General features: G+C 40.1%; 1 protein-coding gene across 1 annotated transcript; it reads right to left on the bottom strand.

Annotated features, from left to right (window-relative positions):
* Positions 1–33,713: 33,713 nt before the first annotated feature.
* Positions 33,714–104,963, bottom strand: LOC131248930 (armadillo repeat-containing protein LFR). Its single transcript, XM_058249456.1, has 8 exons — positions 104,706–104,963; positions 57,623–57,792; positions 56,854–56,996; positions 56,489–56,742; positions 35,289–35,394; positions 35,066–35,204; positions 34,440–34,567; positions 33,714–34,168 (listed from the first exon to the last, which is right to left on the bottom strand). Exons 1-8 carry the CDS (start codon positions 104,890–104,892, stop codon positions 33,913–33,915), a joined length of 1,383 nt encoding a protein of 460 aa, XP_058105439.1. The 5' UTR covers positions 104,893–104,963; the 3' UTR covers positions 33,714–33,912.
* Positions 104,964–144,179: the final 39,216 nt, after the last annotated feature.

Genomic DNA, 144,179 nt, shown 5'->3' with positions numbered 1-144,179 from the left:
ATTTAGAAGAGAACTTACCATAAAAAAGAACTTACCTTAGCTATCTTACACAGATCTAATCTATCTCGATCTCCCCGACAATGGCGCCAAAAGCTTGATTATTTGCCTCAAAGTGCAAAAATTCGTAAGTAATATCCCGTGAATATAGGGTCGATCCCACAGGGAGATGAATTGTGATAAGGAGAAAATCAAATGTAAAACAAACTAAGTAATAAAACTAAAATGGTGATTTGATTTTCAGAGTTTTGAATGGATGTAATTCAAATGAATTAAAACAACACCCAAGCTTCAAAGTTCCACACATAGATTAATGTTCCAAAATATGATGACTTGGATAACACAACTAGGATCTGAGCACTATGGTCGGCATAATTGGAAAATAAAATAATTTAAACATTTTAAATAAATGATATAACATATTAGAAAATCATGAATTTGCACCATTGATATATATTCTCAAGCACTAATGATTTTAAGAATTCATATCTATAAGATAATGAATATCAAAGAAATGTAACAGGTTGAGAACCTCTCCTATCTAGGACATCTAATTGATCCAGGGTATGCCTATCTATCAATATGGATCTCATATGATGATAGGACATCTAATTGATCCAGGGTATGCCTATCTATCAATATGGATCTCATATGATGAAAACATGTGGATCTCATATAAGGATCAAAAACTAAACTTAAACAACTAATAACATGCATTCACCATTCTTCTCATCATTAAAATAATCAATTATGAAAACTATGAAAACATTAAACCAATATGCTTCCCTTTTAGCAGAAAAACAACAAGAAAGAAATAAATATAAATAGAAATGATCTAAAAGAAATAAATAATAATTTATAAAACTTTAATAAAATTAAAAACTCTATAAAAATCTTAAATCTTACTCTTGAATGCTTTGAATGATGCTTAGGAATGCCCTGGGAAGCCCTATTTATAAGTGGGAAACTCCAACTTTTGTACCTAGTTGGAAAATTCTATAAATTGCCTCTAATTTATGCAGTTTCCTAAAATAGACTTCACTCTTTGCAGTTTTCCAAAATAGACTTCAGAATACACTTTTCAGGACTATTTCAGGATTCCTTTTTTTCACTTCAAATCTTCGATTCTTTTCATTCCTCACTTGGTGTTTTTGGATCTTTGGCATGTGAAGTCTTCAATCTTGGTCTTCTAAGATCCATCCCTTACCTTGGTGATTCATGAGCATCCAATCCATGCTTTTAGCACCCATTTCAATATAAGCTCTTAAATTCACATTGTAACACAAACATGAGTAAAATAAAACATGAAGTTGATTCATGATCATAAAAGTAAGATATAAATGGGGCAAATTATACAATATTTGAGTCTCAACAACCCTACAAAGCTTTGTGTTGTAAAGTCTCCCTTCCAACAAGTGTTACAGGAAACTTGCATTAGCATTTCTACGCCCTTGCCATGCAAGTGTGGTGTAGCCCATATATTTACATGCATTCCATAGATAGAGGTTAGTCGGGTACAACCGAGTACACAATTACTCCCCAAAATGTAAACGAGATGAGTTATCATTATGATTTACCACTGCCATACCAAATATAAGAATCATCGATCAAGTGTAAATGCATTCAGGAGAGAGGTAAAGAATTTTATAATAAGACTTTTTATGACATTGCCATGAAAATCTCAAATCCAAAAACTATATTAGTGTGTTTTGGTGATGATTTGACATTAATATAAAATGTTATCATTAAGATTTTACGCTATAATAAACTAAACATGGGAATCAACAGTCAAATGCAGATGTTTTCAAGAGACAATAAAGTAATTTGTATTCATTACACTTTTCTTTTACCGTGGTAATTGCTAAAACAAATAGGCCTTGAGGTATCCCAGACCCAACCTAGTTTTACTCGATTTACAAACCCTACTAGAATTTAAACTAGGTCCAACAAATAGGATCAAGAACCATCCAGTTCAGGTTGGGTCTAGTCCATCAAGTACCCATAAGTCCAATACTCATTGATAACCCTATCATTCCCATAACTAAGCCCAATTAGTTAGAATAAGCCTTAATTGATGATAATTACACGCCCTGAGAGGGATGGCAACCTAAGGTGGGACTCATGTGATGTTAGGATCATTCGAGCAAATTGATGTTGTGAAGATGGGTAATTAACTATGGGACCCATATGATGGAGAGTTTGAATTAATGTTGGCACCCTTTGTAGTATGATCAATATGTACCATCCATTTCCCTTGTCAATGGATGGAAGGCTAGGATCACCTATTCAAAGTAAGTTTTTCAGAGGTATGGGCAGTTAAAGGTGGCTACCACATGATGGATGTCTAGATCAGTTATTGGAGTTTTTGTGGTATGTGTTATACCCTATTTATGTCCATTCCTGGATTAACCAATCGGGGAGTGACATGTGTTGTTGCACAAAGAGGGAATAGTATGCGAAAAGATCTTAAAGATATTTGGAGCAATTTTTATAAAGGCGTAGTTGGCTCTGAGCTGGATAGTACACGTCATCTAATGACAAAGCATGGCCGAGAAGCTTAAGAGACAGAAAGTGATCAAGAGAAGAGGAACGATTACAAGAATGCAAAAAGGCAGAAAGATCTGGGAGATTGATGTGGCAGCGATTCAGCTACCGTAACCGTTAAAGTAAAAAACAGAAACATATGTAGAGAATATTTGTAGTAAAACGTCTTATAAATAGGAGAGAAAATCAACAGAGCGAGTTGTCTCTTACCAATCAAATTATCCTACAAATTATCCTTCCTTATCATAGCTTAGCTCTTTCCTAATAGTAGTAGTAATCTCAGTCTCTGATCATATGTTATAAGTAGTTTTTCATTAAGAAAGTTTTCTTGTAGTTGCGCCTTGACTAACTGTGAGTATTTCCTTTTCATTTGATGATAGCCATGCATCAGAAAAGTCCTTTTATATGAAAGGCAAAGTGGAACCCACTTTTGGATGAAGAAACCCACCCTCTGAATATTGCCTAATCACTTTATAAAATAATTTGTGAGTGGCTGAATAGGCGACTGATGTGCACATATCTCGATCATATACAATCACAATAATTATATCTTCTTAAATTGGTGCTTAGGGTTAACTTGTTCGGTTGGAATCGAGCCGCACAATCAATTCTGGCACACACGCATGCACCACACGTGACAAAAACATCCAAACTGAAAACATGCTGAATAATTTTTGGCACACCCAATGGGAGAAAACACTACTTAGCTTTTATAAATATTCACTACGTGAAAGTGCCCTTATTTGTCAATATACGTGAGTGTTGAGTCTATCAGTCTAAGTGCGATCATAAATGAAGACATCAAAACTAAGCCTCAACAAAGATGGAGGCCATGATTAAGCTTAAACTGGTAAACCATAGCCTCATCATCCCACAACAAACCCTAGTAGGTATATGCCCCCATATAATCCTAACTTACCCTATAAAAAGAATTAAACATCTTCTGGTCAAGTTGGTATATAATGCATAGTGAGTATAAATGGAAGAAAGAAACAAAACTAGAAAAATCACAAGTCCTTGTCGAGTACATCGAACTATAATTGAGGGTATCTTCGATACATCGAACATCGTTTGATGGTATCGAACGAATGCCCATTCTGTCCAGTAACAAAATGAACTATATGATGGAATCATTGATTGCATCGATAGCTCTTCGATATCATCGAAGCCCATGCTTCGATAACATCGAATGGACTTCGATTACTTCAACCTTGGACCTCTTTCAAAGTATCAAAAATATACTCTAAGTGCTCCTCGATGACATCGAACCCTCCTTGATGTTATCGAGAGTAAGTTATCGATGGCATCGAAGTCTCTTCAATAGCATCAAAACTAACTTAATTTTATCCAACAAGCTTTCAAAGAAAACCTATTTTCTTCAAGTTCATAAAAGACCATTCGATACCATCGAAATTCAAACTTTGATAGATTGAAGGACTTTTCGATGGAATCGAACAGGGGACAAAACTGTCTAACAACCTTTGTGTATTTTACAAAAGAAATCTTAATGGAATCGAGCGCCCCTCGATGAATCGAAGTGCACGTCGGTATCATCGAAAAATGCTCAATGAAAAATAGTTAGAATCTATCCTACTCTTAAATGAATATCTTGAGTAGAGAGTCAATGCAATTAAAGATGATTCGATGATATCGAAATTTAAATTTCGATAACATCGAAACATTGAACACCCTTTGATGGCTTCGACAATGTCAGATTTCTACACGTTTTTTTATCGATGGGATTTCAACTCTATAAATACACTAGTGTTTCTCTTTGTAAAATGAGCTAGAATCTAAGAGAGTTTAAGCATATTATTCCAAGATCTATATACCCTCTTACTCACTCTCTCTTTCCCATTAGAGTTCATCATTCAATCCTTTACACAAGCATCAACTCATTATCTTCTATGCTTAGATTGAATTATGAACTCTAGCATTCATTGAACTTCCAACTAACCTAATTATAGGTATAATCTATTATTGGAACTCTTGAATGCATAGCTCATGGGAGCATTCGCTATGGATTTAAATTATACCACTTAAATAGAGAAGATCAAAATCCTAAACCTTACAACCTCGAAGCATTCATCAACATCATTAACAAGTTGTGGTTCAAAGGAAGTTGAAGACTCTTCATCATCATTGAACATCTTCACATTATGCAAGAACGAGACTCATCCACTTATTTGTAAGTATTAAGAGTCTACTGTGTCTAAAGCCCTTTCCCTGTATAGGATTGGGATTCAAAGTTTGAAGGTCAAACTCGCCAAGTCTTAGTTGTAGGCCTCCGACAGAAGAATACGTTGTGTCCTTGTGTAGGACATATTGCCTTACATAGGCATGGGATGCCTTGTGTAGAATTCCAAGTTGTGTCTTTGTGTAGGACTTGTTACCTTGTGTAGGCACTTAGGGGAACCTTGTGTAGGTCTCCTAGTTAACCTTGTGTATGTTGTAAAGGTTCATGGTTAATCTAGGAGAGAGTGTGTCCACTAGGAGCAGAGTAGGTAAGTAGACAAACCGCTATATATGAATGTGTTTAAGATTGCTTTGAGTACATTTTCTAGTTATACTTATGTTTATCATTTGATCTTTATGATGCATGATTTAGTGAATGTATAAGTGTTGATTAGAAATCACATCGCACACACCATCACCTTTACTATCCCTATATGCTTGTACTTTATTTGTGAACCTTGTGATAGCCTAAGTGATTTGGACCCTCTATTGGCTTGGAAGCCTTAAAATTACTTTGCCTTATCTTTTTGTTTAAAATTTAGACATTATTTGTACTTATTGGAAAATAATCTTAAAAAGTCCTATTCACCCCCCTCTAGGAAATTTGGTTATACTTCATACTTTAGTACTAGTGGTTCTACCGCAACTTCACTTTGCATCAGCAGTACAAAAATGAACAATTTTTTGTGCCCCCATTGGGACCAAAATACTTGGTTGTCATAAAAAGTTAATATATTCAAGTATCTTTGTGTTGCAAAACATGAGTCAAAGAGGTCATCACAGTACTTCTACAACTCATGAACCTCCCCTGGTTGATTAGGAGTTGCAGGCACAACCATCACCTGAATTGTTGCCGAACCCGACACCTAGTTCTTCAAATCTAGATAGGGCATCCTCATCTCGAACTGACCCTTTAGAAATATTGTGTGTCGACTTATTTGAAATTCAAATGGGCATTCGGCATACTGATGAACAGTCACGAGCTTAGGTCAAGCAATCTCAAAATCAAGTCGAAACCTTTAGCAAATGGATGGTTAGTTAGGCTATGAGCATGAATAGGATGGTGGCCATCATTGCTAAACGAATACCCGACGTATATCAGCAAACTATGCCTTAGCCTTTTGCTGAAGAAAGCTCTGTCGGGAATTTGGCACCAACTTAGCCAATACATGTAGCACACATTTTACGATGGAACACGCCTCTTACTCCAGTACAGGAGGCACAGACGGTTCCTCCTCCCACTAAAATCAGATAATTTAAGCGGGAGAACAAGAATTTCATTTCTGAAGTAAGGAATCGGGTACCTGTGGAGCAACCCTTGCCTAGAAATCAACCGTACAATGGGGAACAATAGCCAATAGGTCCTGAGCCACTTCCAATGGTCGAACCTTGTCAGGTCGACCATGACTAAATTCTCCAAATGGTCCAAGAAGTAGCAAGTCAAGTTCTTGATTATACTACTACTCATGTCTATCACAAATCATATCCTGAATGGATCGCTCGGCAATATTTTTTACCAGAGAATTACTAACCTGATTTCACACTATTTACAGGAGATACCGTCCAATCAACCATAGAACATATCAGTCAATTTTCCCAGTTCTTCTGCAGAGAAAGGAAAATTTTTATAGCCGATCTCACCCATTTTTGGCAATTACCAGGAGAATCAATTGAAAACTATATCACTCGGTTTAAAAGAACAAAAGGCCGATGCAAAGTAATCATGACCGATGTTGAATTTATACAATTGGCCCATGATGGTCTGGAATTCAAACTCCATAAAAATTTATCAGAACAGAGTTCACTAACCTCTATGATCTGACTAGAAAAGTATCCTGATATGAAGCCTTGCATCAAGAAGGGACTAGGCAGAAGAACTCATCTGTCAGGATATATTATTATGACCCCAATTATAATGTAGCAGTGGACAAGGTAGTAGCCAAATAGCCATTATTTGTTCTACGTTAGTTAAGATCTAGGTGATCGCATCAGCTACATACAAGCCTTAAAAGACCTATATCTTTGATATCACCTGGGCTGATGAAATCTTTGACATAATGTTGGCTATGAATTTTATTAAAGTTCATATTAATCATAAGATACTAATCATAAGATACCAACGGTCGAAGAATTGAAAAAAACTGAGTACTACAAATGGCATGGAACTCGGTCTCATTCTACTAATAAATGTGTTATTTTCAATTTCTTCGTTTAAGATAATATCAACCGAGGGTTGCTAAAATTTCCTTAAAAGGAAAAGGAGGTAATGCTAATTGATACTAACCCATTTCTAGCCAACATGGAGACTAATATGGCAATGGTCGCTCATCAGAAATTGATTCGACCATGACGAAAAGTTAATTTTTGGCTCTAGGAATGACCAAGGTGAAGGGGTCAACTCAAAAGAAAATCTAAAATGACTTGGCGAGCGATTACAAGTATAGAAGTACAGTCCAGAATATCATTGTCAAATTTATGTAATCAATGTACAATGCCAATTTTGTCGATCAAGCAGTTCCCTAAGCCAAATACTCAAACAAATGATCAAACCAAACCATGGCTTAACAAAAGGATGAAGACAAAAGACTCTTGTCTGCAATAAGGAGAACTTTAGTATCCTTTTGACCCTCCTCGACCAACCCCAAACCTAGGATGAAAGATGGTTAGACCTCCTCCTATTAAAGGAGTTTGGAAAATGATCAAACACCCTACATTTCTATCAATGCTAAAAAGTATGATTTGCAAAGGCAATAGGTGGCCCAATGAAGAGAATTGGTTGTTGTAAGGAATATGTCCAACAAAATGGTAATGCGATCAAGTTCGATGCTAGTGATTCCACAGCTAGAAGATGACCAAATAGCCATGAACATTGTATATTTAACCATGAAATAATATCCAAACAGTACAGTCAAGATGAATCAATAGTTTGAAAAATAAGACGTTAATTGGTCAACCGTATATCTTAGCTATGAATGTTTTTTAAAGGATGATTTACTAATCAAAGAAGTTCTTGCAAAAGCAGAATCATTGTAAGAAATTTCACCTAGTCCTAAGGTTTTGATAAAAGATGCTTTGCATGGCTTACTTGTGACCGAAAGCACAAAAAATCGGCCGAATTTAGAAATGCTTGGGGATTAATGTTTGAATTCGGTAATTCAATTTGGATCATTCCCACCATTTGTGTTGGATTGCAATATGGTACTTATGTCCAGGCTAAACCATCTCAACCAAGCAAAATGGATGAAGATGTTAAGAAACTCAGTCCTCCTATAATCATACAGTATGGATTATATAATACTAAAATGGTGATGAAGAATGTGTCAACAGTCTCTATTGAGCCAGGTACACCTTCTGAAAGGGTAGTCATTGAAAGACTTACGTATACTATGACTCAACATTTAAAGCCATTATATATTTCTATTCACTTGGAAGGGTGTCTAATCACGAAGGTCCTGGTTGATAATGGTGTAGTTGTGAACATTCTCTTAGACAGGATGATGGCTAAATTGGGAAAAATCGCAGATAATTTGATTCCAACTGAAGTCACGGTTAGTAATTTTGTCGAAGGAGTAACTCGAACACATGAATTTTTACTGGTCAAGTTAATGGTGGGAACCAAGAAGACGTTATTTGTGGTTGATACTTCATTAAATTATAATACATCATTAGGAAGGGGTTGGATATATTCTTTCTCATGGATCCTATCAGCTTTAGACCAATTCATAATTTTCTAAAATTAAGATAAATTTGAATTCGTTTTGGCAGACAACAAGCCATTCTTAGCCACCTCCAATACAATTGAAGCTTGTTTATATGGAAACAAAATTGGACCGATATGTTTTACTAGACAAGATAAACATGGACGTCCAACTAGTATAGATGTCATAGTTAACCCGAATAGCATGTTACAGGATATTGCTACCATGCTACAATTAAATGATGATCTATTGAAGGCTATAGTACCTTATCTGGAAGTTCTAAGATGTAACACAAAAGAAATAACATGATGAGTTCTTCATCAGTCAATGCAAGGACGATCGAGTTCACAGCCCGAATAAGGCAACTTGAGGAAAGCTTGAAAGCATATGGTAATGGATGTTTCGTTGGCATGGCTGACATGGAAATATTGGCCAATAAGGTAACCGAAGATGGTATAAGGATGACAGATTTGAAACAAGATATAAAAAAGTTAAACGATTTTTAAGCTCAAGTTCAAGATCCGTTGATACAAATAAACTTAGGAACATAAAAAGATCCTAAACCTACCTTCATTAGTGGTTTATTGAAACAACAAATTCAGGTCGAGCTCCTAATTTTCTCAGAGGGTTTATCGCTTATTTTGCATGGGACTACCATGAGATGTCTAGTTTAGACGAGAACCTGGTCGAGCATAGGCTACCTATAAAGGAAGGTTACCAACTTCACAAGCAATCGCCTAGGCGGATGATGGTCAAAGTCACTTAGAAGATTAAGGAAAAAGTGGGATGACTATTAAAGGTTGAGTTCATTACGTCTATCAAATATGCTAAATGAATCTCAAATGCAGTACCATCTATTAAGAAAAATGATAAGTTCCGAGTTTGTATTGATTTCAAGAACTTAAACCAAGCCACAAAAAAAGATGAATACCCAATGCCCATGACTAATCAACTGATCGACCGAGCGATCGGTTGTCAGATATTATCCCTTTATGGATGGTCACTCAGTATATAACCAAATAAGTATCACACCCAAGGATATTCCAAAAACAACCTTCAGATGTTCTGTACCTCTAGAAATTTTCTGTTGGGTGGTAATGTTGTTTGGACTCAGAAATATAGGAGCAACTTACTAGAGGGACATGAATGCAGTCTTCCATGATATGCTCAATCACTTCATGGAAGTATACATTGATGATGTAATGGTCAAATCAATCGATATGGCCAATCACTTCACCTACTTACGCAGATCATTCAAAGGAATGAGGGTCCACAAACTGAAGTTAAACCCCCTAAACTATTCTTTTGGGGTTTCAGATAGAAACTTTTGGGATTCTTAGTACATCAAAGAGGATCAAAGTAGATTGAATAAAGCTCGAGCCATAGTAAAAGCTAAACCATTGAGAAACAAAATAAAATAACAACGATTCTTGGACAAGTCAACTTCATATGTAGATTAATTTCCAATTGTGCATGAAAAACTAATGCATTTTTTCATTGTGGAAGCTAAAACAGGGAAATGAATTCAAATAGAAAGTTGAACATCAATTGACTTTCAAAAAGATCGAGGAATACTTTATGAAGCCACTAATGTTAATGCCACCAATTAAGACTCAATCGCTCAAGTTGTATGTCGCGGTCATTGAAGAGTCGATCAGTGTCTTGCTAGCACAAGATGATGATGATCGGAAGGAACGAGCTATCTATTATCTCAGCCAAACCCTATTAGATATCGAAAGATGGTATTCTATTATAGAAAAGTTATGTTTATTTGTACTTTACAGCTATAAAATTACGACACTATTTGTTGGCTGAATTAGTCAATGTCATTTCTATTGCTGATTTAATCAAATATATGTTGAATCAACCAATTCTTAATGGCCAAATTGGCAAATGGATTTTAGGTTTATTCAAATTTGATCTTAAGTATGTATCATAGAGCATAGTGAAAGGGTGGGTCATGTTAAATTTTTTGGCCAATTATCATTCTGACATTGAAAATCAACTTTCTCAAGAAGAGGCCGACTTATACATGGTACAATTGTCACCATGGAAATTGATATTTGATGGCTTTAAGACCAATAAATCCTTAGGAATAGGAATTATACTAATCGCCCCATATGGAAAGAGATGGGAATATGCATTCCAATTAGAATTTGAATGCAACAATAATCATGTTGAATATGAAGCTTTGATAATCAGTCTTAAAATGTTATTGAAACTAAGTGCCGAAAATATATCAGTAACATGTAATTCACAATTGGTGATAAACTAAATGGCAAGAGTGTTTAAATGTATCAATAATGCGCTATAGCCATACTATGCCTTAGCAATTCAGCCAATGGATAACTTCAACGAGGTCAAATTATGGCATATGACTGGAGAAAATAACATTGATGCCAATAAAATGGCACAATTGGCAACAGAACTTCAGATTGCTTATGGATCAATCAAAAGAACAATAACCATAAAAGAGAAATCTTTACCTTTATTGTTCAAGAGAAATTCAACATTGAAAATCTGTCAAGGCGAAATAGATGAAGATCATTCGAGAATCCCAATCATAAACTATCTTCGATCTCTTTGAACTAAAATGAGCCGAGATATTAGAAGATCAGCCATAAATTATGTCATGGTTGGAGACGAATTGTATAGAAGAGGAGCTAATGGTATATTACTTCAGTGCCTAGATAGAAAAAAAATCCATGCAAGTTATGGGTGAAGTACATGAAGGAATATACAAAGAAAATTAAGTTGGAAGGAAAATGTGACTGATGCTTCAACATTATGGATATTTCTAGCCAAAAATAATGGTTCATTGCATTTAATATGCTAAGGGGTGTGAAGTATGCCAAAAATATAAGTCGAGACAGCATGGCCTGCGGCCGAGTTACATCTTATTTTTAAACCATGTCCTTTTCGAGGATGGGCCATTAATTTAATAGGTAAAATCTATCAACCTTCATCACAAATGGAAAGTTTCATCATTATAGCCACTAATTATTTCACTAAGTGGGTGGAAGCATGACCCATGAAAGGAGTTAGCCACAATGAAATTATTGAATTCATTGAAATAAAAATTATCCATTGATTTGGAATCCTTAAGTTAATTATCTTGGACAGAGGGGTGACTTTCTCTTCAAAAGAAGTAAAATCTATGGCCGAGCAATATAAAATCAAATTATTACATTCAACACCTCATTATGCATAGGAAAATGATCAGGCCGAGGCTAGCAATAAGTCATCAAAAATACTTTTTTAAAAGATGATTGATGACAATCCTCGAGTATGGCATTCCAAATTGTCTGAAGCCCTTTAAGCATACTAGAATTCTTCCTAGAAAAGTACTGGAATGAGTCCATTTGTACTCACCTATGGCCATGATACAATTTTACCTTTATAAATCATTGTGCCATACCTAATAATTGCATACCAGTTGGCTTAACTCCGACCAAGTTTATAGAAGCCATGCTAGTCGAATTAGAAGAGTTAGATGAAATGTGTTTAAAAGCCTTAGACTCTAGAATGGCCAATAAGAGCAAAGTTGCCCTAGCCTATAACAAAAAATTTAAAAATAAGGCTTTTGGAGAAAGTGATATGGTCTGTAAAGTAAAATTGCATTTAAACTCCAAAGATGACGTTTTCTACAAATGGTCACTCACTTGGGATAGACCATTTACAATAGTAAAAGTCCTTCAATGAGGAGCTAACGTTCTCCGCTACATGTGAGGAAAGGTTGTGAAAACCTCCATTAATGGCCAATTCTTGAAGCCTTACCATCCCAATCTATGATCGAGTAAGAGTTTTTGGTTGAAATTATCACTCAAAGATCAACCAAAATCGATTAGGTTAAAGACAGGTATAAAGAAAAGCAAATTCATTTTTAAAGCTAGAATGAAAACATAGATCAAGCCCCTGGTCGATTACATATATATGATGAAAAGAAAAACAAAAAAAGGAACATGCCCGAATGATGGTTCAAAAATATTTCTCTACAATTTCCTTAAAATATTTAAGTACTAGTGGCATGATATCTTCGAACTGACATCTCTTGTTTTTCCAAGATATGCCTTCATTTACACATTGATCAAGAACATGCATAGCATTATCTAAATGATGCCCTATAATCTTAGCTTTAAGCCCCAATTCTTTATTCATGGCACTACTTTCCTAGGACCAATCTTGAAAATGACAATTTGGGACTTAATGAAAGTAAGAAGTTCTTAAGGATTTAATAGTCAGGATAACAATAAGACTATTCAAACTTTTTAATATCATTCTCTAAATCTTTATATTGGGCTTAAAATACACGCAACATTGTCTGGTTGAATTGATGAATACGAGTCCAACGGAGTTAATCAGACCAAGCAATGTCGAAGTTTGTTTAAAGTGTGGCAATTTCATCTTAGACAATGGATACTTATTTTAGTTTGCAATCAACTTGTTGATATTTAGTCTCGGCCTTAAAGAAGGTTTCACCAAGACTGTGAAGTTCCTTCAGAAACCCTAAACTTCTTTTTAAGGTTTCGTCCGATTGGGTGGCTTTATTGTGCTAACAAATGAAATAGCCAATATCAAGTAGGAGCGTAGTTGGCCAAAGGAAGCAAGATCCATGGCAAAAATCCCTTCCAAATAAGTCGTGGCTTGAGAAAGAGCAGCAAAAACTATAGAAGAATACATGGTTGGCCAAGAAAATGGAAGAAGTGCAGATCTCATAATGTGAATACAATGGGGGAAAAGTGCTACAATTTATAAGCATCGAAAATGCATATGGTGTCTGCAAATTGAGGCATCATGACGTTTAAAATGCCTATTAATGGCATGCAAAACATTTCCTTGAAAGGGAAAAAATGTGGTCGCAATGATAGTTATTACCAAGAGGCATGCGACTCTTTATTCTATGCCACAATATCAAGGCAATTATTACTTTTACAAGAACATACAAAAATACTAAGTGTAAGAAGTGGTTGAGACATAGTAGAAATGGTGGCACTCTGGCCAATATCATTAATCATCATATGCAGTATAGGCTAAGAAGACAATTCAAAATTCAAAGGAAGAAAAGGCATCCAATATTTTTAACATATTTTCCTTCTTGGTTGGTTGTTGATCAATGACCGCTTGATCCTTTAAAGCTACACTTTGGGCTTGGCCAAGAGATAGGGTGTTGTCGCAAACAAAGATATTCAATAAACTGATTTTGTTTTTTCGATGCCCTCGAGTATTGGTCAACTCTTTATGACGATCTTTCAAGACCTCGAGTTGTTCCTCCATCATAGCAATTTGAATGACTAATTCGGTTGTCTCTCTATATCTGCCTCCTTTAGTTCAGCATATGCAGCAGATAACTGCTCCCCAACAGTTCTAATTTCGTCCATTTTGAGCTTTGGGACCGCATGCTCAGTCTGGGCTCTATCCATTGATGCATTAATGTCTTAGCATTTTTGTAAGGAGAAGGAATCTTGGTCGACAGAATTTCATCCAAGTAGGTGATCGTTTGATGACAACGAATGAAGAGAGCAAGTCTATCGACCGAACCAAAAGAAATAATCTCGAAGGTCCCATAATGAATGAGAGCATGCATTTCTTTTTGAAGTTACTAAAGTTTGGTTGAAGGTGCAGTAGATTCAGCCACCAAAATATCGCTAGTAAGTACTTGGTCGAGTGAAGAGAGTGCATCTTCAACAGTAAGCATTTCTTCATGTACTAAAAGATGAGCAGTCGACATCTTAACTAGCATACAAGTGCCACCGGGTTCATTGGTCACAGGAACCTTAATGGAAATTGATTGGTCGTGAGAAGTTGTGATCGGCCAAGGAGTTGTTTCTTTTTCTTTCTCTTCTTCCATAATGAGTACCTGAGACTACTAGACAAGCCAGGAACTGTCTTCTCATTTGTTCCAGAAGGGGTATAAAATGGCTGGCCGATGCAGGTGAAGGTACGACTTTATAAGAACCATGTGGTTTGGCCACAAGGGGCTCCTCTTCATTTTCCTCCTGGTCGAGAGCTATGATCGACACCTTGGAATGGATGGAAGTAGAAGGAAACATTGTTGGCTATATGATCTTTGTTTCTTCTTGAGCTAGAAATTCTAGCCAAGGGACATTACTTGCGATCTCTTTAGAGTCCAAGGTATTGACACCCTCTGATGAAATTTGAGCCTCGTTGACCGCACTGCAGCACAAATTGGCTCAGTTTGCAAAATTTATTTTTCAACGGGCGAAATCTCTCTAATTACTTCAAAGATAAAGAGATTAAAAAAGAAAAAATTATGTAAGTGTTGTGCACACTTTTATTTGATTGTAAGTGTTGTGCACACTTTTATTTTATCAAATTTCAATGAGACAAAACACCTTCGAGTGACAGAAAGTTCAGCTTCAAGTGATGAAAAGTTCACCTTCAAGATCAAACCATGAAGAATGTATAGTGCAAGAACAAGTTCAAGACATGGATAATACAAGCTAAAGAATAGTCAAGTTCTACTACTAATAGAAGATCAAGCTCCACCTTCAAGTAGAAAATTCATCCTATACACTTCAATGTCCAGCTTTCTCAAGTATAAATGACCCTTGAAAGACATTAGACTTAGGTTCTTTCATATGCTAAACTTATACGGGGTTTTATACTTTTATTAGGCTCTAGTTTGACTAGTCTAAACCTTAATTCGACTAGTTTAAGCCTTGGTTCAACCACTCCAAGAATAACTTCGACCAGTCCAAAATTCAAACTCAAAAAATGGATATCTCTGGTGGTTTCTTGACCAGTCGAGCAGGATGCTCGACCAGTAGAAGGATTCTCGACTCGAAGTCCAGCAAGCTATTTTTAATACCCTCAACCAGTCAAAGGTAGTGCTCGACCAGTCGAATAGGGCACTTGACCAGTCAAGCAGGGCCTTCGACCAGTCGAAGAATGATTTTATCCGATCGCGCCCAAAATTTAAAATTTTGTTGGATCTTAGACTAGTCGAAGCAACTGAATTTTGGCCTATTAATAGAGGCCTTCTCTCATTCTAAAATCATGAATTCAAGCTAAGAAAAGCCTCCATTGAGAAAGAGAGAAGTCCCCACTATCATCAAGCTATTGTACGGTATTTTAAATTTATGTTTATATAGCTTTTCTTTTGATTCTTTGATCTCTAGTTTATGAATCTTACTTTTTAAAAGAGAGTAATAACTCTTCTTTTTGAAATATAAAGGATTCAAACAAGTATCTTGAGGTTTGAACTAATTTAAAATCAATTAGAACCTAAAACTCGTGATTTTATTATGGACATTGAACGTTCTACATCAAACAAAGCAGTTCTATGGGCTACATCAAGAACGTCTTCAAAAAGGAAGATAAGTATCATTTTGTACTTTTATTTTTTGGTTTCTTTGAGATATCCAGAAAATCTCATGTATTGGTTTTGACTGAGATAGCCAGAAAATCTTAGCGTGGGGTTTTGTTTGTGATAGCCCATTTAAAAACACAACTGTATAGGTTTTAAGGTGAACCTGTGAAAACCTTGATTATTGGTGAACGCAAATATCACATGGGCTGTGATTATTGGGAGTGGAGTAGGTGTGGTTGTTTGAGAACAGTTAGTGTACACACCGAACCACTATAACTTATGGTGGTTGTGGTGAATGGTTCAAATTTCTGTATATGTGGTGAATGATTGTGATTTGGTTGTGTGGTGAATGCTTGTAATAAATATCTCTCTCTTGTCTCTTACTTGGTTTACAATCTTGATCCTTACTACGCTCATGAAATCAGGTTGTCCTACTTAAAACTTTTATTTTTGGTGTTAAGGTTGTCCTATGAACAAAGTTTTCTTTTAGCTTTATCAATTTGTACCTCTTTTTACTTTCATTTATTTTGTTATTTTCAAAAAAAAATTGACTTTCTTTATTTGACATAATCCCTATCACGTATTGTGCAGATGATTCTCTTGATCTCGAATTGAGTGAGGCTAGGGGGGACGCTTGGAGGAACTTGTCCCCCGATCTCTTGCGAAAAACAAGGCGGCCTTATCCTTATACAGGCAATGGTTGCCCCTGGTGGCTAAGGAACCAACTCTAGTCGAGGCAGCTCATACCGCTCACCCGCTTCCCACTGGGGGGGCCAATCCCGACTTGGCGTGACTTTGGGCCGCCGAGGCTGCTAGCGAAGATAGCCCAAAATAGGGAGAGTACTCCGGATATCATGGAAGAGATTTTGAGTACTCCACCCAGTAGGAGCGAGAATCAAAGGATCAAAATTGGACCTAATCCAACAGATTAAGAATGCAGTCAAAGAGATATACGAGGGGGCAGTCATCAAATCACAAATCAACTATGTCGATTTTAGTCTAATGACTAAATGGATCATTGAGATCAAGACGACGAGCGCCCCCCAACTCTGAATTTTTATTTGGCATAATCCTATTCACCCCCAAAGGACTATTAGCTCGCTTCTTTCAAATTATAAGGAATGCAAGAAAAGAGGGACGTCAAATATCCACCTAAATTCGACTGAATAGCAATGACTGAATATCGGTCGATCATATATTGAATTTTAGAAGGATCACTGAAAGGTATTGCCAAAGGATATGCTGAATAAGGAAAGTGTGGAGGATTTGGGTGATAAGGTGTTAAAAAGAGGTCAAAATGAAGGTTGAGATCATTCAAAATTTCCATTTCTTTTCATCATTTATTAAAAGCTTTATTGAAGTGGGCTCCTTCATGTCTCTTATATCTTCCTATATTTCTCATGAATAACTTGAGGGAGAAAGATCCGACCAGAATTTGGTTTTATATAATGTTTTAAAAGCATAAACAACTTCGATCGTAAGGAGAATACTTGTGTGCTTTCTTGATGTTCAACCACTTTGTACCGCAAGGGTTGCTTTTATTGGCATAGACGGGATAGAAGGATCTATGAGTGTAGGAGGAGGAGGATCTGGAAGAGGTCCAAGATCTATAATTTTCTTCAACATGAATGGAGTTACAAATGTTTTGATCAATACACCTGACCGAGCAAGTCTTGTAGCCATAACTTTTGGCACTTCGGTTAAGGAGAAGCTAGACCGACTGTCTCAACTATTGTTGGGGGAGCAGTTGAAGTGGTCAAAGACATTCTTTGTGACCATATCTTTCTTTAACTTAGCAACACAGTCGATTCTGGTGTTGATGCCTTTTTTCTTATCTTCAGTCACTTTCTTTTTCTTCTCGACCGCAGGCTTATTAGGCTTCTCAAGTGAAGGAAAAAGTCAAGTGATGATGAGATTGGACGATCCAGTAAATAATTTCGCTTAATATTGTTTCCACCAATTGTAAAAAGTAAGCATTTGATGAGGGCGACTAGGGAAGAGAGGAGAATTGAATGTAGCACAAGCGTTCTCAAAACCGTCATGAAGAAATTGGTTGGTGATGACCGAATTCACAATTAGACGCTAGTTCGGTGGTTGGTTGCAAGTTTTGTGAATAAAAGGGCTCAGGATGTATCGAGTTAATCTAAATTGACAAGCAAGAAGATTAGGGCAATATTGCTCGACCCCCACTTTAACATTTATATCTGTCTCCACAATGTTGTCATAAGGGAGATCTCTACAGATGAGATAGCTTCCCCAAGTATTGTCCTTGAACTCAATCATCCCAACAATGTTGGTAACATAGTCCTCCGCAAACCAAGTAGGAGCAACTTTTTATTATTGAAAGGGAAAAAAGAATAGTTGGTTTTTTTTGGACTAAGAGAGAAGAAAAAATTCATATATTCAGTGAAAGAACGGGAGATTCTTAAAATTAAAAAAAGAAGAAGAAGAAGAAGAAGAAGAAAAGAAAAGAAAAGAAAAGAGAGAGAGAGAGAGAGAGTTCATATGGTCGAAAGAAGTGAAAGAATTTGGAAAAGGAATTATAAGACCTATATCATAATCCGTACAGTTCCGTGAACTTCCGCAGTCCTTCCGGTCGAATTCCGGTAGCCCTCGACCTATATCCAATGTTTGCGCGATATCCTAATCCGAGTCCCACATACCAACGTCGGCTTGATTCGAAACTTATACCTTAGCGACCGCGCCGTCACCGCGGTTCTAACACCGCGACTTGCGCACCGAACCAATACTCAGGTCAGAAGATGTGGGCCTACTTTCATTTCGAGAAAAACGCCGCGCGTTGTGAATTTTGAGGAAATCTCTATAATGTGTCCCATCAATCAATAAATCACCCAAGTCAAGTACACACCATACCCTAAGTACAACAACCCATCCCTCCTTTTCCCCTAAGTCAACTCTCTCTCTCTCCCCTCATCATCACTCTTTTACAATTTTTCAAAAAAACCTATCCCCTTTTTACAAAAATTCAAACCCACCCATACCTCTTCATTACAACCACCACATCACTCATCCCTTTAATATTTTTTCTCTTTCCCTGATTCTATCTCTACTCTCCCAAGCTCCATACGTCCAAGCCTTCCTAAGCAATTCCAAGAGCAACAAGTGTGGCCCATTTTTCCACCCTCTCATCTCTCATCCCCACCATCAAGACTCCATCATCCACCATTAAAAGTCGAGCATAGGAGCATACAAGCCTAAGGGAGCAAGGAGAAGGCCTAGAGGTGGGTGATCAACGATTAAATTCTTATTTTTAGGGCTCACTTGTTGGCGAGAGCCATTTTGATGAAAGAGTTTATCATGTGGGGCCCATAGTGGCGCGGCCCCTCTATCACCGTCTCTCTCTCTCTCTCTCTCTCTCTCTTTGTATGGTGATGATGATGAAAGGGTGTGTGGCCCATCTGGTGTGTTTGGGTCCCACTATGAAGCATATATTTCATGTGGGACCCATCTGATGGTTGTGATGACTCTACACTATTCAACCGTCACCAGGCCTGGACGGAAGGAAAATGCAAATATCAGATTGATCTAGGTCAAGTGGGCCACGTTTATGTGGGACCCACCTGTGGGCCACATCCATGTGGGACCCACCACAATGCATGTGTTTATCCATGCCGTCCAGCGTCCCTGGACGCTCGACGGGTGTGGCTAATATGGAGTATGTGTACTGACATAGGTGTGTACTTGTAAGCTTAAAAAAAACAAAGAGCGAGCTTTTGGGATAGGCTACCCATGTAGGCTCCACCTTGATGTATGGGGCTGATCCACGCCGTCCATTCCATTCTCAAGCTCATTTTAGGCATTAAGCCGAAAAATGAAGCTGATCCCATTTTCTGACGGGCCATACCATAGGAAATAGCAGTATTACCATTGAAACCTACCTTGATCCTTCTATTCGCCAAAAACACATCGCATACTGATCTCATTTGGTTAATCAGGGACTGAAAAATCCAATGGCCGAGTTGGATTTTTCAAATGTGAGCCCCACATGGGAAAAATCGTAAAATTTCTGATTTCAACAAAAAAAAATCAGGCAGCAGCGCCTGCTGCTATCGCTGACACTCCAGAGACGCAATGGCGTCCTAGGGGCAAACGGCAGGGACCACGGGTCCCAGCCGTGGGTCCCACCGTGATATAGGATGTCATCCACTCCGTGCATTGGGTGGGCCCCTAGGACAGTGCCCCCCTCCCAAAAATCAGTTGTGTGTAGCACTCAGGTGGCCCACATCACAGGGAACAGTGAGGATTAACGTCTACCGTTGGAACCCTTTCTGGGTCACAGAAGTTTTGTATCAATATGAAATTTGTTTTTCCTATTCATTCAGGTCCGTGTGACCTTACCAACGGGTTAGATTTCAAATAAGCATTATGGTGGGCCTCACGTGGGACCCACAGTGATGTATGTGTTTTACTCACACCGTCCACAGCCGTGGACGGTGGACCCACCATGGTTTATGTATTTTATCCACACCTGAATGGTGGGACCCACCATGATGCATGTGTTGCATCCAATCTGTCCAACCATTTTGAAAGCCTATTTTAGGGCTTGAGACTAAAAATAAGGCAGATCTAGGATTTGGTGGACCACACAATAGAAATTAGTGGGCTTGACCCTCCACCATTAAAATCCCTTACAGGTCATTGTGACCTTATGATCAGATTGGATGGGAAATAAATGTTATCATGGGCCTTGGGAATTTTAATGGTGGAAATCATTGTCACCACTTATAATTTGGGTGTGACCCATTTAATATACCTGGGGCCCATTTATGTGGCCGTTTGTTGAGGCCCACCTTGATATATATATACAAGGCCCATGTTATGAGGCCATTTGATGTATTGAAAGCCCATGGGTCGAGGCCCAATGGGATGTACATGAGGCCCATTATAACATGATTCCCCCATGGTTTATTGTTGACCCTTTATAGCGGGCTATGCCTTGGGAGCAATGATGGTTTGACGTCCACATTGTAAGGATAATGTCGGTTAAATGTCTGCATTGTCACTCTCCCTAAGGCCCATTGATAGGCCCATATTTGTAGCACGTAGGCCGTCTAGGCCCATCTTCATTATGACAGAGCCCATCACCACATAACTTGTTTAGTATAGATCCATGATTCATGATCATACGCATCATATGTATGCCTGATATGAGGAGTGATTGATTATAGCATATGCCTCTGAGCAGATTGTTTATGGGCTCCCTGATAGTCGGAGTTGCCCCACATGAGCGCTCGGTACGCACAGGATTGTTGCATGTCTGATAGTATGATTCATGCACTTGCATTTATGTGATTATTGTATATCCTAGCGACATCAGGGCCATATCCTCCACAGACACAACGTGAGTGGCTGGATTGGATACCAAAAATATTGTTATTAAGCATCGGAGCACCATAGATATCCCGGGGTGAGAATTTGTAAATCCAATGGTACCAGAGGATGACTCCAACATCGAGACCGAGTGGATATATGAGTGCACGAGAGCCGAATACTAGGAAGCCGCGTCTCCCACTGTGTCATGGTCGGTTGGAAAGGGGTGTGGCCTTACTCGCCCGAGAGTAGGGGGCAATACTAGGCTGAATTTGACCAGCTCGTGAATGGGTCCGCTATCAACGTGCCGAATAGGTATTGGTAGACTATTGGCCAGGTGGATAGTGAGGTTTCTTACGCTCACTTGGATTGTGAGACTAAGAGAGCGGCAGTACCATTTGGAGTGTAGCGAACCCCGATGATTATCCAGAATGAGAACTGTACTGATATATAATGAGGATTGGCATGCTTGAGTTGCATCTCGCATCGCATGGCCGTGTTATAACTGATAACATTCATATCCTACACCGCATAGCTTTGGTACAGCTGATTGCATTCATATACCCATCAACATGATTCTGCATTACTCTGATCTTGCATTCTGAGCACGCTTATATTCCGCACACACTTACACCACCCTCGAAGATTTTTATAAGCATATGCACAATTGATGCATGCAAGTGATGTCAGGACGTAGCCATAGTCTCGTCGTAGTTGGAGCGTGCAGCCGAGCTTTTGGAGTTTTTGTTACTTTCATTATATTGTATTTTCCTTTCATACGCATTGTACTCAAAATTTGATCATAGTGAATTTTGTGATGGTATTCTTGTGGTTATTATTCATGGGTTATGCTTATAGTTATGCTCATTACAAATCAAATTGAGGACTAGAAACCCTCCTTGTAGCATCCCAGGATTGGAACCTGGTGTATGGGTGCCGGGAGCTGAGAATGGGGTACTATGGAGGCTGTTGGCACCGGATTCGGCGATCGGAAATTTTGTGAGCCCGGTTTTCGAGTTCGGGGCGTGACAGAAGTTGGTATTAGAGTATAACTTGGGAATAACCGAGAACAGAATCACAAGTTTACTATGAGTTTCGGACAATTAGGTTCCGAGTGTGAAACCTTCCAATTGAGTTCCCTAACTTTCAATTCTCAAGGTTGATTGGCATCCTTGTTCTTCCTATAGGACATGCCGCGCAGGCGAGTGACCCGATCGACTCCTGCTCCACCACCTGAGGCTCCCGCTTTACCACCTGCGGCTCCCGCTCCACCTCCAGAGATCCCTACTACTCAGCCTGAGGATGTCGTTCCTCCACCCGAGGCTGGTGCGGATTCGACTGTACTTGTGAGTGCCTCTCAGTTACAGCAGATGTTACAGGCTGTGACGACTGCACTTCAAGGACAGGATAGGCGCCCAGTTGTTTCTCCAGCTCAGGCCAAGCATGAGCACGCGAGTGCCCTTCTCCGTGAGTTCAGACGCTCGATCCTCCGCATTTCCAGGGCGAGCCAGATCCAACTGCAACAGAGAGATGGCGCTCTGATGTGGAGAAGATTTTTGATACTATGGTATGTACAACTGAGCAGCAAGTCCGGTTGGCAGTATTTCTTTTCTAGGGCGAGGCCGAGCATTGGTGGACCTCTGTTACCCGTGTTGCAGGACCTGATTATGTCTGGACATGAGAGGACTTTATCGACCGATTCGAGGAGCAGTACTTCCCTGACCACATTTGACATCAGAGAGCACTGGAGTTCGAGACTCTGGTGTAGAGGGACATAACCGTGGCGTAATACACCGCCCGTTTTGTAGCACTATCGAGGTTTGCGCCGTACTTGGTTGATAATGAGGAGCAAAAGGCCCGCTGTTTCGAGAACGGCTTACGTTACGGACTTCGAGGCCGTGTTATTGGGCATGAGCTTCCTACCTCTCAGGCGGTAGTACGGAGGGCCCAGATTTATGAGACTGAGTGGGTCGGCGGGCAAAGTGATCGAGATCAGAGGAGAGGCCGGAAGAGCTAGGCCCCCTCCAGTAGCTCCCAACAGCATCGACGCCCACAGACGTATAAGAACCACCCACCTGCTAGAGCACCAGCACCTCCAGCGCCACCCCAACAACCATTTGTAGGGACCTGTTTTGGATGTGGTGGGACAGGGCACCGCTTGTCTGAGTATCCTCGCCCTCATCTGCAGCAGTCGAGAGGGCCATAGCAGTGACCTCAGCAGCAGCCTCCGGCACAGCAGCGACCGCAGCCACCTCAACCACCGAGGCCCCAGCAGCAGTAGAGACAGTAGTACAGGGCGTCGCAGAGGCATCAGCAGCACCAGGGACCTCAGAGGGGACAGGTAGCTGCCCAGCCAACCCAGGCTAGATTCTATGCGGCTCAGTAGGACCCGCAGTCATCTGGAGGAGTCATTGAGGGTATACTTCCTATCTCTTCATGCATCACCTGAGTATTATTCGATTCCGGTACTTCACACTCATTCATGTCTGAGGATTTTTACCAATCGACTGGATTTTCGACAGAGTCTGCTAATGAGGGATTGACCGTATCGACGCCCTTGGGGAAGACTACAATATTAGGTCATTTCTGTTCGTTTTGCCCTATTCTGGTCGGTAATATCTTTTTGTCCACTGACTTATTTGTGTTGCCGATGACAGATTTCAACGTTATCTTGGTCATAGATTGGCTTGCCGAGTACCACACCATCTTGGACTGTTCCAAGAGGTCAGTCACGTTCTGCATACCAGGCTTGCTGCAGTTTCAGTTTGTTATCAAGTCCCAATGAGAGCCATTGTCTTACTTAATGTCCTGTGCTGTTGAGGAGCCTGTTGCCGCTTTTATTGATCAGTGGTCGATTGTCTGTGATTTCCCCGACGTGTTCCAAGAAATTCCAGGATTGCCGTCGCGTCGCCATATTGAGTTCTAGATCGATCTCGTGCCTGGTACCGTGCTTATCTCGAAGGTCCCATACTGTATGACAGCATTTGGAGATCGCTTTGCAGACCCTCCATGCCCACCAGTTGTATGTGAAGCTAGAAAAGTGCGAGTTCTGGCAGGAAGAGGTAACATTCCTCGGTCACATGGTGAAGAGGGAGGGTGTCGCAGTGAACCCCTCGAAGGTTGAGGCAGTGCGTCTATGGGGCCAGCCCATGACTACGTCCAAGATTCGCAGTTTTCTTCATTTAGCGGGATACTATCGACATTTCATTGAGGGCTTCTCCTGTATTGCAGCCCCATTGACCAGGTTGACTCGAAAGGGCGCAGAGTTTATTTCGAGTGACACATGTAAGCAAACATTTATGGAGCTAAAGGACCGTCTGATGTCCGCTCTTGTCCTCACTCTTTCCTTTGGGAGTAATGAATTTGTTGTATTTATCGATGCTTCCCGTATTAGTTTGGGTGCTGTCTTGATGCAGCACAGGAGACCATTGGCTTATGCATCTCGTCAACTCAAGGTTCATGAGCTGAACTAACCTACGCACAATTTGGAGCTGGCAACAGTCGTCTTCACATTGAAGGTGTGGAGACACTATCTTTATGGGGTTAGGCTCGAGCTCTTCTCCGACCACAAGAGCTTGAAATATCTATTCTCCCAGTTCGAGCTGAACATGAGACAAAGACGCTGGATGGAGCTCCTGAAGGACTATGATTTTAACCTCCAGTACCACCCAAGTAAGGCGAATGTGGTGGCAGATGCCTTCAGCCGTCAGCCACGAGGCCTTGTGGCACATATGATGATTCAGGAGTGGAGGATGCTCGAGGATATAGCAGAGTACGACTTTGAGTTTGATTTACAATCTTTTATCGTTCAGCTATCAAGCTTGTCGATTCAATCCTCTCTTCTCTTAAGGGTAATCGAGGCTCAACAGGCAGACAAGTCGTTACAGGATTATCGAGCAGAGGCAGCATCCGAGAGTCAGACAGATTAACAGATTGGTGCTGATGGTGGACTTCGCTTTAGAGGCCAATTATGTGTCCCGGACATTCCTGAGTTGTGCAGAGATCTTATAACCGAGGCACATCGAATGTGATTTTCTATCCACCCTGGCTCTACGAAGATGTATCGTGATATAAAGAGACAATATTTTTGAATGGGGATGAAGCGTCAGATTACCAGTTTTGTGGCCAAGTGTAACATGTGCCAGTGTGACAAGGCCTATCATCAGAGGCTCCCTGGTCTATTGCAGCTGTTGAGTGTCCCGACATGGAAGTGGGAGCACGTATCTACCGATTTTATCATGGGTTTGCCGAGGACTCAGCGCCGCCGTGACGAAGTCAGCACATTTCCTTGCAATTCGCTCGACTTAGCCTTTAGACCATTTTACGAGGTTATTCATTGAGGAGATTGTGAGACTGTACGGCATTCCAGTCTCGATCGTTTCTGACCGAGACCCGAGGTTCACGTCTCAGTTTTGGAGGAGCTTTCAGAGAGCGATGGGCACTGATTTGCGGCTCAGCACCGTGTATCACCCGCAAACCGATGGTCAGACCAAGAGGGTCAATCAGATCCTTGAGGACATGCTTTGGGCCTGCGTGATTGACGCCGGGGGTAACTGTGATGAGCATCTGCAATTGGCTAAGTTCGCATACAACAACAGTTATCAGGTGACCATTAGCATAGCTCCTTTTGAGGCATTATATGGCAAACCATGCAGATCTCCGAGTTGTTGGATCGAGGTCGGAGAGCGGCATCTCATAGGTCCCGAACTTGTGCAGTAGACGTCAGAGGTTATCGATATCATCAGGCAGAGGATGCGCACTGCTCAAAGCCGGCAGAAGAGTTTTGCTGATCACCGACGTCGTCCCTTGGAGTTTGATGTAGGGGACCACGTGTATCTCAAGGTCTCGCCCATGAAGGGCGTAGTTCAATTTGGAGCGAAGGGCAAGCTTGCTCGGAGATTCATAGGACCTTTCGAGATCACTGAGTGCATTAGCACTGTGGCCTATCGGCTTGCCTTGTCATCTCAGTTGTCTGGCATCTACAACGTTTTTCACATCTCTATGTTGAGGAAGTGTAGGTCAGACATCGTTCTTATTATTGATTAATAGCCGTTGGAGGTTCGTGAGGATGCTTCTTACATTGAGCAGCCAATTCGTATCCTTGATTGGAAGGAGCAAGTCCTCCGGACCAAGGTCATTCCCTTGGTGAAGTTTAGTGGAGTCACCATTCCGTTGATGAGGCATCTTGGGAGCGCGAGGCTGAGATTCGAGAGCGTTATCCCCATCTCTTTAATGATTAATTATATGTTGTATCTTGTATGTTGTCTACGATATTTATATGACAATGCCTTACTTCCTCTTCTATTATGAGTTATGTTTACTTCCAATGATCGTGTAAATTTTGAGGATGAAATTTTTATTTGGAGGGGAGAGTTGTAGACCTATATCATAGTCTGTACCATTCCGTGAACTTCCGCAGTCCTTTCAGTCGAATTTCGATAACCCTCGACTTGTATCCGATGTTTGCGCTCGATCCTAAGCCGGGTCCCACATACCAACTTCGGCACGATTCGAAACTTATACCTTAACGACCGCACTGTCGCCGCGGTTCTAACGTCGCGACTTGCGTACCGAACCGATACCCAGGTCAGAAGATGTGAGCCCGCGTTCATTTCGAGAAAAATACCGTGCATTGCGAATTTTAAGGGAATCTCTACAATGTGTCCCATCAATCAATCAATCACCCAAGTCAAGTACACACCATACCCTAAGTACAACAACCCATCTCTCCTTTTCCCTTAAGTCAACTCTCTCTCTCCCCTCACCATCCCTCTTTTACAATTTTTCAAACAAACCAATCCCCTTTTTATAAAAATTCAAACTCACCCATACCTCTTCATTACAACCACCACATCACTCATCCCTTTAATATTTTTTCTCTCTTTCCCTCATTCTATCTCTACTCTCCCAAGCTCCATACGTCCAATCCTTCCCAAGCAATTCCAAGAGCAACAAGTGTGGCCCATTTTCCCACCCTCTCATCTCTCATCCCCACCATCAAGACTCCATCATCCACCGTTAAAAGTCGAGCATAGGAGCATACAAGCCTAAGGGAGCAAGGAGAAGGCCTAGAGGTGGGTGATCCACTGTTAAATTCTTATTTTTAGGGCCCACTTATTGTGGGACCCATTTTGATGCATGAGTTGTATCGTGTGGGGCCCATAGTGGCGGGGCCTCTCTATCACCGTCTCTCTCTCTCTCTCTCTCTCTCTCTCTCTCTCTCTCTCTCTCTTTGTATGGTGATGATGATGAAAGGGTGTGTGGCCCATCTGGTGTGTGTGTCCCACTATGAAGCATATATTTCATGTGGGACCCATCTGATGGATGTGATGACTCTACACCGTCCAACCGTTACCGGGCCTGGACGGAAGGAAAACGCAAATATTAGATTGATCTAGGTCAAGTGGGCCACGTTTATGTGGGACCCACCTGTGGGCCACATCCATGTGGGACCCACCACAATACATGTGTTTATCCATGCCGTCCAGCGTCCCTGGACGCTCGACGGGCGAGGCTAATAAGTAGTATGTGTACTGACATAGGTGTGTACTTGCAAGCTATAAAAAAAAACAGAGAGAGAGCTCTTGGGATAGGCTAGCCATGTAGGCTCCACCTTGATGTATGGGGCTGATCCACGCCGTCCATTCCATTCTCCAGCTCATTTTAGGCATTGAGCCGAAAAATGAATCTAATCCCATTTTATGGCGGGCCATACCATAGGAAATAACGGTATTACCATTGAAACCTACCTTGATCCTTCTATTCGCCAAAAACACGTCGTATATTGGTCTCATTTGGTCAATCAGGGATCGTAGAATCCAATAGCCGGGTTGGGATTTTCAGATGCGGGCCCCACATGGGAAAAACTGTAAAAAAATTTATTTAAAAAAGAAAAAAAACATCAAGCAGAGGACGCTACGCAGCATCCTGTCGCACTCCTGTGGTGGGCGTGAAAGGCTAGGGGCCACCGGTCCCGACCATGGGCCCCACCGTGATACGTGTGTACATCAACACCGTGCATTTTGTGGGCCCCCCCCCCCCCCCAAAAAAAAAAAAAAATAGTTGTGTGTGGTACTCAAGTGGCCCACATCACAGGGAACTGTGAGGGTTAACATCTACCGTTGGAACCCTTTCTAGGTCACAGAAGTTTTGTATCAATATGAAATTTGTTTTTCCTATTCATTCAGGTCCGTGTGACCTTACCAATGGGTTGGATTTCAAATGAGCATTATGGTGGGCCCCATGTGGGACCCACAGTGATATATGTGTTTTACTCACACCGTCCACAGCCGTGGACGGTGGACCCACCATGGTTTATGTATTTTATCCACACCGTCCACACCTGAACAGTGGGACCCACCATGATGCATGTGTTGCATCCAATCTGTCCAACCATTTTGAAAGCCTGTTTTAGGGCTTGAGACTAAAAATAAGGCAGATCTAGGATTTAGTGGACCACACTATAGAAATCAGTGGGTTTGACCATCCACCATTAAAATCCCTTACAGGTCATTGTGACCTTATGATCAGATTGGATGGGAAATAAATGTTATCGTGGGCCTTAGGAATTTTAATGGTGGAAATCATTGTCACCACTTATAATTTGGGCGTGACCCATTTGATATACCTGGGGCCCATTTGTGTGGCCATTTGTTGAGGCACATCTTGATATTTATAAGGCCCACCTTGATGTATTTGTGGCCCGTTATTGAGGCCTACCTTGACATTTTTAAGGCCCATTTGAGGAGGCCCACCTTTATGCATTTGTGGACCGTTGTTGAGGCCCACCTTGATATATATACAAGGCCCATGTTATGAGGCCATTTAATGTATTGGAGGCCCATGGGTCAACGCCCAATGGGATGTACATGAGGCCCGTTATAACGTGATTCCCCCATGGTTTATGTGTTGACCCTTTATAGCGGGCTATGCCTTGGGAGCAATGATGGTTTAACGTCCACATTGTAAGGATAATGTCAGTTAAATGTCCGTATTGTCACTCTCCGTAAGGCCCATTGATAGGCCCATACTTGTAACACGTAGGTCGTCTAGGCCCATCTTCATTATGACAGAGCCCATCACGACATAACTTGTTTAGTATAGATCCATGATTCATTATCATATGCATCATATGTATGCCAGATATAAGGAGTAACTGATTATAGCATATGCCTCTGGGCAGATTGTTTATGGGCTCCCTGATAGGCAGAGTTGCCCCACATGAGCACTCGGTATGTGCAGGATTGTTGCATGTCTGATAGTATGATTCATGCACTTGCATTTGTGTGATTATTGTATGCCCTAGTGACATCAAGGCCATAGCCTCCATAGACACATCATGGGTGGCTGGATTGGATACCAAAAATATTTTTACTAAGTATCAGGGCGCCAAAGATGTCTCTGGGTGAAAATTCCTAAACCTGATGGTACCAGAGGATGACTCCAACGTCAAGACCGAGTGGATATATGAGCGCACGAGAGTCGAATGCCATGAGGCCGCGTCTCCCACTTTATCATGGTCGGTTGGAAAAGAGTGTGGCCTTACTCGCCGAGAGAAGGGGGCAATACTAGGCTGAGTTTGACCAGCTCATGAATGGGTCCGCTATCAACGTGCCGGATAGGTATTGGTAGACTATTAGCCAGGCGGATAGTGAGGTTTCTTACGCTCACTTGGACTGTACAGCTATGAGAGCAGCAATGCCATTTGGAGTGTACTGAACCCCGGTGATTATCCAAAATGAGAACTATACTGATATATGATGAGGATTGGCATGCTTGAGTTGCATCTCGCATCGCATGGCTGTGTTATGGCCGATAGCATTCATATCCTGCACCGCATAACCTTGGTACGGCTGATTGCATTCATATACCCATCAGCATGATTCTGCATTACTCTGACCTTGCACTCTGAGCACGCTTATATTGCGCACACACGTACACCACCCTTTAAGCTTTCTATAAGCTTATGCACGATTGATGCGTGCAGGTGATGCCAGGACGCAGCCATAGTCTCACCGTAGTTGGAGCGTGCAGCCGAGCTTCTGAAATTTTTGTTATTTTCATTATATTGTATTTTCCTTTCATACACATTGTACTCAAAGTTTGATTACAGTGAATTTTGTGATGGTGTTCTTATGGTTATTGTTCATGGGTTATGCTTATGGTTATGCTCATTACAAATCAAATTGATGACTAGAAACCCTCCTTGTAGCATCACAGGATCGGAACCTGGCGTATGGGTGTCGGGAGCCGAGAATGGGGTACTACGAAGGCTGTCGGCGCCGGATTCGGCGATCAGGAATTTTGTGAGCCCGGTTTCTGAGTTTGGGACGTGACAATAATAGAAGTTATAAAGGACAGTTGAAAATACTCAAACAACCACATATGGACAAGCTAGAGAGGTCCTCCACTATGAAAGAAACCTTTGGTTTTTGCTTTGAACATACCACGATATAGGTGACCAAGCACGAACGGAGTAAGGGATAATTGTCTACCTTAGGCGAGTGACTCGGCCAGGTAAACATATTCTTTTGTGATCTATATAGCACTCACGCAAAACAGATAACATCATATTTACATCAATAGAAATGGCATATGTTCTGTGTCATCAATAATGCTATGCACTTTGTGATGAAGAGACATGAAGTTGGTATAAGTATTGTCGCTCTTGTCTAGAATAGAGAAGTAATGTTGTTTGCCCTGAGCAAAATTGAGATATATTGGTTCACCAAATGAAAGAAGGTAGGTGAAGGCACAAATGTCCATAATTGTGGGAACCATGGGACCACATCCGAAGTGAAAAGTGTTGGTTGATTGGCTTTAGAAAGATGAAGCCGCAACAAGAAAAGAGGTGTCTACCGGGTACTCATGTAATGAAAGGCCAATACATTCATAAATACCGATCTATTTCCATGTATCGTCGTATTATTGGGATACATGAGCAAGCCATTCCGGCTATCTTTTTAAAGCTCTCGACCATGATCTTGAATTATAAAAGGTGTTTGCAGGGTCTAGTTAGGAGTTGGATTGGATAAGGAGTTGTTTGCCCACATAACAAAGGAAGTTTTGATCAAATAATTATATCCGATCAAGGAAAATGTCATAATGAAATGCTGGCCCGAGTGTGAGAAATGATAAATTTATATCAATGGAGGAAGAAAATAATCTCATCACAAATATTGGACGACAAAGCCTCTAATTCTCTTGTGACATTTTCCTTATGAAAAGTTGCAGGACTAGATGAGGAAGAAGCGGCCATGACGATGATAATCTTGAATGAAAGAGGCGTTTAGGAAGAAGAATAGCAAGAGTCGTGAAAAAACAAAATCAGATTTGAAACGATATATTTATCATGTAGGAACGTGAACATTAATGAGAGGATCCTCATGACTCCTTATACGATACAATAGTGCTACGTGTCATGCTGGTAACCACGAGATAAGAGGCAAGACCACCATTTGGTTTTCATCTCAGTCGAATAAAATCAATAGAGAGTTGTCACTTGTATAGATGGTTGATCATATTTATTGCATCAGGTATTGCAGCAACATCAATTTTATCTTTTACCTAAGAGCAAAGCAACATATGAGTAATGTTGTACCCTATTTCTGGTCATTCCTGGATAAACTAATCAAGGAGTAACATGTGTTGTTATACTAGGAAGGAATAGCATGCAGAAAGATCTTAAAGATATCCAAAGTGCTTTTTATGAAAGCACAGCTGGTGCCGAGCTAGACAGTACACATTATCTGATGACAAGGCGGCAAAGAGAAGAGGAACGGTTAGAAGAATAGAAAAAGGCAGAAGGATCTGAAAGACTGTCGTGGCAACAATTCAGCTAACATAACTGTTGAAGTAAATAAATAAATAAACCAGATGCAGAATATATATCTGCGTAGCAAAAAATCTTATACATAGAAGAGAAAATCAATAGAACAAATTCTTCTCATACCAATCAAAACATCTTTCAATTACTCTACAATTCATCTTTCCTTATCATAGCTTAACTCTTTCCTAAGAGTAGTTGTAATATCATTCGACGCTCATATACTGAACCTTTATCTTAATACAAGCAGTTGTTCATTCAGAAAAGTTTCTTGCAGTTGCACCTCGATCGATTGTGAGTATTTTCTTTTCGGTTGACGACAACCAAATATTATAAAAGTCCTTTCGTATCAAAGGAAAAGTGGAACTCATTTTTGAAGGAAGAACCCCACCCTCCAAATATCGACTGATTATTTTATAAAATAATTTGCGAGTGGTTCAATAGGCAACAGATTTGCACAAATCAAGGTCATATACGGTCGCAATCATTACATCTGCCTATATTGACACTTGGGGTCAAGTAGTTCAATTGTAATAATCCAATCGAGCTGCAGAGTCAATTCTAGCATGCATATAAACCACGCGTGACAAAAACATCCAAAACAAAAATGTGCCGAAAGGTATGATAGACATGGTCCGTCAATTTCCGTAGGCATTGAATGGATTACAAGGATCGCCCACACAAAGTGATTTATTAAAGGATGCGCAATCAAGGGTGAAATCCACATGATGTATGGTATATATCGGTGGCTGGACCATTTGTAGCATGATCAGTTTGGTCCCCGTCCATTTCCTCAGAAATTGATTAAAATATTAGAGCAGTCTAAAAGTGATTTTCTGAGAGATGGGTAATCAAGCTTGCGACCCCATGGTGACTGGTCCGTATTAATGATAGGACTTTGTAGCATGATCAATACGGACCATCCATTTCCCTACATTGAATGGATGTTCAGGATCATCAGACTTAAGTGACTTGTTACTGTGTTGGGTGATCAAGGGTAGGATGCTTGGAAGGTCGATGTCAATGATCGGACCATTTTTCCATTTGTTGTATGATCAATATGGACCTTTACAGTGGTATGTGATCCAATAATAGGACCACATGATGGATGGTCTAGATCAATGATCGGACCATCTGCTGAATGATCAATATGGGCCATTCATTTCCATAAATATTGAATGGATGGTAAAGGTCACCTGACAAAAGTGATGGGTGATCAAGGGTGGGATCCACATGACAGATGGTCTAAATCATGATCAAACCACTTGTAGCATGACAAATATGGACCATCCATTTCCTAGCCAACAAAGGTGATTTTTAAGAGGGATTGACGAACAAGGGTATGACCCACATGATGGATGGTCCAGAAGAGTGCTTGGACAGTTTTGTTCAATGATCAATACCCTTAGTGATTTCAAACTTACTAACAAAAGCAATGAAGCACGGACCAATGTCATCTGTCGTTTCTCCAAACCAACAAGATCATCTGAAACTTTGGGGTCTTTCCATGAACCGTAACCATCCAGCTCTCAGTTTAGTTGTAGCTAAAACCCAGAAAACCTTTTCTAGCACCATATACCACCAGAGGATCAATAAGCAATCAACCATTTCTAAACTGACCTCAGGTAGATTCAAGTTCATGAAGATTTTAAGTTGCTGCAAGTGAACTAAACAAATGAGATTGGTGCCATGACAACTAATAATCAAGCTAAATGCAAAGCTTTCAGTTCATATGATTACAATACACAAGGAATGAGATGAACTTCTTATCCAGATATAAAAACACAAATGTAGTTCCACTTAAGAAATTAAGAACAACATTCTTTGACAGACAGAAACACAAGTTGTTACATAAACTACAGGGAGAAAAAAATTTAAAATTTAAAATTTTTTTTTTTTTTTTTTAAAAAAAAGGACTAACCGTCCTCAGCTCATACAACTGCGTGAATTTTTCACATGCCCCAGACACCACGGGCTGTCGTCACCTTGTTGTTAGTTCTCGAAGTTAGCTCGAACAAAATCCTGGCAAAGGTGTCTGAATGTCTCCCGTCAGAGAACAGGATCTCCGCAAACGCATTCTCATAAGCTAGAAGCAGAGTCCTGTTTTGCGGCTCAGACACAAGGCTCTCTAATATCATCGCTGCTTTCCTGCAGATCTCAGGCACAGGATGCGGAGTCCTCACCACCTTTAGAAGTCTATCAATTGCCCTGAATCAAACGAGGTCACACGATCATCAAATTACAGTTCTTCCAAGCGATCAGGTAGCCAATTCAAAATGAGTTCATCTCATTTCAGTTAAATATTAGTTATGTATTAGAGAGTATGTGGGCGTCTATATACATCATCAGGATTATTTCTAATCCCTATAAAATTATCTCTATAATAAATAATTGCAATTAACTCAAATGAGATGAAGTCATTTTTAAGTGGCTACCAAACAGGCCCTTAGGGTTTGCAAAACTACGAAGAAGATCAGACCATCGTTCACTGGCAAGCTTCAGTCTGCAGTCCATGTTAACTTCAGCAAGATTATAAAGTGCCCCAACAGCTGCTGCTTGTGCATCCACCGCCGGCAAGCTCAGAAGATCAACTAAACGCCTGTAAATCTGCATTACCAGTCATGTATTTAGCTATATCCACCATCCACAACTGCAATACTGTAGAGAAGACTTTTGGGTACTGATACATCTTTAGACATACAGCACGAATTTTCATAGGCCTAAAAGACAACATGTGCTGTTCTTCCACTTCTCACACTAACTAAATGCCTTGCACCAATTTAACAAGGGAGTTCTGCTAAGGCTGCACACGCCTCATGCAGACACATGTGCTAACCCGGTACCCAAGTCGGCCATATAAGTTGTACAACAGGTGGGCCCTTAAGATAATCTGATCTGAAAATCATGCCACTCAATGGAACTTATCAGCCACACATGAATAAAAACAATTGACGGTTGTGAAAAAAAGTTGCCAACAGTACACATTCAACATACAAAGATGGTCCTCTCATCATTTTGAGTCAGGGCAGCGCAGGAGGCAGAGGTGCCTGTAGACTTAGCAAACCTCTTTATTAGAAATGGAAAATCCAGGAAAATAGTTCCAACCTGCGGAACAAAAGGTATAAGGAATGGCTCATTATCAGGGTTTATTATCAGGCGACCAAGCAATTCAGCAGCCGCACAGTGCCAAGCCTTGATTGAGGATCCCAGCATTCCCATGATGGCTTGAACTGCACCTTTCTCACTGTTCCATCAAACAATAATCAATATTCAACTTTGAAGTCAGATGATACCAAATAAAGCGACATTTCTGATTGAACCATCTTACCTTATTTTGATATAGGATGGCTTTGAGGAGCTGAAGATTCGCAGGTCCAGCAATGGTGCTAGATTGACAATCGTTTCCAGCGCATTTGTTATGAGCTCCTCATCCTCTGACCACAGAATCAAGTTAGAAATATGCCCAACAGTTTTCTATATATGTATGGGTTTTGCTAGCATGCCCACCTTCACGGGGATGTTAGCAACACCCCCAAACCTTTTAAATGGCACATGGGATTACTTATTGTCGACCCAAACCTTCATTCACAACTAGGAGCAAGCAATGGTACAAAAATCATGCCTATTGGGTGATCATAAGCTTCCAATCAATAGCATGAAAATGTACGGTTAAGATTGACTTGAGAAACAACATAGGCCTAATCATCATCTTTAAAAATGTAGTAGATAAATCCTATTTTGTATTTCTTATGGTTTTAAAGTAACACTTTGATTTGATTATTCTAACCATGTGATTTATGGCTCATAAAAATGGACAGTCATAACAAATTGGCCTCATTCAAAAGGTTAGGATAATCCGATTGGCGTGATTCTTGCACCATGGCTTGCTCCTAGTTGTATGAATGATGGTTCGGATCAACAATGGGTCACCCCATGTGCCACACGCGCTCACACACGCGCATGCACACTCGCCATCCGCCCACACCCATGCAGAGAGATATTTTCTCCTAGGAACCAGTTCTCGTGAGAACCCTTTAAGAACTCATCTCATGAGATGTGTGCAGAAAATCTGAACCATCCCCTAGATGAGTCACCTCATGAAACCCCTAGAGCCCAAAAGTAAGCCTGATCCAAAAATCAGGTGGGCCATAGCAAAGTGGGAGGGAATTCCCACCCTTGAACCGTCCACCACATGCATCACCCACACATTTCTAAAGAAGAAAGACCTTTGATGATCTCCCTTTGTGAGTTAGCAAGAATTTCCTTGTGCATTAAAAGGTGGTATTGTCTGGATAAATTAACAAGAATTAACTTTTGACCACTTTTAGCATGCAATATTGTCACTATATTCTTTGATAAAATTGGGAAGGAAATTATTGGGTCTGGATTCCATGTATGTGATGGGTCAAGGCATACATCACGTGTGGAGGGTCGAGGTGAGACACATGCAGTTCCAGCGTTTATATGGGTTCTGATTGGACTGTGGGGTCCACACATTAGACTGGGACCCACACGAGCAATTGGTTATATTGGCAATAAATGAGGCAATTTATACAGTTGGCTGCAGTAATTTAGGATAGTATGAAACTGTATGAATTTGGAGACCATACATACAGTAATGTATTGTGTGTTATAAAATTAGAGGTTTAACGTATTTCTTTCTTTTTCTTTTTCTTTTTCTTTTTTTTTTTTTTTCTTTTTTCCTTTTTTTATCGAGTTTCCTGGTTTAGAGAATCTCTTTTAGAGCAAATTGATCAGATTACGTCTGTAATAGAAAGTCGATTAGAGAGAAATGTTTAGAATGTTCTAGGAAGGATTACAGCCTATATAAAGGCATCAGCCCCAACCATATGTACTACTCTTAGTGATGGATTGAATACGAATTTTGTGCATGAACTTCCAGAACTAGTTTCTTTTTCTCCAGCATATGTCGCTCCTAGCATTAGTTGTTTCCAGACTTCATGAAGATTTTTACCACGAAAAGGTTTTGTGGATTTTTTTTTTCCCTTCTACATGAATACGATTTCATGGTCCATGAGTGTACTAGCTTTTTAACTAGTAGGATGTTTGGTCTAGCTATATAGTTTATACCAACTGTCCATATGCATTTCTTCTCTCAATTGAAGGGGAATACTTGTGAAGATTTGAATCTCACATCACTACATCAGTCAAGTCTTAGGAGTTCTCCTGTTCCCCCAAATCTATCCATATTCATGGAGCCCCAACCCTAACACTGAAATTATCCCCGAAAGCAGGTCCAGTCCCTTTAAAGCCTAAAACCCCAACACTAGCCCTATCCCACAACCAAAACCCACTACAACCCGAAGTGTAGCCCAAGAGTGAATGGTTCAACCAAACAGCTCTCCAACAGGCGAAAAGCCCCACCATAGTTGCCTAGTTCAACCAAACCTCTCTCCGAAAATGAATAGTTTGAATTAAACAAATTCACAGTTCGGTACCCCATGATTCAATGTGCGGGACCAAACTAGTTTGTTCCAGTTCAACAGAAGGTTTGACATGGATTCCGTTCAATTCACAAATCCAGTCAACCTGAATCCTTTTACAAAGAAATAAGATAGTACTGCTCCAGGATCAGTCTTGAAGCCACCATGTATATGCATGGATTTCCCTTCGATTGTCTCCAGCCACACAGTACATAAACAGAATATTATTGTAAAGTTGAGAGAAGATAAGGAACAGCCATTAATGGAAAGTTCCTTCTGGATTACGAAGAATAGGAATGCTGGCAAAGTGTGATGGTTAATATGCAGGCACTAAGATTATAAATACTGCATACAAGTAACTCAAATTAGACTGGGCTAATTGTAAACCAAAGGTTATGTACTGTGGGCCCCTATTTAGATAGACCGTAAACCAAAAGTTACACCTCAGCCTGGACGCTTATTGGACATTCAATGGACAGAGAGGATCAAGCCTCTTCTCTCTCTTCCACATCTTCTAACTCCCGCTCTTTTCTTCTATCTCCTCATTCTTCAGGCTCACATGAAAAATATTTGATAGCCTGAATTCAACGAATAAATATCCATTAATCAAAGGTTAGGATCACTCAATCGATCATTTTGAGGTGATGACCTATCCATTGTAAGTCACACAATCTGGATGGTTTGAGTTAACATGTGCCACAATTTCCAAGTTCGTTGTATCAACCATCATATATTTCAATCCAAACCATCCAGATTGTTGGGGCCATTGAAGACGGACGGATGTGCAAAAATCATACATATTAATCAATTCTAAACATCAATTGGTGAGTATCAACTAGACATCTAAAAACAAAGGAATTAAATGCTTGAAATGCAAGAAAGCAAATCAGATGGTTAACATTGTGTGATCTATGTGAATTTGGCTATACTCTCAAGATTGAGACAGCCCAGATTGTTGTGTAGATATTTCTGGTCCGTGGGCCTTCTCTCTCTGGACCATGGGCCATCTCTTATTCTCCTCTTATTTATATTATTATTTTTCTTCTTTTGTTTTTCCTATTTTGCTCTTGGTTCCAAGGGTATTTTATGTAATTTGGAAATCACTTAATGTAAATAAAAAGTGTGTTCAACATCCAGCCCTTAGTTAAGAGTTTTTTTTCTCTCCCAAAGGCTCTTTTGTCTCTGACATGGTATTAGGGTTGTACACGAGTCGAGCTAGCTCGAAAAGCTTGCTCGACTTGACTCGAGTCAGCTAGGATTGACTCACTTGAAAGGCCAACTCGAGGGGAGTCAAGCTTCTTTTCTAAAGCTCGAGTTGAGTTCGAGCCGAGTTCGACCATGGTGCATTTCAACTCGACTCGAAGCTCCAACTCGAGCTCGACTCGGCTCGAGTAATATATTTTAATATAATATATATTTATATATATATATAATATTTAACTTTAAAAAAAAAAGAAAAAAAGAAGTAAAAGTAAAAAGTAAAAAAGTAAAAAAATTACCATACCTGACCCATTCTCTCTCCCTCTCTTCTTTCCCTTACTCTTACCCTACCCAGCAGCCAACACGCCACAGTCCGCATGGCTACACCAAGCAGTCCGCCGGTCTCTCTCTCTCTCTCTCTCTCTCTCTCTCTCTCTCTCTCTCTCTCTCTCCTGAAGTCCTGATGTCTCCAAGCCAACCCGCGCGGCCACACCCAATCCCAACTCGGCAACTTCGAGCAGCCCGCACGGCCCATTCGGCCACCACAAAGCACAAAGGTAGGTGATTTTGATTAACGTTTTTTTATTTATTTATATTAATATAATGAATATATGATTATAGATTTTATTTTATTTTTTTTAATATGATTAATTAGATCGGGTTGGGCGATGATGGCCGATGGGTTGGGTCGGGTTGGGCAACAGCAACAATAGGTTGAGTTGGGTTGGGGTTTGGTCATTTGGGTCGGGTTAGGCGATGGGTTTGGGTCAGGTTGGGCACTGGGTTGAGTCGGGTTGAGGGCTGGGCTAACATATGAACAAGCTCGAGCTCGACTCGACTTGAACCACTAGCTTGACTCGAACTCGACTCGACAGCTTTGGCAAACAAGCCAAGCTTCAATGTTGACCTCGAACTCGAATACAGCATGGACGAGTCGAGCCGAGCTTGGCCCACCTCGACTCGGCTCGGCTCGATGTACAGCCCTAATGGTATTAAAGCAAGAAAGCTACTAGGGTTTTCTCCTCATCCTCCCTTCTTGATATCCCTTTCTCTTCTCTCTTTTTTTTCTTCTTTTCTCTTATTTTCTTTCTTCTCTTCAGATTTTTCACTCGATTTGAGAGTCATTGCTACCTAATCAGTGATTGAAAGTGATTAATGATGAGGAATCTTGTGGCAATTTTTTACCTAGACATTCAGTTTAACTCACAATTTTGGGGCATTTTTCTTCCAGTTTTTCAAAAACTGATTTGTGGCAGCTAGGGTTTGCTAGATTTTTTCGTTTAGACAGATTTTTTTATTTTTATTTTTTGGTTCTTTTTGTTCTAATTACAACAATTCTTTTGTGGCCAGCAATTAGGTATTTGAGATTTGTTTTTTTCTTCTTGAAGATTATCAAGATTTGCTAATATCTAGTGAATATAGCCCTAAGATCCCTTCTCCTCTGTTGGTTTGATTTGTAGCTACGAGGATTGGTTCCTTTTTGAATTATTTGGGTATCTTTTTAGACTTACCAAAAACTATAGTTGGTTATAGCCCTTTTTTTATGATTAGTGTGAAGTCTTGATATTAGTATTCTTTTAATTGTTTGGGATGAAATATGGCTCCATCATCAACATCTCCCATCAACTCCAAGATGAAAACGTTGATTGTTCATTCTAAGATTCCTGAGTAACAGATTACAACTCATAAACTCAAGTCCAGCCATTATCCTCAATGATCAAAAGTTGTTATGATACTTGTTGAGGAAAACAAAAGTTGGGATATATAGATGGCAGTATATTGACACCCAATATGACTAAATCGAACAATTTGTTAGTTATGTCCTAGTTGCTGAATTCTATAAAACCATAGGTTAGTGAATGACTTTTTCTGTTGTCCACTGTGTGAGATTTATTTGACTGCTCATGAATTACATGTTGATCAGAAAAATATTACCTGAATTTACAATTAGTTATCAAGTGATTAGTCATTTGAAACAGGAGGAGAGATCAGTGTCTAATTATTATACTAAGATGTGTTGTTTGTGGCAGGAATGGTTTTTCATGGATGTATCTTCAATTTCTTTGTTCTACAGACGTAGAGGCATATTTAAAAATTTAAATTAAAAAAAAAAAAAAAAAAAAAAAGGTGATGAGAAGAAAAAGACATTTGAATTATTGGTAGGTCTTAATTCTGAGTTTGAGCATATCCTAGCTCATACTTCACTTAACAACATATATGCTTGCTTTTACGAGACAAGAAGCATCGTGTAGCTATGAGATCAATTGTGATTGAGATATCTGCCCCAGTGACAGGATTCAGGAATTTTGATAATTGTTGTGAGGTAGAGGTACAGGAAAAGAAGGTTATGGTGGTGGCCAAGGTCATGGATGTGGTGCGGATCGTTTGTGCACCCATTTCGGTATATATGGACATTGTTGATTATTGTTGGGTCTATGATCGACCTCAAAACTGAGACATTTTGTAACTAAAGATGGTAAGGACTCTCAGGACACCGTTAGGGACGTTGTACCATTGCCAATTAACCTGTGATTCCATTACCTAGTGATGTAGCTCATTTCTTGAAAAGTGAGCATAAGACCTTACTAAGCAGTCTCTTCGTCTACATCTTTGGCTCAGGCGGGAAATACTTTCACAGCCTTTCACACTACATCTGCATGAAGTACTTGAGTAATTGATTCGGGGTTACTAATCACATGACAAATACATCCAGTTCTTTTTCTTCATTTACCCACCAATCATAATTTAAGTCAAGTGAAATTAGCAAATGTTACCCCAACGCCTATTGGGTGAAGGGGTACTATTTCCGTTTCACCATCATTCGCCTTGTCACTTTATTAGTTCTTAATATTACTTATAACTTGTTTTATATCAGTCAGATTACAAAAGACCTAAATTGTAATGGAACATTTTTTCCTAATCATTGTGTCTTTCAGGATCTAAGACGGAGAAGCCGCTTGGTGGTGGACATGAGAAGTATGGATTATACGTTCTTCATTCGAATTTTTTAAATTACTTTAGTGGGTATCTTAGTATCAAAAGGGAAAAACTTTACATCTGACATTATCGGTTTGGTCATCCTTCTAATTTAGTTTTACAGTCTTTATTGCCCCAGTCAATTGAGTTCAGTGATCTCAAGAATTTACAATGTGAAACTTGTGTTTAGCCAAACATCACAAGTCTATTTATCCTCCTGCAAAGAGAGTCTACCTGAAAATTTTCTCCAGTTCATTATGATGTATGGGATCCAATTCTTCTTGCTTCTAATGGATTTAAGTATTCTCTTTAATTTATGATGCTTCTCGTGTGACGCGGATTTATTTGATGAAAAACAAATTGAAGTTGGCTCCATTTTCAAAGTGTTTCATACTTGGGTTAAAAATCAATTTAATACAAATATTAGTACTCTTCGTACAGATAACGCAAAGAACATGCTATGATTTCTTATTTTCAGGATTATGGTATTAATTCCCATATTACTTGTGCATATGCTCTATAGCAAAATGAAATTGTTAAAAGAAAGAACAGGCACCTCATAAAAGTTACTCATGCTCTTCTTATTAACATGTTTATTCCTAAATCTTTTTAGCTAAATGATGTCCTTATTACATGTTATATGATTAATCGTTTGCCTACTAAGGTTCCTTCTTGTCAATCTCCTATAAAATATCTTCAGCATTCTATCATATCCTTAAAATCCGATTGCAGGTCTTTGGGTGTGTTTGTCATACCTATATATTGCTTTAAATAGCATATGTTATGTAGCATGTAGCTTACACCATGTAACACATCTTAGCCTTAACGCTACATAATGCAGGGGCATTTTCACACCGGGCTCAAGTGGGGTGGCCTGTGGGATGCAGGAGCACACTCGAGGTGGGCAGCTCGTGTGAGGCGGGTGGCTCGTGTAACGTAGTACTCATGTGATGTGGGGCCCATGAGGGGGTTCAGCCGAGGTCCTAACCCATGGGATGTGGGCTCTGAGCTATGAGATAAAGGGATTGATTCGCCATGTTCTATTAGTTCAAGCTTTTAGAGCAAGGGCTTAATTGTCCTGCATCAAAATGGTATTAGAGCGGGAGTTCTCGTGTTCGAGACTCCTCACCAGGGGTGATTAATGCAAAGGCATTTTCACACCAGGCTCGAGTTGGGTGGCCTGTGGGATGCAAGGGCACACTCAAGGTGAGTGGCCTGTGTAAGGCAGGTGGCTCATATGAGGCGATACCCATGTGATGTGGGGCCCATGAGAGGGATTCGGTTGAGGTCCTAATCCATGGGATGTGGGGCCTGGGCTATGAGATAAAAGGGATTGATTCACCATGCTCTATTAGTTTGAGCTTTTAGAGCAAATGGTTAATTATCCTACATCACTACATAGCTCATACAAAAAGTTTAAGTCACATGTAACCTACGCTATGCAACTTGCATTGCAAGTTATTTTTCATTAAAACATAAATCAATTAATGTTTTCGATGATTTGTTACATTTCTATTTTTCAACAAAAATTAGTTAATCTTTTCAGCAATTTTGTGAAAATAATAAAATCAATAGTATTAAACCAATTCTGTTACTCTTTATAGTTGATCTTTCCCTATTTTTCTTATTATTTTAGGTTATGTTTTGTTGCACTAAATATCATGAAATTTCATGATATTTGTTGTGACCGAGCACAACCTTAAATTAAAATCTAGAAATAGCATGTAGCTTACCCTACTTGCTTTGTAGCTTACGCCTCACACTTCTGAGGAGTGAATGCTAAGCTACACACTATTCACTAGTTAAAACACTGGTCTTTTTTTTTTTGACACAACAACAAATTTATTAAGAAATCGGCCGAAAGGCAAGAAAAGAATACAACCCAATTTATTATTTTAAAAAAAAAAAAAACACAAAAAGGTTTTCAGCCTTAGCTGCATTTACATAAATGGCCCAACCCAAAACACGACCCTTAACTTTCCTAATAACCTCTTTCATAGAAGTGCTCTCATTCCGAAAGCAATGGCCATTCCGAGCTCCCCAAATAGCCCAAAAAAGCCATGATGATCAACCTCCACATAACTTTCCCAGATTTTCCTACTCCCCCATGCCAAGCCCACAAAAGGTCTCACTGTCTTTAGCATCAAGCAATCGGTATGAAGCAAAAATAGGAATTGCACCCAAACTTTAATGATCAACCTTTTGCAAACATTGGTCTATAATATTGATCCTCATTGAAATAAATTGTTAAATCAGGCCATTAAATGTTTTTTTTATAATCGTCTTCACAAAGCGAGTATAAGTGTTTTGATCTGGTCACTTAAAAGCGTTATCTCCATGAATGTTGAGTTTTTTTAAGATGCTCCATATTTTCTATAGGTCAAGGGGAGCAAAATTCTATGGTCCTTCCTGTTCCTATTCTTGAGTTTGGTTTGATTGCTTTTGTTTCTTTTAAACCTAAAAGTGTTAAAGATGGGGTTATTTCTGATTCACAATCGACTAAGCCTAACTTGAAAGCGTACAAGTATAAAGCAACAAATGTTCGTATTCCAATTCTTCCTCAAGTCACCAAGGAGGATGCATCTTTGGTGACAATTACTGATAGGGATCCTGACAGAGCCTATTTATATTGATCCATATTTAGACTCATCCTTGGATTTGCTTGTTGCTATCAGAAAAGCCAAAAGATTGTACTTCTCATGCTATTAAACATTTTGTGTCCTATCATTCTATCTCCAACTCGCTACACTTTTGTTTCTACCCCTGAGTGTTCGTCTTCCACCATTCTTAAAAATCTTAAAAGGTTCTTAAGGCGACAAGCTATGGAGGAGGAGATGGCTGCCCTTGAGAGGAATCAAAAATGGGAGATGATTGATTTACCAATTGGGAAGAATCCAGTGGGTTGTCATTGAGTGTATGCTCTTATGTAAAACCTTGATCGGAGTATAACTCAAAAAAGCATGTCTTGTAGCTAAAGCATTTACGCAAATATATGATGAGGATTATTCTGCGATTTTTGCTCTTGTTGCTAAGATGAATTCAGTACAAATGATAATCTCTTGTTGCCAATTTAAATTGACCATTACACTAATTAGATGTTAAGAATGCCTTTTTGAATGGTGATCCGACCGAGGAAAGTTATAGCTTCTCTCTTTGGTTTTGCTAAAAAAGAAGATAAAAGAAAGGTACGTCGTCTTAAGAAGGTTATATATAGTTTGAAATAAGTTCCTCGAGCCTAATTTGAGAAGTTTACCAGGGCCCTAATTCGTATCGAATTACTCGCATTGACTCTAACTATCTTGTATTTGTCAAGCGGCATGTACAGGTATCATCATTTTAGGCATGTGACTAGATGATATCATTGTTACAAGTCATGGTGCTAGTGCAATTTTTGAGTTGAAATCTCAACAAGGATTTTTAGATCAAAGATTTAGGACCGCTAAAATACTTTCTTGGAATTCAAGTCTTTTGTTTTAAGAAGGGGCATTGTTATTGTCTCAACAAAAATATGTCCTTGATTTATTGGTGTCAAACCTACTAATTTACCATTAGAGATTAATAAGAAGACTTGGGATGATAATGGGAAACTTAATGATCCTCATATTTATCAGTGTTTCATTGGTCGGTTGATATATTCAACTATTAATTACCCAGATTTATCTCATACAGTGAGTTTGGTTAGCTAATTCATGCATACTCCTTGATCTAGTCACCTTAAGGCAGTTCATCATATCTTAAACTACATTAATTCTTCTTCAGGACGTGACATTCTATTTAGTTGTCATAATAATTATGATATTAAAGGCCATTCTTATGCAAATTGGGCATCTTTTTTAGGAAAGTAAGTTGATTGAGTGATCTTAACCATCCATTGATGGCTGTCAAAATGGATGGTTGACATAAAACAGTCAAATGTGAACAATCAATAATCAAAATCCGATTATAAAATCATTGTACCAAGCAGATGAGGCACCACAAAGGGACCCACAATGCGGACGGTCTGCATTTTGATCCACGCATGCCAATATATAAGAGACAGACACTACATAAAAGATGGGATTACTCTCAAGAAGTCTAGCACTCTAATCCTTGAAATTACTGAGGAAAACTTTTTGATGTAAGACAATTAACCACTTGCTTTAAAAGCTCAAACTGTTAGAACATGGCGAATTAATCCTTTTATCTCATAGCCCAGGCCCCACATCTCACGGGTTAGGACCTCGGCTGAACCCCCCTCGTGGGCCCAAATCACATGGGTACCACCTCACACGGGCCGCCCACCCTGTGTCCCCGCATCCCACAGGCTACCTCACTCGAGCTCGGTGTGAGATGCACTAATTACCCCCGGTGAGGAGCCTCGAACACGAGACCTCCCCCGTAGGCCTCGCCCACCCCAAGTATGCCCCTGCATCCCACAAGCGACCCCACTCGAGCCCAGTATGAAAATGCCCCTGCATTAATCACCCCTGCTGTGGAGTCTGGAACACGAGACCTCCCGCTCTGACACCAACTTGATGAAGGACAATTATCCACTTGCTCTAAAAGCTCGAACTGTTAGAACATGGCGAATTAATCCCTTTATCTCATAGCCCAAGCCCCACATCTCATGGGTTAAGACCTCGGCCGAACCCCCCTCGTGATCTACAAATCACATGAGTCTCGCCTCACACGAGCCACTCACCTCACACGGGCCGCCCACCCCAAGTGTGTCCCTGCATCCCACAGGCTACCCCACTTGAGCCCGATGTAAAATGCGTATTAATCACGCCCAGTGAGGAGTCTCGAATATGAGACCTCCCTCGTGGGCCCCAAATCACATGAGTCACCCACCCCGAGTGTGTCCCTACATCCCACAGGTAACCCCACTCGAGCCCGATGTGAAAATGCCCCTGCATTAATCACCCCCGATGAAGAGTCTTGAACACAAGATCTCCCTCTCTAATACCAATTTGATGCAGGACAATTAACCAATTGCTCCAAAAGCTCGAACTATTAGAGCATGACGAATTAATCCTTTTATCTCATTGCTCAGGCCCCACACCTCATGGGTTGGGACCTCGGCCGAACCCCCCTCGTGGGCCCCAAATCACACAGGTACCGCCTCACACGGGCCGCTCACCCCGAGTGTGTCCCCGTATCCCATAGGCTACCCCACTTGAGCCCAACGTGAAATGCAAATTAATCACCCCTGGTGAGGAGTCTCAAACACGAGACCTCTCCCGTGGTCCTCGCCCACCCCGAGTGTGCCCCTGCATCCCACAAGCGACCCCACTCGAGCCCAGTGTAAAAATGTCCCTGCATTACAAAAGTTCTATGACCTATTTAAAAAGGCTATTGCCTTCCATACCATGTTCCCGTAATAATGTAACGAGGAAAACTATATTCATCTGAGCAATCTAATTCCAACTCCCCCTTGATCTTTCAGCTTGCACACTTTCCCCTTGATCATCAAAAGGAATTTGTGCTTTTCCTTTCCTCCAGCCAATGAAATTCTATTTATTCACTCCAGCATTCAAATGACACTTGTAGGGCACTATAATAGAGACATAGTAGACATGCATGCTAGCTAATGGCACTTTGATGGAATAATACTTCCCCCCATTGAAAGATGTCTTCTTTTCCAACTTGATAACATTGTCTCAACCCTTTCCATAACAGCATACCGAACATGTTTTGGGGTCTTCTCAATACATAGTGGTACACCAAGATACTTGAGCGAAGTTTTCCCACTTTACATCAAACTTGTGAGCAAAGATGTCCACTTCTCTCTCCTAAATAACCCCGAAGTCTCACTCTTTTAGATGATAATTTAAGGGCAAAAACCATATTGAAATATCTCACAATTTTCCTCAAATTTTAAACTTTAACTAGAACCACAAAACCACACCATCTACAAATTGAAAATGTGAAATCTAAAAGTAAGCATTTTCCACATAAAAACAACTTACTAGTTAGAGGTGGGCATGAGAGGACTCGATCCGGATAACTCGACTCGTCTGACTCGACCTGAACCAAATGGGTGAGTCGGTCCAAATCGAGTAGGCTTCGCCCAAATCCGAACTCAAACCGAGTCAAATTCGAGTTACCTAGTAACTTGACCCGACTCGACCCGAAACTCGATCCGGTTAGACCCGACTCAATTCGAAACCCAACTCTCTAACCCTACCCTGACCCGATCCCAAACTCTCTCCCCCTCCGTCATCCTCCTCATCTTCCAAGCCCGGCCTCTCTCTCTCCCTCCCTCATCCTCCTCATCTTCCAAGCCCGACAACCACCCACCACCATCACCCTCCTCCTCCTCCTCCTCCTCCTCCTCTCTCTCCTCTCCACTCTCTCGGTCTCTTCCTCCCTCTTCTCTCAATCTGACTCGGTAATTCTAACCAGATCAGACTCTGTCCGGATCAGTCCGGGCTAGACTGGACTTAGATCAAGTCAGGCATGCTGGACTTGGTATCGAGTTGGATCAAGTTCGAGCCAGGCCTATTTCAAAACTGGATTGAGTCGAGTCATCCCTAACTTGCTCCGACTCGACTCGATGCCCAGCTCTCTTACCAGTTCCGAACCCAACCTCATTCACCATTGTTAACATCCCTCTGAGAGCTTCCGCCACTGTGATTAAAAAGGAAGAAGAAGAAGAAGAGAGATAAATGATCTCCTTGCTGACGCAGGGATGAACATAATGAGGTCGATCACCGTCTTCCTCAAGGATAACTACTCCGAATCCACGGAGCTTCTCTGGACTCCTCACAAAGACTTCTCAAATCCACAAGGAAAAAGCAAGAAAAAATAGAAATAAATTCTAAAAAATTCGTAAATTGATTGATTGTCTAATGTGTATGTATCCCTGTTACACCATTAATATAGAAAAACAAAACAAAATTCGTATTTGCCCTAACTCTAATAAAAATCCTGATTCTAATAAAACTCTTCTAAAGCCTAATTTCTAAAAATAAAAATTCCAAATAAACTTTTACTAGAAGAGTCCTAACATGATTACAAGTTATTCCTAACAAAGAAGAAAATCTAAAACTCTAAAAATAAAAAATATTAAAACTTTGGAATTACTAAAAATAGTAATTTTTTCTTAAAATTCGTTTTTGAGCTGAAAGCGCGCGTTTTCTAACGAAACGGACAGATGCGACCCACAACAACTCGAATGGCCCATTTCAGTGAAGATTGATAGGTTGTGTGTCCCGTAGCGATACCCGGATCAAAAGTTATGATCAATTTACGGTCCACCTTTTGGCCCAGCCATGCTAGGAATGTATCTGTGACACATTCTACATCACTTGTCGAACTCCCTTAGAACTTCTAAAGAATCCCTTGGGCATCCCATTAACTAGAACCAAAACTATGAGCCAAGCTTACACACATTTGCATCCAGCTTCCCCATCTAACATCGAATCCAAGATGGCTCAATGTGTAGTTTAGGAATTCCCAGTCCATGCATTCCCTTTTACAGATCTAATTTGAACAAGATGACCTGTCTTCCAGATTTGCACCTAGAATCAAAACACGTGAGCTATGAGCAGACCGTTAGGAATCTGTCTTCCAAAAACAGAAGCTACTTGGGATTTAGAAATCATTTTATTGCAGAACTTTTCTTAATCTCATTGCCATGATTTTCACTATGATCTTGTAGGGGTTGCTGATAAGATTACCAGTATGTAATCTTTGATGCTTAATGCTCTCTTTCTTGGGGATAAGAGCAATAAAGGATGCTCCCAAATCTTTGGAAAGCCTCCCATGTTCATAGAGTTTTGTCATAAAGCTCATTAAGTCAATTTCACTTCTTCCCAGAAAACTTGGCAAAAATGCATGGGGTAAACCATCCAGATCTGGAGATCTCTCTTTCTAGCTCCCAAATTGCCTCCTTGACTTCCTTTTTTTCAAATGCCTTCTCAACCAATCAGCTTCCTCATCATTAATTTGATTGAAATCAAGGTTGTCCAACCTTGCCCTGTTTCAATCTTCCACTGTCAGCTGCTTAGAGTAAAATTTCACTACAGCATCACAGATTTTTAATCACTTAGACATCCTTAACATCAACCATAATGCTATTAATGCCATTGCTTCTTCTCCTGGCATTAGCCATGCCCTGCAAGAACTAGGTGTTCTACCCCTCTTTTAGACATAGAGCTCTAAATCTCTGCCCCCTTTTGATTACTTCCTCTTTAGCTTCTTTTTTTTTTTTTTTCTAATTCTCGCCTTAGTGATTTCCTCTTATTACATTCTTCTACATTAAGCAACCCTTCTTTCTGTCAAGATACTGGGTTTGAGACAGAATTTTGGTCTTTGTCATCTCAACCTTCTCAAAATGCCCCATCTTCCATTCCTTAATTTTCATTTTAACATTCTTAATTTTACCATCAAACAACGGATAGCACAACCTTCCACCTAAAATGAGCTCCACTATTCCTTCACTTTCTCTTGGAAGCACTCTTCTTCAAGCAATACGAGCTCAAATATGCCAGTGATCTCATACAGGACAGTGACCTCATACAGGACAAAGGAGAACCATCTGAGACACAATAGGAGTGGAATGCCAAGACTCCATACCAGAGTCAAGGACAGGAGGACAGTGATCTCATGCAGGGAGAGGGAAAACCATCTGAGACACCTGATATAAATCTTCCCAATCGATCAAAGCCAAGAATTTGTCAATGCGGTTGAGAATCGTTTGTGCTCGATTGTTGGTCCAAGTATATTTGCTTCCCCCAAAAGGAAATCAATCAGCATATGTTTTCTAATCGAACAGCTGAAGTCCTAAATCTGGCTCATGATCCTACATCCATTCTTTTCTGATGGGAATCAAACGACAACGAAATTATCCACCATACATCACAGAAAGTGCCATCTGTTTCGAATGTTATCCAATTTCTCTCAGAATACTTGGCGCAGAGTCATTCAGCCCATACACAGACAAGAATACCAAATGAGATCCATTTTCAAAATCTTTCAACAAAACAAAGATCAAGAATGACCCCCACCAAGAATCCACATTCTCAAGGAATATCCAATTCCAGATTACTACAATGCCACCTAATGCTCCCACAAATCTAAGGAGACCCACTCCAAGCGAAGATTACCCCATCTTGAAGATATCATAAACAAATTCATAGCCTGATGTTTAGTCTCCCGAAGGGCCATGATGTGAGCCTTCTAGTTTTACCAAACTACTATTAGCTGACCCTTTTCTACCAAGGTATTCTATAACGGTAACAGTAGCCATAACAGCCACTGCCATTACCGTTATCATACTGGACATAACAGCTGTTATGGCTTTAAAAAATAATAATAATAATAAACTATTTTGGCCCCATAACCGACCATTATGGATCCATTACAGCCTTACAGGTCAATTACATAACAGTTGTTATGTTACTGTTTTGGAATACCTTGTTTTCTACAGGCATACTAGCCCATGCACGCTCCATCACAAAATCTTCATAAAGAACCATCTGTGATCACCCCAATCCCTGGGCCTTTGAGAGCTTCTACTTCCAGCCCTCCCTGCCCATGTGTCCCACTCCCTCTGTAGTATTTAACAAAACCTCCGATCTCCATTGATAAAAAAATAAGCAAATTAAATTAAGAAGTAAGAACCCCTCATCTTAATAAGAGGATTTTCACGAACTTCACAACAGTACTTGTGACTCTCCAACTGTTTATGGGACATGTTCCTACCCACTACCCAATGTAAATCTTAACTGCTTTCAATATCTAGTAGATCCCATAAATTCCCATGAGATGCCAAAGAAACACCAGATGATTCGCTATCACTATAATGTCTAGCACTTAGGTTCGGAATGGGCCAGGTATGGTTCAGGCCAAGCTAGGCTCAGGCCCAGCCCAACACTTGAGACTTGAGGCCTGAGCCCAGCCTGACCAAGCATGGACCTAGCAGAGCAGGCCCAGGCACAAGCTGGAAAAAAAAAAAAAAATTTGCCTGGGCCCAGACACGGCCCAGCCAGAAATTTTATAAAATTCCCTATTTCCCACTTGAATGTGCCTAATCCATCTATTAATCAAGTAGGTTACACATGCACGGAGAAATAGAGATTTTACAACAATGAAAGTAACCGTCAATGTTCAAGATAGATAGATTGCCTGAGGATTGGAATGGCATATTTGTGAACATGACACATGTACAGATAGAGTCGGGTTGGACCGAGCTGGGTCAAGCTAAAATGACTTGAGCCCAAGCCTGAACCGAAAATTGATCGGGCCATGCATGCTAGGTCCAACCAGCCCAAAGGTCAGGCCCGTCGGGTCAGGCAGGCTACGTGGCCCATTGCAACCGTTGCTAGCACTTCAAAATAATAAACAAGAACTTCCAAAATTGTTGCATGACAATGAACAAGAATAAATATTCAAGTCATCATGATTTAAGGGCACGTAACTCGTAGACTACTAAAAATGTCATGGGCATCAGAAAGTGGGAACCAATGTTAAAGCCATAAGCTTGGGTAGCTACAAATTGAGAATGGACTGGACATTGGTAACCTATGAAAGTCATGGAAACATAGACAGCTAATTGATTGTCTCAATCAAAGACAATTAAAAACCCTGGAGATAACCTTGAAAACATATAAGATATAACTTTTCTCCAGTATGGCTGTCTATTGATAGAATGGGCTACTTATGTAGATTGCTTGTAGGGCTGTGATCTTAGCTTTATTGGAGTTTAGAGAGTCTGCATTCTCAGCGGACTCTTATCTCCTTTTTGTATTTTTCTGTTTTCTTAATACAATAGTCATCTTTCAAAAAAAAAAAAAAAACTTTTCACCAGTATGGCTGTCTATTTGAATACTTAATCTCAAGAATCCGAACAAAGACTGCTAGTGAACTACTTGTATTGAACGAGGTCTCAAAGGCGAGGCCAGGACATTATATGTATGCAATATCTTTAGGCAATAATTACTTGGAACTTTAGGATAGTTTGATTATTTCCTAAAGGCCTCTTGGGATATACCCCAAATCAGGTTTCGGTGATGCACATGTGGAACAAAAGTTTATCCATTTCAAAAGCACGTTTAGGGTAGTGTGGAAAACTAGAACTAGAGTAGATGGAATCCGTTACTTCTGCCTTTGTCACCCCAAATCAGTTGTCGATGTGTTTCAGGTACTATTCTGCCCAAAACAAAAACCTGAAACACGGTGAAACTGATTTGGCCAGAAGCATGATCTCAGAATCAGTTAGAGGTATATACATAGGCATTCGGCATATGGCAAAAATACGATAACAGAAGTTTGAGTATTATTCGCTGTAAACACTAAAGAATACAGTTAGTAATTCAGCCATAAAAAACGTAAATGCCAAAAAGCCAGAGATGGATATGTTCGGATACAGTATGGTTTGACATGAAAGTTTGCCATCGAAAATCCAGACACACGCACACACAAATAAAAAATAAAAAATAATCATGATAATAAGCACATGATGGTTTTGCACAACTAAAAATGATGGTTACTCTTCAAACTTACACGTGAAATAGTTGTACCACAGTATAACTTTCCAAATTCCGGACCCAATAACAAATGAAGCGTAACTCAAAAATTACATAGAGAATTTGATAGTAACAAACTCATTTCACCTGTAGAATTTGGACTCCTCATTAATCTCCATTCAAGAATCCATTTGATAGCCATCACTTTGATGGTTAGGACCTTAGTATTGCTTTATTACTGTCATTTTACATAAATAATAGTAAATTTTACCAAAAACTACCTAATTAATAAAGAATTCACGTTCCACTACCATTTTCAAAAAGGTTTTCAATAAGCTACCTCATTAATCTTAGCAATAATGATTAGAGTACCTTCCGTTATTTCCAATCGTGTCATCCAGCTAAATTACGGATGGAGCTAAGTTTTAGGCCCTAGGCCCAACAGAGGGTGACGCACCTGGTGGTTGAGGTGTAAACATCGGGGGAGGGGGGCCCACCCAAACTGCCGACCCCTTTGCTCGCACTATTGACCCAAGTCATCATTAAGAAATCTAAGGGAAGGTAAGGTACACTAATGATAATTACTTAGGGCCCGTTTGGTAGCTTGTATTTGGAATGTATTAGATTCCAAATCACAAATCAAGGTGATTCTGAATCCTCAGTTGTGTTTGGTAGCTTGTAATCGAAATGCACTAGAATCTAAAAATAGAAATGCATTGAAACTTTGTAATATATTTACAAGAATTTGAATGTGATTACTAATCAACTTTAATATCCCTAATTAGTATGCATATATAATATATGACAGAATGATTGTAATAAGCACATGGAAATATATGCTTTTGGCCAAAAACGAAAAAAATCCTAGCCTTAGGTGGGGCACAAGCATACGATCACAAATGAGTGACTCGCCAACATTTTTTAACCATTGATTTACATGGCCAATGTTCAGACTATTTGGATAATTCTATTGATGTAATTTAGTGATGCAACCAATAATTTGATTGTTTTAGGGTATCACTAGTGTGTCGCAAGGTAATTTTAGTGATGCAACCAACAATTTGATTGTTTTGGGGTATCATTGGTGTGTCACATGTACAATAGATTAGTAGCCAAGGACACTCTTGTTACACATACGAATCTCCAACCTTTAAAATGGAGCCAAAAAAGGCATGTGGTTCCAAATCACAACAACAGGGAGATATTTCAAAACACAGCAAAACTGTGTATTTTAATACCTTCAATTCCAAATGCCTCCCAATCCATACTGCTAAACGAATTTTGGATTTCGAATGCACTCAAATCCACACTGCAAAACAAACCCTTAGGGGTCATTTGGCACCACAGATTTGGGGTGATTTGAGGGTATTTCGAATCCATCGGTCGTTTGGCAAAGTGGATTAGAGGGTATTCCGAATTTAGGGGTTTTCAAATCCTCACTCTTGGTGAGTTTTGCATTCCTGCCCTTTTGCTTGGATTACCAATCTTTTTTTTCTTTTTTGTTTTTGCTCATTTTTAAAGGCAGGAGAGTCACATGTTTAACACGTGTCACTAAGCTACAGCTATTGGTACACATGGCCTGTTAATGATGTCCCAAAACAATCTAATTATCAACTGTATCACTAAAATTACGTCAATAGAATGATTTGAGTAGTCCAAACATTGGCGATGTAAATCAACGATTAAAAAAACGTTGGTTAGTCGCTCGGTTGTGATCCTATGCTTGTGGCCCATCCAAGGCTTCGAATTTGATCTTTTTTTGCCAACATATATATTCCAATGGGCTTATTACAATCATTACATCAAATATCACATATTTATACCAATTAGAGATATTAAAGTTGATTTAGTAATTAAATTCAAACTCATGTAAATATACTACATAATTTAAGTGATAGCTATTTTTGGATTAGAGTTAGAGGGGATTCTAAATCCATAGTGCAAACCACAATCGGAGAATTCTGAATCGAAGGTACTCCAAATCTAGGGGATTTCCAATCTAGGTATTCCGAATCCACAATGCCAAACAAGGCCTTAGATTAATAAGGTAGCATATTGAAAACCTTTTTGAAAAAGGTACCAGAATGCAAATTCTATATTAAGTAGGTAGTTTTCAATAAAATCCCCTAAATAATACATAATTCACATTTAACCGTTCAAATTGAGATGCATCATCAACCAAAAAAATACCAATTTGCTTACATAATTAATTTGTTTCTGTCCACTGGGTGGTGAGCTAAAAATAGCCAAAATTACTACTTCAAAATTTTAAGTTGACAAAAAAAGGAAAATTGGAGTTAAAATTGTTCAAACAATCTGATTTTTGGGGTAGCGCCATTCTATAGTAGCTCCCACAATTTGGATGGTTTATTCTAAGTTAATGCATCCTACGTATCAATTTTTTCAGTTCATGTGTATCAACAATCACACTCTACCGGAGTACTTTTCAGCCGTTGCTTGCTGGGCTATTCCTTTTAGCTTTCTCCCCCTCAAAAAAGTTTGGAGGTCTCGGATCCTGGTTAAATAACCACAATAACCCTTGGGAGCAAAAATATTTGACACTCAGAGTGTGACAAACAATAGTCAAACACATAGAAATTGCATATTGTTGGTGTTATGTGCACGTGGAACTGGGCCCACATGCACGAAACATTGACACATATCATGTATAAGTATTTCAAATTATGTTGTATACATTATGAGTCCCCATTTGTATTATGCTTATTTGATTATTTAACTATCAGACTTGTGAAAATCTATTTGGTGATGAAAACAAAAATAATAATAATAACAATCTGATGATCATATTTCAACTAACAAATTTCCAAGAATCCTACGTTAGCATTGCTCACCAATCTGATTTTGGGACTTCCAGAATGGTTTAATTTGAGTTAATGCATGCCATGTGCACATTTTTTTAGGGCGTGTGTATCATCTGTAGTATCAAAAACATTTTTGCTTTTCGAAGGGGAGAGAGAGAGAGAGAGAGAGAGAGAGAGAGAGAGAGTAGCAGAGGCAGGGAGCTATGAGCAACCACAGACGGACAGACTGCCATTGGATTCAATGAGGTTGGGGCCAGTGGATGGCATACAAAGGAAAGGCAGAATGCGCCCATTTGCTTAGCCATTTTTGTATATTAGGTCAGGGTTTTTTTAAACAAGACGTTTTATAGATGAATGTGTATAAAACGCATATTATACATGTTTTATACACCACATATCATACATAAGGGCATTAATCCGTATCTTTGGAATTACACAGAATATTAAACGTTTTTACAAAAATACAGTAAATACAGATATAATACGCACATTTGCTAATTATGGGTACATCTAGAAGTACCATAAATTCAGAAGAGATGCAACATTTGAGAAACAATATTTCATATACCTAAGAAATGAATCTTAGCTCCTGAAGAAAGAGACGGAACAGAGAAAGTAGGCCAGAGCCGTTCTCACCAGTATTTTGATCTTCTATGCACTGGAACACTGTTTCCAGGCAATGCCTATGTTGTGCCATAATCACCTCATTGTCTGGCATGAAAGAGAAGTTGCGTATGATATTCGAAGCGGCAACAGCACACACATGCTTTTCTGCTCGTCCTTCTTCATCCACATTAAAAAGACCATCTTCATCATACCACCACTCCAACGAACGATTCTTAGAGCCCTTACTTACCGAGTTCTCTGAATTGGACAAGCTGGTTACAGAGCTGCCAAAGAAGAAAAACCTGTCTTCAGGGTCCTGACTTGGAATTTAAAAAGCATGCCATTTGCAGATTGGCAATCCACGTAAAAGAAGAGAAGAAATCATGTTAGATTACCTGTGGTGGGAGAGAGGATGGTCTGGGCCCTTCGTCTCATACTCATTCCCAAACCCTGTAACTACAGAATTCTCACCCAACAATCTGACCCTGGGTGGCTTTGTGGTGTCTTTAGGAAAAGCAATGTCACGCCAGTCATCAACCTGTCTTGCAACAATGTTGTTTTGTTGTATCGAAATGAATTGGCAATGCAGAAATTGAGTTCCAGAAAGACCAATAGAGTAGGTGAAGAAGTTTCAAAGTTAACAAATGGAATGCCCTTAAAAGCTTCTTAGTACAAGAATTATCATGTCCTGCTACACCATGACATGAAGAGGGTCTCAATAACACCCATTCCATAAAAGTGGATACCATGGCTCACCTATCTAGACCATTGATCTGATGGGTATTCAGAGTCAACAGGGAGGCCTAAAAGTCCTCCTTGATAGGAAGATCCTAACCTCCCAACCAGTGGCATACAAATAGAGGTTATATATATATATATATATATATATATATATACAGCAGTTGCCTGGGGCAAAAGGACAAAGATTGGATAGCTGAGAATCTTTAGGGATGCCCCCATCAAATAGCAGAGCCACCATACCAGATCAAAGGTCTGGATCATGGATGATCAGTAGAATCTAACATGAAAACATCTGAATGCTGTAAAAATCAGTATACTAGCTTTCTTGGGGATAAGCTTCTTAGGAGGGTGTCCGAAGAAGACAAGCAGCAGCATAGGCAAAATTAAACCAACAAGAGAAAAATAGAAGTCAACAACACCTACAACTTGGAGAAGAGCATCCAGCAAGCCAGGTATTTTAGCAAGAGGTGTTGCATCCCGACGCATTTCATCCTTTTCTTTGAAGGAGAGCAATGTAAGGGTATTTAGTGCCCATGTCAATTCGCTCTTCAACCCACTTTGCAGAGCCAGGACTATCCTTTTGTTATTTTGGTCTGTAAAATAATAAATATGATCCATCTGTGAGATATTTAATGGTAGAACTTATTTGTTAACAAGAAAGATTTACTTAAAAGAGTACAAAATACTTCCACGCAGTCGGCTATTTGCCTATTACACAATTAAGGAATTAGAAGATCCTAATCCAAGGCTATGCATCCTTGGGTTTTCAGTTTGCACAAGTTGGACCTATGGTCCGGTGTCCAAAGTCCAACCAGCTGATATTGCAAGCTTCACTGTGGATCATCGTATGCGAAAACAGTTACGTAGCGTTAATGGCCATTACCAAAAAAAAAAAAGTGACTCGTAATGGCCCGTAATGATTCCAAAACAGATTTTTTTCAAAAAAAAAGTGTGTGTGTGTGTGTGTGCGTGTTGGGTGGGTGGGGGGGGCCGTTACAACCCGGATCTTAAGAGTAACAGCGATGGCCACCGTTGCTTTTATGGAACACCTTGCGGTGTATTGGCCATGCCAATAAATTTGGAAGATCTGCCATTTCAGTAGAATGCTACCTTGTTGTGTATTGGCCATGCCAATAAATTTGGAAGATCCCACCATCCCATTTCAGTAGAATGCTAACCATAGTTCCATTTCTTTTCTTAACCATCTTTCATTCTATTGACGTCACATACCTATGAAACTAGAGGGAAGTATTTTTAAAACCAGCTACTCAATTGGCCGCATTACACAGCAAAGTGTTGGGCACCTGGAAGCATGATGTGACAGCAAAGAGGCTACACCATAGCCTTGGCCATTTTTTGCTTAACATGTACATAATAGAAAGCATTTGCATGGCATGAGTGTAGAACGCTCTAGAGTAGGCTACACATTTGAAGAATCTTGAATAGATCTCTAGAGAATTGTAGAGTTCCCGAGCATATGTTTTGTAGCTAGGCATGTTTAGATGCTCTAGAAATTCCAAAAGGTTCCCAAGCCGTTGGACAAATGCTAAAGGGTTTTACCCCAAGCAAATCCACTGTTTCGTGGGAGTGCCACTATAGCATCACTTTTCAAAACATTATTTTTCTACAACGGAAAACTCCGTTTGCCTTTTTCTCGGACGAAAATGCCCATAATCACCTTTTCCAATTTTCTATGCACATGTACTCCTTTTATCATTACTCCCTAGAAAAAACTCTTACCTCAGAAAAATGGGTTATTCTTCTTCTTTTTACCTATTATATTGAACTGAGCTTGTTTGAAAAGAAAATGAGACGAAATTAGATGAAAATTTATAAATATTCCATTTTTAAAATATGGGTACTTTTTTTTCCAAAAGATCTTGCTTAGATGGGTCTTTTGCTAAGAAACAGATAGAAGAAAAGAAAAGAGAGGAATAGATTATAAATATAAATATTTAAAAAAAAAAAAAAAAAAACCCTCCACTTTTAGAAGATGGGTTCTTCTTTTTTTACAAAGATTATGCACAGATGGGCCTTCTTGGAAAAAAACTTATATAAGGAGATGAGAGGTATCAAAAACTCTAATATTAGAAGATAGGTTCTTCTTCTTTCTTCAAAAGATTAGGCTTAGATTGGTCTTTTACCAAGAGTTGTACTTTAGGTCCACTTTTAGAAGGTCGAATTATGTCTAAATGAGATTATTCCAAAGTCATTCAAAAGTTTGTCGAATTATCTTTCCAACAAGCCTAAGATCACCCCGATCCGACCTGTAACGAGAGAGTTGTGAGTGTTTTAGCAGGACTAGGTGATGTATTGTTCAAACCGCAATCATGGTTTTGGGCCCACTTTTGAAAGGTCAAACAAGTATCCAAATGAGATGATTAGAAATCCATTTGAAAGTCGTATAACTATCTTTTCAACGAGAATAAGATCACCCCAATCCGACTTGTAACAAGGGAGTTATGACCGTTTTCATGGAACCACACAATGCATTGTCCAAACCGCGATAGTTGTTTTGTACAAATTGTAATTCAGACTTTGGGCTCATTTTTGAAAGGTCGAACGGTCTCCAAAGGAGCTGATTTCAAAGCCATTTGAAAGTTCATCAAATTATCCATCCAACAAGCACAAGATCGCCCCGATATGACCAATAATGAGGAAGTTATGCCCGCATCTGTGAGACCGCGCGCTGCATGGTGGGAACTGTGATTACTATTTTGTCCAAATGTTGATCACAGTTTATACAAAATGTTGATCGTGGTTTGGACAAAATGTTGATCGTGGTTTGGACAAAATTTTGATCGCGATTGGACAAAATGTTGATCGCGGTTTGGACAAAACAACAATCGCAATTTCCGCTATGCACCGTGTGATCTCACGGAAACGAGCATAACTCCCTTGTTATTAATTAAATCAGGGTGATTTTGTGCTCGTTGGAAAGATAATTCGACGAACTTTCAAATGGCTTTGGAATCAACTTATTTAGAGACTATTTGACCTTTCAAAAGTGGGCCCAAAGTACGTATCACAATTTAGACAATGCCTATACCCAAATCACAATTTGGACTAGACATCGTGCAATCTCATGAAAACAGTCATAACTCACTTGTTACAAGTTTGATCGGGCCAATCTTATGCTCATTGGAAAGATAATTCGACGATCTTTCAAATGGATTTAGAATCACCTCATCTGGACACCGTTCGACCTTTCAAAGCGGGCCCAAGCTAGTGATGGCGGTTTGAACAATGCATCATGCGGTCCCACTAAAACGCTCATAACTCTCTCATACAGGTCGAATCAAGGCGATCTTAGGTTCGTTAGAAAGATAATTCAACAAACTTTAAGAATGACTTTGAATCATCTCATTTGAACACCGTTTGACCTTTCAAAAGAGGCCTCAGAGTCCAGCTCTTGGCAAAAGACCAATCAAAGCCTAATCTTTTGAAGAAAGAAGAAGAACATATCTTCTAAAAGTAGAGTTTTTGATATATCTCATCTCCTTATATCACTTTCTTCCTAAGCAGACCCATCTGATCATAATCTTTGTAGAAAAAAGAACATATCTTCTAAAAGTATAGCTTTTTTATCCCTTTTCCTTTTTTCTTATCTATTTCTTTGCAAAAGACTCATCTAAGCAAAATCTTTTGAAAAATTAAAAAAGAAGAATCCATCTTTTAAGAGTGAATATTTGTAATTTTTTTCATCCAATTTCCTCTCTTCTCAAACAAGCTTAGTTCAATATAATAGGTAAAAAGAAGAAGTAGAACCCATTTTTCTATGGTGAGAGTTTCTGCCAAAGAGTAATGATAAAAGGAAATACAAATGCATAGAAAATTAAAAAAAGGTGATTATGGGCATTTTTGTCCAAAAAACAAAAAGGCAAACAGTGATTTCTGGTGTAGAAAAATAATGTTTTGAAAAGTGATGCTACGGCGGCACTCTCACAAAATATTGGTTGTGCTTGGGGTAAAAACCCAATGCCAAGTGGCGTAATCTAGGCCTTTTGTGTATCATATCTTGATAAAGCTCTCCTCATCTAGAGCTCACAACTTGGACTAAAATAATCTTCTCTTAGGACATGTTTGATAAGTTGTATTTACTTGTAATTTGACTAAATTAAGCATTTATTAATTACAATGGTAAATGCCAAGAGCTATCAATGTATGATGTTGACATCTACACTTTTTGGTAAGTCCTAACTCGGAAAACGAGGCAGACTATGTGGGCCCCACCATGATGCATGCGTTATGTCCACACTGTCCATTCATTTTGCCAAATCATTTTTAGGCATGGGCCCAAAAATGAGGCAAATCCAATGCTCAAGTGGACCACACCATAGAAAGCAATGGGAATAATGACAGCACCGTTGAACCCACTGTTTTCTTTGGTGTGGTCCACTTGAGCTTTGGATTTGCCCCATTTTTGGGCTCATGCAATGAAATGAATGGACAATGTGGATATAACGCATACATCATGGTGGGGCCCACAAAGTTTTGGTAATGAAACAGGGTTGAGTTTTGCTCCCTTTTTTATAAGCAATTCCACCCTTTCCAAATAGCCAGTGGATGTAATTATTATGCTTTTACCACGGATTTACGAGTATTTACATTGAAACAAACAGGCTCTTAGTGCAATGCAAGATCTTTCCCACTCTCATGTTTTCTAGCATCCGAGCCAAATTCTTATGCATAGCGCTTGGTTGTACACATGGGTGAAGGCTGACAAGAGTAGCAATAGTAGGTTGCCTGAATGCCATACAACATGTGGCTAAGGAATTAGCAAGTTCATGATGATTGGTATCAACACTATGTTAGTTTTGTGGTATCATGTTACTATGTTAGCATCAATGGTGATTGCAAGCAAGCTGCTGAGAGGAGTAACCCTTCCAAACCAAAGAGCAAATAGGTACACCCATCTCAATGAGATATATGGACTTTGGCTTGTCGGAGCATGGCATTGCTAGGTTAGAGTTTGCCAAGGTCGATGGGGATGAGAAGTTGGGAGCTTTAGGAAGTGTCCAACAAGAGCATACAAAGGCAAGTCCAATTGCTTGAAATTGACAAGAAGAGTATTGTAGAGGTACTCAAGGCCCAAATCGCTAGGATCCATAATATTTTGAGAGAGTGATTGAGGAGTTGTGCTTATCATCTGGGAAAAGGGCCCACTTCAAGGGAGGTCACCAAGCTAAGAATCCCTGAGCATAAATGCTTCAATGGGACAAGAAACAAGAGATGCTAAAGAGTTGGAAACATTTTGTGGCAAATGGAGCAATACTTTCGTAGAAAATGTAGTTTTGGGCTTCATCATATGTATTATGGTGTGTTTCTGGGCTTGGGTCGTAGGCCCACATTTTATGGACATATTTAATATAATAAACCCTAGTGAGGGCGTATCTCTCGCACATCACCCCACACACACCACCCCCCCCCCCCCCCCCGGTCTTTCTCACTCCTCTTCCTCTTCTCCTCCTCTTTATCGCAGCACTACAGCAATTAATTCACGCTGTCCATCAACATCATCGTCCATATTTAGGGAGGTTGACATGGTATCAAAGCCTTGAGATCCTTCTAGATCTTATTACTTAGACCGGTAGTGAAGAACATCTAATGAGAGGTCCACTATAGTTGGCGGTTGAAGTTCTAAACCTATCTCTGTGCTCTTATTTTCCCAAAACCAGTTGGGTTTTGGATTGTCAGTGGTGGTGTGAAGACATTGTTCATCTTCCTCATGCCATGTCTGGATCTAATAGATTCATAGGCCAATTGGGCCACTAGTTTGATGATCCAATTGTCGGGCCATTGAAGATGCTCCCTCTTTGTTGTCGTTACGATCTGCGGTGTTCCAGATCTGAAGAAATTGTTGGTACATGTGGGCCATTGATCACTAGTGGGTTGTCTTCATCTTGTCCAGATCAGCGCGCGTCTGATCGTGTTGCTCATCATCCATTGCTTTAGTTGGGATCAAATCTTCATTCCTAGTATATCTCTTCCAACCCATCGCCCCTTGCATTTATCTCTACATTATTGAAATTGTTTCCCAATATATTCATGCTCATTATATATTCATGCTCATTGTGATTCATCCCTAATTGCATATGGCATCTCCAATGGAAACAAAAATGGATCTCCTCTGAAGATTGTCCGTTGTGAGGATCTTCTTCCTGCCCATGAGCCAAACAAAAGCCGCTACACGAGGAGGGGCACCGTAAAACCATGAATGATAGGGGTGCAGCAAGCCTGATGGTTGGTGCAACAAAAAAAAAAAAAAAAACCAGATGGAGAATTTGTTGGAAGGATGCGCCAACCATAACACTGAATCTATCTCTTGAGAAGGGAATATATCGTTGAGAAGCTCCAAGAGCCCAACAAACTTGACAATCTCATCATCCGACATATTCCAAAGACGAGGGATCCAAACAACCTGACCATTGTAGACGGAAAAGCACTCCAAAACCAAGATATAACGATCGGGAGCGAGATTGGCCACTCTAGGGAATAAATCTTGTAGCGCTGAGTTACCACACCAAACATCCACCCAAAACCGAATGCAGGCCCCCACTACCAAGGGAGAAGGCAATGCCCCTTCGAACCAATTGTCTTGTCACTGCAATCGCCTTCCAAATGAATGAGGCTCTATATTAAGAAGATCTCTTCACGAACCAGTAACCCCTCAACACTCCACACTTGTTCACAATGGCCTCTCTCCACAATCTATCTAGCTCAGAACCAAATCTCCAAAACCACTTCCCTAGGAGAGCGATATTCATGTCCCCCCAGCTCCTAAACCTAGCACCCCCTTCCTCTAATGTTTTACATGGCCTTTCCCACTTGAGAAGGTGAAACTTCCTCCCATCCTTAACGTCTTTCCAAAAGAAGTCTCTCCTCAATTTCTTGAGCTTGTCCAGCATAGACTTAGGACACTTAAAAAGAGACAAGAAATAAATGGGCATATTAGAGAAAGCCACCTTAATGAAGGTTAGGTGCCCTCCCAAGAAGAGATACCGACATTTGCAGCTTGATAATTTCGATCCTTTCAATGACCCAATCCCAAAGATGCACGGTCAACTTCCCAACGCAAAGGGGCAATCTGAGATGTGTTGAAGGAACTGATGGGGACATCAGAGGACCCACTCAGGTGTACCAGAGACGGAGACGACCACCCATATCAAAGCAACTTTCTTTATGGATGAAAGACAAGTTCCAAATGGGGCCCATCGGGCCATTTCGAAGACCCCACATGCATTGGACGTGCATCAGGAAGACCCCACTTTGGGATGATGCATGTGGGCTGCTTAGGAGATTATTTTAGTCATAGGATTTCTATTTCGTGTCAATCCAACCGTTGGATCTTGTCTATCAGGCCATTGAGCCACCAAATCTTCCTAATCTAAGCCCCTTGAACCTTGATCTTGTTTTCTTTATGCTTTTTGTTATTTTTAGGATTTATTTGATGGTTGGGATTGATAATAAATATTTTTGTTTTCTTATTTTGGATGATAGACCACTTTACTTAAGCGAGTAGCATATTTGTAATTATGCTGATTTTTAATTCCGAATTTTTTAATTATAAAACCATAAGGGGAGTGGAGTTTCAACCCTAGTGGAGATTTAAAAAGAAAAAAAAAAAAGAAGAGAAGCTCTCTTGTGTGAAGGAATTTTCCTCATTGTTTTCTAGGGTTTTTTTTTTTTTTTTATAAAAAAAAAAAAAAAAAGACCTCTTTTCATATTGAATTGTGGAAGGGTACAAACTTGTTTGATGGTGGATTCCCCAAGGTACATCCTTTCTCTTCCTCACCTTCGAAAGGTATTCTTCTTCTTACATCCTTCCTCTCTCTTCTTCGAAAGGTATTCTTCTTCTCTTATCTTACTCTTTTCCTTCCCATTACAACCTTCTAACCCTAGATCTTCAATTTTTTATTTTCCCCAATTTTTAAAAACCCTAATTCCAAAATCTCCAATTCCCATGAACCCTAATTTTCCTAATTTCAAATTTTCTCATTTCCTAACCCTAATCATAAAAGCTACAAATCTGTTCATTGAGTGTGGAATGTGCCTATACTAAATTGGAAGTTCTATCCTTCCATCGATCCTAGTTTTAATTGATTTATGTGATTTCTTAGCATGCGGGCATTTGATTTAGGTTAAATCAGATATTATTTCCTATTGTTTACTCTTAATTAATGGGTAGGTTAGCATCTTTTGTTAATTAAATTACATTATTGACTCTTTCATAATCTCCACGTTACATGCTAGCATTAAATCATGTCCTACATTAGGAACCCATCTTACACACGAAAATGTTAGCAAGGTAGCACCAATCCCCACACACCTAAATACCCAACATCTCAGATTTAGCCAAGTTAATTTCCAGCCCCGAGATGGCTTCAAAGCATACCGTAATCTTGTGAAGATTGACCACCGAGACTGCATCCGCACCACAAAAGAACAATGTATCACCTACATACTGAAGGTAGCTGATTTGCATGCCAACATCTGAGCGCCTCCCTAATCACCACAAACAAATACGGCGATAAAGGATCTCCCTATAGAAGCTCGCTGAAAGCTCTGAAGAACCCTTTAGGCAAACCATTCACAAGGATGGAGGAGGCGGAATGCACACAGGCTACAATCCACCCCCTCCACTTTGAACCACAAACCAATCTGAGGAGCATATAATCAAGAAACTTCCAGTCGACGTGATCAAAAGCCTTCTCAATGTCCAACTTACACATTATCCCACTTTTCCTTCCTTGTTCCTCGCATCAATGCATTCATGAGCAATGAGAGCACTATCTAAAATCTACCTTCCCACAACAAAGCACCTTGATTCTCATATATGACCTTGAAGAGAACATTTTTAAAGCGGAAAGCAACAATCTTGGCCAAAATTTTGTAAGGGCCCCCAATGAGACAGATAGGCCTAAAATCTTTCAATCTTTCCACTCCCTCCACTTTCAGGATCAACGCAATGAAAGAAGCTCTTAGCTTCAAAAGATAGGTGGCTAGAACAAAAAAATTCTGAAATGAAGTCCATCACACATCAATCTTGACCACTTGCCACAATTTTTGAAAGAATAATAAGGGAAACCCATCTGAACCCGAGGCCTTATCATCGCACATCAATCTAATCACAGTCAACACCTCTTCCTCCAAAAAAGGCGCTTCTAAAGAAGAGGCATCCTTCAAAGATAGTGGTTGGAACTCAAGATTACCTATTCGCAGTCTCTCCAACTCCTCTCCCATCAAAAAATTCATGTAATAATCCACAATTGAATCACAAATTTTGTTCTTATTTGAGGTTCTCGAACTATCCACTATTAACAAGGACATTTTATTAATCCGAGCCCTGGCACCAGCAGTACTATGGAAAAATTTAGTGTTTTTATCCCCATCTTTGAGCCACACCACTCTCAAACACTAACATCATTTAATCTCCTCTTCTTTACATCAGTTGGAAAAAGATAGAAGCAGAACCGCCCTTTTTTTCTTATCCTCCACCAACAAACTCCCATTCTCCTCTAGTAGATCAAACTCCTGAATCTCTTCCGCCATACTATCAAACTCTACCTCACAAGCACCAAGAACCTCTGTCTTCCAAATGTTAATTTTACCCTTCAACAATTTCAACTTTCTACTAAGCTTGAAACCGACGTAACTAGCAACTAAGAAGGATGCCCACCAATCAACAAGTTGCGGGAAACCATCAATTTCCAACCAAGAAGCTTCAGATCTTAAAGGCCACAAACCCCAGTTATCAACAACCACCTCTAAAACAATTGGACAATGATCTGAGATCATCATAGGGAGACTACGCTATGAAACCAAAGTGAAATTTCCAATCCCAATAAGAAGACACAGAATCTGTCCAAGCATGAAAGCGTCGCAATTTCTCACCCATTTGAGATTTGACCAAGTGTTTAGCTCCCCCCCAACAGTAAATCCACGAGATCCAGACGGCCCACCCAACCTAAAAAATAACCTCATGCTCCCGGTTACCCGACCACCCTTAGATTTTTTGTAAGAAAAACAAACTACATTAAAATCCTCCCAACACACCACATGACCACCCATTGCTGTCTAATGCTATCGAGCTCAACCCAGAGCTGATCACACAAGCTATAATTGCATGGCCCATACACAACAATAAATACCCATTGAAAACTAGAAGAGATGTGGCTAAGGAGAACGGAAAAAGAGAAAGAACTAGCAACATGATTTCCTCCAAACCTCGAAGTTCCAGGAGACTAAAATACCTCCTGTTGTGTTAGATGCATCGACAGCAACCCACTCTTTCTGGTTTATCCCCCAGATGGAATCAATCATACCTCTGTCAACAGATCGGAGCTTAGTTTACTACAACGAGATGATCTCTACCTTCGACTTTTTGCAAACTTTTCGAATGTCAGCCCTCTTGAACTTACACTTCAAACCCCACACATTTCAGGAAAGAATAATAATTGTCTTTGCTCAATCTCACCCTCTTCCCACCAAATGCCTTACCATTTGAATTGTAATTGATAGAGCATTGAAGGCTCAGAAGCTCTCTCCAACCCTTGGGGGATTTTTTAAGCCTCATCTCTTAGAGATCTTGCTGCCATTGGGCTCCTCTGGCTTTGGTGAACTGGAAAAAAAAAAAAAACGTCTTCATCCCGAGCTCCAAAAGAAAGGCCAAGTGGACCTCCCACCCTTTCTATAGTATCTTTAGCCCAACAAAATTGTTCCTCCGTGATGTGCTCTACCCCCTACAGTGTCATTTGCAACTCCACAACCTGCCCAACATCCTTCACAATTACAACACACGGGCCCTCCTTCACTATCTCTGCATGGAGAGGAGTCACCACCAACGCCTCCAACAACTCCCATATAGACTTCTAGCAACCAGATTCCACCTCAACGCTCTCTGACCCTACAATTTTGTACGTACCTCCAGAGAAGCTTTCCACCGCAATGGTCACCACAATAGCCTGATGATCTTCTGGAAGAAGGATCTCCTTGCATGAATCTCTACCTCCTCCATGGAAGGGATGAGTCTTCTATTGCCATCAAAGCTTCCATAAGAAGTGGCATCTTTATCACGAGAAGGTCCATCGACCTCAACTCACTCCAAAAAACCAAGTTCCTCTCACTGGAAGGGATATAAAGTGAATCAGGCTTGACTTCTGCACTAGGTAATGCAAGACATGAAAATTAATTATGATATGCAAAATTTCAAACTTTAGATCATACTAATTTAGAAACAATCACAAAATTTCCACATCCCACAAAAAAGTCAAGCATTCAACAAGGGGAATCTACAAGGGTCCAATCCTACACATGTTAGGGCTGGATCAATTAAAAATTATAGACCAAACAATGCTCAAAAGAGAGTAGATTTATCCACGCATGCAAAGAATTACTTCCCAATCCAAGGAATTCACATGTTTCAAATCGGGAACACTTAGGGTTTGCAAAAGTGGAATAGAACGTAGGATTTAGGATTATCTAGGGTTAGAGTTAGGGAAACAAGGTTAGAGAGGAGTGAAATAGAGGAGAGAGACGAACCCAAGAGTTTCCACACGTGTGGACAACAGCAGGGTCCAAACGCACGTGCATAGGATCCTACCCACACGTGTGTGGGGCCCACGAACCCAAAAAAGGCAAGTTTGAGTCTGGTCAACCAGGGGTGGGCCACACACACACCACATTTCAGGATGATCCGACGTCTGCTCGAAGTTTCAGCCCTCCTGTAGGGCCTGATTCTGCAAATCTGCTATAGAGGAAAGATCGGCTGCAAAAGGGGGTGGATTTGATGATTGAATGGCTGTGGGAGATGATGAATATTGTGAGTAGGAGGTGGGGGCTATTTGGGATGGATGTGGCTTCGCACCATGGTAGTTAGCCCTTTGAAAAAGGGAGCGTTTCGTACCCAATTAGATTTCCACAACTCTGAGAATCAGAGAAGCAGGAAAATGCAGAATTTTATTAATAATCTTCAATGAAAAAAACCTACAAGGGGATGCCTATTTATAAGAAAACCCTATACCCCAAAAGTCGCACCATGTGCGCACACTATTACTTGGAAACGAAGTAACAAAAATAACAACTAATCAAAGCAATATAAATCCTTCATGATGTTCCAAATAACAACAATAAGCAAAAATCAAAGTCCTAAATCATCTAGGGTAGTAGGCCACGATCATGAGATCCAATGGTGGGATACACATGATGATCGGATCCACTCTAAGGAACCAAAACACGGTCCTGTAACTAAGAGGCCCTCCATAGATGTCATCATCGATCCAGATCAATGGTGGGGCCCTCCTCATCCTTGCATACGTGCATAAGGGAGGCATGCGTGTGCGCAAAATGTCCCCATCAACTCTCCCCGTCCACGAAGATTTCGCCACTGGCGAAACAGAACTCCTAAACCGCTCTAAAATGTCAGGATCAACTCATTGAAGCTCTTCCTCAGTGAGCCATGTACTATCTGAAGCTGGGCGTGACTTCCATTTAACCAGGTACTTTTAAAACCCGCCATCCGACGTTGATACCACCTGATGGTCCAGGATATCCTCCATCTCCTCTCTAGGTGTGGGAAGGGTAGGTATGGGAGGTAGAGGCTATGAAGAAGAGTTGGAAAGAGGCCATGGATTAAGGAAAAGGTCTAGGAAATCAGGATGGTTAGGTGAGAGGCTGGACAATGTTTCAGAGGTCCCCTGAAATGCAACTATATCCTCCACTTTGAATTTGGAACTAATTCCCATGGAAGGTGAAAGATCTACCACATACACATTGAGACTGTTTCGTTTTATAATTTTGAATGGTCCAGTGCTACGTGCGTGTACTTTACGAATGGCTCTCTGAGGGTACCGCTCTGGCCTGATGCGGACCATCATAAAGTCTCCTACATTGAATTCCTTGAAACGTTTATGTTGGTCTGCAGAAAGTTTGTGATTTCATTACTAGTAGTGATCTTTCGCCTGATTTCTTGATGCAATGAATGAATGTGATGCGCAAAGGACTCTCCAAACTCTGATGGCCTATGGGATAGTGACATAGGGACAAGATCAATAGGCTTCATAGGTTTATAACCAGTAACGACTTCAAAAGGACTTAAACCTGTGAACCTATTGACAGAACTATTAAATGCAAACTCGGCTATAGGTAGTGCGGTGTCTCACGTCCTAGTGTGCTCCCCCACTAAACATTTGAGCAAACTCCCTAGGCTCCTATTGACCACCTCAGTTTGACCATTAGTCTGAGGGTGGTAAGTAGAAGAAAATTGGAGTCTAGTATTCATTATGTGTCATAGTGTCTTCCAAAAATAACTCATGAATCGCATGTCACGGTTAGACACTATGGTTTTTGGTAACCCATGAAGTTTGACGACCTCACTAAATAACAGCTTGGCAACATGAGATGCGTCAAAGATTTTAGAACAATGAATGAAGTGGGCCATTTTAGAAAAACGGTACACAACAACAAATATGGAATCGTGTTTCCGAATAGTCTTGGGGAGCCCAAGCACGAAGTCTATACTGATGTCCTGCCAAGGGATGAATAGAACTGGCAAAGGTGTGTATAGTCTCGTATTTTGTTATTTCTGCTTTGCCAGTTGACAAGTACGACATTGCCCTATAATTTTGGCCACGTCTCGCTTAAGGCTTGGCCAATAAAACCTATCCTCCACCAGGGCAATGGTCTTGTCTCAACCAAAATGACCCGCGACCCCTCTTGAATATAACTCCCAGACAAGAAAATCGCGGAGGAAGGTGCGCGGCATGCATAAGCGATCACTCCTAAACAAATATCCGTCTCAAATCAAGTACTTACTGCTAGCTCCTGACGGACTCTCTAGCAACGATGCGTACACAACTCCAAAATCTGGGCACTCAGAATAATCCTATCTGACATGCTCGAGGCCCGTGATTTCGACACTCACGGAATTGAGTAACGCGACTCGACGACTCAACGCATTGGTATGCTTATTCTCTACACTGGCCTTGTGCTTAAGCACAAAAGTGTACTCTTGAAGGAATTGGACCCACTTGGCGTGCCTAGGGTTTAATTTCTTCTGAGAGTTCAGATATCTCAAGGCCTCGTGATCTGAAAACAAGACGAATTCTTGCGGCAATAGATAATGACACCAGTGATGCAATGATTGCACTACCGCGTAGAATTCTTTGTCATAGATGGAGTATTTTTGCTTCACTTCATTCAGTTTATCACTAAAAAAGGCAACTGGGTGTCATTCCTGACTAAGTACTCCTATGCCGACTCCTGACACGTCACATGTGACTTTAAAAACTTTCAAAAAATCCGAAAGCCGCATGATTGGAGCTTCAGTCATCCTAACCTTTATCTCCTTGAAGCCTTCATCTATTGAAACTCTCCTTTTTTTTTTATGTAATCCGTGATGGGAGCCTTAATGGAACTAAAACCTCAAATGAACCGCCTATAGAAGGTAGCCAAGCCGTGAAAGCTGCGCACCTCGTGAATATTGCAGGATTCAGGCCAATTGACAATGGCTTTAACCTTCTCGGGATCCGCCGACACACCCTCAGCTGACACAACAAAACTTAAGAAGATAACACTACTAAACATGAACGGACACTTCTTTAGGTTGGCGTACAATTTCTCAACTCTAAGGATCCCACAAACTTGCCTCAAATGGTTGAGGTGTTGTTCCTTGGTCATACTATAAATCAAGATATTACCAAAGTAGACGACCAAGAACTTCCCCATGAAGGGCCTCAACACTAGAGTCATCACATGCATGAAAGTACTTGGGGCATTAGTCAGCCTAAAAGGCATGACTAGCCACTCGTATAGCCCATCCTTCATCTTGAAGGTTGTCTTCCACTCATCAGCAGGGCATACACGGATTTGGTGATAACCAGTTTTGAGGTCAATTTTTGAAAAGATAATAGCGTTAGCCATCATATCCAACATGTCATCAAGACGCGGTATGGGAAACTGATACTTGACTATGATTTTGTTGATGGCCCTACTATCAACATACATTCTCCATGTGTCGTCCTTCTTAGGTGTAAAAAGGGCGGGCATGGCACACAAGCTCATGCTGTCTCGAATGAAACCCTTTTCTAGGAGCTCATCAATCTATCTTTTCAACTCTGCATGCCCCTTTAGGTTCATTTTATAATGAGGGAGGTTTAGTAGAGTTGCCTCGATGACTAAATCAATGGCATGCTATATATCCCTCATAGGGGGAAGCTCATTCGGTAGATCCTCAGAAAAGACATCATGAAACTCATCCACTACCGAAATGGCTTCAGTGGGTAACTCTACACTAGCCTCTAGTGCACTCCCTAGCCACAACGGCATACACCACCGAGTCCGACGTAGTCTCTCGCTCAAAGTCTTTGGCATTTAGAATATAGAGAGGCTTACACTTGGACTTCGACTCATTCACTTCCTTCGAGCTGCTCACACCACTCTTTATGATGGACTCCTTTCCAGTCGTGTTCTTGGGTGGAAGTGGATTTAGCTTGACTTTCTTGCCATCAAACCAGAATGTGTACACATTTAAACGACCAAATATAGTGACATCTCTATTATAAAGCCAAGGCCTACCCAAAATAATATGGTCAACATCCATAGGAACGACATCACACCAAAGTGTGTCTTTATATGATCCAAACTGAATAAGAACAAGGCAACGGTGCGAGACTGGAATGGAAGTCTCATCAACCCAAGATACTCTATAGGGTTAAGGATGGGCTTCGAGCTTCAAGCCCAAACGGCTCACAGTGTCAGTTGATGCCACATTAACACAACTACCACTATCCACGATCATCTTGCAACTCTTATCACCACACTTTGCATAGGTATAAAAGATCGTGTTGCGGCCAAGGTGTCCCGAATCCATTACGTATCGGCTGTAACGACTAATACGTAACGGTAATGGTAGAACCCGTTACGCGATACGGGGGCGTAACAGGCGATGCCTCGATTTTGGTACCGTAATGCCCATTACGAGGCGTAACGGCCGTTACGGCCCTGTAACGGCTAGGCCGTAGTGGTCGAATAACAGTCATTTTTTTCCTTTTTAAGCTCTATTTTTTCAGTTTTTTTAAAACAACTTGCTTCCAAACTCTTACTCAATCCTTCTATTACTATTTTCGACCAATCTTGGCTTGGTATTTGAGATTAAAAAAAACATTATATTACGAATTTTCTTGAATCGAAGCTCCGTGAACCATTTTTCAGAAATTCATCAAAAATAAGTATTTATACTTTTTATTGTATGTTTTGTTGTTTTAATCATAGAATATGATGTGTTAATCATAGTAGAACATGTTAATGTGCATTTTACAAATTTGTGATGTCATTTCATATTTTTTTTATATTCTTTTCTATTTAGGCACTAATTTTGGCCCTTTTTTTTTAAATTCGAAAAATCATTTTTTAATGAATGCTTTGTTGTTTTAATCATAGAATATGGTGTTAATCATAGTAGAACATGTTAATGTGCATTTTACAGATTTGCGGTGTCATTTTATATTTTTTTTATATTTTTCTATTACGCACTAATTTTGGCCCTTTTTTAAAATTCAAAAAATCATTTTTTAATGAATGATTTGCTGTTTTAATCATAGAATATGATGTGTTAATTATAGTAGAACATGTTAATGTGCATTTTACAGATTTGTGGTGTCATTTTATATTTTTTATATTTTTTTCTATTTATGCACTAATTTCGGCAATTTTTGTTAAAATTCGAAAAATCATTTTTTAATGAATGGTTTGCTGTTTTAATCATAAAATGTGATGTGCTAATTATAGTAGAACATGTTAAGGTGCATTTTACAGATTTGCGGTGTCATTTTATATTTTTTTATATTTTTTTCTATTTACGCCTTAATTTCGGCCCTTTTTTTTTTAAATTCGAAAAATCATTTTTTAATGAATGGTTTACTATTTTAATCATAGAATATGATGTGTTAATTATAGTAGAACATGTTAATATGCATTTTACAGATTTATGGTGTCATTTTATATTTTTTTCTATTTACGCACTAATTTTAGCCCTTTTTTTAAAAATTCGAAAAATCATTTTTCAATGAATGGTTTGCTAATTTAATCATAGAATATGCTGTGTTAATCATAGTAGAATATGTTAATATGCATTTTACAGATTTGTGGTGTTATTTTATATTTTTTCTATTTACGCACTAATTTCGACCCTTTTTTTTTAAATTTGAAAATTCATTTTTTAATGAATGGTTTGTTATTTTAATCATAGAATATGATGCGTTAATTATAGTAGAACATGTTAATGTGCATTTTACAGATTTGTGGTGCCATTTTATATTTTTTTATATTTTTTTCTATTTATGAACTAATTTCGGCCCTTTTTTTAAAAAATTCGAAAAATCATTTTTTAATGAATGATTTGCTGATTTAATTATAGAATTTGATGTGTTAATTATAGTAGAACATGTTAATGTGCATTTTACAAATTTGTGGTGTCATTTTATAATTTTTTTCTATTTTTGAATTAGTGACTTTATGTTTTTATTTGCTTATATTGGACAGGTTTTGGAGCTTCTTAGGATTTAGTTGGAACATAAAATCATCTTTATTGACATAGGTCATATACTCATACTTACATCTAATCTATATCTAATTATCTAGTATCTACCTAAACTTAAAGAAATGTCTGGGTCTGGCCAACAACAAGTGAGGATATTGGATGGCAACAATGTGAGAGGGTTGGTGGTACTAGGCACCAAATGAAGTGCAAGTATTATGATAGACTAGTGACTGGTGGAATTACCCGTCTCAAACAATATTTGGCACATCGAAAGGGTCAAGTTGCAGCACGTACTAGAGTACCAAATGAAATAATGCTTTTAATGCAAGCTAGTCTGGATGAGTCGAAGGGTAAGCGTGCTGCTGTACAAAAGAAGAAAGATGATGTTTTGAATGCAGCTCGACAGGAGGTGTTTAGTCCTGAATATATGGGCGTTCGTGATAAAGATATTATTGATTCTAACGAAGATTCAGATCGGGAATTAACTATAGCTAGGAGAGAGCTTGCGTCTAGCTCATGAAGAGGAAGAACGTCGCCTCATGTTTGGCACGCATGGGTCAGTGCGTGATGCCCCTATACGTTTGGATGAAGAAGTAAATGAGCCTAAGAGACCCTCTATTGATCCAATCCTGTTTTTTAAAAAATCAACTAAACAAAAGAAGATAGAACAAATGTGGAGTAGAACTTCCGTTGAGAAATTCGGTAGAGTAGCAGTAAAGTTATTTATACATGCCAACATACCTCCTAACGCGGCCAATTCTCCAATTGGCAGGTGGTAATTGATGTAGCAGCAGAAGCAGGTGAAGGAATAAAAGCTCCCACGGCTAAGAAAATTAGAGGGAAATCGATAGATGCAGAGTATACGGATGTAAAAGCATACGTGGCTACCTTTAAACCTGTATGGCAAGCCAGAGGATGCACGATCATGTGTGATGGTTGGACTTGCCCAACCAGACACAACATGATCAACTTCATGGTGTACTGCTATTTAGGAACTATATACCACAAGGCAATTGATGCCTCAGAGGTAACAAAAAATTCTACTTATATTACTAGACTAATGGATAAAGTTGTGGAAGAGATTGGAGAGGAGAATGTAGTGCAGATTGTGACAGATAATGAAGCATCATATAAGCTTGCAGGACATATGTTGATGAATAAGAGAAAACATTTTTTTTTTTTGTCACCATGTGCTGCCCATTGTATTAATCTTATATTGGAAGATATTGGGAAGAAGAAGAATGTTAAGGAAATGATCGAAAGGGCAAGAGAAGTGACGACGTTTATTTACAACCATAATCAAGTAGTCGCAATAATGAGAAAGTTCACGAAAGGACGAGAGTTGTTGAGGCCTGCGACGACTAGATTCGCAACAAACTTTATAACGTTAGAGAGTTTATTACAGCATAGGGGAGAATTAAGTGAGATGTTCGTTTCCTGAGAATGGCTCAACACAAAATATGGGCAAAACACATCAAGGATACCGGTTGAAGTTGCGAACACCATACGGGATAACAAATATTGGAAGAGAGTCAAGTCAATCCTAAAGGTGATGGAGCCACTAATAAGGGTATTCCGTCTTGTTGAAACCAACGAAGCACCTACCATGGGCTTCCTATACGATGCCATAGATAAGGCAAATTTGGCAATTCAATGTGATTGTAGAAGCTGGGAGTCTTATTGGAGGATGATCAACAGTAGATGGACAAGACAACTCCATCATGATCTTCATACAACAGGTTACTACCTAAATCCTAGGTATAGATATGCTCAATCATTTGTTGAGGATGATGAAGTTCATGTTGGGCTAAAAAATGTAATAAAGAGATTAGAGCCTTACTTAGATCTGCAAATAAAGGCGTTGAATGAATTAGATACATTTAGAAATCGCCTTGGTAGCTTTGGAGATGCTCTTGCACAGCATGCAGTATCTAGGTTGCAACCGGCCGAATGGTGGATTAATTTCGGAGAGAGTACGAAGGCTCTCCAAAAAATTGCAGTAGAAATTTTGAGCTAGACAACATCTTCATCTAGTTGCGAAAGGAATTGGAGTTGTTTTGCGCTTATTTATTCAAAGAATAGGAATAGATTGCAGACTAGAACATTGGATAGACTTGTCTTCATACACTATAATATAAAATTAAGAATGTAACGACATCATAAGAGCATTACAGCCGCCGATAACGTAGACTATTGTCCAATAAACTTGGACAATATTTATGATGAGGATGACCCGCTTCTGCCTTGGTTGGAAACGAGGGAAAAGCAAATTGAAGCGGATAGTGAAGAATTGAAAATTGATGACCCAGAAATACACAGAGCGCAACAAGAGAGTCGTGCAGATGTGTTGGACCCAGTAAAAGGGGCAGCGTTTATGCCAAGTACGAGTACAGCTCAAGATCAACAAAAGAGTACGAGCAGTGGTAGCGTGATCGTGTCGGATGATGATGATAATGGCCCCCCTGCCCCTGGTGCTGGCACTTCTGGTGTTGCTCAGCATCCTATACAGCCGTCTACAGATCGTGATGCCGATGAACATCGACGAAGTAGTACAAGAGGTCAGACTTATGAGTGTACCAAGTCACGATACAGCCAGCAGGAGGAGGGTACATCTAGTGGTGCACCAGGTCCGGGAGGTCCGGAACATCAGCAGGCTCATGGTCTTGGTTATTATGATGGATATTCTTATGGTCAATTGGAGTATAATTATGGTGGTTATACTGAGACATTCCATCACATTCATGTTGGAGTAGTCCTCCTTATCAATATCCATATGATTATAGATATCCAAATCCAAATCCAAGTTACTCATCACAGCAAATGCATTCTCAATCTCGAGATTCTCAACAGCCTGAGTACGGGCACCAGTATGGCTATTCGACGGGCACTGGTGAATATCCTTACTCGGGGTTAGAGTTGTTACCTAGTCTAGATCAGTCATCCTCTGGTTTCGTTGATCTAGTATTTCCTTCTGGCACTGGATATTATAGATATGCAGCACCTACACCTATTGGACAGCCTCAGCCTGATGATGACGATGACGATAATGTGGAGGTCAAGCAACCACAAAAAAGTAGATTTTCATTTTGGTGGTGACTTGTGATTGTGAGTATATATTTGTATTAAGGTAAGTATCTATTTGCAGTAGACAGCTCATAGCAGTATTATTGCAAGAAGCCAAGCACACACTTGACACTGCCGAACTTGTATTTAAAATAGCACCCCTGACAACTTAGCAAGTAATCCTTAATCAAGTTGCAGGGGAGTATATCAGACACTACTAAATTTTATTTTTTTAATATTCTTGACTTGAGGATGACAGGTCATAGACAGGAATCACAGTCACATCCACAGGTATGTTCGAGAAATTCCTCAAAAATAATTGCAAACACCTAAGGTAAGATATTTTCATATTACATTCATTCTAATATATTTATCATTGATAGTAGACAGTTAGAAAATTAAATATATGAATTTTGTAGTCAAATTCAGGTTATTTGGTTCATAAATTCATCAGACAGTCCGATACAACTTCTCACCAAAGAGTAGACCATTACACCACCATATATATGTTCCAATTTATAAATGAATGCATAATTGCAATGCTTAGAATATTCCGGATTTAATCCATATTTTTCATAATTTTTTGGCAAAAAAAAAAATTGCGCCGTTACAGGCCGTTACGCCCCCATATCGCCGTTACGCCCTCGTATTCGTATCGGTATCGAAGGGTACCGTTACGCCAACCAATACCGATAGGGGATACCTTGGTTGCGGCGCTAATTGTTGATATCCTTTGCTGGGGCAAAGGTGCAATGCAGAACTGTCGGGGTCGCAGACTCTTACGCTCTCTCTTCCTCATCACTAGGGGTCTCTACTAGCTCATAGTCTCCCTCCTCACCGTCACTTTCTGGGGGCACTACTTCTACTTGCCCATTAATAAGAAGCACCTTGGTGTCCTCTTTCGTGCCACACTGGTAGGCAAAGTGACCAAACCCCTGACATCTAAAACACCTAGTTGCATCACTTCTGCGTGAGCTAGAATCGACAATTCCTTTTCCCTTATCATCCGTGGGCCTAGACTGAGAACTACTAGAAGGTTTGTTTTGGTATCCAGTGTCAGGCTTAGCCCCAAAAGGGTTAGCCTTAGCGCCAGAATCGCGAAACTCAAATCGCCTTCTCACAAATGCTTTGAGGTATTGCTCAACCTCCAACACTACTTGATATAACTGTTCAAGAGTGTCTATGTCCTTGGCGAACAACTCTCTTAATGTCAGAACGGAGGCCTATCTTCTTTTTTTTTTTAAACATTCATTTTTTATTTATTTTTTTACCACACGCACACACCCCACACACTCACACTAATGGAATTTCACCACTTATGGATACTTGAACCCTTGACCGGGTGTTGAAACTCCAGAGAGTCTACCACCCGAGCAAGAGAACGGAGGCCCGTCTTAAATCGAGCAAGAGTGAGTACGGGATCCTCATCGACTTCACACCCGGTCAAGTACTCTTCGAACTTTTCAATGTATTCCGCCACACTCATGGAACCTTGTTGAAGAGATTGTCATTCCTCAACTAATCTCAAGTGATAAGAGAAAGTGAGGTACTTTTCCTAAAGAGTTTCTTTCATTTCTTCCCAATGGACAATTGGGGGCTCCCTCAACCTTTCTTTCTTTCTTTTGCTCAACCTTAACCCAAAACATCTTTGCTTGGCCCACAAGCCTCATCTTAGCGAATCGGACCCGACGAGCATCTGACATATCATACCACTCAAAATAATGGTCCATATCCGCCAGCCAATCTAAAAAATCTTTAAGGTCCAAGTGGCCATCAAACGTAAGGGCATCTACTCTAACTCCCTTGAGGAGTTGCGCATCTAAGTCATAATGATCCCAATGTCCCTCACGGGGTCGGTGCACGGGTGCGCGCCCATGACTGTTTCTTTGACCAACTCCATTCTTTGGTCTATCCTCTTGACCACCTGCTTGCGATTGGGCATCTACCTCAATGGTGGTTTTTAGTTGGGTAATGCGCACATTAAACCGATGCAAGCGTTGGTCAATACGTTGTTCCAAGCGCCTACCCAAAGACTCAAACTGCCGAGTTAGGTCATTCACGAATTCTTGTAATTGCTCCATGCTTAGCGTAGGGTGCAAACCAAAACCACAACCAGTACGCGTGGGCATACAACCATTCACTCAAAGATCCTCTAATGCAACTATATGTGCCTAAATGGGACTAAATGATCCTATAGAACTCTATATGAGGGAAATTACACAACACTACTACAATTCCAGCAACATAACTGCCCAATTAGCTTGTTAGCAACAAATTCAGCCATGAAAATTGGGGAGGGATTTTCTTACAACAGAAAATTCAGCAGCCCATGTTGTGAATGATGGGTCCTAAACAGACCTATATGATGAGATTTCATTGAAAGATAAACATGAGTAGACTAAACCTTGAACATGCAATGCAATCCCCTATGAAAAACCAAGGCTTTGATACCAAATTTGATGCAAGACATGAAAATTAATTATTATATGCAAGATTTCAGGCTTTATATCATACTAACTTAGAAACACACAAAATTTCTACATCCTACAAAAAAGTCAAGCATTCAACAAGCGGAATCTACAAGGGTCCAAGCCCACACATGTTAGGGCTGTATCAATTAAAAATTATAGACCAAACAATGTTCAAATGAGAGTAGATTCATCCACGCATGCAAAGAATTACTTCCCAATCGAAGGGATTCACATGTTTCAAATCGGGAAAGCCTAGGGTTTGCAAAAGTGGAATAGAATGTGGGATTAAGGATTATCTAGTATTAGGGTTATGGAAACAAGGTTAGAGAGGAGTGAAATAGAGGAGAGACGAACCCGAGAGGTTCCACACGTGTGGATAGCAGCGGGGTCCAGACGCATGTGGGTGGGATCCTGCCCGCACGTGTGTGGGGCCCACAAACCCAAAAAAGGCAAGCTTGGATCTGGTCGGCCAGGGGTGGGCCACACAACAAATTTCAGGATGATCCGACATCTGGTTTGTGCGCGGTGCTCTGCCGAAGTTTCAGTCCTCCTGCAGGGCCTGATTCTGCAAATCTGTTGCAGAGGAAGGATGGGTTGCAAAAGGGGATGGATTTGATGATTGGATGGTTGTAGGAGATGATGAATATTGTGGGTAGGAGGTGGGGGTGATTTGGGATGGATGTGGCTTCGCACCACGATGATGCAGGACATGAAAATTAAATAAAATATGCAAGATCTCAGGCTTTGGATTATACTAATTCAAAAACAATCACATAAAATTCCACATCCCACACAAAAGTTCAAACATTCAAGCAAGGGGAATCTATACGAGTCCAGGCCTACACAAGCTAGGGCTGGATCAGTAAAATTATGGACCAAACGATACTCAAAGAGAAGTAAAAAATCATCCACACATGTACAGCAATCAGTCTCTAATCCAAGGGATTCACCAATTCCAATTCAGAGAATCCTAGGGTAAGAAAAGGGGCAAATAAATTGAAAGTAATGCAATCTAGGATTAGGATTATGGAGAATAGGAATGAGAGGAGTAAAATACGCAGAAATATGAACCTGGAGATAGTCCCCGCGCACGAATAGTAGGCCAGGCCTGTCGTACTTGCACATGGGTCTGGCCATGCGCGAGGGGGCGTCGAACGCGGAAAGCACCTCCTTAGCTCTGGTTGGCCAGGAGAGGGCTTCAAACCCCCCAAGTTTCGTGTCGATCGGATGCCCGGTTTGTGCCTGGTGCTCCGCCGAAGTTTCAGCCCTCCTACAGGGCCAAAATCTGGAATTCTGCTGTGAATAGGAAAATTGTTGCAATAAAGGACATATTTGAAGTGCACATGGTGGTATGAGATAAGAAATAGAGATGGTAGAGGATGGGGACGAATCAGGATCGATGTGGCTTCGCACTACGGTAATTAGCCATTCGATGAAGGGAAGACTTCGCGCACCCAATTGGATTTCCACAACTCAAGAACTCAGAGGAGTAGAACAAAAAAAACCTACAATCATTACCTATTTATAGGAAAACCTTATACCCCAAAACTTGCACTATGTGCGCAACCTATTACTTGACGATGAAGTAAACAAAAATAAAAACTAGTCAGAGAAATCTAAACCGTCCATGATACTCTAAATAACATTAATAAGCAAAACCTAAAATATGATATTAATCAGACGAGTGGGCCACGATCATGAGATCCCATAATGGGCTTTACTTGACTATTAGGCCCACTCCAACGAACCAAAACTCAGTCTTCTAACTAGGAAGCCCTCCCTGGATGTCTTCATCAATCCAGATCAACGGTTGGGCCCTCCTCCTTACGTACGTACGTAGGGGGCAGCGTGCGTGTTCGCGATGTCTCCATCAACTCTCCCCGGCCGCGAAGATTTCGCCACTGGTGAAATAAAACTCTTGAACCGCTCCAGGATGTAAGGATCAAGTCTCTGAAGTTCCTCCTCAGCGAGCCACACACTGACGCTGAACTTGACTTCCACTTTACCAAGAACTTCCGAAACCCGCCGTTCGGCTTAGCTATTATTTGATGGTCTAGAATATCCTCTATTTCCTCTCTAAGTGTGGGAAGGGTAGGTATGGTAGGTAGAGGCTGAGAAAATGGGTCGGGAGGGGTAGGTATGGGATGTGGTAGCTAGGAAGATAGGTCAGGACAGGTAAGTATAAGAGGTAGAGGTTGGAAAGACGGGTAGGTATAGGATGTAGAGGCTGAAAAGATGGGTCGAGAGGGAGCCATGGATCAAGGGAAAGATCTAGGGAATCAGGATGGTTGGGCGAAAAGCTGAACAATGCATCAATGGCCCCTTGAAATGCAACTAGATCCTCCACATTAAATGTGTAACTAATTCCCATGGAAGGTGGAAGATCTACCACATACGCATTGAGACCGTTTCGTTTTAAAATTTTAAATGTTCCAGCGCTACACGCGTGTAATTTACAAGCGGCTCCTTGAGGGTACCGCTCTAGCCTGATGCGGACCATCACAAAGTCCCTTACATTGGATTCCTTGAAACGTTTATGTTGGTCTGCAGAAAGTGTGTAATATTCATTACTAGTCATGTTCTGCCTAATTTCTTGATGCCATGAATAAATGTGATGCGCAAAAGACTCTGCAGACTCCGACGGCCTATGGGACAGCAACATAGGGACAAGATCAATAAGCTTCCTAGGTTTATAACTAGTAACGACTTCACAAGGACTTAGACCTGTAGACCTATCGACATAAATATTAAACGCAAACTCGGCTATAGGTAGCACGGTGTCCCATGTTCTGGTGTGCCCTATATCCCTCATAGGGGAAACTCATCCAGTAGATCATCAGGAACGACATCATGAAATTCATCCACTACCAGAATAGCCCCAGTGGGTAACTCTACACTAGCCTCTGATGCACTCTCTCTAGCCACAAGGCCGTATATGTTGTACCACTCAAAATAGTAGTCTTGATGTCCCTCATGGGGTGGGTGCACGGGTGCACGACCATAATTGATTTCTTAGCCACCTCCATTCATTGGTCTATCCTCCTAGCCACCTGCTTGAGATTGGGCATCTTCTCCAATGGTGGGGTTTGTCCTAGCGGAGGTCTCTAGTTGGATAATGCACACATCAAGTTGTTCAAAGCATTGGTCTATATGTTGTTCCCAGCGCTTACCCAAAGACTCAAACTGCTGGGACAGCTTGTTTAGTGACTCTTGCAATTGTTCTATGTTTAGTGTAGGGTGCAAACCAAAATCCAGCAATATAGTTGTCAAAATATAAGAAAGTTTTTTTAAAAAAGAAACAACCTAATTTCTAAAAAATAAAAGAAAAGTTTCTAAAAATAGAGAGTAAGTTTCTAAAAAAAGAAAAAGGAAAGTAAATTAGTTTCCAAAAAAGAAAAGGGAAAGGAAATTAGTCTCTAAAAACAGATTAAGAAAGTTTCTAAAAAATTAGTTTCTAAAAATAGAAAAGGAAAGTTTCTAAACCTAAAAGTAGAAATTTAAATTAATTTCTAAAATAATTCAAATAAGATGATAACAGAAAATTTCAGCAGCTTATGTCAGGATTTATGGACCTCTAAACAGCCATATATGATGAGAATTGATGCATAATGGACATAAACAACTAAACCCTAAGCATGTAATGCATTCCCCTATAAGAACCCTAAGCACTGATACCAAATTTGATGCAGGACATGAAAATTAAATATGATATGCAAGATCTCAGGCTATAGATTATACTAATTTAGAAACAATCATATAAAATTCCACGTCCCACACAAAAGTTGAAACATTCAAGCAAGGGGAATCTGTGCGAGTCCAGGCCTACACAGGTAAAGGGCTGGATCAGTAAAATTATGGACCAAATGATACTCAAAGGGAAGTAAAAAACTCATCCATATATGCACAGCAATCAATCCCTAATCCAAGGGATTCACCAATTCCAATTCAGAGAACCCTAGGGTAAGAAAAAGGGCAAATAAATTGAAAGTAATGCAATCTAGGGTTAGGGTTAGGGAGAATAGATATGAGAGGAGGCAGAAATCTGAACCTGGAGATAGTCCCCGCGCGCGGACAGTGGGCCAGGCCTGTCGCACGCGCGCAGGGGTCTGGCCACACCCGCGAGGGGGGCGTCGAACGCTGAAAGTGCCTCTTTAGATCTGGTCGGCCAAAGGAGAGCTTCAAAAGCCCCGAGTTTCGTGTCGATCGGATGCGCGGTCTGTACGTGGTGCTCCGCTGAAGTTTCAACCCTCCTACAGGGCCAGAATCTGGAATTCTGCGAGGAAAACTGTTGCAATAAAGGACAGATTTGAAGCGCGAATGGGAGTAGGAGATGAGAAATAGAGATGGTAGAGGATGGGGGCGAATCAGGATCGATGTGGCTTCGCACCACGATAGTCACCCCTTCGATGAAGGGAGGGCTTTGCACCCAATTGGATTTCCACAACTCAAGAACTCGAAGGAGTAGAAAAAACGCAGAATTTTTATTAAGCTTCAATGAGAAAAAAAAACTACAAGGGGTGCCTATTTATAAGGAAAACCTTATACCCCAAAACGCGCACCATGTGCACAACCTATTACTTGGCGATGAAGTAAACAAAAATAAAAATTAATCAAAGCAATTTAAACCATCCATTATACTCTAAATAACATTAATAAGCAAAACCTAAAATATGAAATTAATCAGACGAGTGGGCCACGATCATGAGATCCCATGATGGGCTTTACTTGACTATCGGGCCCACTCCAATGAACCAAAACTCAGTTTTCTATCTAAGAGACCCTCCTTGGATGTCGTCATCGATCTAGATCGACGGTGGGGCCCTCCTTACATACGTACGTAGAGGGTGGTGTGCGTGTGCGCGTGATGTCCCCATCACACGTTAGCCCTTCGAAGAATGGAGAGTTTCTCACCCAATTAGATTTCCGCAACTGAGAATTAGAGAAACAGGAAAATGCAAAATTTTATTAATAATCTTCAATGAAAAAAACCCTACAAGGAGTTGCCTATTTATAAGAAAATTCTATACTCCAAAAGTCGCGCCATGTGCACACACTATTACTTAGAGACGAAGTAACAAAAATAACAACTAATCAAAGCAATCTAAACTGTTCATGATGTTCCTAATAACAATAATAAGAAAAACTCAAAGTCCTATATCATCTAGAGTAGTGGCTCACAATCATGAGATCCAATGGTGGGATCCACATGATGATCGGGTCCACTCCAAGGAACCAAGACACAGTCCTCTAATTAGGAGGCCCTCCATGAATGTCGTCATTGATCCAGATCGATGGTGGGGCCCTCCTTGCGTACGTGTGTAAGGGGGCGTGCGTGTGCGCGAGATGTCCCCATCACTGGGCTCGGCCCAACTTCCATCCACATGCCCATCTTCCACACGCATGATCTTTGAAAGCTGTTTAATGTCATCTGGACCCTCCACATCCGAATTATCCTCGTTGTCCACATCATCTTCCAATAAGTGTTGATTGTCCGCGTCACCACTCAACACATCAAACTCATCTCCTCAATCCATCCCCACTCCGAACCCATCTTCACCATCTATAGCCTCTTGCAAGAGATCCACGTCGTCAAACACCTTAGATGTAGCGAGAGAATTCGACACATCTCTGATTACGGGGGGGGGCACGTATCCGAATCCGAACACCTCCCTTGCGATGCATTGTCAGCACGTTGGAGGTTTGGAACAGGGTCAGCACCCGAACCAACCTCCTTTCGAAAGCTCAAGAGAGCGGACTAACACACCCCAGCTCCCACAAGCCAACTAGCGGGATATGTCACACTAGGATTCCCCCTCCTCTCACCAACTCCTCTTTCAATGGGTGGCTAACACGTGTCTTCCTTAAAGATCGGTGCTACCACAGAGCCAGATGATCATGTTCTTTCATCTCTGTCACAATTCCTGCCATGGTTGCCTACCACTAAATCAATCTCGCGCTTCTTCAAGATGTCTTCCCATCTCATCATCAACACCCCAAGATCCTCTTTCTGAACCCACAACTCCAACCAAGTATCCCCCACCACGATCGAGATTGAAGCAGGAATACCGGCACACTTCTTCCTCCCAACACAGATCCTAGCCACCCCTAATTCTTCCCCACTCTTTGCCGTCAAATCTATAGCAACTACCTCCCCCGGTCAAGAACCTGCCACCATGAAAAAAATCCTTAAACCAAAATTCCAAGTGAATTCCCCATACCACAAACCAAGCCTCTTCAACCCCAAAAATCGAGAATCTTCCCACCGACGAAGATTAATAACCAGGCCATCTCTAAGGTTTGAAGCAACATTTATCATCTTGTGCAGGTCCACCTTCAGACAAAGACGAATCCAGATCTCACAGTATCCAATTGGATAAATGGAGAAATCATCCAAAGATAGAGAACAATAGGTTTTTAACTACTGACGAACATGAGGTAGGGATGTAGTCACCTTCGTTTCTGCCACAGCCAAGCTCTATAAATAGTCTCGCGCCTTAGAGAGCACCTCTGGCTTTACTCAAACCACCTACAATCCATTCGAAACTGCCACCCATTTACCTTCCTCAGCCCTATTCCCCTCCATCAAGGCCTCGCCATCTCTTGATCTTATTTCTGCCTCTTCAAATGGTTGTTGCAAGTAGCTCTCCCTTGCTACTACATACCTAAAAGACCTGCTACTACCCATGTTTAATTCACCGAGAACCTCTAGTTTTGCCCTCGACACCTTTATCTTATCAACCAACAGCAGAAGTGAGGTTGTCTTTGTTTATTTCAAGGAATTGAACACCCCCTTCTCTGTTCTTCATTTCAGGCCCAAATCAAGCCCTTTGTACCAACAATTTCTTACCCCCAAAGCTTTCCCCATGTAATAGCTTAATCACTCGAGTTAATTCCTCCTCCGAACTCATGCGCACGAAGGGAAAGCCCCGATATGTCGTCATAGCCCGATCTCTGGAAACCACAATTTCCATCACAACTCCCTCCCTTCCCAACACTCTCGAAGTTAATCGGGATCCACCCATCAGGGCAGCTCGCTACGCAGAGGGTCGAGAATTCATCAAGGCCCTTCTTCCTTCCACCCAAGGTGTTCTGTATCCATTACAATATGATACATATAGGTAACGGCCATAAATGTTACGGGATACAAGGGTGAAATGGGGTGGTTGGATTTTTGGGACACTATCGGCCGTTACGATGACCGTAAAGGCCGTTACGGGGCATAACGACCGTTACCGCCGTAACGGTCGAAAAACGACCACTTTTTTTCTATTTAAATCCATTTTTCTCCTTATTTTTTCACTTTTCTCATTCTAAAAACTCGCATAAATCATTTTTATAATAGATTTCGACCACTCTAAATATAGTTATTAAGATTAAAACCTTAAATTGAAGTGATTTGAGCAAATAGAAGCTCTGGGGGCCTTTTTTTCACAAAATTGAAATAGCATTTATGCCTTTTTTTTTATGATTTCTAGTTATAATGCTTAATTGTGATATGTAAACATTGGAGACATATAATCATACTCACAAATTCACTAGACAGCACGATGCAACACTCTCACCAAAGACTGGACCGTTACACTACCATAAACATGTTTTAAAAAAAAAAAAATGAATACATATTTGGAATAATTACATTATTTTAGATTTTCTAGTTATTTTTTGAAAATTTTTCAAGTGAAAGAAAATTTTCAATTGTTATGGGGGTCGAAATGGCTGTTACACCCCCATATCAATAATGGTGGTGACCATTACGGCCACCATTGCCAATACGGAATACCTTGCTTTCACCTCCCCTTCTCCGCAACACAACTCTCCTACTGACCGTTGTCCAAGAACCCTCCTCCCCATTTCCTTCGTTGACAATCCCTCCACCTTCATCCAGGCAATCTAGCCAACCAACCCCTTTCCATTTTCCTTCTTGCTTTCCCCCCTATGAACTCCCTAGCATAGCTTCACCATCTAACCCTTCTCTTACGCCCCCTTTTCGTCTCCACACCATCGAATTCATATATGTCAAAAAACATTCCAGTCAGCTTAGAGCCTCAAACACATTCCGGTCAACTTTCCCTACGCCCCTTCATGCCAAATGCTTTGTAGATTGTCGTAGAAAACAAATCAAATGAAGCCGATCACCAACTTCTTCTACCAAACAAGGTGTGCCAAATCGGTTACGTATCGGCCGTAACGGTAACGGTGGAAACCATTACCCGTTTCGGGGCCGTATCAGCCGTTATGATTTTTTGTACCCGTATCGGCCGATACGGGCCCTTTTTTTTGCATTTTAAGCTCTGTTTTTGCTGTTTTTTTGTAACTTCTTGCTTCCAAACTGTTTCTCACTCCTTCTACTACTAATTTCGACCAACCTTGGCTAGATATTTGAGGAAAAAACACATTATATTGCGGATTTTGTTGAATAAAAGCTTGGTGGGCCATTTTTCAGAAATTTGTCAAAAATAGGTATTTATACTTTTTTTAATATGTTTTGCTGTTTTAATCATCTCATATGATATGTTAATCATAGTAGAACATGTTAATATGCATTTTACAGATTTGGGGTGTCATTTAATTTTTTTTTTTATATATTTTTTTGTATTTACGCATGAATTTTGACCCTTTTTTTTTAAAATTCGAAAGATCAATTTTTAATGGTTGTTTTGTCGTTTTAATCATGCCATATGATGTGTTAATCATATTAGAACATGTTAATGTGCATTTTATAGATTTAGGGTGCCATTTTATATTTTTTCAATATTTTTTTCTATTTACACATGAATTTTGCCCTTTTTATTAATTCAAAAAATCAATTTTTAATGATCGTTTTGCTGTTTTAATCATGCCATATGATGTGTTAATCATAGTAGAACATGTTAATGTGCATTTTACAAATTTGGGATACCATTTTATATTTTTTAAATATTTTTTTCAATTTACGCATGAATTTTGCCCTTTTTTTAAAATTCAAAAAAATCAATTTTTAATGATTGTTTTGCTGTTTTAATCATGCTATATGATGTGTTAATCATAATAGAACATGTTAATGTGCATTTTACAGATTTGGGGTGCCATTTTATATTTTTAAAATATTTTTTTCTATTTACGCATGAATTTTGGCCATTTTTTTTTAAATTCGAAAAATCAATTTTTAATGGTTGTATTGCTGTTTTAATCATGCCATATGATGTGTTAATCATAGTAGAATATGTTAATGTGCATTTTACAGATTTTGGGTGCCATTTTATATATTTTTTATATTTTTTTTTATTTACGCATGAATTTTGGGCATTTTTTTAAAAATTCGAAAAATCAATTTTTAATGGTTGTATTGTTGTTTTAATCATGCCATATGATGTGTTAATCATAGTAGAATATGTTAATGTGCATTTTATAGATTTTGGGTGCCATTTTATATATTTTTTCTATTTTTTTCTATTTAAGCATGAATTTTGGCCTTTTTTTTAATTCGAAAAATCAATTTTTAATGGTTGTTTTGCTGTTTCAATCATGCCATGTGATGTGTTAATCATATTAGAACATGTTAATGTGCATTTTACATATTTGGGGTAACATTTTATAATTTTTTTAATATTTTTTCTATTTACGAATTAATTATGGCCCTTTTTTTAAAATTTGAAAAATAATTTTTTAACGATTGTTTTACTGTTTTAATCATGCCATGTGATGTGTTAATCATAGTAGAACATGTTAATGTGTATTTTACAGACTTGGGGTGTCATTTTATAATTTTTTTCTATTTTCGAATTAGTGACTTTATGTTTTTATTTGCTTTTATTGGACAGGTTTTGCCTTGGAGCTTCTTAGGGTTTAGTTAGAATATAAAATCATCTTTATTAATATAGGTTATACACTCATACTCACATCTAATTATCTAGTATCTACCTAAACCTAAAGAAATGTCTGGGTCTGGCCAACAACAAGTGATGATATTGGATGGCAACATTATGAGAGGGTTGGTGGTACTAGGCACCAAATAAAGTACAAGTATTGTGATAGACTAGTAACTAGTGGAATTACCCGTCTCAAACAACATTTGGCACATCGAAAGGGTCAAGTTGCGCCATGTAGTAGAGTACCAAAAGAGATAATGCTTTTAATGCAAGCTAGTCTGGATGAGTCGAAGGGTAAACGTGCTGCTGTACAAAAGAAGAAAGATGATATTTTGGATGCAGCTCGACAGGAAGTGTTTGGTCCTGAATATATGGGCATTCGTGATGAAGATATTATTGATTCTGACGAAGATTCAGATCGAGAATTTACTATAGCTAGGAGAGAGAGCTTGCGTCTAGCTCGTGAAGAGGAAGAACGTCGCCGCATGTTTGGCACGCATAAGTTAGTGCGTGATACAGGGGGGGCGGTGGGAGTGGGAGTGGAAGTGCAACTGGAAGTGCAACCGCTTCTGCAGGTGGGGGTGGGGGGGTAAGTTTGGTGGTTTACGACGTATGTTTGGGAGCCGACGACAGACATCTTCACGTGATGCCCCTATACATTTGGATGAAGAAGTAAATAAGCCTAGGAGACCCTCTATTGATCCAATCCTATTTAGGAAAGAATCAACTAAACAAAAGAAGATAAAACAAATGTGGAGTAGAACTTCCGTTGAGAAATTAGGTAGAGCAGCAGCAAAGTTATTTATACATGCCAACATACCTCCTAACGCAGCCAATTCTCCATATTGGCAGGTGGTAATTGATGTAGCAGCAGAAGCAGGTGAAGGAATAAAAGCTCCCACGGCTAAGGAGATTAGGGAGAAATAGACAGATGCAGAGTATGCGTATGTGAAAGCATACGTGGCTACCTTTAAACCTGTATAGCAAGCCAGAGGATGCACAATCATGTGTGATGGTTGGACTGGCCCAACCAGACGCAGCATGATCAACTTCATGGTATACTGCCACTTAGGAACTATATACCACAAGTCAATTGATGCCTCAGAGGCAACAAAAAATTCTACTTATATTAATGGACTAATGGATAAAGTTGTGGACGAGATTAGAGAGGAGAATATAGTGCAGATTGTGACAGATAATGAAGCAACATATAAGCTTGCAGGACATATGTTGATGGATAAGAGAAAATATCTTTTTTGGTCACCATGTGCTGCCCATTGTATTGATCTTATATTGGAAGACATTGAGAAGAAGAAGAATGTTAAGGAAATGGTCGAAAGTGCAAGGGAAGTGACGACGTTTATTTACAACCATAATCAAGTAGTTGCAATAATGAGAAAGTTCACGAAAGGACGAGAGTTGTTGAGGCCTGCAGCGACTAGATTCGTAACAAACTTTATAGCATTAGAGAGTTTATTCCAGCATAGGGAAGAGTTGAGTGAGATGTTCGTTTCCCGAGAATGGCTCAACACAAAACATGGGAAAAAGACATCAGGGACACCGGTCGAAGTTGCGAATATCATACGGGACAACAAATATTGGAAGAAGGTCAAGGCGATCCTAAAGGTGATGGAGCCACTAATGAGGGTACTCTGTCTTGTTAAATCCGATGAAGCACCTACCATGGGCTTCCTATATGATGTCATGGATAAGGCAAAGTTTGCAATTCAACGTGATTGTAGAAGTTGGGAGACTTATTGGAAGATAATAGACAAGAGATGGACAAGACAACTCCATCACGATCTTCATGCAGCAGGTTACGACTTAAATCCTAGGTATAGATATGCCCAATCATTTGTTGCGAATGATGAAGTTCGTGTCGGGCTAAAAAATGTGATAAAGAGATTAGAGCCTGACTTAGATCTGCAAATAAAGGCATTGAATGAATTAGATACATTTGAAAATCGCCTTGCTAGCTTTGGAGATGCTCTTGCACAGCATGCAGTATCTAAATTGCAACCGGCCGAATGGTGGATTAATTTCGGAGAGAGTACGAAGGCTCTCCAAAAAATTGCAGTAAAAGTTTTGAGCCAGACAACATCTTCCTCTAGCTGCGAAAGGAATTGGAGTTGTTTTGCGCTCATTCATTCAAAGAATAGAAATAGATTGCAGACTAGAATATTAAATAGACTTGTCTTCATGCACTACAATATAAAACTAAGAATGCGACGACATTATAGGAGCATTACAGCTGCTGATGATGGAGACTACTGTCTAATAAACTTGGACAATATTTATGATGAGGATGACCCACTTCTACCTTGGTTGGAAATAAGGGAAAAGCAAATTGAAGAGGATAGTGAAGAATTGAAAATTAATGACCCAGAAATACGCAAAGCGCAACAAGAGAGTCGTGCAGATGTATTGGACCCAGTAAGAGGGGCAGCGTTTATGCCATGTACGGATGCGGCTCAAGATCAAGAAAAAAGTACAAGCAGTGGTAGCGTGACTGTGTCAGATGATGACGATGACCCCCCTGCCCCTGGTGCTGGCACTTCTGGTGTTGCTCAGCACCCTATACAGCCGTCTACAAATCACGATGTCGATGAACATCGACGAGGTGGTACACGAGGTCGGACTTATGTGTACCGAGTCACGATACAGCCAGCAGGTGGGTACATCTAGTGGTGCACCGGGTCCGGGAGGTCCGAAACATCAGCAGGTCATGGTCTTGGTTATTATGATGGATATTCTTATGGTCAATTGAATTATGATGGTTATACTGAGCCTGTTCCATTACATTCATGTTGGAGTAGCCCTCCCGATCAATATCCATATAATTATAGATATCCAGATCCAAATCCAAGTTACTCATCACAGCAGACGCACTCTCAATCTCAAGATTCTCAACAGCCTGAGTATGGGCACCAGTATGGCTATTCGACGGGCACTAGTGGAGTGGGTGGAAATCCTTACTCCGGGTCAGAGTCGTGGCCTAGTTAGAATCAGTCATCCTCTAGTTTCATTGATCTAGTATTTCCTTCTGGCACTGGATATTATGGATATGCAGCACCTATACCTATTGGACAATCTCAGCCTAATGGTGACGATGACGATGATGTGGAGGTCGAGCAACCACAAAAAAGCAGATTTTCATTTTGGTGGTGACTTGTGATTGTGAGTATATATTTTTGTTAAGGTAAGTATTTGCAGCAGACAGCTCACAACAGTATTATTGCAAGAAGCCATGCACACACTTGACACTTCCGAACTTGTATTTAAAATAGCTCCCCTGACAACCAATCAAGTAATCCTTAATCAAGTTGCAGGGGAGTATATCAGATACTACTAATTTTTTTTTTTTAATATTCTTGACTTGAGGATGACAGGTCATAGACAGGAATCACAGTCACGTCCACAGGTATGTTCAAGAAATTCCTCAAAAATAATTGCAAATACCTAATGTAAGATATTTTCATTTTACATTCATTATAATATATCTATCGTTGATATTAGATAGTTAGAAAATTAAATATATGAATTTTGTAGTCAAATTCAGGTTATCTGGTTCATAAATTCATCAGACGGTCCGATACAACTTCTCACCAAAGAGTGGACCGTTACACCACCATAAACATGTTCCAATTTATAAATGAATGCATATTTAGAATGCTTAGAATATTCTGGATTTAATCCATATTTTTTCATATTTTTTTGGCAAAAAAAAAAAAAAATTGCGCCGTTACGCCCCCATATCACTGTTACACCCCCGTATCTGTACCAATTTTGGAGGACACCGTTACGCCAACCGATACCGATATGGGACACCTTGCTACCAAATCCCCTAAGGCCATTCAATAATCATATGGATCCACAAAACTGGGAAGCATGAACACTGTTTTCTAAAATGACTATTGAAAGCACACCCTAAACCTGGTAGCAAGGATCTTTGCTAGAATCTTATAGGGAGTCTTGATAAGACTAATAGTCCTAAGATCTTTTAGGCTCTCCACACCTTCAATCTTCGGAATGATAGCTATGAAGGAAGCCCCAGGCCCAAACAATAGTCTACCCCTATTGAAGAATTCTGAAATAAATTCAACCACCTCCGTCTTCACGATGTTCCAAAAATCCTGAAAGAAGACCATAGGAAGGCCCCGGAGCATTGAACCCAATGCAACTTTGATCTCATCCTTCGAAACTGGCCTCCTAAACGCGTATGCATTCGAGCTAAAAAATCTATTGAAGTCCAGATTGTCCAAATGAGGACATCTCCGTCCTTCACTTGTTAATAACCTCCTATAGAACTAAACCATGAATCGTACACCTTGGATTTTTCTTCAACCCTTTGTCCGTACACTTTTTATACTGCCACTTCTATTAAATCTTGCTCTAGCTATATATATATATATATATATATATATATATATATATATATATATATATAGAGTCCCGGTCTGCTGCGCACAAGGCCGCATGAGACTTAAATGAGAGCTTGTATGAGAGCCCTTGGATCCCCTCATCGGCTGGGATTCATCCGACTTGAGAAGAGAGAGTTTGCGGAAAGAGGACTCGCGCAGCAAGATTTTCGACATCTCACGAACTCCTACTGAAGTCGCGTCACCAAGTTCTGTGGGCCACACCATGATGTATGTTTTGTATCTACACCGTCCATCCATTTGGAGAGATCATATTAGTGCATGATCTAAAAAATAAATCAGATCCAAAGCTCTAGAGGACCCCACCACAAAAAACAGTGGGGAGAGTGACGCCCACCATTAAAAAATTCTAAAGGCCACGACAGCTTTCGATCAAGCGAATATTTGTGTTTTCCTTCTTTTATGTCTGCTTTAACACATGAACATGTGGGATTTCAAATAAACATCATGGTGGACCTTGGAAGGTTTCAACGGTGGGCGTAACTCTCATCACTATTTTCTGTGGTGGGGTCCACCCCAGCCTTGGATCTGCCTCATTCTTTGGACGATGCTCTAAAATGATCTCTCCAAATGTATGGACAGTGTTGATACATGATGGTGGGCCCATACAAGTTGGTGACGTCATGAATTCAAATCAATTCAAATCCGTGTCCTCTAGCAATTCAAATCAATTGTGCATCCAAACACTGAATTTAATGTAAGGAATTCTTGGATAAGAGCAAATGCCAAAAAACACACAAAATTCACTGAAAACATTGATCCTAAAAATGCAATTTTGATCATGGCCATGGCCCAAACATCTGCGTATATTTTGCAATATCAACTTCTCATGACAATGCAAAAGAACAAAAGAAAGTTCAAACAGAAATAACATAACAGAAGCAGAACTTCCCAACACCCTTCACTGGCCCGCAGCGGGCTCGATGTCTTTCAATAGTCGGATGATCTGCTGCATGCTCAGCCACTTTGAAGGTAGATCAGCCGTACAAAGATACCCAATTCGCAGCGCTTCCTCCATCTGCATCCCCGATCCTGTCCCTTGAATTCTAGGATCGACCGCCCTCGAGCACTCTTTCTTCCTCACCAGTCCCCTGACCCAGTTCACCAAATTCGAATTCTCCTCGCCAGGATAATCATCACCGAATGGCTTCTTCCCTGTAATTAGCTCAAACTGAACCACCCCAAATCCAAAAACATCAGATTTCACCACCACAGACGGTGTTTCGATCTGGACGAATTCTGGAGGAGTGTAACCAGGTGATCCAAGAGAGAGGTCATCATCTAAGCTATATCCGATGATCTTCGCCAATCCAAAATCACCATCCTCTCCATCTTCGCCCCATGTACCCATACTCCAATTCTCCGTCTGTTGAGCTCCTGACTGTGGATCAGAGCAAATTCTCTAGGTTCCCATTCTCCATATATTCATAGATTGCGGTTCTCTAATCTCCCGCCAGGCAGTATCCCATCAATGCCATGAGATTTGGATGCTTGATCCTGCCAAGACATTCTATCTCTCTTGCAGCTTCCTCATCGGTCACTGTCGATCTATGGACTAGCACTTTGATGGCTACTTGGATTCCTCCTAGCAGGGAGCCTTTGTAAATACTTTTTAATGGTGGGTGTCACTCTCCCCACTGTTTTTTGTGGTGGGGTCCGCTCAAGCTTTGGATCTGATTCATTTTTTAGATCATGAACTAATATGATCTCTCCAAATGGATGGACGGTGTAGATACAAAACATACATCATGGTATGGCCCACAGAACTTGGTGACGCGACTTCAGTAGGAGTCCGTGAGATGCCAAAAATCTTGCTGCGCGAGTCCTCTTTCCGCAAACTCTCTCTTCTCAAGTCGGATGAATCCCGGCCGATGAGGGGATCCAACGGCTCTCATACAAGCTCTCATATAAGTCTCATGCGGCCTTGTGCGCAGGAGACCGGGACTCTATATATATATATATATATATATATATATATATATATATATATATATATATATATATATATATATATATATAGATAATGCATGTTCTTGTCCCCTTCTTTTAGCCAGACTGCCCTTAATCTTTATCTCCACTTAACTCCTCCTTTCAAGGTATTCCGTATCAGTTATGATACAGCCGTAAAGGCCGATACGTATAGGTAACGAGCCTGACTGTTACGCGATACAAGGGTGAAACGGGGCAGTTGGTTTTTTTAGACCATATCAGCCGTTATGGGGGACATTACAAGGCACAACGACCGTTACCCTTGTAATAACGGCTACTTTTTTTCGGAACAAAGGTAAGCAACGATGGAGAGATTGCTCCACTGTCATCTCCAGCAAGTCCGCTGGGAAGTTTTCGGAAGCAAGAGGAGTTAATCCATCGGAGCAAAGGATTCCGAAGCAGGTTATTACCGAACCAGCTGGAGAGAACGAACAAGGATGGCAGACTGTTCCTAGTCGGAAGTCGAGACCGATAGGCTCTGCGGCCAGGAATAGAATAGCCTTTCTGACTTTATTTGTTAAAGGATTCCCGAGAGGTTGGTTTCCTCTCAACATCGAGTGGATTTTTGGTCGTGCGGGGGCAGTTATGGACGTTGTAATGCCCAGAGATCGCAGCTCTGGAGAGTATAGAGGCTTCGCGTTAGTTCGCATGTCGTCGGAAATGGAGTTAGCTAGGGCGGTGGACATGCTACATGGTAAGAAGTTTGCCGGCTGTCCTTTACTGGTTCAAAGAGCAAGATATGGCCCTAACATTATCCCGCCTCCCAAGCCTCAATAGCAGAGGTCGTAGACGTATCGCCCCAAATCCAACATCCCATCTTCTCTCCCTCCCCAAATCACCCCCAATCCCGGTCCTAATCCTACATCTTTAGGGTCTGCATCTTTCAAAGACGACTTGCTGAACAAGCCTCCCACCCTCCCGCTCTGTATCCCTCCTATATCCGAATCTATGGACACCCCTACTATCAATGTTGATGCTCCATCCATTCCGATGGTAAGAGAACCCATCTCAGTCAATATGACTCATTTCCAGAGAGCAGTAGAAGACTTAAAGGAGACGGTGGTCATCCTCTGTAAGGAGGGAGTGTCTATCTCACAAGTTAAAGACTGGATCTCCGAAACAACGGGCTTCAGGCCGGGAAACTATAAGATAAAGCCCTTGGGTTACACTGAGCTCTGGGTTAAGGTCTGCCCGGGAATTAACCCTGAAATGTTACTGATGGCGGGACACCTCCATTCCGGAGGTCCGGTGGCCCGAGTCATGCATTGGGAAGAGTTTTCTATGTTTGGCATGGAAAACGTTTAGTTTAAAATTTGGGGAATTCCTTTGGAATTGTGGTTTGAGGAATTCTTCATTTCAATTGCTGCTTATCTTAGATCTTATTTGGAACTGGATGCTAAAATGAAACTTGGGGAGGAAGTTGTGTCATCAGGGTTAGAGTTCGAAGGAAGAAGGGTGCGCCATTAACACCATCGGTTAAAGTGGTGGTGGAGGATCGCTATTTGGATTTTCCGATCGTAAGGGAAGCTCCGGAGGTCCCGCTCCCACGGTGGGGTGATCTATGGATGATCAGAGAAAAACCTCCGCCGGAAGCTTTGATGCCTCAACAGACACCTCTGGAAGAAGGTTCACGAGAAAGATACTCCTGCGGACCACCAACACGAACGCCTGTCAACCATCATGACACCAGCGGCGGGGAAGACCGCTTTATCACTCTACGCGACACGTGGTGGGGATACGTCGCCTCGGCCGCCCTCGTCTGTCGCAGGTGTATCTCGTCCATCCACGTTTCCTAAACGCTCGATGCGTACAGCGACACGTGGTGTGGTTGATATCGTCTCTACTTCGAAAGATGAGCATGCAGTCTTTTATCCGAGAGATGGCTCAAAGTATCCGTTGGTCAATGAAGATAGTGTCAAGTCGGTGGCAGAGGCTTTTAACGTGCTGCCACGTCCCTCTTTTTCACTGACCTTAGAGAAACACGTGCCTACTGATGCTTTCAACCCCACACGTGGAAGGATGTCATCAATCCGGGCATCTTCGAACGGGCTTAGTTATCCGAACCCGGACCCGGACTCGATCATTGATCCGTCATTATCCATAATCCACCTCCCCTTACGGTATCCTATCATCCAAGATTCCGCCTCCAAGGATAGTTCTGTTCTCGAACTTGACATCGATTCTGATGGGAGACGTAGCGAGTTGGAATTCCTATCTCGGCCTTCATCTCTCTCCAAGTCCTCACCTCCATCGGTGGCTAATTCGGATCTGGGTCCGCTTACGCTATTCCAGGATAATATTCCTAACGAGGTTCCAGTGGCGGAACCTTTACAGATGATTGCTGAGAACCAGGTGGACAAAGTTTCTTCCGAAACAAACCGGGCTGCTCTTCTGGCAAAGATCCACGACAAGAAATGGATCAGAGATGCAATGGGGAAGGTTGGGAGATCTTTAGGCTTGTCTTTTCGCGATCGGTTGGAGGATTATGTTGCTTTATTCCAGTGCATTGAGAATAGGGGGAGACCCATGGCCAAGCGGTCATCCTCCGGAAAACAACTGGCCAAAATCTCCACCAACCGTGAACTACAGCGTCTGGAAGCGAGTCCTGGATTTAGATCATCATCTGCGTTTAAGTCCAGAGGACGGGGTTCCCGGGGCAGTGCAGTTGGCCAATGAAGATATTATCTTGGAACATAAGGGGTGTGGGCTCCAAGCACAAGAGGAGTTTGATTAAAGCTACCATTAACAGAAGCAACCTGGATGTAATATGTCTCCAGGAGACGAAAGTTCCTCTCTTCAAAGATAGATTACTCTCAACATTGTGGAAGGACAACGATGTCAAGTGGGTGACTTTAGATGCTATTGGATCGTCGGGAGGTATTCTGATTGCTTGGAAAGCTTCGAAGTGGGATCTTCCACTGAGTTCAGCCTGTGGTCCATCTCTATGAAACTTCAAGATAAGTCCTCTCTCTTCTCGTCTTTTGTCTGTTGTTTATGGGCCTAACAATGATGCAGTCAAGGAGGATTTCTGGATTGAGCTTAATCGGGCCAGACAGTTTTTCATTGGACCGTTTTGCGTGGTGGGCGACTTCAACATCACCCGTTTCGCTGCTGACCACTCTAGAACGAGAAAGCCGACTCCTATTATGCTTCATTTCTCGGAGTGGATTCAACAACAACAGCTAATTGATCTTTCGTTGCTTGGAGCTCGATATACTTGGACCAATGGCCGGGTCGATTCCATTCAAACTCGCCTTGACAGGTTTCTTGTCTCTCCTGAATGGATGGAGTACTTCCCTCTTCTTCAACATTCGGCTCTTCCGAGGATGACGTCTGACCATTGTCCAATTCTTCTTTCTGTCGAGGGCGAAAACTGGGGGCCGAAACCCTTCAAATGTAATGCGGCGTGGTTTCAATCTGAGGGTCTTCGTCAAAACATTGCTGAATGGTGGTCAAGTTTTAAAACAGATGGCTACATTGGTCACAGGCTTCTCTGTAAAATCAGATTTCTCAAAATTAAGATTAAGGATTGGCGTCTCCAAGTTCTTCAAAAAAGAGAGGCCAAAGTCAATTCTTTGTTGTCTAACTTACAGCGTATAGACGTCGAGGCAAAGGCTACCCCGCTTTCGAGCGAAGCTCAGTGCCAGAGAATTGGAATCATTCAGAATTTATCGAAGATAGCTCTCGAAGAGGAAGCATCCTGGAGGATCAAATCCAGAATGAAATGGATCACCGAGGGGGATAAAAATACTAAGTTCTTCCATAATATGGCCAACATGCAGGCTAGGGCCAATTCCATCCTTTACATATCTGAAAACAGATACAGAGTTGACGATAAAGCTGAGATCGAACGTATTGCCATTTCTCACTTTAAACACCCGCTCTCTGATGAAAATTGGAAGAGACCGCTCCTTGATAATATAGTTTTTTCCTCCTTGGAGAAGTCCATGGCGGATTCTTTAGAGGTCCAATTTACTGAGACAGAGGTCAAGGATGCAGTTGACGCCTTAGGGGGGGATAAGTCTCCAGGGCCGAACGGGTTTCCGATGAGTTTCTATTAGACATTCTAGGAGGTTGTTAGGCATGACCTCATGCCTTTTGTCCACGAATTTCATGCAAGAGGAAGGCTCTCGCAAGGTTTAGGAGCTTCTTTCATTTCTCTCATCCCAAAAGTTTCAGGGGCTACCTCATTCTCTCAATTTCGTCCGATCAGCTTGGTGGGGAGTCCTTACAAAATCCTAGCGAAAGTTCTATCTTCTCGGCTTTCAAAGGTTATCGGCACTCTCACATCCCCTCATCAAAATGCATTTATCAAAGGCAGACAGATCTTGGATGGAGCTCTTATTGCTAACGAGGTTCTCCATTCTTGTCATAGATCCACCTTCCAAGGTATATTTTGCAAGCTGGACGTAGCCAAAGCCAATGATCACGTCGACTAGAATTTTCTCCTCCACATGCTGACTCGTATGGGATTCGAAAGTAAATGGAGAAGGTGGATTAAGGCTTGCATCTCTTCCGCTCATTTCTCTATTCTATTAAATGGATCTCCTAAGGGTTTCTTCAAAAGCTCCAGAGGGCTGCGTCAAGGCGATCCCCTCTCCCCCCTGCTCTTCATTATAGTTGTCGAAGCATTGTCTCAGTTGTTGATCAGAGGGCAGGCTGTTGGTCTCCTACGCGACATTACGATGCCAAGCATGCCAAATCCCATTACTCATGTCCAATTCGCCGATGACACTCTTATTTTCTCCGCTGCTTCTCCAGCCTGCATCACAAATCTTCTTACTACGCTGTATTGTTTTGAAGCGGTTTCGGGTCTTAGGATAAACATGAGTAAATCGAAGATCCTCCGAATAAACGTGCCTCATTCCACGACTCATTCTTTTGCCAATTTGCTTGGTTGTTAGGTCGACTAATTTCCATCTACTTTTGTCGGTCTCCCCCTGGCAGTTGGTTCTCCTCCAAAATACATGTGGGATAGAGTCGTCAACAAGTTTCATAAAAATCTATCAACATGGAAATGCCGTTATTTATCCTTGGGCGGTCGTTTAACACTAATCAAATCTGCTCTTTCAAGTCTCCCTCTTTATTTTATGTCCCTCTTCCGTTGTCCAGCAACAGTTAGGAAGACGATTGATAAAATTAGAAGGGACTTCCTATGGTTCAGGAAGGAAACTCAAAGAAAATTTGATTTGCTAGATTGGAAAGAAGTCTGCAAGTTATATAAGGAGGGAGGTGCTAACGTAAAAAATCTGAAAGTTATGAACACAGCTTTGCTAAGAAAGTGGGCTTGGAGATTTGCGACTGAAAAGGGGACGTTATGGACCTCGATCGTTAAAGGGAAATATGGCTCTTCTATAGGCATATGGTGGCCAAAAGACTCATCGTACTATAAGGCTTCGCATATTTGGAGGGGAATCTTAGCTGCTAAAAATCCAGTGATTGAAAACTGTATCTATACTCTTGGTAACGGATCTTCTATTCGTTTCTGGAAAGATCTGTGGGTGGGGGAAATTCCGCTGCGGTCTCGTTTTCCTCTTATTTATCGTCTCTCTCCTGACAAAGATATTACTATCAACAGATGCTATTCTTCAGTTATGATGCAAGTAGTCTGGTCAATTTCGTGCTTTAGAAATCTGAAGGACGATGAAATCATCGAGTTTTTGAATCTGTACGATCTTCTCTCTAAGAATGTTCCCTACTATGATCAGCCTGATGGAGTTGGGTGGAAAGTAAATAAATCTGGCTTTTTCTCTGTCAAGTCTTTGTATTTTTCTGTCCTCCCCTCTGGTCCTCTTCGCCAGGCCAATCCTTTCATCTGGAAATATATGGCTCCTCCTAAATTCATTTGTTTTGGGTGGCTTGTGGGTCGGAACAGAATTCTCACAGTCGATAATCTGGCCGAGAGGGGGCTGCAGATAGTTAATATTTGCGTGTGCTGTATGAGGGGGGCAGAAACTGTCGATCATCTCCTCGTTCACTGCCCCTTTTTCCACCAATTATGGACGGATATTTTCCACAGCTTCTCGATTTACTAGTGCAATCCTGAATCAGCCGCTGACTTCCTTGCGGCTTGGCATGGGCCTCAGTTTGGGAAGTTCGAATGTATCATTTGGCGTATGGTTATCCTAGCCATATGGTGGGCCATTTGGACCGAAAGAAACGAAAGATGCTTTAATGATAACTCTTCTTCTGTTACTTCTGTTGGGATTAGGGCTAAGAAGATGGTCATAGAATGGGTTGCTAATGTAAGGGATTTGTCCAATTTCGATTCTAGCTTTTTAGATTGGTAGGGCATTTCTGCTATCTCAGCAGTTTCCCCTTTTTTTTGTATCCTTTTCTTCTTTAATGCATTTTCTATTTGTTGCCTTTTAAAAATAAAAATAAAAATAATGGCTACTTTTTTTCAATTTAAATCCATTTTTCTCCTCAATCTGTCACTTTTCTCAAACCAAAAACTTTTTTAGATTATTCTACAATAGATTTCGACCACTTTTACTATAGTTTTTAGAATTAAAACAGTAGATTGAAGCGATTTGGGTGAATAAAAGCACTAAGGGCTACTTTTTTAAAAATTTAAAAAAGTGGTATTTATGCCTTTTTTCGATTTCTAGTTCTAATGCTTGATTGTGATGTGTAAATATTAGAGGCACATAACCATGTTCATAAATTCACCAAACAACTAGATACAACACTCTCACCAAAGATTGGACCGTTATGCAACTATAAACATATTCAAAATAAAAATAAATACATATTTGGAATATTTACATTATTCTGGATTTTTTTAATATTTTTTTAGAATTTTTCGGACCAAAAAAAAAAATCAACTGTTATGGGGTCGTAACGGTCATTATACCCCCGTCTCAGCCGTTATGGCCGATCCCGTATTGGTAATAGTGGTGACCGTTATAGCCACCATTACTAATACAAAACAACTTGCCTCCTTTACTCCGCTCGTGTACTCAACGACTAAAGTAGTACGTCTAGCTTTCTCATTCTATGATAGCCTCCCCTTCTTCTTTGACATCAATCTCATGGATTTCCTTGAGAAAATTGTCCATGTCAACTTACCCATCCCTAAGAACCTCTTTCTTGCAATGATTGATCTTCATTTTTAGCCCCAGTTTTTTGGCTTAATTTAAACCCCATGAAACCATCCACCCTCAATCAATTCCCACCATTCCTTGACTAGATTCATGGACCCCTCCACCACAAGCCACATTCGCTCAAACCACAAAAGCCTTGCGCCCCAATTCTCGTCTGCAACCTCTAATACAATTGGCCGATGATCAAAAACCAGTGTAGGCAGCCCACGCTGCTGAACAAGCAGAAACTTCTGTAGCCATTCTGATGACACCAGGAATCTGTCCAGATGAGAAAGAATGGCCTTTTCTTGACATTGGTCTAAGTAAATATAGAATCTCTCAACAAAAGGTCCACCAATCCATTCGTTTTCTCCCTTGTTCCATACTTTAAAGGGAAAAAATTCTCGTCGTCCATGATTTATCCCTCAGTATATGTTAATCTTTGATGACTCCTGAAACTTTGAACATTTAGTTCCAGATGCCTTCAAGAGGTTATCAGCAAACAGTGTTACCAATCTCCCCAAAGCCTTTCTTCAATCCATCTCTTCTCCGATCTCAACATTATTGAACACTCTAGGTATATACATGTGCATTTACTTAGAAAATAGAGATGAGGTAGACAATCAGCCCCCCTAATTTAAGCCTATCAAAAGCCCAGCCCAACCTTTATTTTCCAAGAACTGCGCCAGTCAGGAGTAAGTTGGTACAAGTTGAAGGCTCTAAAAAGGCAGGGAAAACCTAAAAGGATGTAGGTGGAGGTGGTAAAGATTTTTTTTTTTTTTTTTTTTTTTAAGGACTTGATGACCTATGGTCTAACTGAAGGAATGGCCCTTGATAGAGTGGAATAGCGTAAAAGGATTCATGTAACCAACTTCAATTAGTTGTGATAAGGCTTTAATGATGATGATGATGATGAAAGAAGAAATAAAAAAGAAAGAAAGAATTCGAACGGCGGAAACTCAAAAATAAAATTAAAATGGAAAGAAAAGATGATCACAGCGGTTCTGCCAAACACGAAATCAGAAGAGAAATAATTGAAAGAGGAAAATAAGTGGAGAAATGTAGAGAAACTGACCGGCGAAAGAGCTGTGGACTTGGAGAGAAGGGCCGAGCAGCGTAGGAGGAGCGGCAGAATCACCTGATGCCGCTCCAGCGGCAGCAGCCGCGGCAGCGTTGCCGCCGAAAGGACGGCCGCGCCTCGACGCCGCGCTCCCGGCGCTGCCCGCTGCTCCGGCCATCTTGCTCTGATCCCTTTTCTGCATTTTTTCCCTCAATTTCCTCTCTTCCTGAGAGCGCAAAAATCCTCTCTTCTCTATCTCTCTCTCTCTCTCTCTCTAGGAATTTCGAACTCTCCCCTCGCTCGTGCGGACGTAGCGCTTGTGTGAGAGGTCCGAGACGGTGGAAACGGATTGGCTACTCCCCTGCCACCGGTCAATGGCTGGTGCTCTGCGCTCTATCGGCCCCACGTGATGTATGTGTTTCCTGCATACCTTTCATTTATTTTTCTATATCACTTTAAGTAACGAAACAAAAATTGAGATATATCCCAATCCGAAGTGGATCAAAATACAGGAAACAGGGTTGAATGAACGTAGAATATTAAAAACTTTTTGGGAGCTATAAAAGTTGTAGGTCAATCTGATCTTTGCTTTTTCCTTTTATCTGGATTTTTATGACCTAATCAACAGATTGGATGTCAAAATCAATAGTGCATTGGACCTTAGGAGGATTTAAATGGTGGATATCTAGTTAATATTGTTTTCCTTTGGTGTGGTACACATGAGATTTATATCCCTCTAATTTTTAGCACGAAAATCTAAAATGATCTTTAAAAATGGATGAAACACATACACCACGGTGGGTCCCACATAGCACCGACCATCAGCCAGCAGGCTGGTGGCAGGGGGAGTAGCCAATCCGTTTCCCAAGACGGTCCTCACGTGGGACCTACGGTGTGGATTTTAGTACGAGCCGGAACGGTTGCTGTTATTATTGGTTGTGGGTATACATGGGCTGTGAGCCGTAAACGGACAGCTATTGTTAGGAGCAGAGCGGGCTGGATTTATTGGCCCTTGCATTAGAGTGACCGAGTGGAGCCCAGCTGATGAACCGCTTGAATAAAAAATGTGTGGCACATGTGTGCAGCAAGGACCGGGAAAAGAGCCCTTATGCGGGGAGAGCGGATCAGGTGAGACCCCGGCCTCACCCAAGACGGTGTGGCCATTACTGTGGGGCCACTTTGATGCATGTATTATGTATTATGTTTTCCATCTATTTTTCTACGTCATTTTAGGTCATTATTCCAAAAATGAAGCATTATGTATTATGTTTTCCATCTATTTTTCTACGTCATTTTAGGTCATTATTCCAAAAATGAAGCAGATCCAATTATCAGGTGAGGCATACAATGAGAAACGATAGTGATTTGACCATTAATGAGCCACAAAAGTTTTGGATCATGCTTATATTTGTTTTTTCCCCTTCATCCATTCAGGCTTGCGTGACCATATTAACAAATTGGATGTTAAATAAATACTACAAAACATTAAGGTACATCCTAAGAAGTTTTTAATCGTTGGAGGTCAATCACCACTGTTTCTTATGGTATGGTCCACCTGATAAGTGGATCTGCTTCATTTTTATTTTTTCTGATAATATCATAAAATGATCTGTAAAAATGGATGTATGACATAGATACATAATACATTACATCAAAGTGGGCGCACAGTAAGGATCACACCGTCTCAAGTGAGGTTGAATGATCTCACTTCATTCGATCTCCCAAGGATTTCTACTATAATAGCCCCGTAGAACGACATAGGTGATAAAATGGCCAAGTTCTTGTGGGGCTAAGCTTTTTTGTCCTTGGATGAGTTTTTAACCTTTTTAGGAGGAAATTGTCCTTTTGCCCACCTACTGCATCCTACCACCGACCTTACAAAATAGAATTTCGAAGAGGAGATTGTGGATTTCATAAAGTCACGAATGGGCCCACTACTTGGGAGATCTAATCCGAATAATCCCTCCGGGGCATGTTGGGACATTGGGGGCATTGATTTCATCTTCATCCAAGGCCTCCGTAACCCCAATAGAGAAAACGAAGGCCTTTCTCTTACAGTTGTTTTATTTGATGTGGTTCATCCCTATTGTCTTATTCCTGATTCTTAGGTCCATGCCCTGAAATTATTTTCCTAAGTTAATGGTCGGAGGGGATTTCAATGGAGATGCAAGAAAGGCCCCACAATATCAAATCTTTCGTAAACATGTATGTGGGGCCGAATCCACATTCCAACCCATTTCAAGGTTTTCATATGTTTGTTTTCAGTGAGAGGGACCACCGCCATCACCAAATCGAGAAAGAGAGAGAGAGAGAGAGGACCACCACCATCACTAAATCGAGAGAGCGGGGACCACCACCACTAAAGAAGGCGATTAAGATTATTGCCTCCACCTCTATGGGACCCACTTCGACAATCCTCCGACATGTTTACGATGACAATACCTTCATTACGACAACATTTTAAGGTAATTAAACCTTCAATTCAGTGACAATCTTCATTTTGCCGATCGATTGTAAAATTTTCAAGTTTTCCTTACAAGAAGTGCAATTGATAAAGCGAAAGGGAGTGGAGGTAAGAATACGTAGTGTGAATGATTTTTTAAGGATTGCTACCGTGGATTGCACATGGACACTATTGTCACGCGCCAAACTTGAAAACCGGGCTCACAAAATTTTCGATCGCCAAATCCGGCGCCGACAGCCTCTGTAGTACCCTATTCTCGGCTCCTAGTACCCATACACTAGGTTCCGATCCTAGGATCCTACAAGGAGGATTTTCAATATAAATTTTGTTTCACAATAAGCATAACCCATGAACAATAACCACAAGAACACTATCACAAAATTCACTATGATCAGAAACTTTTGAGTACAAGGCGTATAAAGGGAAATACAATGATAATACTAACCAAAAACTACTGAAGCTTCGCCGCACGCTCCTGCTTCTACTCAACTACGGCCTGGCATCACCTACACATATCAATTGTGCATAAGCTTATAGAAAGCTTAGAGGGTGGTGTAAGTGTGTGCGCAATATAAGCGTACTCGAAATGCAATATCAGAGTGGTGTGGAATATGCTGGCAAATCCATGAATACTGTTAACCATACCAAGGCTATGCGATACATAGCATGAATACTATCGGTCATACCAAGGTTATGATGCGATGCAAGATATGAATGTTATCGGCTATACCAAGGCCATGCAATGCAAGTTATAAATGCTATCGGCCATATCAAGGCCATGTGATGTGAGATGCAACTCAAGCATACCAATCCTCATCAGAATCCACGCAATCATACAACTCATCTCGGGGATATCATTGGGGTCTAGTACACTATACACCACATTGCCGCCCTACACTAGATGCGCAACCTTGCAAGCGAAAAGACCTCATTATCTGCCTGGCCAATAGTCAGTCAATATCTATCCGGCACGTCAATTGTGGACCCATTTATGAGCCGGTCAGACTCAGCCTAGTATTGCCCGCTCCCTTAAGGCGAGTAAGGCCCCACCCCCTTCCAACCAACCATGACACAGTGGGAGATGCGGCCTCCTGGTATTTAACCTTCATACGCTCATACATTTACTCGGTCTAGGCACTAGAGCATCCTCCATGATACCATAAGGGTTTAGGGACTTTCACCCTGGGACATCTTACGCGCCTCCGTGCTTAAATAATATTTTCGGTATCTTGTCATCCACGCTATATCTGCGGAGGCTACAGCCCTGATGCCGCTAGGGCGTATAATAATTAGAATTACACAATGCAAGATGCATGAGTCACACAATCTAATCATGCATTAATCTTGAGTATGTCGTGCGCTCATATAGGACAACTCCACCTGTCAGGGAGTCTCATAAACAACCTGCCCAATGGCATATGCAATAGTTAATCATATCTCATAACAAGCATGCAGATGGTGCGTATGGGCATGTATCATAATGTTGTGATGCCACATACCCATAATTGACATCGATAATCAGCATCGATAATTGGGGTCGATAATCGGCCTCGATAACCGGCTTAAATAAAAGGCAAGATCCATAGATGAACCATTGATCTAAACCATAATATAAATATCGGCCCTCGGCTGTAGATATACCAAATCTGATAGCACAGATCCATCCCTATACGGTGATGATGGACTAGGCAACATCAATGAGGCCCAATAATTTGAGTTAACCTATTAAGAGAATTATGAGAATGGGCCTAACAAGGCCTGAGGGAAAGTCACAATGTGGACATTTAACCATCATTGTCCATCAATTTGGACATTTAACCAACATTGCTTCCTAGGAATGACCCACATAGAGTTAAACATAAAGTGGGCCCATAGCCTCTCATAAGGGCCTCCTACACAACATAGTGGGCCTCACACAAGGGCGCAATATACATTAAAATGGGCCTCATTATACGAGCCTCATATGCATCTCATTGGGCCTCACTCATGAGCCTCACATACATCACATTGGCCTCATCATACGGGCCTAGTATACATCACAATGGACCTCACATATGGGCCATATACAACCGGTGGGCCTCATATATATCAAGTGGGCCTGACGGGGCAGCCCATGGTTTAATAAAACAGATGAACAGTGTGGTTGAAACACACTCATCATGGTGCTTCCCACATGCTGATGGGCGTCGTGGTGAATGCATTCATCACGGCGGGTTCCCACACCACCCTGGACAGATGGACGGCTGGGGAACCACATACATTCAAGTGGGGTCCACGCCCTCAAGCGGATGGATGGTTGGATATAACAATACATCATGGTGGCCTCACGCCACTCATCCAGATGGACGGGTGGATATAGATCATAAACATCAAGGTGGGTCTCACGGTATGTTTAGATGGATGGTATTGATGCAAAATACATGCATCAAAGGTGCGTCCCACAGCACTGTACAAAAAACAGATGGACGATTGGGGTATACCCACATACATCTGGTCAGCCTACATAGCTTGTTGACATCACTTCAGTGGGCCCATCATCCTAAAAACGGACGAACTGCATGGGTGCAAGACACATATATCAAAGGTGGGCCCTTCTCTGCACCGTCCAGAAGTGGACGATGTGGATTATAGAACATATACATCAAGGTGGGTCCCACCCCACACGTGCCACATGTGTGGGTGGGTCCCACTATCCTGCCAAAAGTAGATGGACGGGTGGATATAGACACGCATCAAGGTGGGGTCCACCGTCCTAGGCAAATGGATGAACGGTGGACCTAATACATACATTATGGTGGGGTCCACCGTCCCTAGCCATCTGAACAAATGGACGGTGATTACGTACATCAAGTGGGTCCCATCCCACACGTGCAACACATGTGGGGTGGGCCCCACCCGCTGCTAAATGGAAAATGGTATGGATATAACGCATACCTCATGTCAGCCGACAGAACTTGGTGTCGTCAGTCCAGCAGCTACTTGTTGCTAGCCGTCTGACTGATGGACGGTCCAAATGCAAAACATGCAGGGGGAGGGTTCACAAGTGTGAGACCCACCAGCTTGGGTCAGCTAGTATTTATGTTTTCCTCTTCATCTGGGACAGGCTAGCGGACCTGCTGCTGGACTTTCCAGCAAGGTTGGCCCAAAACATTGTCGGCATGGATATAATACATCATGGTGGGCCACACACACACACATCAGGTGGCCACACACCTCATCATCATCATCACCATACAAAAGGAAAAGAGAGAGAGAGAGAGAGAGAGAGAGAGAGAGAGAGAGAGAGCAAGAAGGAGAAACGGCGGAGATGGGAGGAGCTCCGCCACTATGAGCTCCTCCACGTACATGCATACATTAAGAAGGGTCCCATACATGCATGGGCCCATCACAATCAAAATAAAAATTTGAGGTGGGGATGCCATCCCCACCATGTAAATGAGGGGTCTAGATGACCCTTAGAAGACATGGATTAGAATATAAATCATTATGGTGGGGTCCATGGAGAATGGACCCACCATGGGTCATGCATGCAAGAAGATGGGCCAAAGGCCACATCAAGGGGGTCAAATAGGATCTCCACCATTGATTGGTAGGTCCTACATAATTCTAAACAATGAAAACTAAAGATTAATAGATGAAATGAAAGATCTAATCCTAATCAAGCACCCACCTCCAAATCTTGATTTCCTTCTTATCCTTCTACCACCAATGAGTCTTCTGATCTTCAAGGGAGGGATTTTAATGGTTGAGATGAGGTTTGGAGGGTTGGATATGGGGGATTAGGGAGCTTGAGGTTGTTGGATTTTTTTTCTTTAGGATGGGTCTTTCTCTTGCTAACAATGGAGGAATGAGGAAGAAAGAAAGGGAATGAGGGAGTTGTAGTGGTGTAATGATGGGTTTGTAAGGCTATGATTAGTTTGGGGAAGAGAGGGCATCATTACATGTAAGAGCATGCCTAACATGCATGGGGCTAGGGTTGCTAGGGTAGGGTAGGTAGGTAGGTAGGGTGAGGCCATCCTCTTATGGCCTAGGAAAATGTGCAATCTGGATAGGTGGATCCCACAATCACGCGATTAATGGTCGGAATCATGTGTGGCCAATAACTTATGATTTATACGTTGGATTGGCGCATGAGACGTAGCGTCGGAACCGCGGCGACGGCGCAGTCGCAATGATGCAGGTCTTGGGTCAAGACGGCTCAGGATTACAAGATATGACTTAGAGTCATACGCAAATGTAATCTGCATGTCGCGGGTTGCCGGAATTCGACCGGGAGGACTGCGGAACCCTACAGAATGGAACGAAACGGTCACTAGGATATGAGCCTGACAACTATGGATCCCTTGACCAGTGTGGATCCCACTTGGCTATTGTGGATCCCACCTAGCCCACTATAGACACCACTTGGTAATTGTGGATCGTGCCTGGACATTCTTTTTTTGAATATTAAATGAATGAACGTTAAGTTATATGAATGCACATGTGGAAGTAGATGTGGATTTTAAATTGAATGTAAATGTGGATATGAATGTTGAGTTGTATGAATGAAAATGTAGAAGTGGATATGATATTGGATGTGGATGTGGATTTGCATGAATGTGAATGTCGAAGTGCATTAGTTGTAAAATTTGAATTGTATAGTGTAAAACTATGAAAGTGGATGTGAATGTGGAGTTGTATGAATGAAAATATGAAAGTGGATGTTGAAGTGGAAGTGGAGTGGATTTGTATAAATGTAGATATGGATTGTATAGTGTAAAAATGTAAAAGTATATGTGGATGTGAATGTTAATTTCTGTGGTGCGCATGTAGATGTGGTTGTCAATGTTGAATTGTACAAATTCACATGTGTCAGTGTATGTGAATGTAGTTGTGAATTTTGAATTGTATGGATCCTCCTGAGCAGTGTGGATCTCACCTGGTAAGGTTGTCAACGGGTCAGGCCTGAAGTAGATTTCGACCTGGATTTTGAAAAGTTTCGGGCTGGGCTTATTTAAAATTCTGATTTTTTAGGCTAACACCCCATTAACATACCCCCAAAGTGAGATCTGCACTACTCGGTGGGGATTTGCACACAAACTTACATCTTCGTACACATCAACATCCACATTCACATCTTCAGTTCAACATTCAAATTTACCTCCACATTCTTATTTTGTCAATTATAAGCCCACATTAACATTTTCATTCATTCATATTCAACATTCACATCCACTTCATGCATTCCAAATCCACTCTTTGACTTATTCAATTCAGCGGTAACATACACATACTCATCCACTCTATTCAATATTCACATCTTCTCTCATTATGTCAAATAATATGATCTATCTACAAAATGTGTATATGGATGTGGGGTGTGGAGGTGGAAATGCATATGCATGTGGAAGTGAAAGTGCATGTACATGTGCATGTGGGTGTGAATTTTGAATTGTGTGAGCGCAGGTGTGAAAGTGCATGTGCATGTGGAAGTGGATGTGAAATTTCAATTGTATAAATGAAAATGTGGAGATGGATGAGAATATTGAACTATATATGAATGCAATTGTGGAAGTGGAGGTGGATGTGGAAGTGGTTGTTGGTTGTAAATGTTGAATTGTATATATGAAAATATGGTTAAGCCTAAATATTATATATTTATCCTCTTAATTGCATTAATTTCCATACATTTAAGTGCTAAATTAATTAACTAACATCTGGTTATTACATGCGAGAGAGTTCGAGAAAATAAAGGCGAAATCATACTTAAGAATGAATGATTAAAGCTCTAAGACTATTCTAGTGAAGACTTGGATGTTTGGAAGTCAATATTGAAGAATTCACATGCCAAAGATCCAAGAAAATTAAGTACAAAGGATGAACAAAAGATTATAAAAAATCACAAAGTGCATTAACAGAAATAATAGATTGTTTTGTCCCACTTGAGAGAGACAGAGACTTTATCAGGAAGTTTGAAGAAATTCGACTGCAACCAAGAGACAAATTCGGTGCGACCAAAGTGATGTTTGGTGCGACTAAAGAGTAAAAAAAGTGTGAATTTTTTAAGTCAGTTCAAAGTCTGTGCGAATAAAGTCTATTTAAGGAGGTGTTTTTAGCTCTTTTAAGGATGAATTAGGGCTTGGGAAAGAGACCAAGGAATAGTGGAGCTTATTTAAAATCATCATTCCTTCTCAATCCTTCAATTCTAGTTTTTTTTTTGTTTTTTTTAGTTTTAATTTTATTTTTGTTTATGTTAGTCATGTTTAGCTAACCTCTTATTTAAGGCTAAAGGATGAACCTTTTGATAGATATTTGATAGTTAATTTGTTTTGAATGAAAGTTTAGGTTATTTATATTGAATTGTGATTGAATGTGATTGAATTATTAGATTAGGGAAGGAGTTAATCTATAAAGTTGATTGATCTATTGTCACCTCTAGTATATTAGATGCTTTCAATTCCATGCAATGTGATTACCTAGATCTTCATGAGAGATCAAGCTTATCATAATTCTAATATATGTTGGATGCTTAAAATTGAGATTAGTGTGTTATCTTCCTGTTAAAATAGATTATAATCTAGTTAACTCGAGAAGATGAATTAATTTTAAATTCTATTAATTGGGGATTCATGGATCCTTAGTAGTTTTTTATTGATTGTTTAAACCCTTTTAGTACGCTAGATTAAAATCCCATATAAACATGATTAGTTCTAAGTGTGTTCTCACCAAAGTTTCTGTAGATAGATCTCAGTCTCACTGAGTTATTACTACATCACAGCCCTGCACTTGGGGTTGTCAACCCTTGTGTTCGGTTAAGTTTTTGGCGCTGTTGTTGAGGACCAATTGTGCCGAGAATACTTCGGTTTAAATTAGGTATTGTTTATAGTTCTAACCTAGGGCTTAATTTTTAGGGTTTTGATTTTTGAATTGTTGGGTTAGGTTTTCACTAAACTTTTATACTAACAATTTTTTATTTTAGTTTTACATAATTCTCTAACACTAGTTCTTTTAAATTGGTAACCTCACTCCCCACTTCTTCTAGTTGCTTTCTAGATCTCTTTATTGCTTTCTAGTTAATTCGATTGCCTTAGAATAGTTTTTCCATTGTAGGATTTAATTTTTAGAATCAAGACTTAGTTTCACGTGCTTGGTTCATGCCCAAGTGGGTAAGGGACCATACACAACGACTTATAAGTGAAGGAGGTTTAGTCAACTGGCTTTTCATCCATCGTTGAGTCAGAAAATATTCGAGTACGCCTGAATTATCTCAAACCATGGCTCCAAACACTCCAAAGCCTGAGCAACAGCCATACTTTGAGGAGAATATGGTTGAAACTGGACAAAATTTTAAGGAGATTCATGTGCGGAACACGCTACTAGATAGGACGGTGCGTGATGAGAACAAGGCACACTACATCTCCCTTGTCGGAACTTTAAGAGATTACTTATAACTGGCAAGAACAACCACACTATCTTGTATGATTTTTCCAGTTAATGCAGGTAATCTGGATTTCAAACCAGGAGTAAACCAATTCCTTTCTAAATTTCATGGACTTGACTCAGAAAGTACATATATACATCTTAAGGATTTTGATGAGATTGTAGCGACCTTGCATTATAACGTCTCTCAAGATATCATTAAACTTAAGTTGTTTTCCTTCTCTCTAAAGGAGAAAGCTAAGTCATGGCTCCATTCGCTAGGATTGCTTAATGGGTACATGAGCTAAGATGACTCAAGTGTTCCTTAAAAAGTTATTTATGGTTCATAAAACCAACACCTTAAGGCGCACCATCGTGAACTTCTCCCAAAAGGAAGATGAGACATTCTTCTAATATTGGGAGAGATTGAAGGACCTATTACTCGCATGCCCACACCACGGTTATGAAATTCAACAAGTAATTGATTTCTTCTATGATGGACTGAACTCAAATATGCACCAAATTGTTGAGATGATATGCAATGATAAGTTCATGATTAAGGATCCATAGGAAGCCTGGGATTACCTTGATAGGTTGGCTGAAAACATACAATCATGGGACACCACCAATAAATCAAGTAATTCCAAGCCCACTCCTAATGAGAAAGGGGGAATATATGTCATTTGTTGAGGGTCGAATATTGCATATTAGACCTTAGTTATTACCTGCTTTTACGAACATGACACTGTTCAATGCCCTATTTTAATCGTGTTTGTGATGTAAGGTGTATTGACAAGTGTGGACTGAAAAAGGGTACTAAAAGCGTGGATTTGACACTCCAAAGTCACCAAGGCAAGGGACGAACTTTAGGGGACCAAGATCAATGAATTTACATGTCAGAGATCTTGGAAAACTAAGCCATTCACGTGAAAGAGGCTTGAAAGTCGTCCAAAATGCAAGATCACAGGATTCTCATCATCTGTCAGCTCGAATTTGTATATATGGCCTGAGGACCATAAATTAACCATACACGTTGAATTTCAGCCCTTGGCTCCCTGTGGCAGTATCCCAATGTCAGATCAGCCCATGAATTATCACTCTGGGGCCCACTTGATATCTAGATATGCTTCAAAATTGGTCACAACAGTTTAAATAAGGTGAAAAAACAAATGGGCGGAACGGATTTCTTGAAAACATCAAGCTGGCACCTACTTCATGTGATTGGATTACACAGAAAGCAGTACACTCGCAGTACACTGAATCCATAACAAGCGGTCAAATAGCTTTGACCACAAATCCCAACCACATTCAAATTTCCTCCGCGTGCTGCGAAACGCTCGAACAGAGCATTACGGGCGATCTTAATGGGCCACCAATACCTGATTATCGGTCCGATTTGAACAATCCATTCAAATCAGACGAGGGTCTTGACTCAGATATAGTTGTTCTTAGTCTGAAGAATGCCAGCAAGAGGATGCAAAGTGTGATGGATGGTAGAACCATGCTACAAAATTAATCAGATGGGCCGCATCAACGGCATTCTAAATCAGTCCATGTCTGACTGAAATGAAGCGACAAAGCTGATGGACGGTGTGGATTTCTTCTCTGATACCGATCAGGTGCCCCACCAAGCATCAGCGCAAGAGCCCTGTTCGTAGCCTGCACACGCTAGAGAAAAACGGCCACTATTGGCTGTTGTGTGATCCCGGTCAGCTTCGGACCGGTAATCCAAACCATTCATCTGAAAGCTACGTAAAAACCGTCCCTAGGGACGTTTTCTTTTTACAAAAATTGGGTCCAACGCAGATCGCTTCCGTTGTTTTTCTGCTGTGAAAGAAATTACACACGCTGCTGTGTAAGAAACCCACCGACTTCTCTCCCTTTCGCACCGACGCATCTCCACCTGTTGCTGAGGAAATTACCCACCGACCTTCTGCACGCTGACCGACCTCCCATCCACCATCCTTCAAGGCTATAAAAAGAAAGAGGAGAAAGAGAGAGAGGCATTCAAGTCCTGGACATGGAATAGAGAAGCCTGGACATGGAGCAGTTCTAACAGAGTTTTTTTTTAAATTTTTTTATTTTCTGTTTATTTTTAATAATATTTAAGGATAACCTACTCATGGTTGGCTAAACCTCTTAGCAAGGGCTAAGAGGTGAAGCTTGTGGCGTGATGGGACTAATTCTACGATTTGGATTCATATTTTTGAATTAATATGAATTCTAATTTGATTTTAAGGAATGTTTTCAGTTTTTAATGATGTGTTGTGACTTAAATTACAATAGATCTGCGGTGGCTTTGAGTATGTCCTTTCCCTTATTGTGATTATGCAGTTAGGAAGCCCTATTATTCACCATCGCTCCTTGGACATGGTTGGATGATGGAATCCTTCCTAACATTTATACATCTCTTAGATTGGCTGTGGATTGGTTTAATTCTATTGTTTATCTTGTCTCATGGGCATGGTTTGGTGATGGAATCCATTCTAATTTACAGCCGTCTTATCTTTTAAAAACTAGATTAAAAGAAGTTTAGATTGTGCTTTAGTGATATATCTTCCAATTGGATGAAGATGGCACTCGAAGTCCAGTTGAGTTCATGAATCAAACGTAGATCTCCCTGATCTCTACAAGTGGATTCTTTGAATCCCTAGTGTCCTACCTTTGATTTCTACAAGTTCTTAGTTTAATAATTCACAATCTTCTCTTATTTTCCTTAATTTACATTTCATCTTATTCTAGTTCTAGTTCTAGTTATTTTCAGATTATGTACAGGTTTCAGTCCCTGTGGATTTGACCTTGGTCTTACCAAGTTTATTACTACATCACAACCCTATACTTGGGGTGCGAACATCCTTAATGAGGACGACAATGTGAATGCCAATATTACGGGTCTCACTCAAAAACTTGAGGTCATGAAACTAAGGTGGAAGCGATCCAACCCACTAATGCGACTGTTGAAAGTGCTTGTGGAATATGCGAGAGTGATGCGTACCTTATGAAGGCTTGTCCTACAATTCTAACTTTTCAGGATGTGTTGCAAGCTCAAGTAAATGCCACGAATGCCTACCAATGCCTATTCAATGCGCCAAATTCTAACACATACAATCCTAACTGAAAAAATCATCCCAACTTCAATTGGAGAAATGGGCTAACTGCTAATGCAAGCACCCTGCCTCAAGGACCTCCCCATGCACCTTAAAGCACACCACAAGTGCAACCACAAAAGAATGCCTTGAGGATATTCTACAAGCATTCATTCAAGGGAAATGCGATTCAATCAGACCACCATGCAGGCCATAAGTGATCTTAAAATGTCAGTTTTAAGGATTGAATCACACTCAACTGTTAGGGAGAAAGGGACCTTTCCAGCCTAGCCTCCGCATAACCTAAAAGGACAATACAAAGTGAGTGATCTAAATCCTCCTAACCCATATATGAAATAAGCTAAGTCCATCACCACTCTTAAAAGTGGAAGAAAAATAGACAAGACTATCTCGATGAAGCCGACACGCCCAAGGATTCAGATAAATCCGAGATTTATGATAGACCAAGCCCTACTCCATATGACAAATAACCAGTGCATGAGTAAAAGCCCGCAGCCTCGTTCCCCTAATGCTTTGTCTTATCAAAATGTCCATATGAGACTCTGGACATCTTGGAGATTTTCAACAAGTCAAAATCAACATTCCTTTGTTAAGATGCAATTAAGCAAATTCCATCCTACACAAATTTCTTAAGGACCTTGCGCAGGTAAATATAAATTAAATGTGCAAAAGAAAGTTTTTTAATGGAACAAGTGAGTGTAATTATTAAACAAAACGCTCCCCCAAAATATAAAGACCTGAGTAGCCCTATGATCTCATGTATCATAGGGAAATTTCAGATTGAACAATTAGGGGCAAGCATTAACCTCATCCCTTACTCAATGTATGAACAATTGGGGCTTGGTGAATTAAAACCCACTAAGATGACTCTATAACTTGCTGATCGATGCATTCGTATACCGAGGGGGTAGGTAAGGATGTGTTAGTCCAAGTTGATAAGTTCTATTACCCAGTAGAGTTTACAATCCTAGAAACACAACCGATTATAAACACTAGCACTCAAATTTCAATCATCCTAGGATGCCCATTCCTAGTCACTTCAAATGCAATCATTAATTGTCGAAATGGATTAATAAAGCTATCCTTTGGAAACATGATGTTGGAGGAGAACGTGTTTAATTTCTACAAACAACTTAGGGATGTGGATTACATTCATGAGGTAAACATGATCGACGCACTCGTGAAGGAGTTAATATTGACTACAATATTTAATCCCTTAGAAGTCTATATTGCTCACTTTATGAATGTTGACGATCATATGATATTGGGTATAGTGAGCGCTTTATTATATTCTGAGCCGGTACTTGAAATTAACCGGTGGAGGCCATGCTTTGAAAAATTGCCTCTCATGGACTCAAAGCCTCTAACGTTTAGCATCAAGTCACCAAAGCTTGAAAACTATTGCCATCTGAGTTGAAATACATTTACTTAAGTCAAGGAGGCACATATCTAGTGGTGATTTCCTCCCACTTGGATGATGACCAAGAGAGCAAGCTAATTGTTACTCTTAAGAATTACAAGAGTGTCATAGGATAAACTATTGCGGATCTCAAGGGAATTGACCCCTAATTTGTACTCACCGAATACACCTAGAGGAGAATACCAAAACATCAAGACAACCACAATGTCGATTAAATCCAAACATGAGGGCCGTGGTGAAGATGGAGGTGTTGAAACTATTGGATGTGGCTATCATCTACCCTATATCCGATAGTCAGTGGGTAAGTCCAACTTAGGTGGTGCCCAAGAAGTATGAAATTCTCATCATAGCCAATGCCAACAATAAACTTGTACCAACTAAAGTGACCTCCGATTAGAGAATGTGCATTGACTATAGGAAGTTAAATACCATCATGAGGAAAGACCACTTTCCCTTACCTTTTGTTGATCAAACTTTGGAAAAATTGGTCGGTCATTCCTACTGTTGCTTCCTAGATAGGTACTTAGGCTACAATCAGATTAAGATAACCCCTGAAGATTAAGAGAAGACCACATTCACATACCCCTTTGACACATTTGCTTACCGAAGGATGCCATTCGAGCTGTGTAATGCTCCCGCGACATTTCAGAGATGCATGCGTGGTATCTTTTCAGACATGGTTGGACATTTCTTGGAAGTATTTATTGATGACTTCTCCATTTTTGTAAGTACGTTTGATAAGTGCCCCAAGCACTTGAATCTGATTTTGACAAGGTGTGAAGAGAAAAATCTTATCTTGAATTGACGGAAGTGCTACTTCATGGTTTGAAAGTGAATTGTCCTTAGACACATGATCTCATCCAATGGACAAGGCCAAAATAGACTTGACTGCTAATTTGTCGATTCCTAAAAGCATATGTGATATTCACTCTTTTCTCGATCATGAATGATTTTATAGAAGGTTTATTAAGGATTTTAGCCAAATCTCTAAACTATTAAGTAACCTTTTTTAAAAGGATGTTCCATTTGAATTGACTAAAACATGACAAGAGACTTTTACAACTGCAACTATCATGTGTGATGCTAGTGACTATGTTATTGGGGATTATGTTAGGCTAAAGGAATAATAAGAAATCGTGTGTTATCTACTATGCAAGTAGAATGTTGAATGGTGCCCAGATAAATTACTCCACCATGGAAAAGGAACTCATTACCTTAGTCTTTGCTCTGGACAAATTCAGGTCCTACTTAATTGGATCCAAAATTATAATTTTCACCAAACTTACGACGCTTAAGTATATTCTCCCAAAGAAGGATGCCAAGCCCCGTCTTTTGAAATGGATCCTTATACTCCAAGAGTTCAATTTAGAGATACATGACAAGAAAAGAGTACAGAATGTAGTAGCGGATCACTTGTCTTGACTAGTTCTTTCAGATTTCACTGAGAGTTCACCAATCAAAGACACTTTTTGAGATGAATAATTATTTGTCGCCTCCCAATTACCTTAGTACATTGACATAGCTAATTATCTTGTGACAGGTAAATTACCGATCCATTGGACATCATAAGATAAGAAGAGATTTTTTGCTGCAGTACGAAGATTTTTGCTCAAACCAAATCATTAGGAGATGTATTTCGAACAATTAGCAATCTAGTGTTATCTCCTTTTGTCACTCACAAGCTTGTGAAGGTCATTTTTTGACAAAGAAAACCACTAATAGGATTCTTCAATGTGGTTTTTGTTGAGTGATTATGTTTAAAGATACCTATGAGTTTGGCAAAGCAAGTAAGCAAAGTCAGAAAATGTGAAGAATGTCCCAAAGAAACATGATGGCTAAAAATCCGATCTTGATTGTCGAAATTTTTTATTATTTCGGTATTGATTTTAAGGGACATTTCCCCTCATATTTTAGACATATTTATATTCTCATACTGTGGATTATGTTTTCAAATGGTTTGAGACAATTATAGGTAGAAATAATGACCACAAATAGTTCTATGGTCCTTAAAAGAAAATATTTTATGGAGATTTGGAATGCTGAGATCTATAATCAATGATGGTGATTTGCACTTCTGTAATAGACCATTTGATAACTTAATAAAGAAACATGACATTACACACAAATTAGCTATAACATATCATCCACAGACAAGCGGTGAAGCTAAAGTTTCTAATAGGGAGATTAAACAAATATTAGAGAAAACTATAAATCCAGAATATAAGGAGTTGGTCTTTGAGGCTAACCAATGCATTGTGGGCTTATATGACTTCATTCAAAACCCCAACAGGAATGTCTACTTATAGACTTATCTTTTGGCAAAGCTTGTCACTTACCAGTAGAATTTGAACATTAGGCATACTAGGCCATAAAGAAGTTTAATTTTGACATTAACAAAGCTAGCATGCTGCTTTAAACTTCAGCTTGTGGAGTTGGAAGAAATTAGGAAAGATATGTATGACAATGCGAGAGTATATAAGGAGACAATGAAAGTGTTTCATTAAATGGTCAGAGATTGAAATCATTTGTGGAGAATTTTGCTACAAAGGACATGTCCATACCTCTGGAAGATCCTGTGCACAAGGATTGATCTCCTAGTCTGATGGAGATCCTTTCCCTTACTATCTTAGGATTTAGTTTTCTTTAGTAGAATATGATGTTTTGTTTGTAATTTTTAGTTGCTGAAGCACCAATATTTGAAGTTCGCTGTTGTCATCATTTAGGTGCTTGTTTCCACCTACTCCTATTTATTTCATTGCTCTCATGTTGTTTATATTGTGTATATTTTATACATTGAGGACAATGTAGAATTTTGGTTAGGATAGGTTTTCATGAGGAAATTTTTTGAATTTTGAGCTGAAAATTTTTGAAAGAAGATTTCTATAATCTTAGGTAGTTTTAGAAAGAAAATCCAAGACTATTTTAATATTGAGCAATTTTAAAACCAATATGATAGTTAGTAGATTTTAAGATTAAGTTCGGTTTAAGAATCTTTAGTTGAAAAAGTTTAAACATCAACTGAGTCATGAATGTAATTTGTCATATCTAGCTTACACATTAGAGTTTTGGTTCAATACTAAATTGTCGATGTGATGATAATTGAGAATGTTAGGAACCAAGCCTGATGAATTTGTCCACCATGTTCATTATGATAAGTGAAAAAATGAGAAAAATACAGAAAAAAAAGTTGTAAAAAAAGGGCTACCTATTGAATTGTCCATGAAAAGACTGCGTAGTATAGAAAAAAACAAGAATGAATAGATAAAAGAAGAAAATAAAAAAATGAAAATATGAAATACAGTGAAAGTCGTCGACAGAAAAAAATAAAGAGTTGAATGAATGAAGAGTTGAATTGTAAGACAAGTTTTTATTAGGCTTTGGTTGATTTGATCATTCTTTCGATTATCATTGTGGGACATGAAGGTGGAAAAACTGAATCTGTGGTGGTGTTAAGTATAAATTATATAGTGCATTTGTGAAACTCAATGTCGGGATTTATTCAATTATATGATTATTACTATGAAGTTAATCGAGATATTCATTATGGTACTAGAGTTAGGTGAAGGATATGCTTTATATTAGTAGATTTGGTTCTCTCCAGATTGGATTATTTCAAAATTACAAGATTGACTCTTTTGAGAATTTATTTTTGGTTTTGGAATTATTCTCATGTTTTGCACGGGACTATAAAAATGATGGTTAGGGGGTTTGATCAAGCCTAAATATTATATGTTTATCCTTTCAATTGTATTAGTTTCAATTCATTCAAGCGCTAAATTGATTAACTAACATAATTTTTGTATACGCAAGGGAGTTCGAGAAAAAAAGGCGAAATCATACTTAAGAAGGAAGGATTAAAGCTCAAAGACTAATCAAGGTAAAGACTTGTCTGTTTGGAAGTCAATATTAAAGAATTTACATGCAAAAGATTCAAGAAAACCAACTACAAAGGATGGAGAAATGATTGGAAAAATCATAAAGGGCATTAACAGAAATAACAAACTGGTTGGTCCCACCTGAGGTTGGTTCGATCTGACCGTAAGTGGCCATAACAGTCTAGAAAGAAATTGTGATTTTCAGAGTTAATTTAGCTTAACAATTGGTCCGATCGAAGTTAGGTTTGATGGCACCGAATGAGGGTTTGGTCCGACCTGAGGAAAAGAGAGACTTCAGAAGGAATTTTAAAGAAATTTGGTTGCAACTAAGAGAAAATTTTAGTCTGACTAAAGTAATGTTTGGTGCGACCCAAGGCTACAATTGATGAGACTGAAGCATAACAAAGTGTAAAATTTTTAAGCCAGTTCAAAGTCGATACAAATTAAGTTTATTTAAGGTGTTTTTAGCTAGGGCTTGAGAGAGAGAGACCAAGGAGTAGCGGAGCTTCTTCGAAATCGTCCTTCTAAATCCTTCAGTTCTAATTTATTTTTTTTAGTTTTTATTTTATTTTTTGTTTAAGATGTTAGTCATGCTTGGATAATCTCTTAGCTAAGGCTAAGGGATGAACCTTTTGATGGATATTTGATAGTTAATTCATTTTTAATGAAAGTTTTAATTTATTTATATTAAATTTTGATTGGATGTGATTAAATTCTTAGATTGGGGAAGGAATCAATCAATAACTTTAATTGATTTATTGTCACCTCTGGGTACATTGGATGCTTTCGATTCTCTACGATATAATTACCTAGATCTTTATGAGAGATCAAACCTATTGTAATTCTAATCTATGTTGAGTGTTTAAGATTGACATTACTGTTTTATCTTCCGATTAGAATGGATTAGAATCCAGTTCTAGTTGAGTTATTAACTCGAGAAGATGAATTAAATTTAAATTCCATTGATTGGGGATTCCTGATCCTTAGTAGTACTTTATTGATTATTTAAACCCTTCTAGTTCATTGGATTAAAAACCCAAACAAATCTAATTAGTTATAAGTGTATTCTCACTAAAGTCCTTGTGGATTGACCTGGATCTCATTGAGTTATTACTACATCATAACCCTGCACTTGGCTTGTTGACCCTTGGGTTTGATCAAAATATGAAAATGGATGTCAATTTTGAATGGTATGAATGAAAATGTGGGAGTGAATGTAAATGTGGAATGATTGTGAATGTTGAACTGTATGAATGCAGATGTGGAAGTTCATGTGCATGTGAAAGTGGATGTGCATGTGCATGTGGAAGTAGATGTGCACTATGCAGTGGGTTGGAGGGAGGGTGGATCCCCCTTAAGATGTGTGGATCTCACCTAGTGGGGTGGATATATAACATCCGAAAATTTTTAATGCCTGAGTGCATACTTGTGCCCGAGAATTCTGGGTGTTAATAAAGTAATAATTAGATGTTTCAAAATCGCACATTATTATTATTATTATTTTTCAATTATATCACATCCATTACCTTCATGAAGGTACCCATTCACAAGAATAAAATCATATGTACTTCTTATTTCATTAAGATATAAAATTCAGTTAACTATCTAATGCCCTCTTAAATAGGAACTTATTACATTATCCAAAGGGTTGTAGCAGAAAATAAATAAAACTAAACACAAAGCTATCTCCTCCTTTATTCGGAATAATCTTCATTAGGAAGATCGTCATCTGTATCTTCAATCTGTACATCACCTGCATCATCTGTATGGTTTAATAGGGTCAATGCCCTACTCATAGTGGTGGTTATCCTTAAGATTAACAATAATTCAAGAGATTCATAAGAATAGTGTAAGGATTTTGATACGTTTCATACTCCACCACTATGAGTATTAGTATGCACAACTAATATATATGAATGCATGCCTAACAAAGTGTACGGTCCATCATACGTAGTGATCATCACAATGTGGAATATAATTCATAGAAAATCTGGCTCGCCCCACATTCCATACTACGAAGATTCGTCACCGTGTCCAACGCTACCGTGGATTTATGTGAATACCTCAAGATGGCACAATACATGGATCAGATAAATTATATAACACGATTTGTTTATGGAGCGACTATTTACGACATCCAATCTCGAAAGTGATATAATACGCATTATGAATTACTTGCATTGATTTGTGCATCACTACCCAAAATCTATAAAATTACATGTCGACCAAGAGAGTTACTACCCAGAGCACATTATATCCGCGATAAAATATATGAACCACTATATATGAGGCCTATAATATATCACTTGCATCAATGGAGAAATAAGTCGAACCATGAGAGTTTTAGAAATCCACGACACATGCCCAGGCCATGAAGAGAAGTACTACAAGGCTGACCTAATAAAGAAAAAGAGTAGCAATAAGCTAACTCAATAAAAGAGAAGAGTAACAAATAGGCTAACTCAACAAAAATAAGGGGAGAGGAGCAAAAAGCCAACTCAATATAAAGTAGAAGTATGCGTCGCTCTCAAAATTGGTAAAGGGTAAGACTTGTATCCATCACTCCGCATAAATTCATAAAAATCATGCATAATTAGAATCATACCTTAACCATAATTCCCCAAAAAATAAATAATTGATAATGATAAATCAATTAATTACATGAAAAATCATAGTAATATGAAATTATACAAAAATAAGATAAATCGTATCAACTCAAATTGGTGTAGGCTTAAAGGAATCCCTCACCTTAGCATTATATTTAACCACTAGGTAGATATCTATGTAGTAAAGCTTCTACATGAATTACGGCATCACTTGAGCGAGAGGGAGACACCACACATGTGTAGAAGGAAGAGGATGATGGGCGTCTAGGCTTCTCCTCTTTCTCTTTCTTTCTCTTTCTCTCCTTCTTGGACATTGAGAGTGTTGGCGTGTGAGTGGAGAAGAGTAGGCACTCCTTTTATAAAGGAGTGGGCGTATGAGAGGGGGTGTGTTTCACACCCAATTGGATTGAGTTTCTTCAATTTGACCTTTTTTAGCGATCTTTCTTTAAATCCAATTCATCCAGTGTGTCGGGGTCGTCGAATAGGGCTGGGATATATGATTTTTTTGGTGATTAGAAATTTAAATTGGCCTATCTTGAAAATTCTTACAATGAGTGCTAAAACAAACTTGATCTTAATTAACAGTCCAACTTAATAATCAAGGCCCAATTTTTAGAAAAATGTGTAGTCAGGATAGGTAAACGGTTGGATAAAATTTGGTGGTTGATCGATGGTGGAAAAAGCCTAAATCTAAAATTTCATCTTTTGTACTAAAAGGAAGGAGCTGACTTCAACATTCAACGGTGTAGAATCATAAATCATGATCTAAATTTTGTATAACCTCATAGTCATATAAGACTAAACTGTGGTCTAAATTTGAGTTGCAATGGATGACAAGAAGTGGTTAAATCGGAAGATCCAAATTTATAAGGAGTTGGTTAGCCTCAAAAGGATAACTTCGTGTGTAAAGAAAAATTTACCAAAGTGGAGTCTTCATATTTAACACATGGTCCATATTATAGGCAATCCAAGTCATTCATATGAAGGAAAATATTCTACTATGACTATCCACGAGGTTTCTTCACTCGATGGACACTAAAATCAACGGGGGGCTGATTTGTCAATTAGGTCACTTTTACAATGATATAAAGGCTAAAAATTTGACATGTATGTTTAATTTATGATACATAGGCATGGTATAAATTTTTACATCAAATGGATCGTGAGAACTATGTGATCTAGAATTCAAGGGTTTATGTTAATGACATTTTCGTAATTATTGCTGATATGAGAGTTTTGGAAAATTTAATGGTTCTACATGATTATACGTATATTTCTAAGTAATTATTATAAAATAACTTATATTTAAATTATTATAAATAAAGAATTATTCACCAAATTAATGAAGGAAATATACAAATATCAACCAATATAATAGATGGTCAGATGATATGTTAGAAATAGAAAAACTTGATAGTTAGTACTTTAATCATATATCTAAGTGGATATATGACTAGTTTTGTAAACGGATGACCACAAGTGGGTTTTTGGAGTAATCAAGAGGCAGAACATGTATGCCGTTAGATTCAAGTGACTTGTTCATATGTGTAATTTTATCAAATTATAGTTTTGATGTTTGGTTAAACATATTTATAGGCGGTGAATAAGATGAACGGATCATAATCTCAATTTGATATATGCACGAGTAAATGCAGATATCAGGTAGTTAGTTTACTTTGATCGGGTGGTCCAAACTCAAAGTGGACGGTCAGATATCTTTACCTATCAGTGGATAGTTGGTTGAATGTTTGATTATGATAGATAAGTGGGAATACTTGGGCATATGATGATCTTTTCTTAAAATCAACGGTCGGATGACTTGATCTATGTATGAAGATCATTCTCAACGGTTAAATTCATGTTGGAGAATAAATATAAGGTTAAGATAGTTAGATTGGTATCGTTCACATGTACATATTAAGTTAAATTTCATGGCAACACTCTAGAACTTTCAATATTCAGGTATTGAAAAGTTTGGGGTATTACAGGATCCCCCTTGAGCAATGTGGATCACACCTGGGAATCTCAGGTGCGATTCACAATGCTCATGATGGACCACCTCACCAGGTGAGATCCAAACTGCTAAGGGGGGATGTACCGCTCCTCGGAGCTACTCCACGCCATCATTCATATCTTCATTAATTTATATTCAACATTCACATCCAATTAATGTATTCCGCACGTAATTCCACAGTTTCATTCTTTCAAAGAATATGATATGTTTATAAAAAGTGTATGTGGATGTGGGCTGTAGAAGTGTGTGAGAATTTTAAAATGTATAAGTGCAAGTGTGAAAGTCATGTGCATGTGAAAGTGGATGTAAATTTCAAATTATCTGAATAAAAATATGAAGATGGATGAGAATGTTGAATTGTATGAATGCAATTGTTGAAGTGGATGTGAACTTGGTTGTAGGTTGTGAATGTTGAATTGTATGAATCAAAATATGAATATGAATGTGAATTTTGAATTGTATAAATGAAAATGTGGAAGTGAATGTGGTTACAGAAGTGGTCTTTGTTAGTGCACTGATTTATGCACCTTTTCTGTCAATCATGAGAGTCAGTGTGTCGTATAGTAGATTGAGCCCTTGGAAGCTAAAGATTGAATACACAAAGGGGATGTGGAGAATCAGGGAACAAAGAATAGGTATATGAGGTGCCTTGGTGACCCCAATCTTGATCCAAAATAACCATTAAACCTCTAGATTATCTTAACCTTAATAGGTGAACCTTGTTAATCATCCTTTAGCCTTAAAAGCTTGATGGTACATGATAAGTAAGGTTAGAAGAGGTGTGAAACTGCTATGAAATTGTATGCCCAAAACAGCAGTTTTTGAGTGGTCTTCGATCCCATCGACAGGTTGTCGATGGGACTCGATGGAATTGAAGGATCACTTGATCTAATTGAAGAATTAGTCCTGCAACCCAACAAATAAATTCCTAAATTTTCTCGATGGGATCGACGGACTGTTCGATCCTATTGAAGGACCTTTGATCCCATCAAAGGGCCTTTCAATAGGATCAACAAACTTTTCGATCCTATTGAAGGACCTTTGATCCCATCGAAAGGCCTTTCAATTGGATTAACGGAGCTGTTAACTAGCCATTGCAAATCGGTTTCTTATAAAAAGTATTATGTTGTTAGGCAAAATGATGAGTTTTTGGTGTAGTAGAAGCTTAAGAGATTCATCCCTCATATCCCACATTCCTAGCCTCTAAATCTATGAGATTAAGTCCTTTTTTTTGTAATTTATCACTTGAAAGAGTATTTCAACTTCAATGAAGATGATGAACTTGATCTCCACTATGTTCTAGAGGTTAAACTTGAACCAATAGTAAAATTCTTGTTTAAATCCTTTGAAACACCCCATCTAGGTGAATCCCTTAGGATTACAATATTCTCATGTGTTATAAGAGATTCAACCAACCTCTCATCAACTTAGTCACCTCAATGGAGCATCACATGTAAGGTATTTGATCTTGGAGCTGAAGCATTGGCAAAGCATAGGCATCAACGATTGTGGGAGAAAAATGAGAGCTGACTGAAGTATAAGAAAGCATCGATCAAGCAACCTGAGAAGGCGTGTTAAAGGGGTTTAATTCGACAAATGTTAGTTAATAAGTCCATATTGTCTTTCCTTGTGTAGGATTGAGGGTAAGAATTTATAACTTAAACTTAAATAGGTTCTTGTGTAGGAACTATGCTCTTGTATAGGGCCGAATTCACCAAACATAGGTGTATACATATTAATCTACATGGGAGCCTCCATCGAGAGTAAACATAGGTCCAGGTTGTTAGTTAGCTGATAGAAAACCAACTAAAGTTTCTTGTGGGAGCCTCGAATGAAAGTATACCTTAGATAGGTTCTTATGTAGGATCCAAGTCGTTACGTAGGGCTGTAAAGGTTAGAGGTGAACCTGATTTAAAACCTCAGATAATGAAATCTAGTACACTCAAGGAGAGTGCGTTGGCTGGGATTAGTATAGGAAAACCAAACCATTATACATACTTGTGTTTTAAGATTGTGAATTGTATACTAGTTTTATTCATACTTATATGTTTGATTACGTAAATCATTTGAATGCTTGAATTGAAATGTATGGTAGGGATTTTACTTGTAAAGCACACACAAGCACACCATTGATTATAGACTGCTTGTTTTATTGGCATATCTATTGTAGTGTATGTGATTAGACCCACTTTGGCTTAGAAGCCTTGGTGTTAATTAACTTAGTTTAAATTAACATATTAGTTTAAGTAAGTAATTATGGCTTAATAGATAAAAAATTAATTGGTCCTATTCACCTCGCTAGGACATAACCATTCATTTTATAGCTTTTATAAGCTTCCGCGCATAGTCATGGTATACAATACACATAATTTCAGTTGTAAATGTTGAATTGTATGAATGTGAATGTGGAAGTGAATATGCATATGGAAGTGCACGTACATGTGGAAGTGGAAGTGCATGTGCACGTATATTGTGGATCACATATGAGGGGAGGGGGCCATAATGTAACACCCTGTACTTTGAAAACTCGGGTGTTACCATTTAAATCATAGAAAGCATTAGGCACATGAGAAACGCAGAATAAAACTATAAAACTATCATCAAATAATTCACAGAGCGACCATCCTTGTAACCCATAAATCCTTCTAAAAGATCTTATTGGTCTACAACTCCCGTTGAGTTAAGTCTAAAGTCATTTTATGAGTCCATCGACATATGAGAAGGGTCCTACTCACCAATCACTATATCAAATCGAAAATATAAGACAACTCAATAATCCCTTGTGTGCATCGTAAGGTACACGTCTATTTAGCAAGATCTCTATAAAATCATATATTTTGGACCTCCAACCCCAATCTTAGAATCAATACAAATCTAAATCACCCGAACTTATAAGGATCCAAACTGTCCATCTAATGGACCATTAGACCTTAAAACATCTTACAGTTGGGACCAAATCATTATATCCACCGTTCATTAGGCATAGATCCCTTAACCTAACAATCCACAACTTGATTTCTCACTCAAAATGGAGCCTAGGACATTTAGACAATTGATGTTCGGATTCGAAATGATCCAACCGCTAAATTATCGATAGATGTTAACTAGATGCATTCCAATAGTCATAAGACTATGAACTAGAGATTTGAACAGATCCCACCATAAGATTGTCAGTATCAATGATTGATCATCAAAAGTTACACCAGGTAGCCATTTCAAACATCCGATCCACGAATTATCGAGCCATTACACTCAATTTAACGATCCACCACTCTACTATTGTGATTGGACCTTAGGATCATCAAACCTACTAAATATTCTCATATTGGCAGGGCTAAAAATACTAAGAATCACTAATGAACATATTAGGACATGATCCGACCGTTGGATTGTCAAGTATCACTAAAGGGAATGCAAAACCATCAGGTAAGGCCCACTTGGGCTATGGATCTGCCTCACTGTTAGATTAGTGGCCCATCTTAAGCTATTTGGGTTGATGAACAAGCTAGATTTCATGTAAAAAACTTGGTGGGCCACTATCAATCCGTGCTGAGGTAATCTGTCCATTAAAAACTCACGATCGTACGTTTAATTTAGATATAGGATTAATGGATCATATAAGTAAATGAATTTTTTCTCTAAAATGAACTACAAACCTTTATAACTGCTAATGAACACATTTCTATGCAATCTAACCGTCGGGTTGATGAAAACTTACCGTTAAGGACCCCAAATCGCAAAGTACGGCCCACCTAAAACTTGGATTTGCCTCATTCTTTAGACTGGGCCCTAAGTCGGGCTGATAAAACAGATGAACAGAGTGGATCATGTTAAAGATGTCAATGTGGGCCCCACATTTGTTGTGTATGCACAACAGGTACGTGCACCTGCTGTGCACTGAACTAAGGGGACCGGTCAAGTTTGCTTGACCCGAGCAAAAGAAGGAAAGCTCTTTCCTTCTTTTGAAATTTTCTCCCGCTTGCGACGGACGATTGGACCGGTCCATTTTCGTCCGATTGTGGCCCACCATCTCGACCCAAAGGGTCGATCTAAACCGCCCATATTATAATGAACCTAGGTCTGTACAATAACTGCCCATTTCCATCATTGGATCGCTTAGACGCGCACACAAACGTAGGCACAAGATGGCCATGTTCAACCATTTTTCAAAAATGGAAAAATCCATTCTTCTCTCTTTTCATGTTGGCGATCCACGTGAGGAGAAACCCTCGAATCCTAGCCCTCCGTTTAGACTCATCTTGGCCACCCACTATCGTTCACGTGGATTAGGGTTTTTCGGTTGAAAACCGACGCCAAGAACCAAACTGTGATCGGTTTTATTGCGCAAACAGTTTTCTTCTGCCTCCCTGCCACGGAGTGAATCTGAGCCGTCTAACCTCGATCTAATGGATCTAGAAGAGTTTATGGCATGCTTAAAATAAGGAAGGATCAAGCAATAGTTGGGTTATCCGTTGCTCATGACCTTTTAATGAAACTTGCCATTTCTTTTCAAAACTCGAACCCACCACCAAAACTAATTTAGAGCTTCGAAATCTCTCTCCTACTAGCCTCCTTGGACCGATTCTTACCATCCCCAAGGCTCAGATTGAAGAAAGCCCTGTCAGATGGCAATCCGCCATTGAAGCTCGAGCTTCTTTCCCGAGAGCACCGTCGCATCTATCGAGTTCTAGGTAAGTTGTGATTGAGTCCATTTGAGTCCAGAGGTCGTCTAACTTCTAACAAAAGGAAGGAGAAGAAAGAAAATGTAAGAAACTGAGTAGTCATTGAGTCAGGTCGGTCAGTTGGTGCAACACCTTGCTGCTGCCCGAGTTGCTAACCTTGGTCGTTGGTTTGCTACGGGCCATGTTCTAGTGCAGTTGGGGTGAAGGGAATGTGAAGAAGAAAGAAACAAAAAGAAGAAAGAGAGAGGCGGAGAACGACCTGTACTCTTGTTGGAGGGTTGTCACACCAGGTTGCTGCACCGGATTAAACTGAGCCAAGTCTAAACCGAGTTAAGTCAGCTTGGCGTCCCCTAATGGACTTTTCCAACAGGAAGAAAGGAAAGGAAGAAAGAAGGAGAAGCTAGAGAAGATGAGAGAGAAAAGAGGGTGAGAAGAAGTTCAGGCCAGGCCGAGTTGCTGGCTAGCGTGCCAGGACAAACTCTAACTAACTGTAGGCACTAGCTAGGCCAGGTTTGCTGGACGGTGAAGAAGAAGAACAACAAGAGAGGAAGAGAGGGAGTTGAGGTCTGGTGGTTGCTAAGTCAACTCGGCCAAAACTGAGTTCAGCTGGAACAAGCCAGTCTTGGATGTGGTTTGGGTTGAAGATTGTTAGAGTTCCAGCAAGGAAGGAAAGAGGAGTAGAAGAAGAAGAAGAAGAAGAAGAAGGAGAGAGAGAGAGAGAGAGAGAGAGAGAGAGAGAGAGAATTAACAGGTAATCTTCTATTAGCCTACTGGTTAGAGTCTGGATTTCAAGTAGAAGGTTTCTAATTGCCGAATCTAGTGCCGACAGCCTCCGTAGTACCCCATTCTTGGCTCCCAAAACCCAACGCCAAATTCTGATCCTAGGATCCTATAAGGAGAATTTTCCAACGTACATTTGTCTCATAAGAAGCATAACCACGAGTTTACCCAAATCACAAAGGCAACATCATTACCACATATCCACTAATATAAACATTTGAATACAATGCTGAAAGGGAAATGCATATATCGAAATCAAAGCTCTAAAAGATAGTTGCATGCTCTAAGCTTTACGTTGCTGCTACCTAACGCCACCTGCATGCATCTATCATGCATAAGCTTATAGAAAGCTTAGAGGGTGGTGAAAGTGTGTGCGATGCATGTGCCAAGCATATAGATATCAGAGTAAGTGAAAATAATGGCAATCCATAAATTACACAACATCAGAGTAATGCGAAAATATGCTGGTAAGTCCATAAATACCATCAACCTTATCTAGGCTATGCAATGCAAAAACATAATAAGCCAATATCATATAATGAGGAAGCAATGTAGCTCAGCTATACAATGCGGAGACATAGTAAGCCAAATATCTGATACTGAGTCCACGAATATCGTCAACCTTAATTAGGTTATGCAATACAGAAGCACAATAAACCAAATGCTATGTGTTGAGGGTGCAATGCGAATAAAATGACCAAGCTGGATTGTGAAGTCGGGATGATAGTACGTAGTATGGCAGGTTACGGAGTCCACCACAAGGGACTTCTATCTAAACCAGTCCCATACCTAAATTTGGATAGTCAGACTCAATGTGGTAAACTCTTGATCTCAGGTTAGTCGCGTATCCCAACCGAAATCCTAGACATTGCGAAGGTACACATAACAAATAGTTGCGCACCACCAGCCCGAGTGGATAGTGAATGAATGAATGAATGAGTATGCAACTCTTGCTTAATAAGTCCACATATCGGTACTGTACATCTCTGGGATCATCTTCAGGATCTATTACACTCTACGCCAGCTTGTTACCCCTATCCGAGCGCACAACTGGGTAAGTGGAAGAGACCTCACTATCCGCTTGCCAATATCGGGCCCGGCTCGTCGATAGCAGGCCCATTCCTCAAGTTGGTCAAACTTAACCTAGATATTACCCCCTCACTCAGGCGGGTAAGGTCACACCCCCTCCTAACCGACTACGATATAGTAGGAGACGTGACCTATTGGTATATGGCCCTTATGTGCTCATATATATCCACTCGATTTAGATGTTGGGGTGTATCCTGGCCACAGAGGTTTAGAGATTTTCACCTAGGGAAATCTATGACGCCCGTATACTAGAACCAAATATTTTTGGTGTCCCATCTGGCCATCCATGACATGCCTGTAGAGGCCACGACCCTAATGTCGCTAGGGCATATGATGGTCATATCACAAAATGTAAGATACATGAATCACATAGTCCAATCATGCATCAATCTTGTGCATACCGCGTGCTCATGTGGACAACTCCTCCTATCATGGAGTCCCAGAATAATCTGCCTAATGGTATATGCTATGATCAATCACTCCTCATATCAAGCATACATATGATGTGCATAGGTATGGATCGTGAAGCTATACTAAGCATGTTATAAGATGATGGTGTACTCTCCTCATATCAAGGATGGGCCTAGACAGCCTACTCATAACAAGAATGAGCCTCACAATGGGCCCAAGGGAAGGTCACAATGTGGACATCTAACCATCATTACCCATCAATATGGACATTTAACCAACATCGCTCCCAAGCAGTGTCCCACATAAACATCATTACATACATTATAGTGAAATCACACATTACATTGGTTCGCACATTCATCGCATTGGGCTCACTTGAGGGCCACACATACACCACATCGGGCCTCGCCATACGGCCACAAATACATCACAATAAGCCTTATCAAATGGGCCACAAATACATTACAATGGGCCACATACCTAGGCCTCAAATACATCACAACGGGCCACATACTTGGGCCTAATACACATCATAATAGGATGCATGATATGGGCCTATACACATCACAATGGACCGCATGACATGAGCCTAACACATATCATAATGGGCCGCTCAATGGGCCGCACCAATGAGCCTCATATACATCAAGTGGGCCGAATCAATGGGCCGCACCAATGGGCCTCATATACATTAAGTGGGCTGCATCAATGGGCCGCACCAATGAGCCTATATACATCAAGTGGGCTGCATCAATGGGCAGCACCAATGGGCCTCATATACATCAAGTGGGCCGCATCAATGGGCTGCACCAATAGGCCTTATATACATCAAGTGGGCCGCACCAATGGGCCTCATATACATCAAGTGGCCTGCATCGCATGGCCCTTATGTAAGATGGATGGCATTGATAAAACACATATATCATGGTGAGGTCCCATCGTCCAGGTGGACGGTGAGGATAAAATGCATATTATGGTGGGCCCACCATCCCATTTGGACGGTGGAGCTGAAACACATACATTAACTGGCCCCACACGTCCAGATGGACAGATGATGTATATAAGACACATATATATCATGTGAAGGGTCCACACGTCCTAAACGAAAAGGACGGATGGTCTGGATTTCACAGTCAAACCCACAGAACTTGCCGCATCAGTACAATAGCTATATAACTAGTGTAAGGTACACCAGCCAATCTACATCCACCATTCACGGATTGGACAGTGTGGATGTAACACACCAATTCAAGGTGGGCCCCACACATTACTATGATGGGGTCCACGTCCAATGAATGGATAGTGTGTACAAGACATGTACATCACAGTAGCCCACGGGGCGTGTTGGCGTCAATCAACTATATAGCAGGTGCATGGTAGCCCAGCCAATCTATTTCACGGTATGTGGGTCCCACGTGGGGCCCACCATAACATTGATTTTCCATCTAATCTATTCATAACATCACAAAGACCTGAATAAAGAAGAAAAACAAATTTCGTATCGATCCACAACTTCTGTGACCTAAAAAGGGTTTCAATGGTAGTGTTCAATTCCCAGTTGCTTCTTGTAGTGTGGACCACTTGAGTTCCTTGTACGGTTGATTTTTGAGGTGACCCGCTGATTAAAGGGGACCTATCAAATGCATGGTGTTGATGTTCAACACACATCATGGTGGGGCCTGAGGTGAGGCCCATTGATCTTGCCCGTTCCAAGCGCAACGTCCTCTGGATGCTGGCAGTAACTACGTCCAGAGCTGTTTACTTTTTGTTTGTTATGCTAAGGATTTTTATATGTGGGGCCCGCATCAAGAAAATCCACACCGACTACTAGTCTTCCCGGCTTATAACAAATCTAACGAGTCCAATATACAATATTTTTCAGCGCATAAAAACATCACAGTGGGCCTTAACAATTTAAATCACCCAAAACTACTATTTTCTACATTATGGCCCACTAGAGATTCGGATTGGCTTCATTTTTTAGCTCAATGCCTAAAATGAGTTGGGAAAAAGGGTGGACTATGTGGATCGGCCGTGTGAGTGTGACCCGCCAGCTTTTAAATTAAAGTTGATAATTGTTTCCTTTCACGCAGTCCAGGAGCCCCATCTACTGGACAATCCACTAATGGATGGTGGACACAATACGTCCATCAAGGTGGGGTCCACATACACGTGGCCTACTAGCTACATCCATCCAGGTGGGCCCATACAGCTTTGTATGGCAGAGATCAAGTGGGCCACACCCATCATAAGAGAGAGAGAGAGTGAGATAGAGGGACCCCGCCACTATGGGCCCCTATTTACTTACAATCACATACATGAAAATAGGTCCCATCACAAATGGACCTTACATTAAATATTAAGAGCTAAGGCTATGAGCACCCACCTTTAATCTCCTCTTCCCTTTTCCACCAATGCATTTTAGAGCTCCAAGGGATGTAATTCAACGGTCGAGATGATCTTTAGAGGGTGGGATTGGGTGGTAAGAAGGTGGGCCACACTAGCTTTTCCTCTTCTCCCACGGAATGCTTGGACGTTGGGTTGCTTGAGAGAATGAGAGAGAGATGAGAGAGAGAGAGAGATGAGTGAGTGATGGGTGTACTTGATAGGTAAGGATTGTAAGAGAGAGAGAGTTGACTTTGGGGATGGTGTTGTACTTGACATTTGATGTGTGATGTGTACTTGATTGATGGGATATATTCTCTTTGAATTGCAACATATGGTGTTTTCCTCGAACTGAACATGGGCCCACATCTCCTGGCTCAGGTATCGCCTCGGTGTGTGAGATGCCGTGTCGGAACTACTGCGACGGCGAGGTCGCAAGGGTACAAGTCTCGGGTCAAGCCGATAATGATATACGGGATGCGACTTAGAGTCACGCGTAAACACCAATTACGGGTCGCAGTTTGCCAGAATTCGACAGGGATGACCGCCGAGGTCCACGGAATGGTACATACTAAGATACGAGCCTTACATGAGTCGACTCAGTGGTCTTGCAGTTCAAATTTGATTGGATTTATGGCAAGAATGGGTCGACAACTAGGTGAGCTGACTCTCTAGTCACCTTCTATTAGTAAAAAAAATGAATAAATAAAGCTAAATAAATAGCAATGATAGTAATAAGCTAAGTTATTAATCTTCTTATATTGGTTGGGTATAGGTATTCAGTAGAAGCTACTTTAGGTCGCTCTCATTGAAGTCAAGTGGTGTGGATATTGTGATTGGATTTAAGTTGATTTCATCTCATAATTGATTAAAGGTGAGGACTCACCCTTTGAGCTTCCCACTTAATTTCATCAATCTGGATATGGATGATGACATGATTCCTCTAATTGAGTTACTTACCTTGTTGTTGTGAAATTAATTCATGTGTTAGATGATAGGTATCTCTCTTTAATAATAATATGCATAAATGGTTTGATGTTAACATGTTATTTCTTTTAGTTGTACATGTATTAATTAACTATATGTTACCATTTGCACTTACGGGATGGAATGAACGGAACCTATCTTGGACTTATTATTATCCTGCGGTCCCTATTTGCCTTCCACGGCTTGGATCGCATATTTGCCTTACACGGCTTAGACCACATATATGCCCTCGTGGCTTTGATGGGTTATTGTAGCCTTTTTTTGGCCTACTGGTTATATTTGCATATCTTGTTGATTTTTGGGTCATTACGTGGAGTTCATTATGATTTTCGGGTGGAGCTAAAGTTTGCTTATTGATTTTCTAGCCATCTTGTGGAGTTCATAGATTTTCGAATGACGCTGGAGTTCCTATTTTAATTCTCTCTTCATCATGCGGTGTTCAGTCGTATGATGATTTTCAGGTGGAGCTGAAGTTGGCTTATCAATTTTCTAGCCATCTTGTGGTGTTCACATATGACATGATTTTCGGGTGAAGTAGAAGTTTAAAGGTTGATTTTCTATTCACCTTATGGATTTCGCTTGTACCATGATTTTCGGATGGAGCTGAAGTTCGATTATTGATTTTTCAGCCATCTTGTGGAGTTCATATGATTTTCGAATGACGCCGAAGTTTGTATGTTAATTCTCTCTTCATCTTATGATGTTCAGTCGTATGATAATTTCTAGGTGGAGCCGAAGTTCGCTTATCAATTTTCTAACCATCTTGCGGTGTTCACATATGACATGATTTTTGGGTAAAGTAGAAGTTTAAAGGTTGATTTTCTATTCACCTTATGGATTTCGCTTATACCATAATTTCTGGGTGGAGTTGAAGTTTGATTATCAATTTTCTAACTATCTTGCGAAGTTCACGTATAATGTAATTTTGGGTGCAATAGAAAATCGTATGTTTAATTATTTGATTATTTGGACATATTCCCTTATATTTTAATTGCTATTATTTTTGCTTATGATGAGATTCTATTGATTGACTTAATTTTTGAGTATATGAGTAGGATTATGAAATGCCCTGTTTAATATATCTAATTTCATGACTTGCGACATATATTAGATTATGAATGATGAGTGCGCAATCTTAGAGGGTGATCCTCACTGTGATAGTCGTTGACGCCATCAAACCGTAACAGTTGATGCAGGTGTAGAGCGAGCCGATGCTGTTCACGGGGTTGATAGAGCAGATCGGGTAGCTGAGGAGCTAGACGAGGTCCTTGCGGCACATATTGAGCTCCACCATTAGATGATAGGTTTCTGGTTTTTGTTATTAATGAACTTTGTATTTAGGATTGTATAAGTCCTGTATAGGCACTGCATTTAGAATTTTGTACTGATTAGAATGTTTTTTATTCAATGCATGGTTACTCTAGCTTCGTTGCTGTTAACTCTGATTAATGATAAGTGGTTCAAATTTACACTGAATTTTATAGGTTAACACTCAGGTTTGTGGAGGACAGGTCATATACTCGGGTTCCAAAAATCGGGGCGTTACAAAGTGGTATCAGAGAGAGTCTAGATAAACTAGGCCTTAGAAAAATAGGACTTATATGACTTCAAATAACCTAAAGTTTCATTGATAAAATTAGAGACTTGAAGCTAGGTTTTATTCTCTTAGCATTAAGGTGTTTTGTAGATCTAGAAACATAAATTTTAAGATCCTTTGTGATTTTTAGGCTTAGCCATTTGAACTTAGAAACAGGAACTTAGGTTCCCTTGTAAATTATAGTTGTTTGATATTGGGAACTAAACTCAGGAACGGTAACAAAACAAGTACCCACCATGTTGTGCATTAAATCAAATATAAGCACTCTATAAACTTAAGGAATCAGACTAGGATTTTGTAATTTAAATCCCTTAATCAATCTCTTTGATCAGAAACAACATCTCTCGTATGTTCCAACAAATGGAAATAATTAATAGTGAGAACTTAGAATTTTAGGTGAAATTTCAACCCTAGGCTAGGCTTGTTGAGACTTGCTTTGAAAATTTAGGTAAGTTTAACGTATTTTAAACCCAAATCCTCATGTAGAAATTTTAGGCTCCCATGAGAATTCCTAGGATAGTCATTGAACTTAGAAACAAATTTTAGATGTTATGGAAAGTTTATTTAAATTCAAGAACTCATAAGTTTAGACCCCTTGTAATCCATCCCAGGACACAAATATAAGATTATCGTAGGACCTTACCTTTAGGACGAAGACTAGAAGACGTGGGTATAAGGATGCTTAGATGGTCGTCTTAGGATCTTTGGAGTCTTGTTGCATTTAATCGCAAAGGATAGGGAGTTGTCGAGCACTTATCGATCTGAACAATACTCCAGTTGTATGATTCATATGAGCCGTCTTATGATCTTAGTTTAAGACTTATTAAACTTAGGAGGATAAGACCATGATGAATCCTTTCTTTTAACAAGATTATGGCCCCATCCCATCACCTGAGAATGCAGATTGTTCATTTATTGATTTCGTTGATGAACGAGGTTGTTAGGGAAGAGGGTCCTAAGCGCTCTCCCGTACCTCTAGTTAAGCCGAGTAGTCCTGAAAGAGAGTCAGCATCAGGAACTATCCCATCTCAACCATCTGCGGGTATTGTTGGAACACCCTCATCACATGCGTAACATGAAGCCCCACCTAGCGATGTTATTAGTCAACTGAATACCATCGTACAACAATAACAGGCTTCGATCGCCACACTGTTGGAAGCTCTCTCACATAATATGGGTGCATCGGCCTCAAAGACTGAAGAAGTTAGTGGGGTAGATCTATTTGAAAGGTTTCAGAGGCTGAGGCCACCGACCTTCTCATGAGCACCAAATCCAGTTCTAGTAGAACACTGGCTGAATAGAATAGCCAAGATGATGAGATTGCTGGGTTGTTCGGATGCACAAAAGGTTATTCTCGCCACTTATGCCTTATAAGGTGAGGTTGATATATGGTGGGAAGGCGTGCTAAGAAGCGTCCCATCTGATTATGAGTAGACCTGGACTGAGTTTAAAAAGAGGTTTAATGAAAAATACTTTCCTCCGTGCTATCGTCATGAGAAAATATCTGAGTTTCTCAAGTTGGAACAAGGGAATACGACAGTGTCGCAATATGAAGCGCGCATCGACAAATTGTCATGATATGTACCAAGGGCTGTTAAGGACGAGGAATATAAATTGCTAAAGTTTATGGAAGGTCTCCGATCTGAAATTTAGTCAAGATTGTGCACCTTTAACTTTATTGACTTCGTTGATATCGTGGACAAAGCCATGCAAATAGAGAAGGACTTCAAGTGTAGGGTCAAAACACGTACTCCTATTCGAGGTTCAGCAAGTAAAGCCAAGACGTCGCCATTTGCATCTCCTATGACTGAGGAGAGGATGAAATTAATGCCTCACCCAACTCATTCTTCGGGTTAGGAAAAGCTTTGCAACTATTGTGGAAGGCCAGGTCACTTCTTAAAGCAGTGTTTCAAGAAACAACGGGATGAGAGGACTTCTTCGGATCTTGCTCAAGTCTCGCGACCTCAAGCACGAGAACGGGGAAACTTTGAAAATGTGGTAATGATCGCTTTAGTTGAAGTAGGAATATGCCAACATGTCCTAGAGGGGGGTGAATAGGGGGTGAAATTACGGTAATGACCTCAAGCAAGGGTTAACACATAGCACCCAACACAGGCCAATGATCCACTCAAGGAACCTCACCAGTTTATGCTTTCATGAGCAAGGGCCAACACAAAGCACCTAAGTTTTATACCACATAGGTCAAGGACTTACACAAGGACCTAAGAGTTTATGCCCTCCACAGAGTAAGGGTCAACACAAAGCACCCCCACGTACACTCCCACCAGAGGCCTCCTATGAGGACTTGCAAGGGGTGAGAAACACCTTAGACCTAATCCTACGGAACGAATGATCACAGGGGTCCTCTAGACTCTAATGACTTACAAATAAGTAGATGAGCCCCATTCAGTACGTTGATGAAGATCTCCTCCTTTAATGATGAAGAATCTTCAGTTCCCTTGAATTGCAACTCAGAAGATGTACCAATACATGGCGATGGGTTGGGTCAAGGTTATGATGGAATCCTACTCTATTAAATATTTTCCTATAAGGAAGATCGAGCGATTCCAATCATTTATGTATTCAAGGCATCCCAGCTTAATGATTTGCCATTAAGGTAGTAGCTGCAGGATCCTTGAATGCGGAAGTTCATTCTCCAATCCACTCTATTGAATGTCAATGATGGGGGTGGACTGGAGGATGAACTTCCATGAGAGAAAAGGCTTAGGGTATATGATCTAAGGTTAAACACTCCAAAGCACTCTTTATTTTCTCTACCAACAACCAAGGGCAAGCTCTCATTAAATAGGCAAAAGGTTTAAAGGGATATAAAATGGTCACATTTTTTATAGAGTTCGATATCATCGAGCGTATACTCTCGATAGCATTGACTGGCCACTCGATGACACGAACTCAACTGTCAAACGCTTTTGAAACCTTTTGCCAACTGGCCGAGGAAATCGAACTAGCGTCAATGTCATCGGATTTCGAACTCCAGTTTTATCGACACGAGGTTCGATTCCTCGACATTTGAAAATATGAGGGCACTTGCCTATGAAATATTTCAGGTATATGATATGATCGAGTATCACTTGATATCATCGGAATTTGAATATCAATGATATCGAGGGCAGTATCAATTTATTGATAATTTCAAGAAATTTTCTTATAAGCTTGCTGGATAGTTTATGTCCACTTTCGATGACATCGACCCTGCCTCGATATGATCGATATTTGAATATCGATTTTATCGAGTGACTTTCGTTCCAAGAAAAATAACCTGAAAACTTGTTGGATAGATTAGTGTCCCAAACCGATATCATCGATGGACTCATCGATATCATCAAGATTTGAATTCTGAGGATATTAAGGAGCTCTTTGATATATCGAGGATTACATGTTTTGCCTTAGCAATACTTTGGACACAACAGACAAAATGTCGATTTTATCGAGTCGGCTTGATGGACTCGAGATTCAAACTTCGATGATATCGATGAGTCCATCGATCCATCAATAATTCAGTCCATATATCTTTGTGATTGCTGGACATCTTTGGTCCTCATTTCGATAAGATCGAGTGAGCTTCGAGGACATCGAAAATAGTGTTCAATTTCATTGAACCCCTTGTCGATAAATCGACAAAGGTAGAAAACTTAAAGATTTTGCTGAAGTTTGAAAAAGTTTTCTAGTTAAAAAAACCTAAGGTGTTCTGTTTAATTTTAAGGGTTTTAATTGCCTGGTGTTTTGAGACATGGGATGTGAGGCTAAAATTTACCTGTGGCAGGTTCTGGCACACATCTTGTTGAGGTAGACACTTAATCAATCTTCCTATGGGGCTCCTTTGTCCAGCTGACTCAATGCTTACGCTAATTGACAACCGGGGAACTTTCAATCTTCCCCTTTGTCAATTACCTGACAACACCCCAAAACACCTAGATGAACACTCTCAATTGTGTGTACATGAACTTTACACAATTTTATAATGCTATCTAGTTCGCACACATAGAAGACCATTTCATTCAATAGCTATTCCCCCTTACAACAATCTCCTCCTATCTTCTTGCAGCTGCTCCCCCTAACACCTGCACCACCATCCATAAATGGATACACGCAATTTTCCTTCGGGTGTAGATTTGTTCTCCCCCTTTTTGTTAGTCATTGGCAAAGAAAAATATAGCAGTGGATATTGACTGAAGTTGAAGCATATGGGAGAACCAAAATTCAGGGAAGATAATCGTAATAGATAGATGTAAAAGAATATCTCTTGGAAGCATACCAGTTAAAAAAAAATCTGTGATGACTAGTAGTATGAGACTAAACATCAAGCATCACAAACCATAGTCGATATAAACCATAGAAAGCAGGGGATAAGTAGGAGAGAAGATTCACAGTTGATATCATCATTCAGGGCAGACTAGAAAGCATATTAAATAAGCATGGCAGTAAATATATATGAAATATAACCATCCATAAAACAAAATATCCAAAATATGTACTGCCTAAGGTTGGTAGTAGTTGAACATCCATCCAAAAAAAAAAATAAAAATAGCCCATTCATGGGCAACCCAAAACAAACACCAGTATGTGGCCCATCAATGGGCATAAAGGAAAGTATGTTCCTCACTCAGGGGATATCCCAACCAAAACCCAAAAAAAACTTGTTAGACTTTGCAA

This window comes from Magnolia sinica, chromosome 6 (genome assembly GCF_029962835.1).
Source record: "Magnolia sinica isolate HGM2019 chromosome 6, MsV1, whole genome shotgun sequence".
Taxonomy (NCBI): domain Eukaryota; kingdom Viridiplantae; phylum Streptophyta; class Magnoliopsida; order Magnoliales; family Magnoliaceae; genus Magnolia; species Magnolia sinica.
This window is presented reverse-complemented; position numbering and strand designations above follow the sequence as displayed.

What these genes read in the sequence shown, in the direction of transcription:
- LOC131248930 (XM_058249456.1), bottom strand. Translation starts at nt 104,892, where the DNA reads ATGCAGAAAAGGGATCAGAGCAAGATGGCCGGAGCAGCGGGCAGCGCC. An exon ending in TTATACCTTTTGTTCCGCAG is followed by an intron (nt 34,568 to 35,065) that starts GTTGGAACTATT and finishes CTGGTAATGCAG; the next exon opens with ATTTACAGGCGTTTAGTTGA. An exon ending in AAGCTTGCCAGTGAACGATG is followed by an intron (nt 34,169 to 34,439) that starts GTCTGATCTTCT and finishes CGTTTGATTCAG; the next exon opens with GGCAATTGATAGACTTCTAA.